The 138,943-nt window shown below is 36.4% G+C and overlaps 2 protein-coding genes across 5 annotated transcripts; one reads left to right on the top strand and one right to left on the bottom strand.

Annotated features, from left to right (window-relative positions):
* Positions 1 to 1,214: 1,214 nt before the first annotated feature.
* Positions 1,215 to 49,178, bottom strand: LOC129359969 (cilia- and flagella-associated protein 46). Of its 3 annotated transcripts, XM_055029976.1 has the most exons (59): positions 48,882 to 49,178; positions 48,693 to 48,808; positions 47,591 to 47,728; positions 46,396 to 46,460; positions 45,564 to 45,732; positions 45,004 to 45,123; positions 44,008 to 44,102; positions 43,105 to 43,260; positions 42,857 to 42,956; positions 42,436 to 42,534; positions 40,725 to 40,915; positions 39,378 to 39,603; positions 39,081 to 39,198; positions 37,492 to 37,621; positions 36,421 to 36,545; positions 35,339 to 35,445; positions 34,125 to 34,237; positions 32,758 to 32,970; positions 32,143 to 32,302; positions 31,253 to 31,405; positions 28,630 to 28,740; positions 27,356 to 27,537; positions 26,799 to 26,930; positions 26,550 to 26,712; positions 24,357 to 24,423; positions 23,592 to 23,730; positions 23,321 to 23,504; positions 22,815 to 22,968; positions 22,504 to 22,721; positions 22,021 to 22,287; positions 21,326 to 21,484; positions 20,822 to 20,970; positions 20,028 to 20,126; positions 19,898 to 19,955; positions 19,611 to 19,763; positions 19,103 to 19,303; positions 18,926 to 19,032; positions 18,496 to 18,678; positions 17,842 to 17,977; positions 15,611 to 15,808; positions 14,076 to 14,264; positions 13,839 to 13,952; positions 12,973 to 13,155; positions 12,640 to 12,813; positions 11,887 to 11,984; positions 11,725 to 11,801; positions 11,193 to 11,344; positions 10,844 to 10,950; positions 9,911 to 9,987; positions 9,490 to 9,660; positions 7,757 to 7,866; positions 7,274 to 7,334; positions 6,165 to 6,197; positions 4,916 to 5,009; positions 4,711 to 4,823; positions 3,355 to 3,433; positions 3,046 to 3,182; positions 2,114 to 2,212; positions 1,215 to 1,478 (listed from the first exon to the last, which is right to left on the bottom strand). In XM_055029976.1, the coding sequence occupies exons 1-59, from the start codon at positions 48,928 to 48,930 to the stop codon at positions 1,366 to 1,368; spliced, it is 7,884 nt and encodes a 2,627-aa protein (XP_054885951.1). In that variant the 5' UTR covers positions 48,931 to 49,178; the 3' UTR covers positions 1,215 to 1,365. The 3 variants fall into 3 exon arrangements, with proteins under 3 accessions (XP_054885951.1, XP_054885949.1, XP_054885950.1); XM_055029974.1 differs by lacking the exons at positions 45,564 to 45,732; positions 46,396 to 46,460; positions 47,591 to 47,728; positions 48,693 to 48,808; positions 48,882 to 49,178 and having other exon boundaries at positions 12,973 to 13,152; positions 45,004 to 45,121; XM_055029975.1 differs by lacking the exons at positions 45,564 to 45,732; positions 46,396 to 46,460; positions 47,591 to 47,728; positions 48,693 to 48,808; positions 48,882 to 49,178 and having other exon boundaries at positions 22,627 to 22,721; positions 45,004 to 45,121.
* Positions 49,179 to 81,975: 32,797 nt separating this feature from the next.
* On the top strand, positions 81,976 to 138,705 carry LOC129359852 (gamma-aminobutyric acid receptor subunit pi). Of its 2 annotated transcripts, none has more exons than XM_055029778.1 (10): positions 81,976 to 82,210; positions 97,836 to 97,924; positions 120,521 to 120,633; positions 121,662 to 121,729; positions 123,008 to 123,225; positions 125,892 to 125,974; positions 130,830 to 130,967; positions 131,162 to 131,314; positions 132,816 to 133,006; positions 133,576 to 138,705. In XM_055029778.1, exons 2-10 carry the CDS (start codon positions 97,872 to 97,874, stop codon positions 133,933 to 133,935), a joined length of 1,377 nt encoding a protein of 458 aa, XP_054885753.1. In that variant the 5' UTR covers positions 81,976 to 82,210; positions 97,836 to 97,871; the 3' UTR covers positions 133,936 to 138,705. The 2 variants fall into 2 exon arrangements, with proteins under 2 accessions (XP_054885753.1, XP_054885754.1); XM_055029779.1 differs by having other exon boundaries at positions 133,644 to 133,837.
* Positions 138,706 to 138,943: the final 238 nt, after the last annotated feature.

Genomic DNA, 138,943 nt, shown 5'->3' with positions numbered 1-138,943 from the left:
CCGGTTTTGGTGACACTTTAATGTACATAATTATTTTTCTGTCTTCGGTTAATTCTAATAATACCACACTAGAAATACGACACCACAAAGCTCTGTGTTTATTTTTGGTCGCAACCTATCACATCCATCTTTTTTTCCTTCAGTGTTGTACCAGTTCGTCCTTTACGTGAACTGACTCAAGGTCTAATTCATGGATTATAAATTCAAGATTTAATTAGGGAGGAAGACTTTCATGACCAAAATTAAATACAGATCACGTTACACAACTTGTTTTAATTTCATGGCTTTAAAATGATCAATAATTTTTGAACTGACTGACTTGGAACCTTTCAGTATCAAACAGTTTTTCAGCTTTACTCTGTGTTTTTGACTTTTTTTTACAAATGAAAGTAAAAAAAACAAACAAACAAACAAACCCAAAAAAACAAAAAAAAAACAATGCCAGATTCCGTTTGCGTTAGTGAGATAATAATTAGATGGTTGAAAGTAATCCGGATTACAAATATAGTCTGAATAGTTTGTTCTGTAATCAAGATTTTCTGATTATAAAACATTAAAATACAATAATTGTAAGCATGATAGGATATGTGGCGCTTGACTGCCAAGGAAACCACATGAACACACTAAAACGCTAAACAAATCTACAAAATGAACACACACAGGAAAACAATCAGCATAATCTACCGGTGTTGATGGTAAGAGCATGCTGTTTCAGTTTACATTAAGTGAACATTAAGTTTAAATCCAGCAGGTAAAAAAAAACAACAAAAAAACAACTAAAAGCATAGCTAAATTCAAGATTTTCCAAACTGAGTTAATGCCACCTGCTTATTTGAATAGATCTGTGCAGAAAACTGCTTACATAATATGAAAAAATGTGAACTACTTCAGAGTGAAAAGTAAAATACTTAACACATTTAACTTTGTTCTGAATGCAGTCAAAGAGCAGAGCCATGCGACATCCTGAGCAAAACGTTTTGTGTTTTCTATTTTACAATATAATGAGATTTACTAAGACCCATCACAAAGTTGGAGCTTGTAGTTCAGGTGTAAAATTTTGATATTACAAGGAATTCATCTACGGTGAGTTTCAAAGAGCTGTAAGTTTATTTCTCTGAGCTGAGGGGAGTTAGATATTGTATTTTACATCTGCTGTGTGTAATATGAGCAATAAAAGAACTGAGTAATAAAACTGCAAAGTGAGCAAAGATTCCAGGATCACCTTTAATGAAACTTTTAAACCCTTCATATAACAGGAGCTTTACTGCATCATATAAAGCAAGAAAAGAAAATCTCTCAGGTATTTATGCTTGCAATCACTTTGAACTGTGAAATGTGGAGGAAACATTGAGACGTCACACTATATTATGAGACAACGTAGTTGGGAAGGCCATAGAGAATACAATTGTAGGCTGCTGGGGTGAGAGCTGAAGTGTGATGAACCTTGTATTCCTTTGAGTCAATGATGAGATCTTGATCTGCAAAAAGCAAAAAGTGTCTGGTAATGGAATGATGATGTAAAGTATTTTTCTGAAGTCAAGACATATATACAGTAGAAATAAAAAAAGGTCTGTAGAAAAGATGGAAAAAAAATAAAACTCTCAGAAAGGATTTCAAACAATTTGAAATGTAAAAAACATTTATCCCCAACAATTCATCAGGGAAAAATATGTAAAAGAGTGCGTGGACATGCTTGAATGGATACTTGGTTGAACTACATTTGGATGCAATCCCAGCTTTTAGCAATTGTTGATAAGAAGTTTTCAGCATCTAACACCTTAAATTTGCATCCTCTCCTCTACAAATGTTTTTTAAAAATTTTTGTTATAAATACCAGAATGGCCTTACCTAAAACTTAAAATGTCTTTATTTTGTTGATTTGAAGGTATGTATTTTTATTTATATTCAAAGATTTTTGTTTTTTCAAATTAAAGGCACAAAGAGTTTTGAAATGATTAATCAAGGTTGTTTTTTTGCCAGAATTTTGCAGATGTCTACAGATTTTTTTATACTTTGTGAATAAAAATGCATTGGTGTGATGCACAAAAAAATCATGAACTAATAGACATGACGGTGTGAGGCTGACTGAGGTTGAGAGTGGAGTGCACAGTACCATATGTTTCTGTGACCTTGCGATGTGGCATGTCGGTGTGCTTCCTTCTCTTCAAAGCATGGATGGCATGGCCAGAGGTCTCTTTGACCCTCAGCATATCTGCAACAAACAATGACACAAACTATGGAAAAACTCTGGAAGGAGAGAACAAAACTATGTGAACGGTAGAACCCAAAAACCTTGAAAAAGACTTCTTGAAATGTTTTTTTTTTGTGGTTTATTTAAAAGTAGAGATAGAGTTTTCTGAGGGAGAATTTGCCAATGCAGCAAAATCTGAATTTATTTAAACGTGCTGTTTGTAACAATTATAAAAAGTTTTTTTTACATATTTGTTAAAACTCTCGCCATGTTGTTATGAGACAGATAATCTGTGAAAAAAATCTAAATCCTTAACCTTTTTCCTGAGCTGCTATTGTCATCTGAACAAATGTATTACTCCTGAATTGTTCCGACCAAGCTAGAGCTAGCCTGAACGTCTCAGCGCTGTCAATCAATCTCAGGTATTCACTGCTAATAGCAGAGAAACAATTCATTGTCACAGGATAACCGTTTATCCACCATCATCAGTGGTAATGCTAACAATGGGGGAGTGGCAGGAAAATGAGCAGCGTTACATGCAGGGGTGATTGACAGCGCTAAGACACACCTCCTGGCTGTGATTGGTAGTTTCTAGATAGCACTGGGAACACTGGGAGAAGGCAAAGGGGTTACATTTTTTCTCAGACTCCTACCTCACACTCCTACTATAATTGTCACAACATTATAGCAGTTAGCGCAACAGTTTTTACTAATTTTAACCAGGCGTCCCAATAAATATGCAATAACAACACTGATTAGCTGCAACCTAATTCTGAAATCCTCCTCATGGGTGTGTGCAGAGCGGCAAAAGAAACATGAGGAAATATTTTATGAAGCACAAATTTAAAACATACTATCCAGCACAGCAGTAAGATCTTGTGCTTTCTGTTGAAGAGTGTTGTGCCACTGGTTGAGGACAATGCAGCCAACACCAGTCAAACTCAACAACAGGGCGGTCTCCAGGGGATTCTCCAAGGTGAGCAGTTCAGCACTGCAGGAGACAAAAACTGTGAGGTCTTTTAGGACACAAAAGCAACAGTTTTTAACCACATAAAAAAAAAAAAAAAAAAAAAACACACACACACACACAAAAACAAAGCCACTAATGAAAATGAGTGCAGACTAAATGAAAAACAGAAAAATTGGTTTAGAATATTCAATACCTTTCTTGACTTTTATTGTTTGATGGGAGGACTTTCACTTTGTTCTGAATCCGGTCAAAGAGCAGAGCCATGCGACATTCTGAGGACGCAAACGCCATTATCATAAAAACTATTTTCAATAAAGTGTAGCAAAAACAACAAATCCTCCCTCACCCTAAATCTTAGTCAACTCATACTTTTTCACTGCATTGCATGCAAAAATCTGATTCTTTGAGGCTTTTTGAGAGTTAAGGAAATGGAGATAAAACCAATTTCAATTACAGATGCCTAAAAATAATCTGACTGTGCCATGTCCTAATTGTCAGACAGATAATATCAATAGTGTATGCTGTTGAGAAACAGCTGCAATTCAGTCCATGTTGACGGTCACACTATAGTTAGCAGCACTGAAGCCAGACTGCTGGGTGGCCCATGTGTCCGGCCTGCGGCAACAAGCCAGTCAGGCCTGACACTGTGCCAATCACTCTGGAAAATTAGAAATATTTGTAGACTGTCTTTATTTGATGCTGTGATAATTTTTTGAAGCTTTTTAATGGTTTGATAGCTAACAGGTCCTACCAGGTAATTCTTTATTTCTAAGTCTTGTTTGAAGCTTTGGGAAAGACAGTAATTTAGTTTTTCACAGTTAACCATTTCAGTTATAAATGTTTTTGTGAAATATTTCCATGGTGTTATTAAGCCCAATAAAACAACATGAAGGTTTCAAGGATGTTTTTTTGACTTTTAATGAAAACCGTGAATGATTTGTTAAGGGACTAAAATCTGTAGAACTCACTTATATCTTCTTCAGGTAGTAAAGGTTGTGGCGTAAAGCTAAATTAAAAAAACGATTTGAACAGTCCTTCATAATAATAGAAGTTTAAGTACATTAACATAAAATCTAGTTGGACCTTCTACTTAAAACAGTAAACAATAAGAGGTCTTCACTTCCTCACACCACTAAGATGCATTTTAAAAATTTGAGAAATATGATGGCATGATTTCACACATTCTAGGGATATTCATGTTTGCTTGCTTTATGCACTATGGGAATGTAAGATTGTCATGTTTGAATTAAGTTATCTTATAAATTGAAGAGCTTACAGATTTATTTCAGATTTAATCAATTCATTCTTTAATATTCAGTAACATTTTTATTTATTTTATAACTAAACATGAGTTGTTTTATAAAATTTATACATAACAAAAGTATTGTCATTCAGCTAAACTCATCCTTGTTATTTGCATTATTTTTGTTTTTGGTTCGTACTGCAAATCAAGATATTTAATTACTGGTCTCCCACATTTGCAATACATTTCTGTTGTCATAAACACAGAGAAAAAGTTATAAACTAAAATTTGCTGTGTGTCCAATACCGGTTAGATTGAAGGTTGCGACTTTGGCAGGTGGGATGGTCACCAGGAGTGGATCCATCCCCAGGTAAATGAAGGCACTGCATTTGCACAGAGCCTGCTCTATCTCGAAAAGACTTAACATATATAAACATTTGTTAGTGGAGAGAAAGTGTCTTTCTACTTTATATGTTACAAGTACAGGTAATCTCAGCAAAAGATTTCAAACCTGGATCTGCTGAAGAAGTTCTTCCAGAGTTGAGGGAGATGGAGCTTGTGGGATTCTAAGACCTCCCTCATTGTTGAAGTCACACAGGCACTTTCTGTGTTAAGAAGAAAAAAACTAAGTTCAGATATAGTACCTTGTATCTCTAATTAGCAAACCATACAATACTGTTTAAATGTTCAAGCTTCCAACGTCTGCATAATAAAAAGAAAACTTTGAACAGTTCGGGAGTTGAGTGAAGCAATGATGAATCTGATCCTGAAGTTGCAAACCTGGCTCACCATTAACCACAAGAACCATATAATGAACACAAGTCAAACTGGTCTCACCTGACCTCTCAACCCCAACATGGAAACCTAAGCAATTAAGTTACTTTTACCAAATATTGCTCACCATTGGAGACAGAATGAGAAATTGGCAAATGATTTGAACGAGATGATTTTCAGCTTGAATAACCCAGAGCAGTAAAAGGTTGTTTGGAAACATCTTTTCTGATCAATAAACACACACACACACACACACACACCTACACACACATAACCAAGTGCAACGGATTACACCAACAGTAAGACGTTTTGGTTCGACTACTTTTAGTGACTGAAAAAGCTAAAAGTTAACAAATTTTATGACCAGAGATTAGAAATGAAGTCAGAGGAAACACAAAGGTAACAGAAATCAGTTTTCTGTGGAGTCACGTCAAACCATGGCTTTCAGACACAGTGAAACTTCAGCAGGTAACAGAAACACAGAGTTCATTAAAGTTGCTATTTTATCTTTTTGAACATTCAACTTCTGTGATGGAAAATGCCAGATCTTGAAATGCTGCTAACTATAGTAAATCTCAGTTTTAAAGTAGGAGTCAACATTTTCTACTGCTAGTCACTATGAGGACATGTTAAAATATCAACTCTGTAGTCATTCTGTCTTTATCATAAAATATTTGTGTCAGTAGTAGCTTTTTTATAGTGATTACTCTCTAACATGCTAGAGGATGATGCCTCCGTTTCAGTTTTAAATATTGATGCACATAGTCATATATAGTTATTAACTTTTTAAATCTTTCAAAAAATGTGTCCTTAATCTGCCACAAAACTGATCATTTCAAAACCAATAGGTCAGCAGAATGGAGAACTAAAAGTTACACAATCCGACTCTTTCTGACTTAGACAAGAGGTGCATATTAGGTCAATAGCATTATTATTATAATTATACAAATTTATAATTATTACACAGTGTAAATTAGTTTTCTTACCACTCTGGCCTTCTTTGTAAGGGTCAACAATATCTTTCAAAAGTATTTTAAGGCAAATATATATAACAGATTCCATTTACTTTCTAAACAGTAAACAGTTCATAGTTACTTACCACTGAACTAGTTTTGGGGTGAGAGGCATTTATTAAACATTGCATGCTTAATAAATGCATGCATATACTTATGCCTTAATTAATGACACAATCTTGAGGGATTTCAACCTCAAAGAGATATAATAAAAAATCAAAATACTCGTGGAAACACTCAATTCTAAAATAGTTTGATTGTTAGAACGCCAAGAATGATTTTTCTACTGATTATTGAGAGGAGAATGGATTTTTTTTTTTACACAAAATAAAAAATATTCTTTTAACTGTTTCCATCATCTTTTGAACAAATATTTTGGTTGAAGAAAAAATATTTTACTCTAAAAATGTGAGACATATCAATAATTTGGGGCTAAACTGTACATAAAACTACATAAGTGTATATTAAATATTTATTGGCACTTCAACAATAGGACCCTCCTATCGATTTCTGAACAAGTTCTTAGATGCTTCTGGTATTTTGATGACATATTTTCTTGATGAGCGTAAAGTATGAAATCTCACGATGACCCCAATCTTTGGCTCCATCCAAATAATTTTTGTTCAAGTTGGAAATCTGGTTGGGCTACTTCATAGTAAATATTTATAGTAAATCTAGAAAGAAGAAACATGCTGGTAAAGTTGAAAGACCACATTAAACCTAAATCCACCAGACAAATAGATGATTTTGGTTTTAAGTTTATATAAAAGAGGGAACTGTTGCCATTTTGACTTCATATTAAAAGAGAAACATTTCTTTAACTTATAATTTACTGGATGCTTGGTTCATCAAATGTCAGCCTCTGTATATGTGTGCAAAGACATATAACATGAAAGCCATTAATGTAGTAAAGGCAAAGACATAGTAGAAAATGTCTCTGTTCTTCATTCATGCTAAATTAATTTTTCCTAAAAATGTAACAAGAATATAGAAATGCCCTTACCTTAGAAACATTTGTAAATATAAAGTCACATGTAATGTTTTGTAAAAGTTCTTTCAAACATCATCATCAGAAAGGATACATTTCAAGTTTGTTGTGTCCATTGTGAATGTGTAGGAAGGCAACACAGGATGGGCAGGTGACTGTGTAAACGACAAACTATTAATATTCTGCGACAGCAGAAAAACACATACAGGTGGCACAACACACACTGAATTTCAAAACAACGTATAGACCGATGCATTACACATATGCACAAGCATCTATAAAATCGGAAGGTGTAACATGAGACAATATGCAAATACTTCCACACTAAAGGTTAGAGTTGAATAACTCAAAGTGAAAAACAGCTGAAATAAAAAAAATAATAATAAAAAAACATAAATGTGCATGGCATCATCAGAAATATTCTTTGAGGCTCAAAACAAGATCTTTATGAAAACACATTATGTAATTGATTGAAAAACTGCACTTAAAAGGCAGGAACTTAAATAAGTGGAAATGCTGACAGCAGGGAAAAGTTATATTACTGTCTCAGTGCGGTGAGTTTAATTTATCAACTCACTTTGATGAGTTTGCTGCCTTTGCCGCCTTTACCGCCTTTGCTTTTAACTTCCTGCTTCTTAGCTCCCTTGCCACCTTTGGTCTTGGGCTCCTTTTTGCTGTCACTTTCAACTACAACAAACAGGAAGCAGACTTAATACACACACTTGTCTGCAGGCTAGTTTACACAGCTTTTGGACGGATTAAAAAAAGAAAACAACTTCCTTAGAATTTATTTGCAAAGTCATTGGCATTTATTTAGGAGTGTTACTAAAGGTAGTCTGCAGGAGGCTGCCTCCATCTTCCTCTGAAACTTAAAGCAGATTTTTCACTTGACTTCACTCTTTTTATATAGTTTCATTAAAATTGTCTGAGAGAACATGTTTAAATAGATAGACTAAGAAATGCCATTGTAAAATTTTCTTATTTAATAAAGTATGATTATTTTTCACTTGTGGATGCCACAGTATAGAGAATAGATTTTACATAAAGATATAAAACTAATAATCTTGTGTATTTAGTTTTATAAATTTCTAAAGGAAGGTCGATTTTAGATTGTGCCACCTATCCATCTTTGTAGGAAAAAAAACCCAAAATAACAATAACAACTTTGTCATTTATGTGTCATTATGACAGAGATTGATAAATACATGAACACAGAATGATGGATAAAGCTTGTACTTTTTCTGAAGCACGAGGAACTGTTAAGTCACATACATATACCTTCACTGTTAGCATTTTAAAATTCAAACTTTACAGTGGTGCAGAAATCTGCAGGATGGGAGCTTGTATTCCAACCGCTTCTTATTTTATATTTCTTAATGAGTTGCCTAAAGGATGAAAGGCTTTATGAAAAGCTGTTTGATATTTGGGAAGGGGCTTTACAGAAATATTTCTAGAATGAATGTTTAAAAACAAACTTGAGAAAAAGTATTTTGCTTAAATTTAATAAAAAACACTTCATTAATCTTTCTAGAAAACACAGATAACAAGTAGCTTCAGTTATAATTGTTCATTTATGCAGTGTGTTACCAATACAGAAAACATACACACAATGAATAATAACCCTTAAAACTATAATTGGTGTCCAAATATGCCAAAGGATATGAAAATGTTTTGAAGAGATTGCATCAGCTAAGGCTGAAATGCATGATTGATTATGCAATATTGCACAATTTGTTTCATTCTCACACACAGTCGTGTAAAAGTGTTCAGAGCATACTTTGCACATGTCAAGATGAACTTCTCACTAAGATTTGAGTTCAGTAATTATTGAGGAAACGATGAAACACTTCAACTTTGTTTGTCACAGGAGTTCTTACTGGCAGTAATGGGTATTATAAAGTCCAAAGTGTTTTTATACCCAGCTCCCAGTTACTGAAACAAGTTATCAACTTCTACATTCAAATGTTGGTTATTGACTACACTGTTTGAAACTCTGAATCCGATTAGTTTATTCACTGGAACTGTTCTAAGTCTGAATTAAATAAATAATAATAAAAATGCAGTTTTTAAATTATGATTTCATTGATTATGGAAAAAAATACATATTTTCAAACCAACAAAATATTGATAGAAAGCTAACAGATCTTCTGTTTACAATTTCCCACAGGCCAGTCAGTTGACCCAGCAAACGTGAGAGAGGAACACATAGGAAGGTGTGTCGAGCTAACAGCAGAGCAATCTTGGAAGTGACACAGGCTTCTGAAACTGTACCAGCACTTAAACCAGCTCTGAAAGCTGTTCTCTATGTACCTTTTATAGTTTTCAGGCCTTGTTCTCTACTGAGACGACTAAAGAAAAGCTGTAGAGAAAAGTCTCGAGACACAGAGGCCAGGCCTTCCTCTTGCAGGAGAGGCAGAGCTTCCAGAGGCAACTCAAGCAACTTCCTGTCAGCGAGAACCACCAAATGTTCTCCATTGTCAACTGCAAGAAAAAAGATTCAAATATAGTTTATGACTTTGAAAATTGTATTTATAAAGTAGTAACACAGTTTGCAGTCTTTGTTGTGACTTTGGCAGAGTCCTATTAGTTATCATCATTCAATGTTAACATATTGGCACATGTATGGCAACAATGTCCTCTTTTAGACTGTCTAACAAGAAATTTATTTCATATGATGTATTTGAAAGAGGCTGAATACTAGCAGAAATACAAATGACACTGAACACTTTACCTTTTTCTAAGCTATGTTTTTCTTCTTTTCCATGCTTGTGGTCATGTTCAGAGATAGTTGGAGTGATAGTCTGGCACCTGATGGAAGAATATGGAAGACAAATATTTGTATTCCTGACAGAAATGCACAATAAAGCATTTACTGTATATGGATCACAATAAGCAGAAACAGAAAACTACTCTTTAGAATGATACAAAGTGCCAGCAGAACCTTTCCTGAATTTATTCAAGCTCTATGAATTTTATGTTATTTTATAATACACATACAGTAGTCATTTCAAAATGCAGCTTTTAATGTTGCATTTCAAGCATTTGATACAAAAAGTTGAAAATGCAGACAGTCTTCCAAAAATATGGCTCCCCCTGTTACGAGCTATAGATAAAGTGCTTGATTTGTATAAATGGGAAATTGTGTTATAAACCAACAGGCAGTGTCATTTATTCCTTTCATCAATCATGCCTTTGATTGGATGTCACTAAAATACACCTGACAGACTGATGATGTTTATCAAAAGAAACAGTTCTTTGATCTGATCATTTAGAGCTTAAGCATTAAACTGTTTGAAACATTAATGCTTAAAATGGTTTAAGGATTTGAAAACTTCCCAGTGCCACTGGGAAAGTGTCTTGTGTAAACCCACTTGAACTTTATAAGATTTTCTAATGTTTCAACTGCAGACTTCAATGTATTTTAATGAGATTTTATGCGACAAGCCAATTGGAAGGACAACACATGGTTTTCAACAGCAACAACTGATCTGGTGAATACAAATGCACCCAATACTTTTCAGATTCTTACTCACTGTAATGTTTTAAAAAATTCACAATTACACAGCACCTTATGTTGGCTTTTCAAAATAAAACTCAATGAAAACATTGAAATTTGTAGTTGTGATACGACAAGAAATATATAAATATTTTTTTTGTAGCTCACCTGATGAAAGGAAAATCAAACTGAGATAGAAGTGGATTCAAATAGTCCTCCATTTTTTCTACTATTTCTCCAAAGTGAAGTTCTAACTCTCTGTCTCTCGTCGTGTTCTGTGTGTGAGAACAAGACAGACAGTGAAGACAGTTTTCTTTATTGTTATTCAGAATTTATTGCTTCTCACCATTGATTACTATCCCATTCAGCTACATGAAGTTTGGTAATAAAAATGAGCTGTCCCAAGTTTCCCCATTAGGTAAAAACCTTGTTTGAGATAAGAATTATACTGGAGCAAGCTTGTTCATATAAGGGCCGCTCTGTTTAATACACAGCTAAAGAAAAGCCTCAGCGATACCTGATGCACCTCGGACGTCTCCAGCTGGCTGGATTTATCCTCCTGGACTAAATATTTGTTCTCTAGGCCAAAGACCTGAATCTGCTCCCTAAGTGCCCCGAGTGCCTCCGGGCAGACTGAAACCTTTGCCACCTGCGAACATGGCACCGGACCTGCAACAACACAAGTGACTAACAGTCAGACATACACACTCACACAAACATGTAGGCTTTGTAATTGGTCCCCCTGAGCTCTGTCTGTATTTCTCTCTCTCTTTTTCTCCCTTCATGTGTCTGATGTTTTGCCTCAATGCCTTCTCTGCTTAATGAACTTCTCTTTGCTCTCCAGCCACAACACATTCCCTATTCCATCACAGCAGCTAGGTCACATAAAACAATAAATAATTTGTGTAAGCTACTCCCTGTCACATCCAGTGGAGAAGAGGTCAAAGGGAAAGCACAATTTTATTTTGTTGTGTACAAAAAATTATTTGACACATCTTCCTTTGAGACTGTCTTCTTCTGAATTAATTAAAGGATGGAAATTAGGAAACCTGTTGGATGTGGATTCTTTGGTTTTGGACTTTCTGGACCTTTGGTTGTCTCATAGAAGCAGCCATAGAGTTCAGAGCTAAAACAAAATAAAACCCATGTATAAATGGAAATGTTTAACAGGATGAAAACTGACTGAAAGCAACTGAAAGCAAAACATTTACCCGTCACTGGAGTGCTGAAGCAACAAGATCTTCAAGCTGGGATGAATGTCTGTCAGGATATCCAGGTGGTTGGGAATGACGGTCAGCTGATGGAAGGCCTGCATAGAAATGCAATTTCAGAATCACAAATTTGGCAATGTAAGAACAATTAGTCTCTATGTGGATGTATATGTTTGGCAAAGTTCCTGCAACTTTCAGTTAAATTCAAGTTTTAGAATTTAGAGTTAAGACTAAAGTAATTTTATTTTGTCAACATAAGGCGGGAAAAAAATGTAATCGAAGAACAGTTGATTGACAAAGGATGTCTGGTGAAAAAATGTCCCCAATAACATAACTGTCTGGAGTTATGGGGTGTAACATTGGACCTTTTCATTTCTAAAGACTGTTTAAAAATGAAAGACTAATTTATTATAAATTTTAAAAAGCAGAGCAAAAGTACAACAGCAAAGTATATTTATATGTTCCAGTAAAATTGACATAAAAAATGTGATACTGCAAGGATTCACTATCAGTCAATAGGTAAGATAAATACTGCTGTGTTTTAAAGTCTGCAGCTTCTTTGCAAAAACCAGTTTGTTGACATTTTATAATTGAATATATTTGCAGCCAGTTGGTTTATGTGATTTAAACCCCTTCTGCAGATTTGAAACAAGCATCACAGTAGCACCAACATTATGCCACCTATGAAGAAAGTTTAGTGGACTGCGTGTGACAGCATCTATAAATCATGAGGGGTGCTTAGAGACCCTGTACCTTGAAGAGGTGAAGGAGCTGTTCCTCCGATCTTTTCAGCATGCTGCTGGATCTCTTTTCCTGGGAGACAAACAGATTCCTGTGGAGGCTCAGCAGAGCCGAGAGCTGGGACACAGAGGTGTCAGCGCAGGCACAGCTCAGGAGTTCGGCCGCCATAGCAACAGTGCAGCAGCTCTGGGAAAAAAGAGTTACACCAATGATTTTATTAAGGGACAATACGATGCGTCTTAACAGCTGTATGCATTTAATTCAGGCTATATGCATCTTATAATTATTCCAACAATTAAAGACATGTACTATGTGATGCTCAGTCAACCTGCAGCAGTGCAGTACCTGAAAAAGGGCGAGGTATTGAGCGGTCACTGTAGGGTCAGATTGCCCATTACAGTCCAACATATGAAAGGAGGCCTCAGCCAAGATGGCGGAGGGTAAGTTGTGTTGCAGACACAGCCTGGTGGACTCAGACAGGACTTTACTTGCTTCAGCCAGCAGTTCCTGTGCTTCATCTTTCCTCTGCTACATCACAATAACAATTTTCAACAAAAAATGACATCTCCAACCACAGTCACCAAAACAATTCTCAATAAAAAATAGAAACGCTCAATTGTATTTTCTTAAAGTTTTGTATTAAACTCTAATAGCCTGTAGTTCTAAAACACCTCCATGTAATTCTACAACATTTGGTCTAAGACCGTCTCAGTGCTGCCCTCTTTCTGCATTCTTATTAGTTGTGCAGGAAGCTCTTCTTTTGCTTTTGGGCCTGGCTCAGAGCCAAAGATTTACGGTTGTATAATTGCACATCTGTCAGCAGCCATTTTCATGTGTAAGTGTTAACAATAAGTTGTGGGCTGTGGCCATTTGTATTCAAAGTGACAAAACAGCTCATTCTGAAAGGAGCTCAAAATAGGCAAAACTGACCAGACTAAAATCTCATGATCGAAGAATGTGCAAAACATAATTAACATGTTTCGCATGGCCCATAGACATCAATACAGCCTGTTCAAGGAAGCATAATAGATCACATTTAAGATGTATATATGTAGTTTGGAGGATACAATTTATCCTCCAAAGTGTTCCCACATAATAACTACATTCCCCTTTTTTATTCAGTCTTCAGTGAGATCAGACGGTTTGAGCTTGAAGATTCCAGATTAGAGAGAAGTCAGAGCTGACGAGGTCAGTTGACAGGAGGGATGTACCTGCTGCTCCACACCTCTGTCAGAGGTTGAGCCCGGTTCTTTGCTGCTTGAATCACTGTGTTTCCCTGAATTCTCCTCTGCAGTGGGAACAATGTTAGAGTGCGGCGAAGCACCCTACAGCACAAAAATGTTTAAAAAACACAAGTTTTCATTTTGATAAGAATATCATCTCCTTTCAAAAGCTGAAATAAAAAAGAGAATCTAAAACCTGACTGCACATGTTTAATATTCACTTGCCTGCATATGTTTATGCCAGAGAGCCGTCACGTACATGGGCTCTGTCTGCATAGCCAGCACTTTCAGGTACCTCCCGAGCAGATTCAGGCAGTGAGCTCGGATCTCCATGTTGTCCGAGGTTTGGAGGTTGAGTGCAGCCAGCTGGCTGAGAATCATCTGCCCCAAGGCTCTGTCTTTGCACTCCCAGTCCTGGATAACACACAGGCAAATTAAGACTAAATGCGGAGATGGATCATAACTAAACCAATTACTGTACTTAGTACACAGGATGTTTTTCCAGATTTGATGCCATTATGGGTGCTCAGAATTTGGCAGAAAAAAATAAACGGTTTAGAAACAACGTTTCACTGTTTTAAATCAGGAAATAGAGTTTAAAATGCTACTTTGCAAAGAATCACAAGCATCCTGCAAAAAAACATAACACACTCTGAGTTTGGATTTTAATAAAAAAAAGCGAAGTGTATGAATATAAAATGCAATGTTAAATGTCTCATGTATACAGTGCCTTGAACAAGTTAAACTTTTCCCCCCAAACATATATATATGCACCATATTAAGATTTTATGTGAGAGATCATCATCAATTTGTGCATATTTGTGAAACGGAGTAAAAATACTGTACTGGTTTATCAGACATTTTACGAATAAAATACTGAAAAAAGTGGCTTGTATTTGTATGAAGCCACTTTACCATCCTTAAACAACATATAGTTTCCTTTAAAAGCCACCTAATGGGTAAACAACAAAGACACAATTTCATCTCAGATTTTTCAATGAAAGAATAAAGAACAGAACTAAAAGTCAGGTGTCCTGTTTTAATTTTTACACAACTTTGTGTTGGGTTGTCATATAAAATTTGATTGAAAAACTTTGGAGTGTGTGGTTATGTAACAAAATGTAAAAAGCCTTTTTGCAAACTATTAACTATCATTTTGGAACTATTTTAAGTTTGAACTGACACTTATGATGACCTTTTGGAAACAAAATGTTGATCTGATCTTAAACGACCTTATCATTTATTCAGTTTCAGAACCAGCTTCATCAGCAACGTCCCAATGTCGTTTAAAGGCCTTTTCTGTCTGATTTTGTCCATGCCTCACACTATTGTAGATAAATTTTAACCACCACAATATTAGTTAGCAATGATAGATTTGCATAAGTGATAAATAGGGAAAACCTCCAAGATGGCGTATACTTTATAAGCACTGGAAAAAAGGGTAGCTTCATTTTCTTGTAACATGAAACCACAGTAAGAAGAGCTAAAGATAAGTTAGCGGTTTAAAATAGCTTATATTAAGACACTGTTCTGTAACTTCCTCTTGTTTTGAAATTTGCCATGATGTTGCCATAATTTGAAAGAAACTTGACAAGGGATTTTATTGACTGGTTTGATAACTTTGTTATTAATAAACAATACTATCTTAAGGGTTCATAAGCAGCCTAAATTTCTTGAAACATCACTGTAAATCACAGGTTTCATCTACATTTTAATAGTTGTTAGCATTTGTTACTGAGTGTGACTTCTAAATCTCTTACCATTTCTGTAGAACCTGGCTCTGGTGAGTTCCTTGTGAATTCTTCCAGGATTATTTCAATACTTGTCTTCTTTAAACGGGCAAAAACATTCTGTGTCTGCTTAGCACAATTTTCCTCCAGAATTTCCATGCATAACTCTGTCATGTACACTCGCAGGTCCAAAAGTTTTCTTCTGGATATCTGCGACAGGCTGCAACTCTGGAGAGAGTGTGAGAACTAATGTTAAATTCACATCTAAACTGAGAAAATGTACACAATATAACCAATACTCAAATCATATCAACCTCTAGATAATTTAATCTTACTATAAAAGCAATGATGTCAAATGTCTTGATATATCAAAAGGTGATTCTTCAAAGCATTGTTTCAGTGAGGATGAATGCAAATGCAATCTGCACCATTCAGATTTTCATGTGAGAAAAGAAAATGAGGACCAAGTATAGTTTTCCTTGCCACACAGTTATTAAAAGCTTTGTTTCTTGTCTGTCACATAAAATCTTGTTAACACTGATTTAAGTTCGGGGATAAAACATGACAAAAAAGTGAAGGAGTTAAAGCAAGCCATGATGTACGATTAGAAAAGATGGTTATAAATGTGAGAAAACATCCAAGAGGGGGCAGATGTAAATTAAATGTAATTTAATCTTCCTCAGAATGATAAATGACTTTGGCACATGCTTTCTGAAAATACATCAGTAAGCACAAGAACTTGCACACCACCTTGGATGCCAATTATATGTAAAACTGGGCTCTAGCTCCATCTGCTGAAAGCTAAGGGCGAAAACATGGCTTCTTTCCACTGTGGCTGGAGAAAATCCTCCACACGACTTCTCATCAAAAAATCAATTGAACCAGGATTTGCAGCAGCTATGAGAACTCATAAATCAATCATTTTGCTTCATGATTCTATCAACATTTGATTCAAAGTTTCAGCCAGTAGTATGGCAGTTCATCTCTGTCACAGAGACTCTCAGGAGACTGAATCTATGGTAGGTTTGTTTTCCCAGTGCTTGGAAGATTTAAACTTCCATCTGCTGCTGAAAAATAATAATTTGCAACGCTTTGCATAAAGGACTTAAAATAAAGCAATAAAAGAAATTAAGCATTTTATTTCTATGTACCAGGTACAAATAAGTTTCTAAAAGCAAAATAACATCCTTCTTCCAAAACAAGCTCAAGAAAATCTAACTAAAGTGACAACATTTGCCATCTGCACATATTTTAAATAAGCCAGCAGTCTTCACCACAGTGATTGGCTCTTTCTGGAGCCAAACAATCAACTTCCAAAGCTGTTCAGATGAAGCTGTTCGTTATAAACTTCCCTAAAAGTTAGAAACAAACTGAGTTTTTATTATGTTAAAATATCACAGCTGGCACTTTATACCAGGACTCAGCTCAAAGGAGAGAACTGTCACATATCTACACAAAATGTGCTACTTATGGGATAATTATCTAGTCCCCATGTATAAACTAGATCAAAATAAATGGTGGTACCAAAACAGTCTTGCAGAAGTATTCATCATCTTTCAACTTATTTACACTTTTGTTACATTAAAGCCACAAACATTATTAGGATTTAATGTGACAGACCAACAATAGAGGTGTAGATTTGTATTTAGTTTTTTTTTCAATAAACATTTCACAGCAATTATAGCTGTGACTCTCTTTAGTGGGTGTCTATGAGATTTGCAAATCAAGAAACTGATTTGTTCCACAAATCATTTTGTTGTTGTCTGATCTGGCCAGAGAATCATCTTCCACATATTTTCAAAATGCAAAACAAAATTGTTATTGGTTTCTTTCAATAGTGTCTTTCTTGGTAGGTTTGCAGTCATCTTGAAATCTTTACATTTTCCAATGGAACATTTGTGTAAGATGTTCAAAGCTTGGGATATTATTTTAATCAGCTAACCCTACTTTAAACCTTTGGAAGCACTGGACTCTATTTATGGATATGTTAATAAATGAGTTTAAAAAGTATCTCTGCAACAGCTTATTATTATTAAACACCCTAAAACACAGTTTTATAGTTTGCTTTATGCTTATACCCAAGTTTGTGAGTAGTTTTTAAAAGTCTGTGGGAATATTTTTAAGGATTTGCTCTCTAAACCTTATGAGCTAAACATGTTAGCAGCATGATGCAGATCCAAAGATAGAAGGATTCTATGAACATGTGAGATGTAATCCACGGTTTCTGGGAGGACATCATTCTGAGGGAACACTTTATTTACCTCCTGAGGCGAAAACAGCCTCTGAGCACTTAGTATCGCATGTTCCTGCTGTGCGACAGCCAGTTGCATTTCAGAGAGGGCATCAAGCAGGTATCGATGTTTTCTCTCTACGTCAGTGACCTTTCCGGCCAGAATCCTGCAGAAAAATAAAAATGTTTGTAGGAAAGAGTGTGAGGGAGTGAATTAACCTGGTGCGAAAGCCTGTGTTGGTTTTACTGTTTCTTAATTAGACAATAGCTTCTGTTTTTTAAAAATACATTTTCAAAACTGCTAAAAGTTTCTGTCATGCTGTTCTTACGGTTTAAATCCTTTTTTTAAAGATCCCAGAGGAAATCTTTCAGTGAACAGAGGTTTTCGAACGGAATGCTCTGCCTGTCACCCACTTGTCACTGCAATTTTTCCAGCCAGCTGACTCTAAAAAAACCTCAGGTTTTCCCTGCTTACAAAACGCACTTGGTTGCGTAGAAACATGTTCAGTTGCAAAAAAACAACATGGAGACAGTAAAGGTAATGGTGCGTTAATTAAACCTATGTTTGATGATCTTTGAGCAACATATTTATTTTCAAATAAAATTTTTAGAACTGTGGAGTAAAAATAATCTGATTTTGCTTGCTAAATTCAGTTCTGCTCAAAAAGCTGAGCAATGGCCTGACCTCAGACCATATGCACAATCTCTATGTGCCTGTGCTGCCTGTTGTCCAAAGTTGAGCTTGGTGAGACCATCTGCAGACAGTCTGAGTGTCTCACATGCAGCCATTAGCCTCTCAACGACCTCAGTGCCGGATGTCTCTGCAGTAGTAGTGTTAGAAATGGCTCGAATACATTCAACTGCACCTCTGAAACAAAGCATATGAGCATAGTGAACTTAACCATTCTTAGAAAACCTGTTAAATTTGTTATAAAAGTTTCTAAGAACATGTTTTCCTAAAAATAAGTGGTTCGATACATTAGATTTGACCTTGAGCAACCATTAGCAGATGTTTATTTTTAATTTACAAATCAGTTAAAAATAATTAATAAGTCATTCTAATCACTGAGGACAAAATTAAAAACTGCTTAACATGTTTAGAGGTTTGGATTTACCTGTTTTCTAAGAAACTTCTCATTGAACTGAGCTCTTGAACTCTGTTTACTTGCAGTCCTGCAATCAGCTGCAAAGCTTCGCAACCTTGTTTGACAATCTGAGCAACCTGTAAAAACATAAATAAGTTATTGTCTGAAACAAGTATGTAATCTTCAGTCCATGGGTCGTTTCATTACCTTCGTTTGTGAAGCTTCGTCTCTCAGTCCCGCAACAGCTGTTACCTTAGTGAGAGTGAGGTGGTACCAGAACTCATGGTCACCCTTGGGGGTTTGGATTTTATCCAACAGAATCAGAGCCTGAGCAAAATTCTGCTCCTCACAGGCAAGAGCTGCCAGACATACTAAACTTTTTGCTTCAGCTCTCTCATCTCCAAGTTTCTGAAAGTGGATATGTTCAAAGAAACAGTGTTGACAAAGAAACGGTGTTATTAATTGTGCAACAATTAAATAACAAAACTTTTAGTTTTAACTGATAACCAGAGTGCTTTAAACTACAAACTAGTAAAAGTAGACAGTGAACACAGAAAGGTGACGGTAATCATGGACAGAAGAGTAGAAAAAAAAAAAAAGTATTGGAATATATTTACATTTTTAACTTCTAAATGCCTGTTTTTGTGAATTTTCAAATGGAATGGGAAGTAACAGCTAAATTCAAACACAGCTGTTACGTAATTTTTTAACTTACTCTAGCCACCATGTGGGCCTCTCCTAGAAGTTGTCTGGTTGCCTGATAAAGACCCAAGCTGAGACAAACTTCTGCTTTTTCCAGCCAAATATCATGAGAACTCATATCTGCACCCAACTGCCCAGATGAAATGTATTCATCCACTTCAGCTTTCTGAAAATTTCCAACATGCAGAACAATAACATTTAAAACCAACAGATGTTTAGATATTTTATATAAACAAGATGTCCAAAAACAATTGAAAGATTTGAGAAAACCTTGAATGGATATTTTGAAAAGTAGCTGACCTGATGGTGCACTGTCCCAAGCTTTCTCAACTCTGAAAGAGACAGTTCTTTGCGGAACCTGCAGGAATAATTTGAAAAACAGTTTAAGACAGATGCTCAAACTTTAAACTTTTGCATGTGAGTTACATACTTCATTTGTTCGTCTACTTGGATTTTACTTAGACTGTGAAGCATCTCCTGGTATGGTGAATGGGATCCAAAACCCAGCTCAACACATGTGTTCGCAATTCTAGTTAGATGCATGGGGAAAAAAATTAGAAACATAAATCTTAGATAGGAGTTGGCTAAATAAGCAATGGAGTCACTGTAATTCTGGAACACAAGGAATTGTTCTGATTGAATATTTAATGCTTTATTTCAGTCATTCCAGCTTTCTAATGTTTATGAATGTTTTCTGCAGATGTATAGATCATAATACATCTTCTTTTAGCTGCTTAAGTCAAAGCAATATTTCATGCATATTTGAATGTTTTAGGCTGTCTATAATCCAAGGCACAATTATAACAATCACTGGTTTTAGATTCTGTAAATCACACTTTTTATGACAACTTGACATTAATTTAGAAATTATGATCCGACATAGATTTGTTAGAAAAGTATTACTGATTAAACTTTAGCTTTAATATCATAAAGCTACATATGGTAATTTTTTAAAAGTTTAATCAGTAACACTTTCATAAGAAATTTATGTCAGATCATAATTTCTTAGTTAATGACAAGTAGTCATATCAAAGGCATTTTGAATAATGTCAACTTTGTATTAAAAGTGTCACGATTTACCAAATGACACTTTATGACAACAGTCATAAATATTCATGAAGACTTATGTTAATCACAGGAGTTATGTCATGTTTATGACAGTCTTATTCACAACCCGTCAAAAAAAGAGTTACATAAATTTTTAATGTCCAAAGCAGACTTTACCTGAGTCTGTACAGATCAGAGAGGCTCCTCCTCTGAAGCAGGTCATGAGAAATAATCTCAGCAAGGTGCAGTATGGGCAGAGTGAGATGATTGAGAGACAAAGAGCAAAGCTCTCTTTCCAGCCGCCTGAGATAAAACAGGCTTAGATTCTTCAGAAAAATAAGGATTTAGAATCAATAGTCTTCCATTACAAACATATGAAAAAACATAATTTTATACATGGACTCATATTAATAAACAAACTTCCATCTATCTCATTATTGTCAACATGTTGATTAGAGTGCATTAAAAGGCATAAATACAATTATGCGCTATTTTTATGTTGCAAATATAAGACGTTTGAGTGCTGTAAAGATTTTTGAAAGACACTGATGCCTAAAAGTAAACCACAACATTGGCTTTTCTTGAAAATATCTACTGTTAAAATAAATTTGAGTCAACAACACATGTGGACCATCTTTATAACTCTGGAAAATCTGAAAGTGGGCTATATTACTGATGTACCTGGTTTAAAAAGCTGGATTTGTTAATGCAGTGGGGACTGTCGGTGGATTTGAATATCAGTCTTATCTGCTCAGGACAGACATATTGAGCCCATTCTTTCAGAGTCGACGGAACACTTTCTTCCATTGTAGTCTTTTCTTCGTCTTCTGTCGAGACATGCTGGTCACACAGAGATGAAAGACAACTGACATGTTTATTTCTTTTTGTCGAGTCAAAAAGAAATCAAACATATACATATTAATGTTTATTCAAGAAATGTGTTATTTTGCCACTTCTTATTTTACATATATTAAGGTAAGTATTCATTTATTTTGCCATTGTTAACAGATATTATGGTAAACAGCTATTTGTATATATATTGTTTTGAGACAATTTTAAAGTAATTTATTGATAATGGCATAATAATGCAAATTCACTCTTTCAAACACTGATTAACTTAAACTTGTAACAAACACTTAACACTGGAAGATATTTTAAATACCGGTATTCAAAATTAAACACAATGACCAAAAACAATAAATAAAATAAAATAAAAAACACACAAATGAAACTATAAATGGAAAGGATTATGAAGTCTCTGTAAGCTAAATAATAATAATCTTTAGAATGTAAATTATTGAAGTAATTTTAATTCATCATGAAATTATTGTATATTGCTTTAAGTATATACATGACTTAAGAAATCTGTGACTTACTTCTTTGTCCTTGTCTTTACCCTTGTCTTTACCCTTGTCTTTACCTTTGTCTTTACCTTTGTCTTTATCCTTGTCTTTACCTTTGTCCTTATCCTTGTCTTTATCTTTGTTTTTATCTTTGTCCTTATCCTTGTCTTTACCCTTTTCTTTGCCTTTGTGTTTGCCCTTATCTTTGCCTTTACCTTTCTTGGATGATTCAGCGGGAGAAGGGATTGTTTCATTCTTCAAGATCTCAGTTAAAATCTCAGAGACCGTCGCCAAAGAAACCTGCCATGAAATATGACACAATGAACTGTATGAACAGTACATGTTGCATTAAAAAAATAACAAAATTAGCTTAGATGTTTTGGTTGATATTTACACTAATAGAAGTGAGTGAGAAGTAGTGAACCAAGACTAGACTCTTGAGGAACCCCATAAGTGAGAATCTGTAGAGGACTTCCAAAATGTCAAAGTGAAATTGTACAAATGGTGATACAGCACCTGCCATATCTGAAGAACTAAGGTATAGGCTCGAAGCAGGTTTTGCTGATGCTCAGGAGAAGTCCTGTCTGCCATGATAGCGAGCAGTGTGTGTGCCTGTGTCAACTGGTCAAGTCTGCGCACCTCCTTCAGGCTAGACAAGTTTTGCGTGAATTGTCCATGGACTCCAATCAAGGACACAGATTGCTCTGTATTTACGTCTTTTAGCACACTTTCATCTACACATGGAAAAAGGTCATAAATTAGAACTATGCTGGAAAACTGAGACAGTTTTGTTGTGATAAAGAACAAGACAACATAATGAGTCCAACCTGGTTCTGCTTCTTGCGTGGGTTCCAGATGAAGGAGGATATCTATGGCCCACTGAACCTGAAGTTGGGCATCAGATTTTGGGAAGTTGTGACAGTACAGCCACCCTCCAAATTCAAGCAAAAGGTTAACCTTTTGCCACTCAAACTCTTTGCTCTGTTGGCAGATCCCACAAGAATACAAAATGACTATTTTAGTTCTGTACACCATAAATTTTTACTTTGTAAAGCCTATTTTTTCTTTTCAAAACAGGCAACTTCATTCCTGTTCCATACTAATGCTACAATATATTTTTCAACACTTAAGTGCAATGACATGGCAAGTCCACATGATGGTGGTAGAGACTTTTTTATCCTACTTCAAAGAGTCCCTTACTTTCAGCACAAAAGGAAATAGGAATGTTGCATTGTACCCAGGTTAAAACTTTTCAAAGATGAAAACAGTCTAACTGAATTCATCTGATGACATTCATTTTTGTTGCTCAAAGGACTTGAAAGAGAAGCGATACCGTGAGTCTTCTGATGGCGTTCTGGTAGAAGGTTAGCGGTTGCTTTAAAGTGACCCCACACAGAGCCGCCTGGTGCCACATCGCTGAACAGCACTGTTCACCCTCCTCGTGTATCATCTCCATGTCAATCTCTATGCATTCTTCCAGGCGTACTTTAAGCAGTATGCGAGTTTTGGAAAGTATTCTGGAAAAACAAACAGAAAAGACAATCAAGATCTGTCAAGTTTGTACAATGCCTCTCGTTTTGCAATTTAATGCATTTGAAACTTACAGCCGATGCTTGCTGGGAGTCATTTCACTTATAGTTTTGTCCAGCAGCTTTAGAGCATGTGTAAAGTCTTCTTTGTCCATGTAGATGGAGACCAGCAAACAGATAATGTTTGTTCTCAAACAGAGTTCTTTAGTATCTTCTGAAAAAACATATAGACATTTAGTACTTCCAAAAGGACTCCTATCCTTACACGTTTTCACATATTACCTCTTTAAAATCACAAATGTTGTTTTTTATTGGGATTTATGTGCCAAGAAGTGAAGGATTATGTAGTGAAAGAAAGGAAATTGCATATTTCTCAAAACCTTTAACAAATCAAAAAATTATGATATGCATTTGTATTATGCCACTATTTTCTCTGACATGCCAAGATAAAATCCAATACAACCAAATGCCTTCTGTTGCCATTTAGCTAGGAACTAGAATCTACCTGTGCGTAATTTAAAGGCCCCCCAAGATTTGCTAGACAACATTAGTGCTCAAATAGCATAATGAATTAAATACAATTTATAAATATGGCACAATTTCACAACAAGCTTCATCTCAAGACACAACGATGCAGTACTATCACAGAAAATACAAATAAAATACACTGAAGTTTGTGGTTGCAAAGTGAAAAACTTGAAAACAGTTCAAGGCGTAGCAAGACTTGCTAGCCACTCATAAAAACAAGCCCCTTATAGGTCACTTAGGAGAGTTGTGATCTTTTCATCAGTCATGGATTAAATCACAGATGAACAAATTGAGATTCCTTTTACAACTAACTTGTTGATGCATCACTCAGTCTCCCCTGAGGCATTTCCCTCATGGTCAATGATTTCCTCTTGGATTTCTGAAAAGAGAGAAGTAACAAATTTACACCTATGTCCGAGAAGAAAAGAAAACACGTAGCTGTGCTGTTCGGCTGTGGATGAGCTAATGTGGGCTCTCATACAGTTATCTAGGACTGGTTGTATTTTTTTCTTAAGGAATACAATAAAGAAGATATATCATGTACATTAAAAGGAAGTATATCAAAGCAAGTGGAGACTTACGTCAGTTAACAATTTATCTAGTTATAATGTCTATATTCTTCCTTCATTGAATAGCAATTTGTAATGCAAAACAGCTTAAAAATGCCCTTCAAATGTTGTGCCTTGTTTTTCCCTGTCAGGCAGGTTAATTAGGTGGTAAAAAGAGGCACTTAAGAAAAAAGCACAAATTCTCACACTAGTTCCTATAATTAAAGATTTTAAACCATTTTCCTGTTGAGTGACTTCAGCCTCAAATGCTGAAGAGAACACACTCAGACGTCACTCTGCACAACACTAAACAACTTTTTCATTTGTTTTATTTCACCATCAATTTAAGATAATAGAGTGGATCTTATTGCTGCTATCCAGCTTAAAAGGTTATACTTGAGCGGTAATTTGCAGCACTGATTTCATTTCATAGGAATCATCTGGATGAAATTGCAGCTGCAAGTAGAGACAAATGATTAAATGAGTGAAGCATCAACTGACTGTTTTAATAAAAACAATATTTTTAGCTCTTGAAACTAGATTACAGCTTATGAATTTTAATGCTTGAGTTGAAAGGTTTTTGTAGCTTGGAATGATGCAACATCAAATTTCAATTTTCTCTACACTGCTACTAACATTTGAATAAATGTCCCCATTAAATAGCAGAGAAACAGTTTTATCACAGTTCTGGTATTCTAGCAAGATGTTTGACATGTCCTTTTCTCAGAATTAATGGAGCTTTTTTACTGACTGGTTTTCTGGAGTAAAACTGTGTTTTTGGGATAATTGTTCTGGTGGAACACCCAGTTTGGACCATCTAGTTTTTGATTTAAGGTCAAGCTGGATAATTGGAGGTTGCTGTCTATTTTTACTAATTGACCCACTTTGTGCAATGCACAACATGTCTTTTGATTCTGAAACTTTTATCCAGGACTTTCGGTGGGTATTGTACTCAAACATGAAGATTTTCGTTTTGGAGCAGCCTCTTCTGTCTCTCATTCCATGTACATGTTAAACTTGTTTCACTGTTGACAGTTTAAGATTGGTTTACAGATCAGCATAATTCTTAATTTGTCCACAACTTTATGGTGGATGTGTAGTTGGATAAAAGGTGTAAAATTCACAGTGTTTTACTACAAAGTCGGGTACATTGCTGTTGCAATAACCGTTCTTGGTCATATATTGTTTTCAACTAAACAATCTACAGATGAAAGGTAAATGAAGTGTAAACTTCATATAAAGTTCACACACTCAGTATGGTGCAGAAGTTCCTCTGCACCATACTAAACCACTTTTTCATTGTTGAAATTGTGAACATCGCAATTTCTCACAAGTTGTGATTTTCTGTCAATTTTCTCTGCAATGGCAGAAATGTCAGTGGCTTGAACAGCATTACAGCATGAAAGATGTAGAAAGGTGTTCCTGGAGCTCTTGCTATTATAATGCAAAATATATATGCAATAGTATGATGGCAGCATTACCAATTTTCTTTCATCTGAGGGTGATAGGTTTGACCAGGAAATTAAGAATTGGAAACAGTTGGATGTTCATAAAGGATAATGATTCCAAACACAAATAAAAACTGTTTGGAATGGATAATACTCAGTCCATGTCAGAAAACCAACCAGTTGAGATGCCAAGAAATATCCTGCCAGAAGAATAATGGTCACTGTAAAAAAAAGGTTGGCTTAAAAATTGAGACAAAACATTTACTCAAATATTCAGGGATGTGTATGTTTAAATTTGAACCTGTAAGTATAATTTTCCCACTGAGTGAACTAGAGAAAAATCTCAACCTACTCAAACTTGTGGCTCAAAATCAACCAACACTGTAACTTCATCTTTTTGCATTCAGAAAAAAAAACAACTAAAAGCCCAAGTGACATACAGAGCCCAGCCAGATGCATGTAAACTTCTGACTCAAACTGTGAGCAAGAGTACAACTGAAATGAGATACACTGGCACTTGTCTTGGTATGAAGTAGGATATTAAGAATCTTCTCCAGGTGCTCCTTGAGCCACCATTTGTCCCGAGGGCTCTGTGTCAGCGGCAGACAAGCGTTCCAGAAATGCCCAGCAGCTGTGACACACAATTCTTTACTGCCAGTTTTCTCTGCGAAGCTATGAAAAAGGGAAGGAGAAAAAAAAGTCGGATTAAAGCTGAGCCCTAGGCATTAGTCGATATATCAATCTATTCTAAACAGTACCTGACACCGGACAGAATCACTTTCAAAGCTTCCCTGTATCTGTCAAGATTTCCGTTGGACATGCAGACAAGGCTCAAACCCCTCAAACAGGCTGCACTGTTCAGCATCTCGTTCACAGCAGTCTGTTCATATCTACAGATACATGGCAAATAATAAGCTAACAATAAAACTATCAGTCAATGAACTAAACCAAAGAAACATTTGTAAACTCCATCGGACAAAACTTAAGTCAGGTTGCAAGCCCTTGTTTAGTGTAATTCTCCTGATGTGCACAAGATGTCCTTCTTTCCCTCAGACTATCCCAAGGAGAAAACAACTCTAGTCTTCATAAACAAACCTTTTGGGTTTGTATCAAAGGTATTTTCTCAACTACTATCTTTCTGAAGAGCTGTAATAATTAAAAACAATAACTGCTCTGAAATAGCTAAATCTTTTTACTATTAATACAAAATATAATTATTTACAAGGTTTGAACCACTTATTCAAAAAGTGTATTGAAATTTCTTTGATTATAATTTAGTGCAGTATATACATAAAGTGCAAAAAATCTGACTTACAGAAGACAGGGCATTATAGTGAGACTGTCTGCTGCAGCGTTCTCCAGTTGCAAAGCTTTCTGGGTGCAGTGTAACACCAAACTGTGGTCCTCAGCGCTGTGACAGAAGGCAGCCAGCTGGCACCACACCTGCAACTCCACCACAGCATCGGGCCAGCTGCATTCAGACGCCATGTCCGCCAGCTTCAGGTGAGAAGAGAGAAAAAAAAAAAAAAAAAGCAAGGAAAAGGTAAGAAGAGGTTCAGAAATTAAACAAGGGAGAAGACGTGATCGAAGGGAATATAATGAAACTGAAAGAGGAAGATTAAAATATTAAAAAGAGCAAAGGCAGAGGATATTAGAGGTAATCTAAAGGGTATATGTAAAGGAAATGAGTACAAACTAAATTAAGAAAGAAATATCTAAGCAATCAAGTCTGATACAGAAGTGGGAGGCCAAAGATATCTAAACAAAACCAGTTCACATTTATTATATTGTATATGTAAATAGTTGAAAAGATTGAGGAAAAGGTCAAGTTTATTTTTGGGATGCTTTAATTTGGAGATGAGCATAAGAGATGGTGAAATCTCTACTGGCTTTCAGATCAAGCATGCAGCTTTCAGTGCAGTAAAGAAACACAAGATATCTCCAAACACATATTTTTACAGTTGCTATTAATTAATTAATGATTTTTTTTATTGACTTACTTTGAAGATTAGAAAGTCTGATAGAATGAATGTGCCTTAGGCTGTGTAAAGTTGCCTCTGCAACAGCATAAACAATGTCATATAATTAAGCAGGAAATAGGAAAACAGAAAGCTTTCCTACTTATTTGGCAAGATGAAGGATATTAAAACCATCCAACAACTTTTGTTTCTGAAATATTTTTAGTCAGCAGTGACTGAGCTGAGGGTTTATAAAAAAGTATCTTCTATTTAAAACACGACAGGAAATAGATTTTAAAGAACAGCTACATAAAGAGAGGAGGATCAGAAAAAAACTGAAAGAAAGATAATCAACATTAAGACAGAGGAATAGTGGAAATGATTAGGAAAATAAATCAGAAGGAAATGGAAAAGGGTTGATGTGTAGACCTTACATTAAAAAAATAATGTAGCAATCATATTATGACAAAAAAAACCCCTCTTTTAATCAAGACGGGAATATCATTTTTCAAAGAATTGACACTTTATGAGAAAATTACAGATACATGAGACTCATAAGGTTATTGAAACATCTGCTGCTGCCATCTGGGCATCAGCTACAGCACGAAAACCCAGATAGGGAGGTACCTACTGTGGAGAGACTGGGAACTGAAAATTCCATATGCTTTGGATTCTTATTGCAGTTAAGCATTTCCAGTCCCACCAGCACACGACTCATCCCCGCTACGTCCTCATTCATACACTGCAAACAAGAAGGAGAACAGTGCTGATTGCTTCAATCAGGTCCTCTGTTAAATAAGCACCAGTCTAAGTATGACTTTAGAGAAGGTCGACAGACCTATATGCAGGTATTATTGCACATATGACTGTAACTTTGTAATTCATATTCGGTAGGAGAATTATGAAACTGAACATTTCTGAGGTGGGATTCTGTGAAGAGACTATCAGCAGTAAACATTTTACCTGCAGAAGATGAAAATCCAAGTATTTTTGCTTTGTTGAAACATAATTTAGATTTAATCTGTTCTGCTCTAAATGCTTTTATAACAATATGACATGAAAGCTTATAAGTAGAAGAGAATGAATAAAGCAATGTTATACTTTTTGGGGAGAATAAAGATATTCTTCCCAAAAAGACATTGATTTCTATTGATAATATTCATCACCCCTTGCATATTTTTTAGGTTTCTTTTGTGTCTTGTGGCCTTCACCTGACAGAGACAGGAAAGCATGCCATGAGAGAGGGGGAACACTAGGTCATAGGGCCAGGAATTGAACTCATGACATCCATGCTGACAACTAAGGCTTCCCCACATGGGTTGCACTCCACCTCTGCATGACCACATCACCCCACTTCAGCCCAAATTTGATGTTTAATGAAGACAGTCAGGGTAGAACATCACAGATGTGGAAAACCTCTAAAAACAACTCAATTGCACTTTTAGCACTGAATGTAGCCGTGCTAAGACCTGCACTGGCTTTCTGCATCACCATTTTGTATTAATCTGTAGATATCCAGTCCGTAAGTAATAGCTGAGTGAAGTATAGAGACCTACAATATTTTGAGGTACAAAAACAAAGGTGGGTCACATGGGAGTTGAATGAGAACAAAAATATTAATGCTTTTTTTTTTTTTGCCTGAATAGGCATGATGAGCATTGGTATGTCTTATTTTCTCACAAAGAAAACTTTAAACATGAACCTTGAAGTTCTTAAAATGCCCTGATATTGTCTCTTCAAAACAAGTGTCTCAATTCATGACATGGCTGTTCACCTGAAACCAGAAGTAGTGAAGCATTTTACTTTTGCCATGTGAGAAAAAGCTAGAAACAAAATCTTGGTCAGATCATCTGCAATGCAGTCAGAAACAACAAGCTCTATACGTTCATTTTATACACTCCTTGTAAAAGTCAGCTTCTGCACAAAAAATTACATCTAAAATGTATGGATTATTTGATTTTTAATGCATCTTTATAAATCTAATATTGATAAAGTTATTAAACTGTACGCATCAGACAGAAAAACTTCTGTATGTGTACAGAAACAATGCTTTTTGTCATGGAGCATAAGAATATAATGTGATATTTTTGACAAGGTCAAAAATACACCTAAAGAAATTGTTAAAGACAAAAGCCACTTTCACCTTGATGTCACATATAATGTAAAAAGACAAAAATGGTTCTTAATTAATTGTTTTATTCTTAGTGCAGAAATGAAAGTGAATGGCAGTTTGTTTAAAGTAGATAGGAAAACACTAGATATACAGTTTAAAAATAACATCACCATACCTTTTAATCATCTCAGACTTATAAAACATAAAAACAAAACTATCAGTACTTTGATGCTTTATGTATAAATAAAGTTTTCATTTTTAACTCTGAACAATTAATCAAAGTCATAATTGAACATACTTCTCAAAAAACAAACAGAACTTCACAGAATTTAAAGAATTAAAGACGTGTCAAAAGCTGAGATCTGAAGTTATTTTAGAGTCTTCTGGTGACATTAAATGTGTTTTGTTTCCAATAAACAAAGGAGAATTTCAAGAAATGAAGTCAAACAGTGTAAATTAGGTCTGAACAAATGCAGTCATACAAACTAATGACACAAACATAAAACATTTAGAGATAAGACTACAAACATCCATTTAGTTTCTGGTTCATAGTAATGTAAAATTTATTTACCTTATTTAATTAACATTCATATAAAGTACACTTTTTCTCATTAAAGTTTCTCTCGAATAGAAATTAATCTTTTAATTATTTTAAATTGCTATTTGTTTAAATTGCTAAACAAAAGTTGTTACAGTTGTTTGTTTGTACACTATATTCTCTAAATTAATTTTTTATGCAAATTTTGTAAATGAAACTAGATACAAAAAACAAGCTAATTTATATCAAATCATAAATTATGAAATGATGCTGAAAAATTTGAAATCTTACTTCTTTTATCTGTGAATAATCTGACCCAGTTTGACTGATGAATTAAATTCAACTTTATGTGGTTAGCTTGGAGAGTTTCATATCCCACAAGAGGAACCTGAAACATAAGGTATTTTAATGTAGAACTTGTTTTACTGTAAATGAATTGTAAATAGTAGTCAAGATGTGATTTCTGAGTTTGAAGATGTTTTTGATTTAGTAAGCAGGTAACACCTATCAACAACTTCCACTAGTCGGAGACTGCATTGTTATTTGTTCTGATACGTCCATGATTGTGATTAAAGCATGGAAGACAATGCACATCAAACGTACCTTATCTTTGAAAATGTCCAGCTTTGCGCCAATCTGCTGATACAAGAGCTGCTTTATCTGCACCCATGTGGTTAATGCCAGTTTTCTCACTGCAATTGGAACAGTCTCCCCAGTCCTGTCACCACTGGATATGCAGAGGGCATGCTCACACAGCTAGACGAAAGTGCAAAGAAGTCAACTGGGTCTCCATCAGTGAGAACTTTGTGTACCTTATTCTCACTAAGAAGCAAGTGCAGTAAAAAATAAATGACATTAAAAAAACAATAACACAGAACTGCATCAACCTGCATCTACTCTTAAAATATTTCTGAATACATTTTTTGTCAGAAAGTAACTTTAAGATGTATACTTTAGTTAGAAAATGCCCTTGGCCAGTAGGCAACCTCAGGACCAGTGGTGACCTCAAAGCGACTTCTCATGTGTTATTTCACCAATCCATATCAAAATACATTGCAAAGGCCCTTTTCTTAGTTCTCATTATAAGCAGGCATGATGAAATTCAGTTAATAATTCAATGATAAAGCTCTTTCATCTTAAGTTAGAACTGATATTCATTGAGGATTTCCAGAATAGAAAGGAAGAAACCGAGTTTAATTGGCAACAAAGAACAAGTCAAAAATTTGACTTCATGGAGGCGTATTTGCAGGCATGTATGCAGGTTGGATGAAACAGCATTTAATACACTCCAACATACATCCAGATATTTTAGAGATGATTCATCATCTCTGCTATTCTTTTTTTTTTTTTTTAAAGAGTGATGCTTCCTGAACAGCCTTTCTCAAAATGTTCACTTTGTCTTACACTACACTAGCAGCAAGTCATATGTTACATTACTAAGTTAAATATTTTTATTATAATCATTTCATTTTTTAGATTCCAGTCAGACCTACCTCTAAAGCCTTCTTTATATCCTGTGATCCAGAATCATCTAAGGTGCCTTGCTTTGATCCTCTGTATTTTCCTTTTGCACTTGCCCGCACAGAATCACACGAAGGCTGAGTCAGCCCACGAGCTGCAGCATTACACACCATTACACACATGGTAAGGTTACTGAGGGAAAGAACACAAAGAATGCCCCAAACTCACAACATATTTAAAAATGCCTATGGTGTTTAATAAAGGTTAAAAACCATTTTTTTACATTAGTCAAAACTACCACTGAACTGGAGGAAATTTTGTCCCATTTTATTCACCTAAAAATAATAATTATTCTTCATCTGTGTTCATGACAAAAAAATCTTAAAATCCACTGAATACTTAATATGTGTATCACTTGTCTAAAAGATGTCAAATGATGACATCTTTCGAATACTACATTGATGAATGATTGCATTTCATATCAAAAGCAAGTGCTCAAAATTAGTCTTTAATTTGTTGTTGAGGTAATGTTTTTTCATCTCTGATATAAAAAACTAAATCTTTTCGCAACATAAAGTCTACTAACTGAACTATTTTACATAGAAGCATCGTATTTGCTTTATATATAATTTAGAAACTTGAACCACCTGATATCTTTCATTCTTAGGAGCATTTCCACTAGATTTTGAAAGGTGGGGAGCAGTAGTTTGTACTCCTCAGCAGCCAGCATGTGGGTGTTATAGTTCCACAAGTAAATGGCTGCATTTTCTACCAGACAATGCTCCCCGATCTCCACCCCGATCTCTCCTCCACGTAGGAAGCACTGGGTGGCATGGGCAGACAGACTCTGGATCCAGGTTCTGTAAAAGAGTTCAACATGTACAACTTATAGCAGGGTAAGAGACGAAGAAAGCAGTTAGAGAAGAAGAAGAAAGAAACAATGATTTCTTATGAGTAGCAAAGACAATATAAAGCTCCAAAAAATAATACACAACAAATTCTGATGCTACTTGAACCTTTTTAAATGTCTGAATTTGTTTTCCTTTCTTTTAAGAACAATAGGGGAAAAAATGTATGCATTTACTTTAGCTGCAAACTGATAATTATTAACTTACTTAAAACTTTTAATATCTTGTTTAAGTTACAGCTTATTGATTATAATATTTTCGACTCAGCGAGGGCTGATGTGAACACTATATTAATTTTATCAGTGCAGCACAGGCACTATCAGAAGCCAAAATAGAAATGTATTTTTACCATTAATTCTGGTCTATGTGGTATTAAATTATTGGTTCTGCCATGTTTAAATAGCAATCCCATTCCAGAGAGAAGTATGCAGATTCCCAACACTGTAAAAAAGTATAAAGTTGAAAAATTTCAGGTACTGAAAAACTAAAATTCAGCCCAGAAAATGTTTTGTAGGTTAAGATGATGATCTACTTCCACTTGGTCTCTCATGATGAGAGAAGAAGGGAACCCTTTATTAAAAACGTAATGAGGAAATGATGATGTTTCTCACAACTTGTAAATCTGGAGTAAAATACTTGAATTTTTGCAAAAAATTGTCACAAAAAGAATAGTTTTTGAAAACTTATGAATTTGCATAACAAAATATAGTCCACATCAACTGGCAGCCCCAATTTTAAACATCGGTTGCGATCCACTTTTCCTTCCTTCCTTACTTCTTTCAGTAGATGGTTTACTTTTTTCCAATCATACAACTATCCTTGTTTTTTAGAATTCCCATCAATTAGCTCTGGTTGCAATTAACTAATACATAAAAATTGGTAAATTTCTACCTAAATGCATGTATTTATATTCAAATAAGGACAAACTGAATCAGAACAGAGAGTTGTTTTGCTAAGTAGAACTATTTTCCAAGCAAATCTAACTGTGATTTGTGAGACAGAATGTCTTGCAAACTTGCACTTAGCCTCATGAATTTGCCCCCTACCATTTTTTCCCAATACAATTTTAAATTAGTAAACAAAAAATAATATATTGTTAAGTTCACCTGTAAACAATCCATCTTTGATCGTCCTCAGCAACATGCACCTTCTCTCCCTGTGGTGGTACAGGTGGGCTGTTAAGATGTAGCCCCTCTTCTAACAGCAGTTGGATGGTGGCCTGAGTAAGACAGAACAAATTTGCTTCTCCAGGTTCAAAACATGACACCAGAGGTGACATACTGTTACGATATCAACACAATAAAAAGAAGATATGAATTCCCACTGTGGCTATGACAATGTCTCTAGCGGCATTAAAGCTTGCTGCATAGATCAAAGGAAAAACAAAAGAAAGGACCAATGGCAGACAATTTAGATAAGAGTGGTACTCATCATCAGAATAAAATTAATGAATTATAAGCAAATTCCCCAGAAAAAAATGGTCGTGTGTCATAGAACAAAGCAAAAGAAACATGAAAGAAGCAAGAAAAGACACGACTGTGTGTGTGCACGTGTGTCAGTTTTGGCAAGGTCATGCCGTGGCTGTGCATGGGTGTCTTCATTTTCTTCAAAGTGCTGTCAAGTTAACAACTCTATAGGCTTAATGAAGACTTAAGGCTGCAGGCTTGATGTGGTGCAGGATTACGCAGAAAGACAAGCTCGTACGACGAGCCCAACAACTTCTGACTCTGACCAATCTCTGTGCAGCCCCACGGGCTTGTTAAAAAAATAATCCCATAATGCATGAATACTTCCCCGTGGAGCATTTGTTGACAAGCTTGAGCAAAAGAAGCAAACATAATATTTTTGTAAACGAACAAAGTCTAAATTGTATGTTTGGAAATATAAACCATTCAAAATAGATTCAAATATTAAAATAAACAAAAAAACAAAACAAAAAAAAGAAGAAATTTGATGAACATCTACTAAACTTGATTAAGAAATTGAGGATTGTGTTTTGTCAAGTTAGTTAGCACTAAAAATAGAAATGATATATATTAGAGCTATTAATTTAAAATATGCACTTAAACAATTAAGGCATATAAAAAGCAACTCAGTTAGTTGAATCTGAGAACACAGTAATAATGTGCCTAATTATCTAATTAGAAATGCCGCTGTGGAACAAATCCAATTATCCATAATAAAATAATTATGCTATTCAGATCAGAAGCAGTATATAGGAAGATGGCTATTTATTTAGACAATAAATCACTTCTCTAGGTAAGAACAAAACAAAACTATCATTCTTGTGTGTTTCCAAACCATATATTTGAAAGCACACCTCAGCATTGATGAAGCAAATTTCTGCTAAAAGATGCAACAATTCCACACTCTTCTGGGTTCCACTGCAAGTCTGCGGAGTGCTTCCTCTTCTGGGGGATTTAGATTCTGAAGAGTTAAAAACATTCTGTTTGTGAATCAAGAGGCAAAAAATTTCATCAGTTAGAACAAAAATACTGATTTCTGTCCAGTTGTTATTTTAGTGAAACTGTCCATTGATCAAATCGGTTACCAGACTTTACAGCAAGTTGATCAATAAACTGGACAGAAAGGGAATTCATTCTACAGCAAAAGTTATTATATACTTAATCTTTCAGTTCTCCAAAAGAAGTGTAATGTAACAATTTTCACTTCAGCTATAAGACAGAACATTATTTAAGAATTATCTTAATTAAGGACTTAAAATGCATCTGAATCAATCAGGTTGGATGACTATGAAAATAAAACAGTAAATAATTTTGAAAAAGGGAATTTAATCCATAGGTGGAAATTTATTATGGATTTTGTCAACACTATGCAGTGTAAAAATTATACAAAATGACTCAACTACATACAAACACACTGAACTGTTAAATTTAAACAGTTCAGCTTTATCTGAGGGAGCTCGATTTGGTCAGATGGTTAAAGTTCAGAAGCAAATGGATCCAACTGGATAATTATGTAACACATGAACCAACTTTGAATCCGAAATGGTTCAAGCAGGTTAACACTGAGTTTTTGGAACGACCCAAACTGAACCCTGTTGAAAACTATGGATTACGCTCAAAAGCTGGGTCAGCTTGCAACCGATGAGCTTAAATGAATTCTAATTCTGCCAAGAAAAGTGGTCAAATATCCAGCAGGCATTACGCTGGAAGCTTGTTAATGTCTAAAAAAGCACATGCCTGAGGTGCAGCTCTACATAATATTTTTTATAAAAATGTAATTTTGACTGTGTACAATAACAAATTCAAACTTAAAAATCATAACAGTTGCATGTTGAATCATAATTATTCTAAAATATAGTTTCAAGTTCTACATAAATGTGTTTATAGTGATAATAAGTGCATTTAGCCTTAATTGCCAGGAATTTCATCAACTCACTGTTAGTGTCTGAACTCTTCCCTGTTTCGTCATCATAAAGCAAACAGAATCGACATGCAGCCCGGCACACGTCCCAGACTTCAAGTTTTCTGGCCGTCTTTACAAGAGTTGCCCACAGCTTTACCCTGAAATAGTGAGAAAAAAAAAAAAGATTTATAAATTATTAGTTTCTTTAGACTGAGAAGCTGAACTGTACATAAAAAGAAAAAAAATTTTTTTTTGGATGTCTATGCTTGCTCTGCGGGAGCATGCATAGATTGTTTAAAACTCCTTTACTGCCTTGATGGTGCTGGTATCATCATGGATCCATTGACTTACATGGAAACATTTTGAGCGTGACAGTTAAGTGTTTAAGACTTTCAAGTTAGTGGCAGACAGAATGGACAGAATAGTTTATACTTCACTGTAAATGAGAAGTGTTAATGAAACACGAGAGCTTTCACTGCTGACACCACTAATAAATTAAATACAAGCTTAACAAAAAAAAACACCTGACTATAGTAGACAGCGTTTGTCACCAGCTCCTCTGAGTCAACATTTTGTAAAAACTTTTGCCACAGGAAGTCTTCTGAGATATGTCTCTACTAGCTTTGCAAAAAATGTTTTCTTGTCCCTCTTTCAAAATGGTATAAGCTTAGATTGGCCAAACAAGAGAATACGCTGTGATCTAAACTATCCCATATTAGTATTCAGGGTAACATGCAGTGCTGGTTTTCTGTCACATACAAACATTCAACAGAGATCAATGAGATCTTTAAAACCTGGGATACTGTTTTGTAACCTAACTCTGCTCTAAACTTCTCCAGAGGTTTTTCTTTGACCGATCTCCCATGTTCCTTGGTGTTTATGATGCTGTTTGCTCTCTGAAGGGTCCTTTGAAACCATGTGAAGCCTATACAGTAAATAAATAGCATACACGTGGACTCTATTCATAAATCAAAGTCACTTCTGGTGGTAGTTTCTACACTGGATTTTCATGAAAAAGTAATAGTAAATAGTGAAATAAAAGCAAACAGCATATACAATTCAGTTCATATTCTTTTTAGTTTATTACCAAGTGGAAACACACACCTCACTGTATTATCTGTGTCTTCACTTTTTCTGCCCAGATAATCATTCAGCTTCTCCACACAGGTGGAATGATGCTGGGCCTTAGCAGCAAGCACACCGAGCGGGTCCGGTTCAAGACTACCTGCAAAAACTACACAGTGGTTGCAGAAGAAAAACTCTTATAAAACTGGAAAGGCTTCAGTATTGTCCAAAACATTGTTTTATAAGAAGAAAATAAGAAAAAAATACACATAAACATTGACATGATTCACAGACCTTAAATTTAAAAAGAGCACTTGAAGAGACAATACAGATTTGTCATTAAATTACAAGCTGCTAATTATTAAGTCTCTTTAACTCTTGAGGGCTTCATCATGTGCTGGCTTTGAAGAAAAGAGCACAATGATTAAGTGTCTTCGTTTAGAAAGATACTTGAGGTTCCTCCACAGCAGCAAGAAGCGCCTCTGGGGAGCAACGCTTTTAACCCATGCCTGAGGAAAAAGCCTTTTGACTCACTGTCAAAGGCGAGTTCTACCCTGGGTCATTAGGGCTGCTGAGTGTTCAAGTCGAACTGTGGACCAGAGAGTCTGGATGAGGCAGAGATCAAAGGCTCTCCCAAAGCTCACACCCTTCTGCTCCCTAAATTTACTCCCTACAGTCGATGGGGACTCACTCTGAGTGCTAAAAGACAGACTCAAAGAAATCACATTCAAGCTGTTAAGCCTCTCTATTTATAAATTTCTCTCACCCTTTTTAATACAAGAGATGCATTGGTCTACATTGGACTGTAAACCAGTTTCTAGTTTGCATGTAAGCAACTTTGCCTCTTTTCTTGTCACATCATCACGTTCTGTAACCTTCCCTCCAAGTGCACGGAGGGAAGGTTACAGCCCTCTTCTTTCAAGAAAGATAAAACAGTGATGCAGTATTGCAACATATTTTCAGGGTTTAATATTTTTTCTCTAAAAGGAGAATTCCAAAATTTAAGCTCGGTGTATATAGTCTGTGACAAAAGATCCATAGATACATTGTGTAGAGACACCTCTGACTAATCTAAGTTATAACATAAGAGGTTCTGTGGAAAAACTATTTTTTCCTGTCAAATATTCAGTTCAGTTGGTAATAAAAAAATGTGAATAAAAAAAGTTCAATTGTTTTTTTATTTATGCAGATTGGCTGTTCAAGAATTAGCAGAGAAAATCAGAGGTACAGCAAAAGCCCAGTATTGCTCACTGTACTGTAAATCATGTCACTGAATTTGTTTTGATGAATTTTCTACATCTGCCTCACTTTGTCCTCACTCTGTTTCTGACTATTTTCTGTAAATGATGGAGAATCACAGTGTGAAAAAACACAAACTAAAACTGTTTTAGAAGAATCTGTAGCCTAGCACTGCTTTACCTATTTTTAAATTATATGTTCGCTTTGATTTTAGTACTACCAGGGCATGTGTAAAAGCTTTGATAGTAGTATAAAAGATGATGTACGTGTGGGGCAAAATGGATGTAAACATATTTATTTAAAATAAAACCCTGAAAAGTTGTAGGGGAGGGGCACGAAACAATGAAGCACATTACTTAAGAATGAAATCAAAGAAAACATATCTGTACATTTTGTGTGGTGGTCTGCATCCAGGACCATTTGAAAGTCAAAGGGAGCCAAAAGAAGACCAACAGACACCAGAAGTGGACGTTTGTCTGTTCTTTGATGGGGCGGAATGTCCCTAACCTGAGAAAGAAAAGAAGAGTTGAAAATGAGGCTTGATTTGTAGTCAGCTGCTTTTTCAGTCATCCCCTGGGCCATTTCTCTTATACCCAGCAGATTTAAAGCTATTAGGCATTTAATTTAGACTTGATAAATATCACCTTCAGTAATGAGCTAAATAATGAAACAGATGGGGAGAAAACCTGCTGCATAATCCTAGCTGCTTTGTCCAGGGGACAGGTAGGTGTTTGGTAGGGGTTCCGTCTGAGCTGCAGCAGATGAAGAGCAGATAGAAGGCGTTCTCGGTATGTCCCACTGTCCAGCAGCAGGGCTTTCTCGAGATGGGACAAAGAGGCTTTAAGGTCCCCCTCCTCCTCTTCTATTGAAGCCAACTCTGAGTAGACTTCACACCGCATCTCCTGTGACATACTGTACAAAACATATCAGCAAAGGCTCATTTCTTGGGGAACTGAAAAACTGTGGCAAAACTGAGGCAAATATTAATAAACCATGTTGATTCTCTGATAAACACAAAGTGACAAACTGCTGGCTTAAACTCAAATTAGCTCAAAACTCAAACTAATTAGAACTGATGACTGTAGAACAAAAACCTGACCAAAATAATCTTTTAGTCCCTATCAAAAAAAAACCTGATGCAATTTCTCATGATGAATAAATTATTAATAAAACAAATAAATGAGAATATATATATATATATATATATATATATATATATATATATATATATATATATATATACTTTTTACTGAAGTTAAATGCTAATTTAGAGTTTAGTTAAACTTTAACCAAAAACTTTCTATGAAAATGTTATCTCTTCAACATGATCGGACGTGACTGTAATTTAGAAAGACATGAATCTTGATTCGTGGGGTAGCATAAAAGAAAAACAAAATATTGACATTATAGGATAATGATCCCATTTGAACAGGAGGGAAAAATCCTATTTGATAGTAAATTAAAATTTGATATATTTCAAATGTAAAGTACATAAAAAACAAAAGTTCTCAATAATAACCAGCTATTAGGGAGGCATGCAAAAAAAAAAAAAAAACAATTACAAACATTTGGAGTTTGCTACACTCCATATGAAAACTTCATTAAAACTATTACCTTAAGTAAGATTAAAATAAGGTTATGTTTGTAAGCAACAAACTCCTACTAAGTATTTTTGAAGGATTTGTGATGCTGTTGTCAAGTTTCTTTCCCAAAGGCCCTGGGACCCTTGTTGTAGTGCAAAGCATCATGAAAGATTTACAATACCAGGACATTTTAAACAAAAAACTGGTGTATGCTGATCTATATAAATCATCAAAGTGACCACAAGAAAACAGGTTCTCACCTCAGCCTTCAATTGTCTACAGTTGGAGCAGTTATTGAACTCTTTAAAATAACTTCAATAGGAACCAAATGACATCTTTCCACTACACACAAGGATCAAGATGGCAAGGAAAGATTAAAAAAAGTTCTGCCAATTGCTGTATAAGGCGCTGCAGGTGTAATTGACTGTGAGCAGGAGGAGGGTTATAAACCTTTGTGTGTACTCCAGAACCAGGGCCAACTTGAGCAGAGGCATCTTGATGCTTTTCCTGAGGTTGTGCTGCAGGAGTGGCAGGCAGAGGTGCCACTGGGAAGCACACAACGCCTGCGCAGCCTTGGGCCTCCCTTCCTTCACTGCAGCCTCCAGCCACTGATCCAGCTTCTCTATCTCCTTAAGGCGGGCCTGTGGGAGAACACCTGCACATTGAGGATTTCTCTTCTGGCAATGACAGCACAGCACTTCCATCGTTTGGCAACTAAATCCGGATTAAATTGAGCTCAATATGCTAAGTAAGACAATTTTTAACGAGGTCAGTTCTTCCAATGGGAAAAGATGGACACATGACAGAGGTAACTCTACACTTATTGGGACCGTTGCCAGTGATGTGTAAAACTGAATAAATTAATAAATCAGCAGCTTAATGTGACAATGAAATAATTTAGAAATATTCAGCCTTGACCACTTTATGCAATGAGGAGAAATTTCTACTTCAATAGTTGCTTTATACAATGGCAGCAGTGCCAGACATAGCACCCTGCTGTAAATCCTTTGTAACTTTTACAAATGGTAGAACACATATTCTCCTGTAACATTTGAGAAGGTTGGAACCCACAGAGAGAGGGATCTTGTACCGTTCCACAGTCCTGGGTGAATTTGTGCATTCTTGTCTTTACCTCAACCCATTGGGTTTCTTTAGATGACCATGGAGGAAAGTTGATTTTGTCTCTTTTGAACTACATCTGTGTTTGGCCATATGTTTTGGATCAATGCCCTGCGGAAAGACTCAATGACTATCCATTTGCACTTTGTGAACAGGATCTATCTGATTTTAAAATTCCTGGTATTTTATGATGCCATGAACTCAAACAAGGTTCCCAGGGCTGCTGGAAGCTAAACAGTGCCAAAACTTTGTAGCTATGCTGACATAAACACCATGTGGCATTCATATCAGATCAAAGCAAATTTCCAGTTAAAGTTCCTTTAAAATTCAACAATGTCCTAAAGTTTCCATTCAAAGTTGTATAATAGATAAGGCTTTTTCATGGAATCCCATTGAAAGAACTGGTTGAGGTGTGGAGAGCATCAAGTGGTCTTTGTGGAGACTGGTGATTCTCGTTAAGTAGATAAGAACACTGAAGAACATTTTATTAGTAATCCATAATGTCCTTCAACATAGATGTGGTTCAGAAGATAAAAAAAAATTAACCTTCTTTGATGGCCATCTCAGTTTCTAAACCTAATTCTTGTAGAGGGGAGAGAAGAGAGCAAAGAGAGATTGTGCAAGGATAATTAGTTATAGATTCCTCTTTCTATGGGCTCTGACATTGTAAACTGTTATAAAAGACACAATGCTATCCTATTTGGAATGAAAGTTGTACAAAGTCCCTTGTGATGGACTGGCAACCTTTCCAGGGTGTATCCCACCTCTCGCCTGCTGACAGCAGGGGAAAGGCACCAGCACCCCAACTGACATCGATAAAAAAAAGCTGTAAGGAAATGGATGGATGGATTGTATAAAGTACAAAAAGCAGGGGTTTTCTCTACTACATAAAAGAGACATAACTGCCTTTGAAGAGTTTCAGGATTCACTTTTACAAATGAAGATCCTCAGAATAGAGAATGAGTCATCAAGACAATGGATCATTTGCATACAATAACCAGAGAAAATCCATGGATAATAACTGCAGTAGATGATTTAGCACCTCCACACTGGCTTTGGAGTAGTCATTCATCGTTGCTCCTTTCTTCAGAAGGTTAATTTCACATTTGACACATTCCATCATTATGCGTTGGTCAATATTCTAAAAAGACAGAAGAGTCAATTAGCCTGGGTTACTGTTCAGCAGTGCACAAAGCATGAGATGGCAAATCAACGTCTTAGTCATTAAAGGATTGTGGCGATGTTGTGATGTTTGATTGTGTAGAATGGCTGAAAGATCCAAATTATTTCCTATTAAACACATTTTTATAATAATTAAAGGAATAAAGTGACCTCTTTTTTATTTGTCACAAGCTCAGATAATTTATTCCATTTGAAGGGCTTCATTTGGTTTTATGAATACATCCCCAAGTCTGTCTGATTTGTACAGTTGCCTGAGGTTTTAAAAAGAATATTGAACTTACAACTTCTGTTGCCAACTTCAGCTGTTCCCAACAGTTAGCAGCAACTTCCTGATCCTTCACTTGCAATGACAGCAGAGCCAACTCCAGCAGGAAGGTAACCCTGAAAATCCCAGATAAAAAACACAATTTATATGATTCACATTTGAATAGCGTAATCTGAGCCATGCTCGTCTCCTAAAGAGAAGGCTACTGGTAGGCGGCGGTTTAGGAACAAAGGGGATTTCACCGGGACACTTTTGGTCACGAACCTGTCACAAGGCTGGATGGGTGTTGGGATCTGCACAGAGCCAGAATGTACAGGCACACCAATCACTTTGGCTGAATCCACAAGGAGAGAGAAAATCTCCCTCAGCTTCGCAGAATCCTCCAGCGTCAGCATTTTCTCTTTTCGTTTCTTCCACCCACTGCAAACATCAAGAGAGCTGAAGGTCTGTTTGCATTACCACATGTATATGTATGCATCTAAGACCATTCACTTTTATCACCTTTATCCCCTGTGTGGTGTGAGTTACATACTCACACCATATATTGTACAAATCCAAGGCAATAAATACTGTATGGAGCATCACCTGAGTAATGCTGTTTATGTTTACTGCTGAAATCAAGAGCCATAAGGAGCTTTTACATGCTTCTCTGAAGGGCTGAGTACATGCCCTTCAGAGAAGGAGTGGGGGTTGGGTTATGCACTACATGGTGGCACAGTAGATGATAGGCTATGCCTTTGCTTTACGCAATCATCATGCTAACATTTAAGCTGCATACCAAATTAATCTCTTCCTATCTGAGAGAAGAGTTTACTAGCACAGTTTCCAAGACTGAAGGGCCAACATGACTCTGACTATTTCTATATATGGATGATATTTTCACAGATTTTGAAAAAGAAACTTGGGTCTACACTGTCTGTGGGATTCCAACCGAAAATACTATAAAACCTATGCTGCAGCAGCAGATAGTGCAAACTCTATAGGGTTCCAGAGCAGTGCGGAAAAGAATGAAATTTGATTTCAGAAGATTTCAAGTCTGGATAATAAAGGAAAAAGACAAAGTGTGACGTCACTTGACCCTTTACTTAATCATCCTTGCCCTGTGTCTGCCCATGTGGTATTCCTCCCCCCCTCCAGTTCTGTCAAAATGACAAACGCTATTCTTACATTTTGAATTGTTGGATTTCATAAATAACTTTCAAGCTGGTACATTGTCTGCTGATTTCAAGGAGCGTATCATCCTGTAACAGTTTCTCCTGGATCTACAAAGAAGAAGAAATCCCGTTATCACAATATGTTTGACTGAAAGGTATAATATTACAAATTTTATTATTGCTATGAGATTTAATATTTGTAGCCAAGGATTGTCTTTTCCCTTCTGGTTAAAATAAAGAACACAGATGTTACAGTACCACCACATGTATAAATGGGACCCCTGCTCAACAATTGGTTAAAAAAAAGAACATGTATTTCTTTTACCAAGTCGTGTTGTACAGCTGTTTTTCAAATAAGCTTAACAAAGCAGTATATTGTTACTTAGAAATTACAGTCAATATCAAAGTGGTAGTTGTAATAAAAAGTTAGAGAAATATTTATGTAATCTCTCACTGAAATAAAAATAATTCTACCTTTGACCCAGAACTGTGTGTTTTGGTTATATGAAAGTAAAACTGAGTATTCTGGTTGCAAAATACTAAAGTGGATCTTGCAGAAATCTGGAAAAGGAGCGGATATACTCTTCTGAAACCAATGAGAACCATGTTAGATGACATGAACTACCAGGATGAGCTGAAAAAAGTCTATTTTTTAATGTAAAAAAAAAATTAAGTTGGAATATATTTTATTACATTTTTACTAGGAGCGCATATAATTAAGGGAGAAGGGGGCTCTGATATAATGTCAAGTTTTGACTTTGTTCTCATTTCATTTTTATTTAAATTAGGAAGATGCATATAAATCAATATGTCAGCAGTAAGCATCAATGTAAACATGCCAGAGTTAGCACAACAGACAATTTTTATCTGTTGTCCTAAGAGAAGTAAAAACAAGAAGCATCCCACAAAATAACTTAACATTGTTTTGAGTACAGTTGGTTGAGTACAGTTGGTTCCCTCCCTTAAAGGAGGGAACCAAACGGTGACGCACTTTCAATAATCTGCTTACCTGTAATGTATAAAAGCCTAGATAGAGATGTGGCGTATGTGACTTGATGAACATTTCAGTAACTTTGGCATAACTTGCAGCATCCTTCAGTTCTCCAGAATCCAAAATACATTTAACCAACTGTCTGCATAAAAAAAGATGGCAAACCTCATGTTATGAGAGTATTAAAATCCCAAAATGCGTTTACCAAGTTATTTCTCAGATTTTGACAAAAGAAAAGAAATGCTGCCTGGACACACAGTATTTAGCAACACAGGCTGCCATTGCATCTTCACCAGGCTGGTTTTGTATAAAATGCTTTTGCGTTTTTCATGGATGGAACATTTTCTTCCCCGAACAAAGATGAAACAAACATTTAGACCCAAGGCAAAAAAGGAAAACATGATTTAACAGCTTGCATCAGAACATATTGTCCTCTTCATAAATAGAAAATGACAACCAAGTACAGTAACTGGGGATGCCAGAAGGCTGAGCTAGTTAAACATGGTGTGTCATCGTAATAATTTGTGCATGAGCATGGTCGGATTCAAAAGCAAACATAACGGTAAAGTCAAAGTCACTTGCATCATGAGCTCTGCCCTCCAGCTGTGGTCCTGGTCAGCCACCTCCTCCAAACTTTTCACCACCTGCTTTAAGGAGGGAACCAAATGGTGACGCAGTCCAGGCTGAAGGAGAGGACGCACTCCCTGAAAGTAGAGAACTGACGCGTTGAAGACCAAGAAGTGGGTGCTGCAAGACACAAGCCATATACAGAAAAACAAACAGAACACTGAAATATTCATACAATACACTTAACACCAATTCCATCTTTTAGTACAGCTCAATTCAAACCTAGTGTCAACTGTGTCTGCAGAAGCCCTGTGAATTTCTAAATGTGAGTGCATTAATGATCGCTCAATGAGCCAAAGGGGGAGGCACAAGAAACTATGTGAAATTTGAGGCATGTTTGAATTCAAGGAGTTGTTCTGGAGAAACTTCAGTGAGAAGTGCTTCTAATTTATTCACTAGAGAGTGCATAGTGCATTAATCTCAGCTGGATGTATTAGATATGTATTCCCTTTGGTGCTAATTGGTAATACTCATTCAACCCGTTTATTGACAGGTTATGAGTTAATTAGCAAGGCGCTCCAGCAGCGGTTGCTCACAAAGGCTGACCCGAGTTTGCAAAGAGTCTTTCACAGTAACCAAGAAGGCAACATATCAATTATAACTTCTATTATTAGATTTATTTTAACCACTCTGCACAGTTTCCTTAAGCCACTTTTAATGCTGAGAGGAATGGATTCTAAACAATAGTTCAGTGGAGTACTTTCATAGTTTCACCTTCAGAGAGACTGTTGATGAGAAGCATACCGAAACTACAAGGCTGAACACTTCTGAGTGGTAGCATACCTTGGGTTGCTCTTAGCTATTGCAATTGCTTTCAGAAAATCCCTCGCAGCGTCCTTGATATCTTTCTGAAATATAAAATAATTGCAAAATAGGGAACTGTCAACATGTCACATAAGAAAACATAAAAAGCACATACAATAAACCCTCAGTCCTTCCCGTCCGGTGTCCTACATGTTGGAATTGTGTCAACAGATCAACACAGCTGACTCAAACGGTTGAATTACCTCCCCAGTCAATTAGCTGGTTTCAGAGAGGATGGGAGTTAATTACTGGATGCCAGTGTGTTGAATGAAGGAACAACTAAAACTGACAGGACATTTGCCCTTTAGCACAAAGATTGGACATCAAAATAGCAGACAGACAAAATATTCAAAGAAAAATACTACAAATTTTCTAAACTGAAGTAAAATAATAATGGATAAAGCTTTTAAAAAGGTAAAAGTATCTATTATTTTATTCATGATGTATTTCACAATGCCAGCCTGCGGTTCCTGTTCAGGGTGTTTTTAAATGATTGGTATCCGAGTACCTAAATCTGAACTACTAAAACCTTCTGGTACAGTTAATTTAATGTCGTCTTTACCTCTAAAATCAGAGAAGCAACTTTCAACTGTGTTGTTGCACTTTCCTGTCTCTCATGATTGATGCTTTGTGCTCAAACAGCTGGAACACTAGTCATTCAATTTGCAGCACCGATATCAAAGTGATACATTTTCTTAAGCAGGAAACCAACCATTCATGTAAGTTATGTCCGAACATGATTAAATGGAACCACATTGAAATATGTTAAAAGCAATTATCAATGGCTAAGTCACAACTATAAGTCATCTCAAAAGAGAGATTAGTAATGCTAATGTTAGCCTGCTATGCACTAAACTTCTGTCGCTACACAATATAAATCACTGTTGCGGAAAATACATGCTTGAGACACTTCAAACTTATCAAAGATAATGTATCATTTGGCTACACTTTAGGATTATTGCGTCATTAAGCATTTGGTGTCCCACTAGGATTTGGTATTAGCTAATGCCCAGTCATAAAGGACTTGCATCTGTATTGGAAATAAAACATCTGATTGGGACCTGCTTACATTTGGTGTACCTAAAGATAAACCTTGCATCTACATCGCTGTGGAATAAAAACCCAAACATGAACAAACATTCACACATAGTAATGTACCCATTGCTGTCCTCACCACACTCTTATCAGGAGATACAAACAGAGACATCAGCTGGCCCTGGCACATGAGAGCTCGACAGAAAAATTGGTCATGAGGCGGATCACCTTCAAAGTATATATTTAGACATTCAAAGCACATCTGCACATGCTCCATCTGAAAAAAAGAAATCAGAAAGTATTACTTAAACTTTAAATTGTAAAATCAATGCAGTTCAGTCAAGACATATCAAACCTAAGCCTTTTGTAAAGTTTATGCTTATATTTACATATTGTTCGCTAAGAATTGTTTTCTGAGAAATAAGTAATTCAATAGTGGAACTGTTATCAGAGTCAAGGCAATTACAAGTTGACAGAAAACTTACTTTATATCATATGATATAAAGAAGAAAGCAGATAAGTTAATGTTCCAGTTAAATGTTCAAAGTTTCACAAGCAACATTGAATGTTTAAATGGTTCAACAGAGCTGGGTTTTATTAACAATGAAACTGCTTAAAAACATACAAAATCAAACTTCAGACTTCACTTATAAGAACAACTGTAAGTGTTGCATTAAGATTTAGTGAAATAATATAGGGATTTTTAATATTTATCAAAATTTTACTAAACAAATCTTCAAGAAAAGCACATTTTTTAATTAACCAAAATGATTAAGAAAGTCCTGACTTTATCAGACTAACTTTGTTCCTCACTGGGTCTCAGTAAAGCAGGAGTACATGTATACCCCTGACATCATTTGCAGTCAGACGCAAATCTTTCAGTCCTGAGGGCTGCTCACAGCATCATGTCTTGCATGACACCTCTATGTGCTCTTTTCAACATAAAAAGGCACTTCTCAAAGCATTTTGTGAGAAACTTCAGAGTTGGTGTTTTTCTTACATCCTATATTCACACTTCACACTTTTATGCCATCATAAACTCTAATTGGTGGTCAATCTATATTTAGTGGTTCATTGGCAATTAAAGCACATGTCATTGGTTCTTTTGAAAGTGTGAAAATGTGCTGGAAAATGAAATCAACGTCCTCATTAAGCTTGCCTGAATAGGGGGACAATCTCCACTAAACTCTTGCACAGTTTTTTGTTTATAATTTACTTCAGCTGGTAGTAAAATACTTCACCTCTAGAGCATTTTCCGCACACATGACAAATAGCTCTGGGGGAATGCGTGGCCCGCGAGCACCAGGTGATGTCGTATCTTTAATCATCTGGTAAGCAGACTGAAGAGCTTCAAAGTCTGAAAATGTAAACCAAACGCCGTGAACTTGTGTCTCCCACTTTCCATACCTTCCCATATTCACCTGACAAACCTTGGCTCTCCTGTACTTTCGCTAGATGCTCACGAATATCGAACTCCATTGTGCGGAGAAAGGACAGACGCTGAGGCTAATTTAACAAGTTGGCTAGTTACCAAACGAAACACGCGCACCTGAGTTTAGAAATGAAGACTTTGAAGTTTCTTTCTAGAAGTTTCTAAAAATAAGAGCGTTGCCAGTTTTCAACTAAATATATCAACAGATGTTCAAGTTCCGCACTAAACGATTACTTTGAGTCTGACCCATAAACGATTACATTGAGTGACCCATCTCCAACCGTTACTTTTGTTTGTTGCCGGGGAAGCGTTGCTGAGAGAAGCGTTACGTAGCAACCACTGTCCTGCCAGAACTTCACCTACGGCACACGGGAAGGCCAAAAAGCTCTCGTTCTCTTTTTTTCTCTCTCGCTCTACGTCACTCTCTCACCGGATAATGAGTCAGCATTTGTGCCACTTTCTGTTTTATGTTATATCTTGAATGAGCATCTGGAATTCTATTGAATTTATAGATACGTTAAGAAAAGGCTTAAATGCTTACACAAGCATTAAGAAAAGGAGGGGAGTGACGGATGGGGGTCAGAGTCCCCATTCTGAACTTTACTACTCTAACAGCATCTGTCAAAATCTACAAGAACACTTTAAAAGGAGGAACAATATAAAAAAAATGCTTTAATCACATTTTATTAAAACATTTAATAAGTCTTTTTTTCACTTATATTCTCAAGAAATCAGGAAAATTGTCATTACAACAACCTCAAGATTCTTATGCTTGCTGACCAGATTTATTTTTTTACATGTTTCCACTAGTATATAATTATTTATCTTTCAAAATGAGCTGCAAGGCTTTAATGTTGGAAGGCCTTCTTGTCATCACCATAATCCTTGGCTCAGTCTACAAATTCAAGGCCTCAATCCGGTTAGACCACTCCATAACATTGCTATTACTTTACATTTGTTAACTCAGTTGCCCCATCTCAGATAAGCAGAAGGATTTGATGGATCGATGGATGGAAATAGAGGGTAACACTTTATTTGACCGGTTGTGAATGAGACTGACATGACAATGTCATAAACATGACATAATACCTGTCATGAACATGAGTAAGTCTAGATGACTATTTATGACTGTTGTCATAAAGTGTCACTCAGTAAGTAATTCACAGCCCGTCAAAGTGTTACCAAATAGTAATTCTTCAGGCATTTGTTTTGTTTTTGTTTTGTCCTCCTGAAAAACTGTGAACTGCATAAATAAACTGATTAGATAAGTGGACTTTGTAAGCTTACATTTTGATTATTTTCTTGTTATGCAATGAATACAAAATGTATTGTCAGGAAAATAAAAACAAAAACACAAAAGGCACACAGTTTGGTAAAGAACCTCTTCATCAATATAGTTTAAGTGCTTCTTCACTTCAAAGCGCATCATTGGAAATCAGCCCACATAGTGTGCAAATACAATTTGCTTGGTCAAACCACATTCTGCTGCTGATGTGACAGGAGACAAGCAAGGCTTGCTGTCCCTGGCCTGTGATGGCCTTTAGAATTCTAGTTTAAGGTCTAATTGACAGAGTAATGTGTTACCTGACAGTATATCAAAGCAGCATGGGATGGTTCTCAGTGGCTCTCAAGCTTATTTATTAAGCAGTTCATTGGGCACTCTGCTTTGAAATACACACAAAGGGAATGTTTTCTGGCTCACATTCAAATGTGAAAGAGCTTCCATTTTTGAGCACAATTTTGAGATTCTGTTTTTCTGTTGTAAGTCAATCTCCATTATAAAACATAAATGTAGCTCTTCCTGCATTTCCCAGCTGTTAAGTGTAAAGTCAATTTTCATTTTCTCACAGTATGAATAAAAATATTGGGCAAATAAAATTAAATGCATGTTTCTCCAGAACATTGTGGCTCATTGAATTTTGTCTGTTTTCTTTCTTTCCTGTAACCATTGAGAGATGATCTCTCCACCAGCCTTAATTTACTTAAGGGTTTTATTATAAATGAAAAAGTCTGACACTAGAACTAACACACTTTCATCAGAATTAAGGAATTATTTACTTAAGCTCCCACATATTGCTGTAAAGGTTCTTTTAAATTAGTTATGTCTTATTTTAAGTGTACTGAGACATTTGCACTAGAGACAAAAATACTTAATGTAATTTTGTATTTTTGCAGTGCAGGTTCCAAATTCCTGCCAATTTGATAACAGTATGATTGACAGGCTATTTATATTTGTGTAACATACTGGATTTCCATCAGAAAATAGAATAACTGAATTCATAATGCTCTAACCAGCAAATTTGGGATACACAGATGGTGCTGCATAATGATGAAAATCACCCTAAATATGCTTTTTTTTTCATACAATATTTTATTACAGTCCAAATATCCTGCTGTAGATGGGAGTAAATTATGAATCGCATTACACAGCCTACTGCTCTTTCCCAGCACATTTTAAATGATTTTATAAATAAATCCTTAACCAAAGTCTAGATGAAAGGACAATACCAATGTTTGATTGCTTCATGTCAAAGCATGCTGCAGAAAAACTTGTATTTGAGGACAATACATATTTGAGAGGATATGTGTAACAGCTCAGAAAATTACAGCTGTGGCATTTTGCTGTGAACAATTCCTGTTTTAATTTACTGTCACTGAAGCAGCTCCAGGACTGGCTTGTGTTCACAAAGAGAGACTTAACTGTCTCGGATTACACACAAATAACAAGCTGGGATTCTTTTCAGAATTTAATTTAAGGAACTGAAGAGCGAGCTAAAGTTCAAGCAAATGAATGAGCGTTAAGCCACAGCAGAGTAGCAGATTTCCATTCAGCTCTTTATTGAACAATATTTTGAAGTTTATTTTTCTGAAATGCAAAATGTTTGTGTCTTATGTGAAATTGGATAAGAAAATGAAACGGTGTGTTGAGATAATACACTAGCTGCGTCTCTTATCTCTGGTCCAGTGCTCATATGCCAGCCACATTTGGTTATAATGTTACCACAATCAAAATTATATTAGTTGGCTGCCTTGTTCAGAAGTTAGACGTATGTGCTTCTGAACTTCAGAAACACATAAAGATATGATCCATCAGAGCTTATAGGTTTGCTACTAAAGTGAATTATTAGAAATCTTTATAAAAATTGGAAAATTGTTTTAAAGAGACATTTATTAACCCATAAGCTACATGACTAATCTATTTAAGGAATCTGTTTAGCATATCACTCTGCACAGTGTTTTGCAGAATTTGACCTTCATACTTTTTCGAAACTAACACCTTTGAAGTTATAATGTATTTCCCTTCCATTCATCAGCTTCAGATCATCAGTTCCTCTTAGAGTGGGTGTCATTTCATACATACATACATATCCTCCGCTGTTTCCCTGCAGGTAGCCTGAAATGCATGCACTCATTTATTATGAATCAAAGCCAGTGTGCGGTAATCTTGCATGCTTCATATCTGCATCCCCCATTTCCCACCCCACCCTCCAGCCACCCAATGGGGCAGTTTTGAACATCTATAAAGACAAATCCCCGTAACACTATTGTATGCTTACGACATTAAATCAACAGGATCCAATAAAATATTAACTTTCAAACTGTCATCAATATTTAAACATTGTATACATGCAATACCTGTATTGTAAGAACAGAATCATTAAACAGATGCAATTAACATAGGTGTCTTGTTTCAATGCAAACATGTAGAACTATTTAAAAGCATCTAAACAAACAGCTGTTTGTTATCTCACTACCAGTGGCTTGAATATACGAAAAGATCTTGATTGCACATGTAGTTCAAACTTCATAAACAGCTTTTTATACTTCTTCTGGGCCCACACAGCCACGTTTAATGTCAACAGTGTTTTTTTGCTATGTCTGTAAGGTTGCCTCCATCTACAACCTTACAGACATAAGGTTATAGATGGACACTGCTCATGCTCAAACTAATCATAAAAAAGTAGTATTGCATAATCACATTGCTTTTTCTGTAAATGTTCTTTAAGGCCATTTTGTAGAGTGTATTACACAGTCAGCACAAAATTGTAAGCAGAAAAGTTGCTTAAAAAAGCACTGGATGGAAAATTAACAAGCTGTACTACTGCATAACTTAAACTCCCTAATTTAATCATTTTGACATTTGAAAGTAATCCAGTCAGTCAGAGGTAGACCGTCAGACATGCAGTTTCTTATCTACAGCAGCATGTGTTCAAACAGCTAACGAGGGTATTGACTTAATGTTCACACTGTTATTAGAGATGGCGGATGTCACTGATTTGTTTAAACTGCAGCAGTGTGGGGGCAGGATTTGATGGCTCCCTGGTTGCATACTTAGTAAAAACTGTCATTGTGCCCCATCTCTCACAGCATGCAGTTGCTGATTTGGTTGCACTCTATAAAAATTTGTCATTTACATCAAATGGAATGTCAGCAAGGCATTACTCTACTGCATATTTTCCCCTATACATGTAAAATGTATGTTGTAACGTAAAGGCAAACTAAATCAGTACAGTTCATTTGAGGAGGATGGCAATATTTCATCTTTTGGTTACAGAAGGTACAGAAATATTTGGTTGTTTGCACTTTGGCCACATTCTTTTAGTAACCATCAGTGAGTTTCAGGTTAAAATCAGCCATTTTTCCACATTGTTTACATTATTAGCTACAACAGAGTTCCTTGTGTCTTGTATCTTTAAATGCATGTCATGAGTCATGACTATACCTAGTGAAAGAAATGTTTGATATTCATGTACAAAATCAGTAATTTTTAATAAAAAAAATTCTACTATTCATTACATAGGGACTTTCTTCTGCTCTAATAACTTAAAGATAGCAAAGACTCTTTTCCATATTTCTTCCACCAAGTTCTCTGACTTTTGCTATAATTATATCTACACAGACCTGCAAAACTGGAGCCTGCTTGGTTTAATGACTAGATGGTATGAAATTGTTAAGGTCCAACACTTCTGCTTTAAACCTCATAGCAGAGACAGAATGTCTATCGTCATTAGCCACACTGTAGCATCCTGTTGACAGGCTTCAATAAACAACGTAAAGAAATAGTAGTTTCTACTTTCTAAGCTCTGCTTCTTGTTGACACTAAATTTGACCCAAACAAAAATAAAACACATAATGTATTTCCTGAAGTGTCTTTTACCTTGGCAATATCTCATCATAATGGCTCAGTTAATCTCAACAGTTCACTTTCAGTCCTTCCCATGTAATAGTTTGATAAGATCAGTGAAATGGGATTGATTTTTGCGATTACCGACTTTTACTGTAAATTGAAACAATTGAAATTTAAAGCATTAAATCTGAAAAGATTGATAAGTCTGTTTCATGTCTTGGCAGTTGGATAGATAATTATTGTTGTCTTTAATTCTTCCTAATTTCAACTTGTCAGTACTTAAAAACTTGCAAATATCTGCATTTAAAAAAATGTGATAAAATGAAGAGATTACAAATGCTGACAAGGGTGTTAAATCAAATATCAATCAATTACAGTCGGATACGACTTCATAGACAAATAGTAATAAACAAAACAAATCACAAATATCTGATCTATTCTGTTAGCATCCCTGCACCTGCAGAACAGAGATCACTATTATCACTGCTGGCAGCATTCCAGCCAAAAGTGGCAGGAAATACAGAGACAATCCAAACAAAAGCTCATCTGGAGCAAAGCTGAATTAAGTCGTCTGAGTAAACTGTATTGGTAAACAAGTCACAAAAGGACTTTGACTATTTGGTATACATCCTGAAGCATCCTAAAACTAAAATATCTGTCAACATTTATGCAGTTGTGAACCAGCTAAGTGCTGGTTAGCACTTAGCTGTGCTAACCAGTGAACCAGCTAAGTGCTGGTTCACAAGTGTTAAGTTCAGCTAACACTGTGTTAAGTTCAGCTAACACTTAAGCGTGTTTACTAAAGTAAACTTTAGTGAACTTACAGACACTTTTGTGTGAATTTAATCTTTAATCTTGAGGCAAAAAGATTTAAAGCTTGAGAAATATTAATCTCTTGTTTTTACATACCGGAAAGGTAAATAATTCATCATTAATTGATTGTGATAGATTATGATACTGGATGGGATATGAACAGTAATATAGCCTCATTTTACTTAACATCAGTACATTTGGCTGTGTTATCATTGACTGATATTACTGAAGACAAATACACCAGTGGCTGGTATCTTTGGTCTAATTGTTAGAAATGCCACACACATTGAATTTTGTGTTTTTTCTTGTAAGAATTTTCTGTCAGCAACATAGTAAATAAGTATTTTCACACAACCTGAGGTTAAAAATATATGGATGATGCTGACAACAGCAATATGTGTGAAACGTTTATAGTGAAGTGCTTTCCTCTGTGATCCCAATCATCAAGATTTATGGATTTTATGGCGGATAAACTGGTCCCTTTAAGCCACCTTTACATATCCATGTTAGGACTTTCAAATCCCTTTTTAATGCAAATTCTTCTCAGTTGGAAATGTCAAACGGGTTTCTTTTTAAGCTCGACAGTTAATGTTGAATAAATGGTGAGCAATAACAACAAAAAATGATCATTTCAAGTTCCAGAAATATCTGGATCTAAGAATTTGTGAAAAGTGTGCTGTCACTCAGAAAACAGCGCACCTGGCAATGAAAACCCCCTATTTCCATTTTGCTTTAAGTGCTTTATTCATCTTAGTGTAAACATGTGTTGATGTGTCTCCTCTTTGGCGGCGGATGTCTCTCTGAAAGCAGGTGCAGGTCCTACCAGGATGTGGAGGAGGAGCAGCCGGTGTCTGGAAGAGTTGGATCAAAAGCATAGGGACTCTCACTGACATTTAATACTTTGAGAAACATCCCCGATGTGAGGTACCATGGTAACCAACCAAAATCTCACTCATTCCCTGTGCTCATTTTATCGTTTTAACTATTTTTACCCTCATTAAAAAAAACAGTCATGAAAATACCTGAACAACGTAGCACAAGCAACTGGCTAAGAAGCCGTAACAGCCTAATTTTACAGCGCTGCATGGGATTGTTGACAAGCCATGCTGATGACAGAGTTCAGATCACGGTCACATTATTAAAGCAATTTCTGTGGGAGCTGCTCCTTTGCTCCCCTCTTGCTCACTCTTCACTTTCTTCCTTCGCTTTCTTTGATGATAAGCTTAAGTAATATGAAGTTGAAACACAATGCTGTGCTGTCATGGCAGAAATGATGAAAAGAAATGTCAAAAGGGGGCTTTTGGGTCAGGTATTCAAATCATATATGAGATTAGTAAAGAAGATACACATCTATTTTTTATTATGCATGATATTTTCCCGTGAAGCTAGTTGTTCTGTGTTTTCTGAGCTGCTTCTTGACTGCCTGTCCAACAAATTGGCTTCAGCCTCAGGATCCTCACTATCCCAGTGGCTTTATTTAAAACACAGCAAAGGTAAACAACACAGGAAGAAAATAAAACTGAATGTTACGCAACAGATACCACCTCTGTTTTATATGTTAAAAATAATCTTTTCTAAATAAAGTTTTGACATTCTCAAGTCATTCTCAAGTTGAAGAGGATTCTTGATATATGATGTCATGAGCTCATGTCTGGCTGCAGAGCCTTGTCTGATAATGCACAGCATTTCCCAAATGCCTCGCAACATCAAATGCATTTCGACAATCGTTCCTGGAGGATTACTGTGCAGCTTAGCTGAGGAATCTGTTCCTTGTTTTGCAGTCTGATAAAATGCAAACAGGATTGTTTACTTTGCAACCATCTAGAAGAGTAAAGGGACACATTTATACAGTGCAGTGAAAAGTATTTCCCACTGACAGATTTCATCCGTTTTAATATTTTATTGCACTTAAATATACAAAATTTAACAAATGTAAACATGCAAAATGTTTGTGTGAAAAATTAATTGCTGAGCTTAAATCTAATTGAAAATGTGGAAAGACTTTAAGCCAATCATTCGCAGTCAGAAATTATGTGGACTGAATTAAAACAATTCTGCAAAGAAAAGCAGGCCAAAATTCTTCCTCAGCAAAGATAATTTACTTTTTCATCATTATAGAATTAAACCCATTTGACCAATTATTGGTTATTTTAAATCTAATGTTTTCATTACTTACCATTAGATAATCCTCTCTTTGTCCTGATGGAAGAACCAAATCTTTTTCCTTCCTCTTGTCCATTATTTTCTACTAGCATTGCAACATTAGATTAGCTTGACATCACAATGTGTTTATCACATTCAAAGAATCTGCAATAATTGTACATAATATTCTGTGAGCAAAATCATGATAAGTACGAGTAAGAAATGTTCTGTTCCTATGATTCCTTCAATGCACCATCTCCAGAATGTAAATGATAAAGCCACAGAAACAAATCAGCAGTGGATTTTCACTTTTTCGTCAAGTTACACAAGAGTTGTTGGTCCCAAACTAAGAAAAAAAAAATATTCCTAGAAAATGTGTCAAGAACAAGTTGTCCAAATCAGGACTGCAAAAAGAGAATAACATGTTCTTGCTGCCCTAATAGAGAAAAAACATTTAACTATTTTTGCAGAGTAAGAATGTCAAACAAGGGGCACATGTTCTTAACCACATAGAAATGTATTTCAACAAAGAATGCACAAAAAAAGGTCTTGCTGTCAAGAGTCTATTAACAAAATCCCAAAAGTCCAAAATAAATGTCCACTGCAGGCAGAAAACACTGGACTGAAACCTCCAGATTTCTTGAGACGTCTCCTTTCTGGTTTCACTCCTTTGAAGATGTCTCCTAAAAAGAGAAGGGGGGTCAGAGTACTCATGGATTGGTAAAGGAGAAATTGTTTGGGAAGCTCTGGGTACTTCCTCCCAGGGAAGAGAGCTGGTCTCCTCTCCCATGGGTTGCCATTTCTTGATGCTGCTGCTTTCCTGATTCTGTTGTGCTCTTCCTCTGATATCAATCATTTTAGCTTTGGCACCTGCATAGTTTAGGAACCATGGCCATGTCTGGACTCTGTATTTTTAAAATGTCAATACACGGCGCTGAGTCTACAGTAGAAACTGACACTTCATTAATAATAAAAAAAAATCTGTCATGTAGCACTATTCTGGAGGATGAGAGATGACATTTGCTCAGCAGAGGAATAAAATCTAGTGATTGAGGAAGGTGCGAACAGCCATGTGGTTAATGTGACCTGCTACCTGCAAGGGAACGAATGCATCGGTGTGGTAGCAAATAAACACAACGTTTAATCTTCTCCTTTGAGCTGCTTTTGTTCTGCTCATGCTGCATTTATCTGTCAGCCACACACCTAATCATGCACATCACTTCACCTGACCGTTGCTACAGGGAGAGTTAGCAACTGCCACTGCTTCGGGGAAGGATTTATTGATTTGACAGTTCTCTTTCTTGTGCTTGGAGCAAAAGATGACGAATACAGAGCAAGGAATGAGGGAGGCGTCATTTCTCCCATCACACCGCCTTCAGGATGGTCCCAGCTTTTTTACGGTTCATATGTCTTTTCTTTCACCAGACTGAATATCACAGATTAGGGCATTTTCCTCTAAACTCACAATCCCACTTGGGGAAAACACCTTACATAAGGGTACAGATGGACTGTTATGCTCATGAAAATGAGTCCCATGTGAGCTAAGAGATCAAGATCTACTTAATGCAGGCTTTCCCCAGCTGTTTAATTTCATCCAGTATCTCTCCTTTATATCCATATCTTGAATATTTCTGTACCTCAGTTGAGTCATTTGTCAAGCTTGCAGGTTGCAGCTGTCTTGTGACATGGAGGGATGACTTCAAAAAATGAAAACAGTTTCCTTACATCCTCTACTTACTCTGGCCTTGCTTGGAAAGTGTTGACTGCTTGTTGTATTCTGTGTTATGAGGTCATACTGCCACTCTACCATTGCTTCTTTCGGTATTTGTTTGGATCAAGGTTTCTGATAGAAAAGTCCACTCACAACCTGCATGACATTATTCCTTCAGTGCTCTGTTTAACAGAAAATTCCTGCTGAATGAGGATTTTGATACAAATAAAAACACATTTATATTTATTGCTGAGACAGGCGGACTTTAAACGGACTCAGCTTTTTTTGCCCCCTTCACTTCACAAACACTTCAGAATGTGAAACATGCACCCAAAACCCCACAGATCCTGGGGGTGCGGTTCTCAGCTTGATCTGTAAGATGCTGTGGGAAGATATTGCCAACACCTCCTGTGAACAGACAGCCTCTCTGCAGCTTACAGCAGATGCAAAGACATCAAACTGAAAACACTGCTGGGTGTAGCCTATTAAACCTATGTTGTGTACTTTAGCTTTTTTATGTCGAACCAGTATGTGCTATCACAGCTGTTTTCCATTTCAGCTGCAGAGAAAGGGATGTTTTGTTGCATAAATGCTTGAATGACTTAGATTTCAGGGATGGTATGAGCAGTTCTGGTGTAATTCAGTTGTGATGTAGTGATTTATGTTTATAGTTCGTCCTTGCAACACATTTCCTATGAGCTACTGTCTCTGCTTTGTTCTGTGATGTTTTTGTCCTTGGAGTCCTGATGTAGACAAGTTTCATAACCAGCAATAATTCAGAGCATCAAGTGGACAACCAGCAAGGACAAACATCATCTTCTGTTAACATCAGTGATTTTTTTAGGAGCAGTGAAGCTGTGCAACGAAAAGGTTATATATGAAAGAGCAACATGCACTTTGCAATGGGAATGTCTTGGATGGAAGAGTTGATGTGAAAGTTTAAAAGAAATGCATGCGTATCACTTTGACATCACTAGTGAAACTCAGCTTGTACAAGTTCAGTCAGAAAGTGCGATGAAGGAGTTTGTGCAAAACAACTTACTCAGAGATTCTGTTGGTGCTTCCCTGAACAGCTGAGTTAGGATCTGGAAAGCTTGTTTATGTCATCATACAAACGACTTCTCAGTCCAACGTTCCTAAGAACAGTTCTAAATAGCACAATGGAAATGCATTGTTGTGATTACTTTCTAAAGATGAAATATAATGAAGAGTAAGAACTTCTTAAAGAGACAGAGGTCAATTTCAAGGCATCAAATTGCAAAGTCAAATTTATTTTAAGTCATATTTTATACATGCAGCAATTTTATAACAACTAAATATAATACAGTTACTTTATCATGCTATAAAATGGCACCATGTGCCTGGAAAACACATAATACTGCCTCTTGAAATGCAGCTGCATTCATAAGGAATATGCATTTGTTAGAATCAGTCGAGTCATAAACAACCACAATAAGCTGGGACCTTACGTTTTTCTGATAAACATTTCATTAATGTTCTAACATGTTTCACTTTGAGGAAATTAAAAAGAAAATCTGTATAAGGTCAAATCATTTTTCATATCATCAGCATTCGGGATCCGTTCACATTAGGAGTTGGTGAGTAAATGTGCATAAAATATGAGCAGACATTTCAGTTGTCTGAATATCTCTTTTTACATTTCTCACTCAGCCCATAGCAAATCCCAATTTCTCTTCTGTCATTCTCCCTCCTCCCATCATCTCTGTCCTCCTGACACACATCATCACCAGCGCAGATCAGCTTCTGCCCACTACACTCTCATTCTCTCATACTACATATTCTCTCTGCCTATTGCACTTTGAGTTTGAAGGAGATCCACATGCACACACACCCACACACGTACACATGCATGCACACGCGCATCCGTGCACGCAGAGAAATAGCAGCAATGCACGTGTTTTAATATGTTATTCAAATGAGAAAGCTACAGACGTTAATGTGAGGTGTTTTCTGCCATGGTTTCTTTTTAATCCCACCCTCCTACTGTGCAGTGAAAGAAATGCGTATGAATTAAATGTGGTCATTAAAACTAGAGAGTAATGTTACTGTGTAGCTGTGATTCTTCATTTTTGCTAGGCTTACATATCCAAAAGAAAGTCAAGCTAGTTTGATGTTAATCTTATTGTTTGACAGTAAGTGGTTACTACAATTCCAGCTGCAGCATGCAATCTTTCAGCTCCAAGCAGTCAATTTGTGTTTGGTTTGATTCACTGTTATTTTTATCTATTCTTTTAAGTCCATTTGTTGATTGTGGATCCAACTTCTGTCAGTCATAGGGAGAAAAACACACCAGAGAAACAATGAAACATACTGCCCTGTCAGAAATTTAATTGAAACATCTCTCTGAAATGGGATGATGGTGTGTAATACACAGCAGTGCTGAGTCTGAAGTTTTGCCATCATGTTCAGTTGCTCTTGCTGCAAACACCTCAGTTTGACCCAAATGTAAAGCAAAAACATGTCACTTGAGGTAACAGTCAGCATTTGCTGCCACTTTGATGGATGTAAACTTGCTTTCCCTCTTTTTAAAAAAAAAGAAATAGTCAAAACATATGAAACCTTTTTCTCCAAAGGCACTTCTAGTATACATTGGAGCTAAAACTCTTGCGGGAACTACAGAGAAGTAAAGCTAATAAGTTGGCAAGAGTGGTGGAAGTTGGACTCAGGTCAGAAGTGAGCATTTGTGAGCATAAATAAGCTTTTATGCCAAAAAAGAATACTGCAAATGAAATGGAAGGATGCTGAATTAGATAGAAAGCTGGAGGAGCTGTATTGCATCTTAGTTAGAAAAAAGTGCATAACAGGCTGCCAAGAGTGAAGATGTGGTATTACATGAGTATAGTTGGAGTATAATGCAGGAAATGTATGAGAACTTTTACGCATCTCGAGAAAATAAGTTTTGTCCATATTCTCCAAAAAATAGCAATTAGAGCTATGTACAGAAATTATATCACATCACACACTCTGGTGAGTTTAGGTTTGCATTTGACTGGGTTGTTCTTAAACATGAGTATGCAGTATGTGTTACTTCCTCTTCCGCTTCCCAGTTGTGTGTTTTTTTTAATTTTTTTATATTAGTCAATAACAACAAATATTCCACATAATATTCCGAAAGTTGTGGTTGTTTAGTGATAAAATGTGACAAAGTCACTGCAAGTCAATTAATGCAATGAAAATGCAGCCAGTAAAATGTGACACTCGCAGCAATCCTTTCAGCGGAAGCTAAACTGAAAGAAACAAAAACACTAATTAAACATTGTTGGAGGGATTATGTGTGTTTTTAATGATTCATTTATTCCTCTATTTAAGGAATTTAAGCCCTCTTGCTGTGGTGATGCTTTCACACTCTGAACAGTGTGTTGACTGGGGATTTGAGGTCTGACAAACAGAATTGGGTGGAGATTATCAAACAGAGGAAAACCCAAGGTAAGATCCTGATGCATTTTCACTGCCTCATAAGAATATGACTTCCCAGCTATTTTTGGTTCTGTTTATTTCCAGCTTTATTGTTTTTTTTTTGCACATCATTAGGTTAAGTTGTGGATATTTAGATATTTCTCTACAGTCTAGACAGAGGGGTGAATTAATGTGATAGGACAACTAAGAACTGTAAGCCACAATATTTTTCAGCAGTGTCCTTCAAAGTGATTGAAGTTAATGTAGAAATATGAGCCAATACAGAAATCACCAACCTTGAAAGAATGAACTGCCACATAATGTTTATAAAATGTTTTAAGTGTTAGTCAAACTAAAGATATATTGTAATATCCAAATTCACTGATTGAATTCATATGGATATTTTCCAAAATCTACAATAAATTGCAGAAATTTGGCTTTTCAGTTCTAGACTGCTGTGACTTCCATCCTTAAAACAAACAAAAACATAACATATTTTCTCTTTATGTAAATGTTTCCTTTTCTGGAGAGACACGGCCGTCAGAAAACCTTCTGCAAATCTGCAGTGATATGTACCCTCACCCCAGCAGCAGCAGCATCAGCAGCAGCAGCAGCAGCAGCACACTTTCCATTTCTCCAGGCTGAGAAAAATTTCAATCTTAACCAATCAACTATACAAGTGATCACCTGAAAGAACAGAGAAGACAGAAGGCTGGCTTTGATAGCTCATGAAATGCTGAAACAAACAAAAGTCATCATCTGCCTTTTTGAAAGTCATTTCTGGAGTTTCAATTGTAATGGAGGCATTCTCATTTAAAAAAGTGTAGCGGATAGGGCTGTACAGAGAGCTCTGATGGTGATTAGCAGCAGTAAGCTTTTCCCCAAAACCTGCTTAACTGCGCTTGGCTCTGTAGTGTTTGCCGAATCTCTACGCTGTGCAAGTGGGTGGCTGTATTGCGCTGACGGATCTCAGTGTGTGGGAGACGCGCAAGAGAGTGATTATTTCTGAGAGTCTGTTGGCATTTTGCCTTCCTTTACTTCTTTCTCCTCCTCCTCCAGCGTTACTGTGTATTCCTCCTGGTGTCACAGACCACAGTTCTGCTTGCCAAATGGCCTTGACTGGCTGTGTAATGCTTCAGGCAATCTGCTCTTTATTGCCATGTTTTTTGTGTTAGACACACACAAACACACACAGTTACTCTATATTAAGTTTTTACTACTCTACTTTTAGAAGAATATTGCCCTTAAAGTTTGAAATTTGATGTCAATATGATTTAAAAATCAATCATTGCAAGGTCAGAACAAAAGTTATGATATTGCAATAAATAAAAAAAAACCCAACAGTAACTAAGTTATTGGATTTACTACTGTTTTGAGTCCAATAGAAAACAGAGATATCAAAAACTAACAGTGACAAGTCATTAAGGCTTTTCTAAACAGCAAGGCTGAAAAATATGTCAGAGTCGATGGAGAAAGAGTGGAAACTAGAACCCAGTGTTTACGGCTCGTTACTTCAGACAGTTTGCGGCTGTGGTGAAGATAGGAGCTATTTTTATGTCAGAAATGTTCACACAAGCTGTTTGAGGTCTTGACCCCCTGTTCCACACCTCAATCCACCATTTCTAATTCCACTCAGGCCTCTGGTTGTCTTATCTCCTGCTGGGATAGAGAGGAGTGGGTTTTAATAATAAAAAAGAGCTTTACTTTGGCACCAGGTTTCTATTTCTGGGAACATCTCCTTCATAGTCTGAATCTACACTGATCAGACGTAATATTAAATGAATAACACTGTTTATCTCTTCATCATGGCACCTGTTAGAATTTAGCTGCATTCTCACTGACCATATAATTGCACAGTTTCATATTTAGAAAATAAATACGGTTAATGAAAACATGCCAATTTCACATCAGTGCTGGGATGGAGGTGTTTTTTTTTTGGCAATGGAAAAACTTTTTTCACATCACATAAGTGAAATGATCAACAACTGGATATTGCCACTGAAAGTTAGAGAATAGAGATGTGGAATGTTTTATAACTTATTGCTTGAACAAAGTTATTCACATGTGATTTTAATTGTGTTTATTATTTAATGGAAATACTGCAATTGAAAAAATTGTGTATTTATTTATTTTTTACATATGTGGAATACCAATTACTTTTGCATGCATTTGTAAGGGAAACACGGCTATTGGGATGTATGTACTTTGCAATTCAATAAGTTTGTTAACGCAGTAAGTCAGAAAAAAATCCCACTTTATTATCTTCCAACCATGTCCTGTCATTTTCTTGTTGATTTTAACCAGTAGTAGGACCAATATAATAAGACTTGTGATGCAAAAAAAGTTTCCATTCCAAAATACATAGATTTTTGGCTGCAGGTTTGCAGCCAAAAAAAATCTACCTCATCCTAGTGCAAAAACCTTTCACCAAAAATATAATATTTTCAAAATAGCTGTGTTTCCCTTAAGCTAATTTATTTTCCAGTTTACATAATTTTCTGATAAATGAAAATGCAGTGTATGAAAAAACTAACATTCTGATCTGGTAGGCAAATGGGGAAGGTAAAGAGACTGCAAGACATCTGCCACAAATAAGTAAGAGCAATGAATAGTAAAAACAAAGTTAAAGCCAATACTATACATTTATGCCATGTATTATACTGTGCATACATGTATACCAATCATTACCCTTCTGGCATAATGGCCTGACCAAAAGAGAAGATAGTTTAATTTTCATCCTAAATGCAGCATACCAAACAGAGAGAGGAATGGCAAGAACTACAGTGAATGTCGCAGCCAGCATTCATAAAACTCTGAAATCCTGGAGGACAATAGGAAGATGAGCCACAGTGATGAACTGCTAAATGAATATTTCAGGCAGCAGAAACACAATTCTAAGATACACACAGGACAGTGGACAGCAACATTCTTTTCCAATGCCAGACAAAAACTCCAGGTTCTGGTGTCGATGCTACTTCCATTTCCATTTTCATTTCCAGATGTACAATATGATAGCTACTCACATACCATCCTCAGGAGATGTTTGGGTAAAATCTACAGAGTGATAACAGTCCATTTTCCATGGTCTGAATCTATTTGGATCAGTTTTTTTTTGTCCAGTTTCATAAATTAACATTCAATCCTTTCCTTTCCATCTGCATAGCAAAAACTCTCTCTTGCCCTTTCTGCAATTCTCTTGCATTGATTTTACATTTTAATTATTGCTGCTGCATAAGGAATATTAGCTTATATTATAAATTATGCAATGAGAAAACCAAACTACCGAAGGTCCTTTTTACAATCAGTGCTGTCCAGAGTTTTGCCTTTGATGAAGCTCTCCTCATTCAGTTCATCGCACAGGGTCCTATAGCATGTAGGTCCAGTAAAAATGTAAGGAGATTGATTTAATAAGTTGTAAATCATATTTATGTTGATTTGGCCATATGTTTTAGTTAGAGCTGGAACTTTAAGGGTCTGTAATTATTAATCGGGCTATATATTGACAAAATAAGCAACATTTTTAATTCAGAAACCCTGTTTACTGCTAAATTATTGAATAAATAGATGAGCTAAACAACAAAGATATTTATTGTTTTGAATCGGTTTTTGAAGTTAAACAACCATTAGATTGCTGCAAAGTGCTACTATACCCATTCAGCTTTCAAGTGTTCCAGGACGTCCTGATCACTCATGTAACTTATTTGTCAAAGTAAATCTTTAGAAATGCAAAATGAGGATTCTGACAATGGCTTTGGGAACATCTGCAACATTGAGAGCATTGTGCATTGAGATGGTATGTTGGCCTTGAACAGCTTCAGTGATTGGTCAGTTTCTTTTAGCACGACTTACACACAACAGTCTTTTCCAGTGTCCTCTCAGATTGTGTTGTGAAGCAAAACGCATCTTCCAGTGGGCCAAGAGAAGCAGCTTTGTCATTCCTCATTGTTGTTGGTGAATATAAAGGCTCTGACTTGGTTTTAGTCATCTTGAAATCTATTTAATTAAATAATAAAAATAAATGTTTTGAAGTACCGGCCATCGTTTTAGGTTATTAACCTTTATTCATCATTTGATGTAAACCGAGTGCATCTGAAAGTCTTGATATTGTTATTTTTTGATCGAAGCACTTGTCTACTAAAGTCCCTGTTACAAGCTCCACATATGTTTATTTTTGATAGTAGGACCAGAAAAAAATAAATTCTCTGTCTTCCCATACAACTAATTGGCATAGATATAGCATATGTTGGAGAACTTTCAGCTCTCCAACAGCAATCTTTGGAGATTTGTTTGACCTCCCTACCATCCTCCTGACTGTGCGTGGTGTCAAGATAAATTTGGGTCCAGCCAAGTGGCCAATAGCTCAAAGAAATAGGCTTCTGTGTCATGTCACATTTAATCAGATCAATGGAAAGACTTCTGAAGTTCCTAGAGACTCTGATCAACTTTAAAAAATGTAAATAAATAATGGTCATTTTAACAGTTTTTCAAAGGGATTATGAGACAAACTAATAATTGTGCCACTAGAGATTTTGTTAAAAGCAATAGTTTCCTAATATGTGATTATTGTCATCCCACTTTTCACATTTTTTTGTGTGAGATTATGCTATAAAGATTAATTAACTTTGAGGATATTTACGTTTGTTTATCCGGGGTACTAAATGTCCAAAATGTGGAACAGATATTAAGAGAGTGAAGAAGTGGAAAAAAAGATAGTAATGCAACTGTATGGTCAGTCATGGACCCTGTTTAACACTGAAGGAGTTCATTAATGAAGGTGCAATCAGAGTAAACACAGAGAGATTCAGGACATGTCAGAGGTCATTTATAGGAAGTCAACATGTGGAAACACAACCAGAAGGAGGGCATCCATGACAGATTTATCATATTCTGACTCATGCAGGTGCACTGAAAATCAGCCAGTTGGTTGTTGTCAGCTGGTAAAACCTATTAATCAAGTGCAGGCAACTGTTCAGCAGCAGATTGCTCTGGGGGTTGCCAGTTTTTCCGCTATCATGGTTGCTTATGATCCGAGAAGTAATCAGTCACAGTCGTTCTGTCGACGTGCTCACAATGCCGATCACGCCTTCGTTGGGATTTTTGATTTCTACACAAGCTGCTGTTCACAGATCTCAAAAGTTCTTCACATGAGACAATAATTCAGGTGCAAAGATTTCCAGCTGAAGACGACATTACGCAGCGATCATTTTCTGCAAAGCGTTCAATAGAATTTTTTCCATTTATGTCATCAGCTCCCTGGTTCATATTTAATAGATAATGACAACCCAACACATTTATTAATCATTAGCCATACAAGGCAAACAAACATTGCACCTTATGTGCACGCCCCAACTTTGTTTGGTTGTTTCACTTTTTTTCAGACATCTTGACCCACTTTAAAAAAAGATGCAAGAGGGAGACATCGTATAATTGGCTGCACAAAGTAGGTCACTGACTGAGCTTTGAAGAGTGGTGTTTTGTGGAGCCATGAGTAGGAGCATTTCTCCTGCTTTAACTTTCTCAATGTTCTTCCGATCCTTTTCTTTGGCTTTGATTGGGTCGTGTTTTCAAAAGAAAAAAAGTCATGCAGTGGTTTTCATACGGTTAAGAAAACAGCAAGTGCAGAAATCCCTCTGGAAATGAAATCCCAGCAAGAGGGATGCGTGTTGACTTGAAAAACACTGTGAGGAAATCATCTTCAGTGTGGGATAACCGATTAGCGTTGATAATTTGCCTATGTCTGACTGAGGCAAACAAGAAAAAAAACAATCATTATGCAACACAGTAGACAAATCTAAATTTGTCCTCTCTCTCTTTCTCACTGCAGTATATGGTCCTGTTTAAAACAACAGCAGCCAAATCTCACTGTAGTTTTTTTCCTTATTTGCAGCATTACACAGAAAAAAAAAACAGCTGCTGTGTCCTGAGGCAGAGTTTGTTCAGAGAGATTACACACTGCACCTCCCTGGCACTTGACAGGGCTTTGTAGTCTCCCACACATTTCTGGATAATATGGCAGACTTGCTAATCTGACATGGTTTACAGCCCTGACACCTGATCATTGCCAGAATGCTGATAACAAAACGACAGCATCTTGGTGAGAGGGAGACAGACGACGGAAAAGGAAGAGACAATAGATTTGAGAACGGGAGGGAAAAAAGTGCAATGAATCCCCAGGCAGATGGAGCATGCATGATAGATGAGCAATGCAAGGCAATAAATTTTACACTTGATCCAAGCTCTAAGACAGTCATGCGCACCATATTGCGTTGAAGTGATAAACCATATGTTTATCACTCGTGAACTTTAGATATTTCAACCCGTGGAACTTGATAAACTGCAATACAGAAAAAGAAGATTTTATCTCTCAGCTCCAGGCTCGCGACTTTGGGAGATAACTGATTAGGACAGCTTACGATAAGAGCGATACTGACTCCGGGCAGCCTTCTCTGATTCAGAGTAATATATTGAATTATGTGCTCAATTGATTTTGTTTGAAACTTGCTAATTCCATGTCTCTGTGATTCTCTTTTAAAAATGCTGTCAGTGGTTTTACCTGACACTTAAAGGTACATCTGAAGTAATTAGAAAATCATAAAAATGGTTCATCGGTAATTCAAAAGGAAAACTTTTGAGTGAGATTTCTATTACATACAAAAAAATATTTTTGCATTAAGATGTGTTACTGCCTCCAACAGGAGTGGAAGATTATTGCAACACAGGCTAGCTGTTCACAGATTGCTACATGCAGGTATCTCATTGGAAAACATGTAGAAAAATGCAACCAGAAAAACAGCCTCCCTGTGTACACAGTCAGTGAGGATTTGATTAATCATGTTGTCTACTGGAGTTTTATCAAGTTTAAAGTCAGCCCAGAAAATGTTACGGCCGCCCAGTCTTTCTTTTGCTGACAAAGAGGTGCTAATTTTATTTTACACACTGCTAAAAGTACCAAAACACTCTTTACAAACCATATTCAGTAATGTCTGGCTTCAGTTTTTGGCACTTTATGAAAAAAACCTGGCTTTTCTGCATAGTCCCCCAATCAGCCATAGTTTGAATATCTGGGTTTTCAGAAGGTAATTTCTGAAAAGTAATATTAACCTGCTTTGTCCTTTCCAAAGGTAATTTTGATGTGATTATGATCATTATCCCATTGGAACAGCCAACTGTGTCCAAGTCTCAAACATCTAGTTGTTCATTTAAAGTGAAACAGTGAAGAATTTGGATGTTGTCCAAATTCTTCACTATTTCATCCAACATTTACAAATCACCAGGATGCACAGGAAGAAAAACAGCCCCTGCAGCATGACGTCACCACCACTGCGAATCAGTTGACTTTGTCCTTTAATGTGCTTCTGATCTGTGAAAAAAGGAGTTTGTGTTATAAGCAACAGGCTTGATCAACACTAAAAAGCAAATATGAAATGTAACAAACAAGGTCACCTTCACGCTTCTGACCGGTTATATTTGCACAACAAACACAAGTGATGCTGGTGTTTTTAACCACATCTAATCAACAACAAATAATCTATTGTTTGTAACTCCACACTAATATCAGCATATCTTGGTGGATTGTTTTCGATAAACTGGCTGTGCTCATGAATCAGAGTAATTATAATAGATGGCAGGTGGGGTTGGCCAATCCTATTTGTGCCTTTTTGTTTTGGATTATGGCCTCATGCTGATGGAGATGAGTAATGTGTGATTATTGCTCACATCAACAGGGCTATAATTAACAAAGCTTTGTACAGTCACATCCATCCCTGAATAACTGGAGCCAAATCTGTCACTTCCAGAAGTTTCTCTTTATCCTTGCACATGATGATTCTGAACTGTTATGGTTTAATCGCAGGATGAGAGAAAATGAGTTGGTCAGGTTGAAAGTAAAATACAAAAACATTTCTTTTGGGAAATCAAATGTAATAAAAATGTATTGCTAATGTAGTCAGTTCTGCCTTTCTGCTTGTTTGCTCTGATCCTACTGATTAAGATGCTATGTGAGAAGGACATGCAGTTATTTAAATATGCTGAAGGTGCAAAGTATATTAGAGGTCAGAGTAAGTCCATTTTTAAAAAATATCCCCAAAGAATTTCTCCCCTATTCCTCCCTCATTAAGAAGATTTCTGAAGCTGTAAGTATTGCATACAAAATCGTCCATTACCTTTGGGGACTTTTACAGCTGATTGAAGCAAACATGTCTTATGTGGAAGTGCAGTCAGACAGCTGTGTCAGAATTTTAAAACTTAATTGATTGCTTCAAAGTATAATCAGTGATGTCCATGGCCTTTTTTTGTACTTGAGGAAGTTAAACAGAGAAGCTATCATGGTCCATAGTCATTCACCATTTACATGCTATGCAGTACAATACGAAAAAGTAATTTTTTCCCCCCCCATTACAAACTCCACAGAATTCAAGGCAATTCTATTAGATCTATAAATAGTAGTGCATAAATAGCAGACTGGATTTATCTTTTTTTAACAAACAAAAATCATAAAGGTGGAACCTTTTCTGCTCTGATACCAACACATATATGTAGTGATTTGGGTTTTCTGTGTTTGTTTAGGTTTCTGTGTTCTGTAGAGTCTCTCTCTACTTCTTGATTGTTCCCAGCTGTGTCTCGTTCCATGGTTACCCTCTGAGTATTTAATTCCACCTGTGTGCCTTGTAGGGTCCATCTTGTACTGTGTCCCTTGTTGGGTCCATCTTGTACTGTGTCCCTTGTTGGGTCCATCTTGTACTGTGTCCCTTGTTGGGTCCATCTTGTACTGTGTCCCTTGTTGGGTCCATCTTGTACTGTTGGTTTACGTCTGTTGCCGTCCATTTAGTTCCAGTTGCTACCAGTTTTGTGAGCCTTAGCCTTCTGCTCTCTCTCTGTCCTGCCTGGATTATTGGACTTTGTGCTTCTGGAATCAACATTAAAATCATAATTTCATTCCTTTAAACTTGGTCTGCTGTGTCTGTCTCACCTCATCCAATCACAAATCATGACAATATATAGTTCAGTCAATTCCTGTTTTACAAAGACAAACGGAGCTATTATTTCTCTCCAGGTCTTCAAACAAACCAGCAACAGAAAACGTAACTTTTTATTGGTTTTGCGGCCTTTGTTCTCATATGTCAATTCTCAGGTGCAGCTACCCAATTGTTTAACACAAATAATTAAGCCAATTACATGCCAGCAACTTAGAAATTTAGAGCGTTGTCCATATTAAAGGCTAACACTAATTTAAAGGAAAAAAAAGGAATTCACTGACTTAAATTTCTACTTAAGTTAGTGAATTCTTAACTCAGCACTACTAATTATGCACTTCCATTGTAAAAAGTAATAAGAACAAAAATATAAAAAACAATAGTAATCTGGACGGGATGGTAAGTTTAGGTGGATTTATCAGAAGCACTATGTAGAGGATGATGACTGAAGCCAATGTGATCTGCGACAGGAATGAACAATGAGGAGGCAGGGTTGGAACAGTCAGAACGAAGAATATAAAGTAATCACAGTAGAAAAAAAAGACCTGAGGCACAGAAAACCTAAAGTTAAAAGACTGATAAAGAAAAAAAGTTTGACAATCTTATTCTTTAGCTGAGGTCAATGTTTGAGTGTTGCCAGTGGACACCTGGCAAGACTGGGAGAGAAGCCTGAAGAAAGTACTGCATGGTGATGAGATGATGGATAACAGCTGTGCACGAAAGCCACCAGGGAGCCAGGGTGCCACACCAGAAGAAAGCACACACACACACACGCACACACACCCAGGAGAGGATAAGCAGCAAGATGTGAATGAAAAAGGGGAAAGATCAAGAAGACGAAAAGATCACACAGCTGTTGTAAACATGACAGCAGGAGTCTAGCACAACATGAGATAAGCAAAAATCAAGCAGTGTTCCTTGAGGTTGCAAAAACGATTTGAAGACAGGTTGCTGAGTGACTTCATGAATTTACTTTAATTAAGCTTTCCAAATACTCAATATTCAACAATCAATATTTGTTCCACAGTACAATCAGAGATGAGCAGCGTTGTCAAGAGTGCACAGATATTTAATCTGGAGCACATCTTTCACTTTCTTTCTTCACTTTTTTCAGTTTTTTAAAGCATTTTTAGTATCTCACTTCATTTGCATTGCAGAAGCATTGTTGATATATCTTTTAAATCAGGTTGAGGTATACAACGTTTTTCAGCAGTAGTGTGGCAATTTGAAAAGATCTCGTACTTTTGCAAGGCACAGTAACATCACTGATAATCAAAAACAGTCATTCAGCACTCTGATTATAGGAAGTCATGACTCATTTATGTATTTTCTGATTATTATTTTTTCCAAATCCTTCTTGTAGGAAGCAGGGAGGCATGCAGGGCAGCTCCCTGAGGACCAGCGTTGGGAAGCCCTGATTTACAAGACAGCAATTGTTTACTAAAAAACCCTCCAAGTCTTTTCATGTTGGTTGTCATGAATCATTAGTCATATAATTGGACACCAGTTTGGTGTTGACTTCTAATTTGGTGACAAAATGTATGATTTTATTGTTTCAGGAGCTGATTAAGAGCGTATTGATTCTCTTGGTATGTGTGCTGTAATTAAATCCACTTCAAAGATATCCTCGACAAAGACTTTCTCTCCCTCATCTCGTCGCTGTGTGCGTGATTAATCATACTTCTCAGACATGTATGCAATTGCTTTTGCGGGAACATGTCCTTGAATGCATCATCATTTCCTGGCTGGATAAAGGAGGCAAGTCACACTCAGAGACCTTGATATTAAACACCAGAAGACTTATTTGTTGATGACTTTGAGGATATTTATATCTCATTACAAACTATTTTGGGGTTCTTTTAGTTGCTCTTAATACCTTGTGGAAAAACACAAAAGGTAGTTTTCCTATCAGTTTGCAAAGGAAATTCAGCCTGTGTCTCAGGGATGGAAATTATTTATCTGCAAACCTAAGTCACTGGTTACACATGCAGAAGATGTCCATATTTAATTCATAGAAGCAAAAGTATATAGAGCATATTTGAAATGCAGTGCTACACTGTATTTACAGACATATAGCCATGCTGCACACACTGTATGACTTTAATTGCACATGAATGCTTGTCCTTAGCACTGATCTATGTTTGTTATGGACTTTCTCTCTGCCTCATGATGTGTTCATGTTGACAGTAAAGGAACAGAAACGGTGTCATAGATTCTCCCTCATGGTGACACTTTATGCAAAACAGTGTCCTAATTACGGCTCTTAAAGAATGTGGAGCACAAAATCCCACAACACCGATGAGGCAGACAGAGGAGAGACAGTAAAATAGTTCCCTTTTTCCTGCAGCATCATCCATCAGCTATCGGTCAATGCCAAATTACTTGTTCATCAGACCAAAGTTATTGAATTTCATTTTTAGTAAAATGCCTTATTGATTTGTAAGATAAACAGTCCATTTTAGATATGATACTGATAGACAGCCACTCACATTTAAATTTACAGCGACTTTGCCTTCATAATGGTTAAACCACATAGAGAAAACAGGCTGATTTTTACCATGTAAATGGTTATCTCTCTATATTATACATTACTTTGGTCATTCCTGTCATTTTATATGAGACTTTTAAGTAAAGTTGATTAAATAGCTGAACTGAAGTTGAAATAAAGTTGATCTGATATTAATTTTAATCTACACTTTGCTGTGCTTTGCTGAGCTTTACTATTGGGGAGTTCTAGTTACAATATAATATTCCTGAAGACAGTTTAACCTGTTTAACAAATTCCAAATTAGATACAGAAATTTCCAATCATATAATTATTTATTTGACATTATGTAGACAAGTTTATAAAAGTCTTATCTGTGATCATTCTAATACAGTTTTCTGAATTCCTAAATGTAATGTAAATCTACTTTCCTTAATTCAAACAAAAGAGATTTTATAAGTACAGAAAATTGAATAGTGCTGGTAACAAGACAACTAGAATGAACCAGTTATAAAATGAGGTTAAAGATTTTTTATTTGGCTTTGGCTTCATATGGGATAAAACTACAAGGTTTTAAACCATCAGTGAAAGAACAACATCCACTTCCTGCAAATGTAGCCGATCTTTACTCTGCTAAATTCATAAAACTTATTTTCTACCAAAGATCCTCAAAAGAAAACTTTTAAGGAGGGTTTTCAATGTTCTAATCTGGATTAAAATGAAAGAAAGAAAAAGCAGAAGGAACAAAAAAAGCAGAAGGAACAATCAAGCTGGAAATCTTCCATTTTGTCGCAGAAATGTTTGCAGAAATTCTACTGTCCAAGATCACAGTGTCTACATTTTTAGCATCGATTTTTAAAAGCTAGCAGATTCTTTATTCTACTTCCCATGCAAATTACTGTGGAGCTGGTTACTATTATCTGGGCCTCATCTGATCTCTCCTTCTTTAGTTTGCAGCACACTCCGATCTGCCTACGCTGTGTCAGATGCCCTTTGTGTTTGACCCTTTAACTGAGTGCTGGTTGAGCTCGTCTCTTGGTACCATCTTACTCTTTGTATCAGCTGCTCCCACTCTGACAGAAAGCAGAAGCAACAGCACAAAAAAACTTCTTTGTGCACCAGAAGTCTTTTTTTTTTTAAGTTGTCTTTGTCCCAAGAGATTATTAACGCAGAAAACTTTTCTGTGCCAGCTCTGAGTGATATAGATACAATATTCACGGAGTTTCTTTCAGTTTGTGCATTCAGTTCTGCTGCAAAGCTGTGTCTCCAAGAATAGTGTTATTTACTCTGGAAGTCTAAGCATGCCTGTTGGGTTGAAATGTTTATTTTTTTTCTCCTTCTAAGTCATCGACTTTTCAACAAATGCAGAATGCGGTGACTCGCATTCTGCATTTGTTGAAAAGTATTTGTGAATTTTATCCACAAATACATTTGTGTATTTGTGAATAAAATTCTCAATATGTAAAGTTTCTTTAAATTGAGTTGAGTGACCAGGACAGTTAACTCCTTTCTAACCCAAAAACATTCAGGGAGATGAAGAGGACATGACAAACTGCTGACAGAAGTAAATATCCATACACAATAAGTTCCATAAAGTTCTACTCTGACAGCTAAAAGCAATAAATGTGCCAAAAGCTGCTCAAATGCAAATGCTGTCCAAACAACAGCCCAGGTAGGCTGAATAGAAATGATCTTGTGGAGCTGACAGTTCTGCAGCCTGAAGCCTAAGTTCTTTACGCCACCAGTGTCGAGAATATTTTTGTGCAGCTCCTCCTGCGTGTTTAGCATTTGAGCTGGGTTGTGTTGTTGTAGTACACCTCCGTAGCTTCTCCACTGATATCCCCACAGACTGTAGGGCACAGGATATTCAGAATGTTGCCATGGAAACAAAACAGATTTCTTTTTTTTTTTCTCTTTGCAAAAACCAAAACATCAAAAATGTACATTTGTCTCAGTGGATTGTTGTATTTAACAGCCGTGTTTGTCAAACAAAGCAGGCGCATTCGCTTCGGGTTCGCTAATGTTGTTCCTGTAAACAGTTTGATTTTTGTTTCTGTCTTTGACAGGAACTGGATGAGTAATTTTAAGAGGTCACACAAACTGTGATAAAAGTCTTTAAATGTCATGAATCCATTCGAGGAACACTTTTCATCCATCAACAAACCAATTTAGCTTCAATTTTACCTTCTTGCACAATCTCTGCATTAACTGCAAAGTCATTTTTAGACTTTAATTCAGGATTGATATATAATTGCACACAACCTTTTATATTTTTTTGGAGGGACATTAACATTTCAAGTTTTTGTGCTCTATTCAATATTACAAAGAGTTACAAGAAAACATTCAGGTCTGGCTAAAATCGGCCCAACCTTTTAGGACAATGTGTTGAGGTCTTGTTAATGTTAAAATGAACAAATCTACAAAATTACCAAAAAAATGTAATGCTTTGAATTGCATAACCAGAATCCAGAACACAATTTGACAGAAAACTGGTTGTGTTATCTGAGGATACTATAGTTAAAAATAAAGTGTAGAATGTGGTTAAAGCTTGGAGATAATGGGGAATACAGTTACTTCAGGATTTATGTGCTTTCCCGGAAGGACTTTAAGGTTATTAAAGGGTTTTAGAGCAGAACAGAAATTAAGAGAATCAGCATCTTTAGTTGATCAAATGACTCGCATGTCAATGTTTTAATACTTTCTGAAAGCAAAAGAGTCATTATAAATAACCCTACTCTATTTCTGATTGCTTTTCTTTTGCACAACCATTTTATTAAAATCATGAAACTGATATAAGTTTTATTCTCAACGCTTCAAGGTACTGTTTTATGATACACAAATCTTTTCTTGGAAAAGAAAATGTGCCATTTGTTCTTCTTGCAAAGACATTTTTGTTATAGAACAAACCCCTTACCTTATCCCTGAAAAGCCTTAATAACGTCAAAGCTTTCAGTGGTTATATGCATAACCATATGATTAAACAAAGTTGGTGAGGACAAGGACAGAGCTCAGGGATGAACAAGCGAGGGATCAAATGTGGAAATATTTACAAAGCGTAGCGAGCGATGAAGGATGTGACAGGAAGGGAGAAAAGGAAAAGGAGGAGGGGGATGAAAAAAGGAAAATGTGATGAGGGAACCAATTATACAGTACATGGTGCTCTGCTATTTCCTCCAACAATTAAAATGGATTTGTCTTTGAGCAACTTCTACTAAGACGATCAGTTAATCCCCGATAAATAAGGTCCAGTAAACTACTTCTCAAACTTAATTTTAATGACCTAACTCAGCAAAACAACCAACATAAACAGAAAAACATAACTTCGAACCAATCTGACACCTTTTTTTTTCCTCCTCTCTGCTAATGACCTAGAATGCAACATAGAAATTATGACTGGAACAATGACTGAAACAGACACTTTTGAGATACATGTTTGTCTCATAAAATGGTTCAATATGAACAAAACAGAGGGAAGAAACCTCACATGGAATGACAAGGTAATCTCACTGCCTCTTGACATCTGTTCCCGTGAATGGGTTGCAAACAAGCCACTGACACTTTACCCCAGATACCTCGGTCCCCTCTGGCACCAGCGTCTGTCTAATGAGGGTTTTCTGTAGCTCCTGTGGAGCCAGACACAACGACGCTTTGATAGAGGTTTCCTCAGAAGCTCCTGCCTAATGAGGATGAAAGAGCTTGAATGAAAAAAATTAAACACACTTTTGTGGAGGAAATTTTCAACAACTTATTCTGCCATTACTCTGCCAAGGATGTATCAAGTTTCAGTCTTTGTCGAAAAAATGTTGAGTCTTTGACACGTCCGGATTCCATATTTAAAACTGTTGGCTACATCTAGTCTAGTTTAACACATATATTTGCAACAAGTTGGCATTTTCTAGCTGGCAAAAATCATGTGGCATCACTTGGGGTAAACTAAGAAACATCTGTTCTCTAATGAACACCTTTATGTACAATCCTTCAAATTCAATCCAAAAATTATTCCCACAAAGAAATTAGATGTTGTGTTTTCAATAAGAAATAAAATAAAAATCACATGTGAATAAGTTTGTTCACGAGATAAACCACTAAAAACCATGATGTTCTGTGACCTTCAAACTAAACAAATGAGTAAATTTCTTCGAGGTTTGCACCAGTAGCAACATCTGATTGTTGATCACATGGGAAGTGAGAAATATTTTCTGCTACAGCTTTTTGAAATAACTTGCTCATCCTAGCGCCAAAACGTTTATTGATTGGTGGTTTCACTAAACAAATTAATTTTCAAAATGTCAAGTTGCAGGCTCACATGCTCACTGGAAACGCAACTTGTGAATCCTGGAGATGTTTCATCTCCTACCAGCCTGGTCCCTATATTTGATGGTAGGAAATATGGGTCCTCGTTCAGCCTAGTGGCAAGAAGTTGAGGGGAATTGGAGTTGCAATGGAGGGGCAGAAAGTCATGGATTACTATTTAAACATTCCAAGAAACTCTGATCAACTTAAAAAGATAAAGGAAAAATAACAATCTGATCACTTTAAGCCCCATTTGGTTCAAAACTTTATTTATACCAACGGGAAAAATATTTTTGCAGTTAGGCCCATTATTCTAGCGAACAAAGAAAGATAAAAGTTCTTTCTAACATCAATCTATCAGTGTTATAGCATGCAAGCTGAATAATTAGTGTCAGTGATGTTTTTATGCATCACTAGCTAAAAAATAGTTTTGTTGAAAACAATTATTTCTTAAACCTTCATATTGTTCCCACCTAATAAACATTTTCAAATAAAGGTTACATTTTTCCAAATGTTTTAGTGTGAGATGAAGCTCTTACTATAAGAGATGAATTCATTTTAAGAGGTTTCACACATTATTACCAGTGGTGCCAATAGAAGAGGCAGAATATGGTGATAAAACAAAGGATGAAGAATCGTCCTCCCAAATGAACAGAGTCCACGCTTATCATCCCAGTTAATGACATACCCACTGTAATGAGAGGATCCACTGGCGCTCTGCGGCAGCAAATCATGGATGGCATGAAAATGTTTCAGCTCTGTTAATCATGCAGCAGTCAACATGTTTCATTTCCAAGACCAGCTAATTTTCTCAACCTTTGTGGATTCTTACTTTGTGTAAAAACTCTAGGACATGAGAAGGTTTTAAAATAAGACTTTGGAGATCAGATGAGAATTATGATTAAAGAATGTTTCATGAATTTTCTAGATGCTTGCATTACTTTTATAAGGAACTGTGTTAGCATTAGTTCAAAAATTAATAAGGAGCCGTTGCTTATTTGAGGCACTAAAAATCCCAACATTGTTCCTTCAATAGGACAAATTGAAGCACAATTGTTGCAGGTTTTTGTGTCTCTCCAAATCTTTCCTTCTTCTCAGGATGAGAATGAAATCTGTTGACCTTGTGTTGCCTTCTGTTTCATATCCACAGAACAGAAAACTGCATTGTTGATTACATGGACGCACACAGTCTGAATGTGGGATTTCTTCACCTTTCTCTCCTAGTTGGGATGAACACGGTCACCTTGCAGCTGATTGAAACCCTCTTTTATAATTTGATGAGTTATTTGAATAGGTTGTAGTTGTCACAGTGTTGCATAATGCATGGCTATGCTCATCTAGAACAACAAATAACACTGAATATTCACCAGTAGCTCTGCGGCTCCATTTTAGATAAATAGAAACAATAATGACAATCTCCTGAACGGCAGCTTAGCCAGTCGGAATTTTAAAATTAATTATTTTTTTTTAACCCTTTTTAAGTATCTTCATCAGATCAGCTAGGCCAGTCACTTGTTTCCCACATGATGTGAGTAATGGATTACAGATGACCCTTAAAGAGCTTGAGATCATTGGACAAATGTGTGAAAGTGCTGCTCCCGGGAACAATTTTTAATCTGGCCTTTGCAGATGACCCACGTCTAAAATGGTGGAACTCAGCGCAGATAAATCATGCATAAAACTTTTGCACGGTCATCTAACCCTGTGCGCAAATGGCTTTGTTGAAAGCAGTAGCAGCAGCAGATGAATGAGAGCTCAGGTGGAACAGCCCTGCAGGATTCAGACGTGACAGGAAGAGATGTAAGGCGGGCAATGCATCGTGAGCAGGCCTGTCAATAGAGGGAAATGGTTGTGAGCTGGAAACCTTTCAGGTCCCCACCTGTTCCCTGCTCTACACATGCATAGCACTAAGGCACCAGCGCTCCTCGTAAAACTTTCCTCGTGACTCCACAATGCAATACAGAACAAGTTTAACAATTTCTACAAAGCACAATAACTCAAAGCTTCACACCACGAAACTATTAACTTTTCAGACTATGAAGTTGTGAATTTAAAGTCTTTGAACTGAAATGCATCACTTTTGTGGATGCAAACAATAACAAACTGATCAGGTTGGAAAAAAACATTTTCTGAATTCAGTTTTTTTTTCAATCTCTTAGTCTGTGAGCTCCAGGAGTCCTTGGGGGCCAAACGTTCCAGGGAAGGAGCCATCAGAACAGCCAGTGAGCCAATCAGCGATAAACAACATCCAAAATTACTATTCTTGTGAATAACTTGCAAAAGCTTGATAGAGTCATGCCTTCAACCTCTTCAAGTTTAATCCATCCTTGGTTTTAATTTCCAGATGCATGAAGTTGCCATATGGCTTAAATGCAGCTATAAATACCATAACTGTCATAATGTGTGAGTTTGAGACAGGGGCTGGGAGCATGGATCATGTTTAAAGTTTCATGAAAAAGATAAGAAACTTACAAAAGAAGAACTAAAACCGTAATCTCAAGAAAAATGCCAACAGGAATTTTTTCTTTTAAAAGAAACATAGAAAATAAAACTGTATAGCAAGAGGAACAGGCAAGGAGTTTAAATAGTTTAAATAGGTTTAAATAGTGTGAGGGTGAATGCTGGAACAAAAGACCAGGGCTGATTAGCTAGAGGGGTTGCAGGTGTGAGGAGAGAGAGGAAATGACACAGGGGGTGAGGGAAAGTACACAAGGGACTAGGAAATGAATCTGACACTAAAGAATAGAATACAATTGAACTGGAGTAACAAGGGATAGTTACAGACAAGGAGAAATCATAACAAGAAACAATAAGAAAGAGTGAACTAAAATGCAAACAAAACTGATTTAATCAAAGAAAAAGATTAAAGAACACAGAATAATCAAACTAAAAAGAAATAACCAAAACAACCCAGGGCTAGACTAACTATAATAATGTCTAACCATCATAACATTCAAGAAAAAAAGAGGCTAAATGTCTCAAACTCCACAACAATGACTCAAAACCTTCTAAAGAAGTAATCTGAAACTGCAGTTCATTACAGAGTTAATTACTGTTGGCAAATTAATTCAGGAATAAAGACCTGATGTTTTACCAGTGACCATTGTTGCATTTTAAGATACAAAAGCAACAGAATTTCTTGCTGCAAAAGATGCTGAAGAAACTTCTTGAAGCATCAGCCAGTTGACAGTTATATACGGGATGCATGCATGTGGTTGAATCATCGTATCACGAAATGTCCTTGCACATGGGACAAACAAATGTCACAGTAGTGCACTGTTGGCACCAGTCTGTAAGTAAGTGCTGATTTCATTGTGGCTCTGTGCCTTGTGAGCTCCGGCAATGGCTTTGAGTCTTGGACTTTGCGTGACGACACTGCCCTCCTCCCCTGCCGAAATGCAGAAATGTATAGATTCAAAGAACTCACTATCTTGCCCAGCCATGCTTGGAGTGAATGGCTGTTTGCTAACATAGGGAAAACCACCCACAGAGGCATTCTTCTGCTCTGCATCCATACCCAGATCTTACAATTAAAACCCACATGTGGAGCAAGATCAGCTTCTGCCTGACTGACTGCTCCTCTCTCCCCTTTGGGCATCCGGGATGGGATGGGATGGGAATGTAAATGGCTCATCAACACAGGAATGACTGTCAAGCTCCTTCTGAGATCACCATCCTCCATCTTGACATGTGAAACCTCAATATACTTCCTGGAGTTTTAAAGCAATCGAACTGCCGTTGTGTGAGGGTGAACAGAAAGAGTAATGGCTTTAAGAGGTGCTGCGGAGCGTTAAACGTGAACTGACACGATTATTGTCACTTGATTTCTTCAAAGACTAAAATAGAAATGGGATGCTAACACGCAGCCATGTGTTGTATGTCAGGTCTGGTCTCTTTATTTAAATATGTGACTGGCTGTGGAAGGTTTTTGTCTCTAATAGTCCACTTGAAGGAACAATAACAAAAAAAAAAATAGACTGGAATTTAGTGGTGACATAACATCAGTTTCATACTGTAATTAGAGGGCGTAGAAAAGGCGAAAGCATCATGTTTTCTGGAATTCAACACAAGCGGATTTGGAGACTCCAAATCAGCTTCGACTACTTGGCGTGCGTCATTGCGCAGCGGCGCGTCCAGCCCACGGAGGTTAACGGGAATCTGCTGACAGAGCACAACCAGTTGTTTGTGCAGGCATATGTTTGCGCGGATCAGCAGGTGCTATTAGAAAAAATATAAAATACGTTTATGGAAGTGGAGATTTCAGCAGCGACGAATTGAGGGAGAACTCTTTCATCGAAGGACTCTAATTTCCAGGATGCGCTGACGGACGCGTGTGTGACATGATCGTGGCGATAGATCGGATCAGGTAATTTAAATTTCCACTTTTGCTATGTTTGGTTGATTTTAAAAATATATATAATAATAGGTGTATTGTTTTATATTTGCTGCTGCTTATTTAATTTTTTTTTTTTTTGAGAGAGAGGTTTAACTGTCTTTGTGCGCCTCTCACCAGCGCAGCGCATCTTTGAAAGGAGCGCCCTGAACCCACAGCGCGCTGATGAAATAAACTTTTATGTGTGGGGTTCTTTTTCCCAGTTATGCAATCTCCAAAATATTCATACACGAAAATGCATCCATATATGTAGCAACAATAATTACGAGAATATGCCTGCATGCATGCAATTCGCTGCACATCCTTGATGCCCGAGCTCTTGCACCTGTGCGTAAAACCCTGTTTATTTATGTTGATGAAGGTTAAAGGGTTGACAAGCTTTTTGCTTGTCGGAAAATCCTAAAATAGTAAATTGAGGACAGCCCCTTCAGGGACTTCAAATAAAAACTCCAGTTCTTGTAAAATGCATTCATTTATTCGAACTGTGATGCCCCCCAGAAAGCAAACTATCATCTGTCATTGTGCTTGGGAGCTGATAAATGAACACCCCCAGAAAAATAACTGAAAGCTTAAAAACAGGAAAAAAAAAAACATTTAATGAACCCTAAAGGTATGATACTGTCCCATTGTACATTTACAAAGCTGGCTCCCGAAATTTATCAGGGCTTTCCAGTGTGTACTGGGGGTATTTTAGAAAACCAGTCCAGTCATTTGAATTAAACAGTGAATGTCGAAGCTCATGTCTCATTTGGTCATATTTTACCCAGCAGCTGTGCTTCAAATAAAAACTGTTAAGCTATGGAGTCAAAAGACAAATGCCCCCAGATATGGGAGATTTCCACTGCCATAAAAATCTGTAATTAAAATGTTGTTAATGCTCCATGAAGCCTTATGGTGCCTTTCCCCTCTAATTTCATAATCTATATTTACCACTGAGATAATGTCTGTAATCAGTGGTACAAGTGCTGATTGTGAGGCACACTTAATTTAAGAACTTTTTTTTTTCTTCACAGTCTTTGGGCATGAACTGCCAGCTGTCTCTCAGAGTGCAGGTCAGCCATCACAGAAAGAGAGAAAGAGGGAATTAGATTTACGGAAATAGAGTTGAGGAGATAATGAAAAGGGCTCCCTGTTATCATCAAAACACCAGAGCTGGGAGCGTTTTCCTCTCCATCGTAACTGGACAAAATAAAAGGCTTCCTATACTCTGAAAAATATGAAATAAAGTGAAACAGTTAAGTGGAAAAATGCTTTCCTACTTTTTAAGAGTGTCTCTGTACGAATGCGCATGCACCCTTCTTTAATTTTAATGCAGATCTTGATATGCTGGAAACCTTCAGTGTTAGCACAAAATGAGAAATGACAAACAATGTTGAAACTTTTTACATCTTTAAGATCATCTTTAAGATCACAAAAAACTAATTATTTTGGAATAAACATATTAAGAAATAATATGGCTGTACTCGCTTACAACCATATAAATGATTGATTTGGATAAATCAATCATTTTTTTCTCAGTAAGACTCACAACATACCACATCTTAACAGTGAAATATTTACTTATTCTACCTTGAAAACGTTTTCCAAATCCCTCAGATTGTGCTGTCATCTCTCCATTTAGATGATCTCGCTGATTTTCCATCAAATGCACTTATAGACTTTGACTAGACCTGTACAAATCTTAAATTCTTTTTGCCCATTTGCTTATTCTCACTATCAGGCTGAAAAATAAAAACCCGTTCATCTTCACCTCTCTGAAAGTTTTGTGTTCAAACTGACAAGACTGTCAATAGTTGCTGGAACTATTCATAATTTCAATAACATCAACCAAAATCATAGTTTCATTTAAAATCATGATGCTGCCACCACCATTTTTCTCTTTTTGTCATGCCTCTGTATCTCTTTCTGCAAAAAGGAAGAAAAAACTTGTTGAATTGTAGCCCACAGATTTAAGTTTGGTTTCAACAGGCAACAAGATATTTTCTCTCAAAGTTTTGGAAGATTTTAGATAAGATTTTGATAGTTTTCTTTAGATGAAACTGTACTATTTGGTCCACACAGATGGAGAATAAAGAAGGATGCAGAACACATCCAGTCATTGAGGTTCAATTCTTTCTTTAAGTTTGGAAAACATCCAGTTTTGTAATGCCCCGGTTTTACTATTTTTTCCAGTCATAAGAGACTATTTTCACAGTGGCATAGAATAAATACACATCCTGTGGATTTTTTTTCTGTTCTTCTCCTGACTGATACCAATATGACCATTTGATCCTTTACAACCTTTAACTTTTACAAACAATGGCTTCAGTAAAGAATGGAAATAAAGAAAGACCAGACAAAAACCCTATTGGATAGGATAACGTTGTTCATGTGCTCAGATTCACTATAACTGATAGTTTGGAGTCAAGAACACCAAACACTGGAACTGAATCAGAAGCGTTAAATTTTTGGCTCCTTTTTATGATCGGTTTGGTGCTGAAACAGGTGTTTGAAATTGTCTCTCATGGTTTATTTTTAATCACAAAAACTTTTTAGTGCTTAAGCACTAAATCCATGCGTATTTGGCTCAGAGTTTAAAGAGACAGGGACTGAATAGATAAAGAAAATGAATGAATTCAGAGTGTTCAGGCTTATTTCATCATGGTAGCATCTGTGCCACTCTCTGTCTGGGACCTTGCTTTGACTCACTGGCACAGTGTCATGCATCTTCATTAATGCGGTTTGATGGCAGAACTCCTATGGTACTGTCCCGTCATTGGCTGTCACATTTTTCTATTGTGTCTCAAGTCCTACCAGTTTTTCTCTGGCATCTTATTCTTTTGGTAAGAATGTGGCAAACTGTGAGATCTGTAAGGACTCTCAATCTTTTATTAGTGGACCGCAAAAGACGGACCAGTTTACATTTGCCAATATTTCTTGAAATGAATTCATAAATGTATTGTCAGATGAGCATCTAGTAAATAGCTTGCCAATGTTTTTGTATCCCAAAGTACAGTAATGGATTTTACTTCCAAAAACAACTTATTCTTGTCAGATTTATCTACTATGACATCTGAAAGGGGAAGGAGTGCAGTTGGAGATGTTAGTGGGAGTCAGCTTCTGTAGGATTTCAATCAACTTTTGAAAGTTTCAACTGGAATCACTCTGGAATAGAAAACAACCGACAATCTGAAATTCCTAAATAAATATGCAACATTCTCCGCACATATCTGCATCTCCTCGGAAAGACTTGTGAAACAATTCATGTCTTTGCAGAATCATAATCTTACTCAATGTGAAAAACAACTTCATATTCAGAAAAAATGGATTTATTAAATAATTTTTGCCACCCTTATTGTCCTCTCTGTTGTGTAACACCTTTTGGCTGAAGCAATAAATCTGCACCCAGTTTTCATCCTAAATGAAATGTTTCCAAATACCCATAAAGAGAGGGATCTTTGAACCTCTCCTTTAGTTTCTCTAATTCATCCAGTCTTTTCTCAGAACTTTTCTTTATATTACTTCTTGCTATCATGTCAGACAGCTGGGGCGTTTCCTCCAAATATGCTCAATTTTAGTCTCATCTGAAAAATAAAAAGTTCCTTATGGATTGCCAGATGTGTTTAACAAAGAGGCAAAAAAAAACATTCCTCCCAAACCACCAACTGATTTGTGGATGGCCTTTTGTTATCTTCAAGATGGCCCTTTTTGAGATTTGTCCTTTGTTTCATATCTGAGCTCCCTGTGTGTGGCAATAACCTTTTGTCCCCATCCAACCTTTTTCTTCATTGTCAGGTCAAATCTGAAAATTGTGCTACATCACAGCATCATTCTTCATTCATTGTGCACAGACATTTTGTACACAAACACGAACAGAGTCGATACCGTTAGCATTCCATGTTCAGGTTAAAAGTGTAATCTTTTAGATCAAAACTCTAACTCTTAATATGGGCAAGTTTAGGTTGAATCCAACTCTTCTTTTATGAAGAATATTTATTTTGTTTGAAGGGCATGTTCTTCTATATTTTCCATTTTGAATAGTGGCTCAGAAATAAACCTCACTCTTGTACAACAAGAAAACATGAAGCTATGGGTTAATAATCAAAAGCTTACTATTACATTTAAACAGTAATACATAAGAACACTTACTAAAAACTTATGTCCTTCAGTTGACCTCTGGAGATTGGTACCAAACCCCTATGACTCTGCAGGAATAAGCTGGTGTAGATCATAGAAAAATATCAGTTGTATATATTTAATGGGAATTATTAAAGTTGCCAGTAACTGTGGTGAATGTGATTTTGTTTAAGACAATTATTTCCTAACAGATTTTGTCTTTCTGGGGAATTCATATCTTAACATTAAATTCTGGATTTAATGGTTGTAAATTTATGTTTTTAATCAAAACCATCTCTTTTTTTTAAACATTGCTGCCGTGTTTGCAAGGACTTTCCAATTCCCACCGCACTGAGTGTGTTTAGGTTGCTCAGAGTAAATATCATGCAGAGTGATGAACAGCAAACCTATCTTCTATCCAGAGAAATTGATGTCAGGTGGAGCCTGATTGGATGCTTCTACCTACTAATAAAACAGCTGCAGTTCCTTGCAAAGATATTTACACCACTATGAGTATTTTCATAAACCTCTATGTCAGATCCAGGTCCATTGGGCTGATGTCCTGCAACTTTTAGATGTGTCTCAGCTTCAACACATCGGAGTCAAATAATGAGGTTGTTAGCAGGACTCTGCAGAACTGACTGCACTGTGAGGAGGTGATTCAGTCATTTGATTCAGGTGTGTTGGATCAGGGGTGATGCCGGGCCTGGAATTGAAGACACCTGTTATATGCGCTTTACTTGAATTTGATTAAGTCATAGTTACTATTCCTTTAAAAACTGGCCAGGTTCAGTCAGAATGGATTAACATCAAAACGGTTTTGTCAAATTTGAACATGGGCTGGAGCTGCCAGTCTGGAAAGATTCAGTCAGAATACACTTATCTTAAAAGCCCAATTAGTGATCTTAACAACCCTTTTAGTGTCATTGTTCTGAATAAAACTAAAAGACTGATATGTCCAAACTATGTTTAGACCTGAAACATCTTTGAACAAAAGAATAATTCCAGTTACTTCTGTATTTTGCTCTGTCCACCTTTCCATCAGTTCTAAGTTGTTTTTCTGCCTCTGTGAACAATTTGCACACCTAGAACATAATGTTGTTACCATGGTGTGCCATCATTGAGAAAGGGGATTTTCAATGTTCTAGTGTTTTGCATGTAGGTTTCATCTGACATCTTAAACTGGACTTATTAAAGGTTTTATTAAACAGTTCACTAATCTTGCAACACTTTTTTCTTTTTTGTAAAATTAACATTGTTAACTTTTATATTGATGGTGTTTATTCACAGAACAGCTGTATTCACAGAACAGCTGTATTCATACTGAGATTAAACTACAAACAGGTGGGTTTGGATTATTCAATCATTTTTATTTAGAGATATCAGATCAAAAAGGTCTTAGTGTAACTCCCACCACAAGAATTCAGTTGGAACTATCATTATGTTAATTTATCTCAAAAAACCTAACATAATTATTTTGACAGAATAATTCTGACTAAATAAGGTGACAAAGTATAAAGCATTCAGGATTATGAACTGCAAGTTCAAATTATGTCTCATGTTTCTTTGAGATCTCACATTGATGTTTTTTGAAAAATAAAAAGTGAACATTTGTGACCCCAAGTATGAGTCTGATGACAGTTTTACACCAAATGATGTTGTTTATGATCTTGTAGAACCCATAAAGAGCCGCCGATAAATCAACCACTGACTGACTGGTGACTGAGATGAAACTAGTTTTATCCCTCACACATTAGTGATTCTTTTAGAGCTATTTTGGTTTCAGTGTACTTGTAGATTCTCTGAAGAAATCTTTAACATCTGAAGGAAAAGGGAGCAGTGAAGCAAAAATTCAGTGAGAAAACATGCATTAGCTTTACATTTAAGATGCACACAATGCATTCTTTCTTATTTTTTAATGTATAGCTTGCAACAAAGTTCCCATTGCAATGAGTGATTGGTGTATTGCAGAACTGATAACTGATTAAACTGTTGGATGGTGAAAGAAAGCTAAAGCTGCATTGGTATACAAAATGTTTGCATTGAGGGAGAGACTTGTAGTGTTGAAATTATTCATCTAACATAACCATAAAATGTCCCTAATTACAAAACTGATTACAAACAGTAAAAGCTGTTTGATGATGCATTGTGACATTAGAGCATTTGCATGAATAATTTCAGACAATAATTTACTGCAAATCAAGCCTTTTGTTTTGTGGGTTAAAAAAATCTAAAAATAAAAAAAAACACAGTTATACTTTGAAATCAAATTTATTGACAAAGACAAACTTGTTTGTGTCTTTTTTGTTTCATGTGAAATGCTTTGAATAACTAAAGCAAAATGCATGCATTTTCTTTACAAACTGTTTCTGATTTGAATGAAGTTGTTTTTACATTGCAAGTTTCAGAGCTTGCAAATCCAAACAATATAATTAAACAACCCAGGGTTATGTTTTGTCATTGGTCTGGACTGTTGGCTGAAGACCAGTAAACTCAGTGGTTTGAATTTGTCCTTTAACTGGTGGGTTGCCAGTTACAACCTTGGCTCTGCGTGACGTTCAAAATCTCATTTTACAGTTAATCCTCAAATAGAAACAGAGACAAAGAAAATGCTTCAAAAGTAATTTAGCCTTGTTCCTCATCCAATATTCATTAAAAAATATCTCATTAGCAAATATGGACTTCTCCAGTATTTAAGAGACGCAACTGCAAAGGGTCAACAGTAACTTTAGTCACAAACTGATGTTTTTCATAGAAACAAAACAAAGATCAGGAAAAAATGTTTTTACATGGATGTGGGCAGGAGAGCAAATAGTGTTTGTAGACAAAATATTAAAATTAAGTAGTGTGTGCCGCTTTGTTAATAACTTCAGTACATATGAAGCTTTGTTTCAATGAGGTGAAAGGAAACCAACAAGTCGTTATTCCTCTGCCTGCCTGCATCTGTTTACTGTCATTTGTTGCATCATGCTGCGTTAGGTCATGATGGTGCATGGGTTTCAAGGACATGTTGATCTACTATCTTCATTAAAAACAAAATAGTTTCTGATTATTTGCATTCACTCTGTTTTGATGGGATGCCCACTCAGGTTTAGTGCCACGTTAATCTTTGAGCTGATCCTGCTGCTGCTGTGAGTTATTAAGGTTTTAAATCATAAAGACAGCAGTGGATTTGTACTTTGTGTTTTCTCGCAGCCAGAGTTTGCTTATCGCGGTCAATATTTGCAACTAATAAATTGGATTCATGCATCCAAAGAGATTTGTAATAGTCAGACGACAGAAGCAATACAACCATGGTTACAATGGAAAATTATTTTCTTGTTTTTTTTGTTTTCATATGGAATTAGTTTCAAGATTAGTTTCAAGACATGCAGCACATTACATTCAATAAATGCTGTGCAAAAAAACAAACACGCAAATGCAATTTGTGGAGACATTGCAGTGGGACTACATTTCCCAGCTGTCTCATAAACCATGTTATGGGTTCTGACTTCTGCAAACACTCATCTTAGACATGTTGTATCATTATTGTTATTATTATTACTATTTTATTATTTAATTTTATTGATTTATTGGAACCATCATTTTGCTGAGGGGCTGGGAGGATGATATTTTTTTGAAGAAAAAGCAATAGCTGAACAAGTTTCAGTTCACAGTGTATTTTCTTTAATCTGTACAAAGTAAAAATAACGTACTGTTAGAGATGAATATATACATCCAGTAATATTTGCTCAAAAGTATCTTAGCAAATTGCACCATGAAAAAACATTGTGTTGGTAAACTAGATGTTTGTTCCAGCAGGACAATGATCCAAAAAGCTAATCACACCTGGCTTTGAAACTGGCGAAGGTAGCAAACTTCAGCCCTTAAAGTCAAATCTATTGAAAATTGTTTGACTAAGCTCAAAAGCACAGTCTGTAGTTAAATAGTATTATGTTTAATATCAGTCTTTGTATGGTGCATAGTCAGCACACCATGAAAAAAGAGCAATAAGATTAAAATATGTGAAGGTGAGGTGAAGGGTAAGCCATGAAATTATTTTTATCTCAACTATCACCACACAAATCTATGCAGTGTGTTCTTCTGGTGTAAAAAAATATATGTAAGATATGAATAAGTTAAAGCAAAGTATCTGGTTTTCTGTTAATTTATTGCTATCATTTTGTGTCAGAGTCTGTGCAATCTTTGCTAGACATCACCAATTGGAGCGGCTGGTTAATCAAAAAATGTTTGTCACAGCAAGGCACACATTTCTCTGCTGAGATTAGAAAAAGTCACAGTCATTTCTGCTGCTAAACCACAGCACATAGTTTTTACCCTAATGGTACGCCACCATAATCAACATAATTAGTCACACCTGTGCTTGCACAGCTATGAGATCCTAATGACTGCTTCTGAAATATTCCCATTTACAAAGCAATGCTCTCTATTCATTTCTAACAGTTTGTTTGAAAATCTAAATAGTAAATGAGCCACAGGCTCAAATTTAAAGTTGCAGAGAAACAGTCTAAATTAAATTTTGTGAAGCTGATTCTCTTTCTGTCTGAACAGTTGGTGCATTGTTGTCACCCTAAGAATGACACATTCCTGAAGTTTTACAGGTCAGAGCAGAGAGGGAAATAAATTTAGGGTTTGGAGACTTTTGGTTTGGACGAGCACCTTGAATGCCACATGCAGCTGATGTGACTTATGCAAGATGCCTTGAAAAATAACCTAAAAAGCAATAAAAGAAAGAGTATCCAAATAATTAGATGAAGTGACTCAGCTCTGCCTGACATATCAGTTTTATATTTGCTTGTGCCCTTTTCAAGTCAGCTTAAAATCACCCTGCAGACAGCTGACTGGAGAACTGTTTCCCATCTTCCCACATTAAAGTGTCCCTTGATCAGGATAACCACTTTGCATAGGGACAGAGCAATAGACATTTTTTATGAAATAAATATTTTCAAACACTCCACTCCAGGTGATGGAAGGCTGTTTGTTTTTTATGTTTGTTTTTTTCTACATTGCTCCAGCTGGTCCAGTTTCCTCCTGCAGGTTTGTTAAAACACATTTTTGAAAAGTTGAAGATATGAAGATTTGTGAAACATCAAGCCATGTGACGTATTTAAACTATGCATGTCATTATGATGTGTCCTGTTCAGTTATATTACAAATGTATACATAATAAATGTGTAAAATATAGGGCAACACTTTAACATAACAGTGCTGCCAAGATATCACTTTAATGATTTTGTATTGTCAATTGATCAGCCACTCAACTTTGACTGAAAGTCCAAAACTGCTTTGAATTTACTGAGTATTGATCAGAGCAGACAGTGGCTATATAGTACAGCCTAATATAATCTAACATAGCTCTGCCTAGCCAAGCACAGCATAAGCAAATTTTCACCAGTGCAAACAATGTCTGCATAGTGCAGTACGAAAAATAAATATATGCTCAGTAGTACATGTGTAAAGTCAGTGGTATGGGCTTGTATGTGCAAGAAAAAAAAGAGAAAAGAAAGAGAAATCATAAAACTTAATTGGTGGCAGTCAGCTCAGAGATTACATTTTGTACTATATAGTGCAAGGTGTGTAGAAAGGTGAAGGTGAAGTGTTTTACATCTACATATCTTTCATCACTGAAGTGCAAAGCAGAAACGCAGACAAGTTTGAATTAACCATACCTTTCTGAATACCCCATCCATCAAACTGAAAATTAATCTGTATCATTATTATATAATAACATACATTATTTATTTCATTTGCACATTTGGTGTGAGAGTTTTGGGTTCTATTTTATGTGTACATTTTGATTAAGCACACAGTCTTGTTTGAAAGCTTTGTGTGATTTATATGCATCCATCAAAAGATCACAGTTATTTAACGAAGATGACAGATGGATCCAATTACAGCTGGTGAGAGGAAAACACAGTGTAGTTTTCATTACCCTCTGACCTCTCATATCAGTTCACTGAGGTTTTGAGATCGGAGTCACAAACTTTGTTTCACGCAGTACTTTTATAGGAGTTTTGTTTCAACCGCTTATACATGGATTACAGGGGTTTATGCACGGATTACAACCAAAAAGTGAAACTAAAAAACAGGGCAAGTTGGATTTTACATAACAGTCACTCTCAAAAAGCTGGTCTTTACGATTATTGCTTTTTGGTTTTACACGCATTCATCTTCTTATTCATCTAAGTTATATAATTTAAAGTTCACACGCAGTATTACCCATTTTAAAGCATGCACTTTCATTTGTACCCTACTTTAAAAAAAGTGTTTTCACTAATTGTCGTGGTGTAAGTAGCTGCTCTCTGTAATGGTGCGGTGTCAGGAACATTGCTGAATTCCCAGAAGTAATTTGCTGTAAATTTACAGAGCTGATTACCTCAGTTACTGGTTCTGCTCAGTGTTTCCTTTCCTCTGGTCCTCTGATGAATGGCCCAGGTTTTCATTCATTTACAAAGCACTTTGAAAAATTATCTACTCTCTACTAATTTAAAGCAAGGTTTTAATATGAAACCTAAACTGGACATAGACACTGGGAATGCTAAAAGGGAAAAGCTTTGAGTGAACTGCGTTGTGTCCTGTCACTGATTACATTTAAGATGGAAAATAGCTACCAGCTGCTGCTAATTACATCACTTTATTAAGTGATCATCATCTCTGTGACAAATTTCAAAACCAGGAATTTTGCCAGTTTTCTGATCTGACGGAGAGTTGTTACATCATCAAGGTGGAAATCCATCAACAATAATAATGCAATCTGTAAAAAAGTATAATCACATTTCTAAACTATTTGAAGTCCATCAGTCTGCATTTAGATGTTTTTATTTATTTTTTTACAAATGCAAAAAAATGTAAGACGGTGCCAATCTTTTCTGGATGGATCTGTAAATGAAAACCATCAGGAGTTGGAATGAGAAGTATTTTATCTCTTAATCCTTCGGTGAAATGTCATGTAATAGAGAAGTTTAACCATAACAAATAACATGTTTTTGAAAACCAAACTTGAGTCAAATGTAAGTCCATCTGTCAACAGGACAAAAAGCAATCCTAACAAAGCAATCTTATTGCACAGGACAATAATCTCAAACAGAGTGGACAATCTAGAATAGAACAGAGAGGAAGAAATAGCATTGGATTAAGGTGTTCTGGTGGCCCAGTCAAAGTCCAGACTATACTAAAAGGTTGTCGTAGAACCAAAAGAGAATTACCTGCAAAATCAATTACCTGCAAATCTTAATGAACCGAAGGAACATAGTTAGGTTTCTGTTTCAACAAACCTCAATTAAATTACCTCAATTAAATTATTCTGTCATTAGCAGATCTCTATTAGACTGTAACTAAATGCTCAGGAGATAATTCAGATGTTTAATTCTACCCTCCATTGTGGATAAATGTAAATAATTTAGCAACACGTGTCAGGAAACTTTAAAGGGAGCGAATGCTCTTTTTCAGCCCTCATGCATCAGAACATAATTTCTATGATCTTTGATATAAAGCCTTTCAACGTAGGTTGCAAAGTGATGATTCTGGCTCTTTAAATATCTCATCAGGTCATTGCAAAGTGCTGTAATTTGACAGCTGGGTGACGTCCAGGCAAATGTGAATGACTCAGTCTTTTAAAGCCGTGCTGAGCTGCAAATTTACAGTAACTCATGGTTCTATCTGCTGTTGCCAAAGTCAATGTTTTCCATTGTAAAAATGAACATTTTTAAAATCCAATACTAATGTTTTACATGCAAACCAGAATGTTCGACATGGTGTTAACAGGAGCCAAGTCTTTTATGTGTTTTTTTGAATTAAACTATGTATCTAGGCCCACATCATGTTAAATAATTCTGCTAAATTCCCCCAACTCTTACCACTCCATAATTGCTCTGATGTGCAGCCCAGATTTTACTACAGTGTTTACACACCAGCGCAAAAAGTCCAGGAAACATTTTACATAAACTGAATATTACATGTACCCTTATTTTTGTTTGTTCATTTACTTAGCAGAAATCGTTCTCAAGTGGAGGCTGCATGGCTGTAAACTGAAAAAGTGAACATTTCACTTTACAGGGAAAGCGTCAGACAGTCCTTTACAATAAAGGACATAAATGAATGTCCACTAGATTGTGAATATTTGAATTGTAAGCTTGTACATTTTGGAGAATTGTAATGCTTGAGAAATGTATCTTCATTATTTCTAATTACAACCAAATTAAATTAAATGGCAGTCAATAAAAACACTTGTCATTAAAAAAAACATGAAATAAAAATATCTGTGAAACATTTTCAAATCTCAATTTGTAAAAAAAACCCCAAAAACAAACAAACAAACAAAAAAAACTACTGGACTTATTTCAAAAAGAGCTTCACAAAACTGGAAACATAGAAACAACAAAGTGATTCTTACAGAAAGCAAATTTTGGATTAATAAAAGCAAGCCCACAAAATAAAATACTGTACATACTGTCTGCTCTTCTCCCTGGCGTTTCTGCCAGCATAAACTGACAGAAGCCTGATTTTCTATGAGGTTTAATAAAGTTACAAACTGTGACACAATGTGTAGTTTAATCTCTGGAGATGGATGTGTAAAGATTCAAAACCAGAAATAGAAGCTTATATTTAAGTCTTTACTGAGACATTATGTTATAAGCTTTTATTCATTCTTTAATGAATTACATATTATTCAAAAATATCTTAGCAAGAAAAACTAAAGGATATTTTAAATAAGGTCAAATTAGTCTTCTTATTATAAATTAAAACTTGTATGTTGTTCTTACCTTAATTACATTTGACGTCCTTCTTCACAAATAAATTAATTCTTGTTTTCCTTCATTTTTGAGAGTCTGGCTGCTTCTCTTTATGGCCAAGAGAGTCATTCTGGATTGGGCCATTCCAATTCACTGTTTTCAGTCTATTCAGTGTGTAGAAGAAGAACCATTCTTGGTATTTTATTTATCATAATAAAATGTAGTCATCAACTACAAAGACCTTTTATTTAAATGTCCTAATATTTCAAAGAAACAAATCGAAAGATCAGGCCTATAAAAGATGCAAAAATGCAGTCATTACTATAAAATTTTAACAAGTTGTGGACTTGCCAGTTTTATTTGTATAATTTATACATAATTAATTAACACAAGATACTCATAAATTATTCTCTGTTTTTCCTTTTGCATCTGCAGTCCAGGCTAGACGTGAAGGGAGGAGGACAGACAAACAACCAAACCTGCACAAATTCTTATTTCGTTTGAAAATAAAATTATGTATTACCATACAAATTTTAAATAAGACCATATTGTTATGGTTTCACTTTGCATCTATTTTTGAATTAGGTTGTTTTGCCACCAGTGGCGGAGCCAGAGGGGTGGCCGGGGTGGCACTTGCCACCTCCAACAGACCCCTGGCCACCCCTAGTGCCACCCCACTGGAAATGGTCGTTTTAAAATATAATACTTATGAGATCGGCAAAGATTTGCCAGGAAAACTGTAATTTCCGACTGTCCCTGAAGGCAGCTCGATGCCCGACGCTGTTCATTGGTTAAACTGACATGTGGTTCCTGCTTGATCCAAAACACATCAACGGCTTTAGAGTTACACCCTGGAGGAGTTTTGCAGGTATTTACAACATTTTACCGCTCAGCGGTAACCGCTGTTACCTTCCTAATGAGAGGCGGCACTTGTCATACATTTCTAAAAAGAAAAAAAAATTGTTGTGTGCCGCTGCTTGGTGCCTGGTTTATTATATTAGCCATGCTAGTGCTGGTAGGTCGTTTTTAGACAGATTCTTTTAACATATGTTTTAGTGCACATGCTGCCCTCTAATGTTTTATATCTCCCAGCTCTTGCTTGAAATGTGTGGTAAGAATATGTGAAACCATTAAGTTTTATAATGACTGAAATGTAAGTAGGCTATGTCATATGAAAGCTTTGAATTATAACCTAACTAGTTATATTGATTAATTTTAATTAATGCATTTTTAATTTAGTATTTTAGCTAGCTACAGGAAACTAAAAACTATAGTTCAAATAATAGTTAAAATAGTGTTGTCTCTGCCAAACAGTCATGGAGTGTAAATACCAGGCTGTCTTATTTTGTGTAGAGCCCAAATGAAGAGAAAAGGGAATATCTCCCAGTTCTTCTTAAAGAGCAAAAACCAGGACCAGACCAGGAGAATCCAGCCAGGAGACTCCAGGCCCAAGTGTATCACCAGCGGGTTAGAGGCTGTGACAGAGTTATTAAGTATTAAAATAAAATAAGGCTAATTCTAAAGGTTAGCATGATGCTTTTTGCATTTTTATCGTCTGTTTATGCATTTCCAATTAAGTTCCAGAGAGAGATGAGGGTGATACAGATTCAGAGTCAGACTCTGGGGAGGAAGACAGTGAAGCAGAAGGAAATGGCACTGAACTCCCTGCACCCAGCACAACCTATTGCACACCAGAAACACCAGTTTATTTATTTATTTTTGAGAATTTGTTTTTGGTCATATTCTGTATTTTTTTCCTATTTGTTTCCTTTCGTTCATCATTTGTATATGGACCCCTCTGATAAAGCCTTGCTCACCCTTTGGCCACCCCTTGAAAAAAAGTCTAGCTCCGCCACTGTTTGCCACAGAAGAAATGAATTAGCAATGTGATTCTTTCTTTATATTATTTTATCAGCTTTCATTGGATGAATTAAAACAGTGAGAAATCTGAAAAAGTCTTAATTTCTCAGTGTTTTTGTGTCATAAAATGCTGATATGTGTCTTTAAATTATGTCCATATATTTGTGACAAAATTTGACAGTTCCAAATTCTGTATGGTACCTACAGTGTTAAATGCTGTGGACCTTCCCACAGAGTTCTGTGGCAGATGCATGATCATATGGCAGAGTCACATCACTGTTAGTCCTGATAATGACTCAGTGCTAAAGTTTTATTTCTGCTCCACAATATTTTTTTCTTCTTTCCAGCTTTCCATCCATCTGTTGGCTCTCAGCCTTTAAGTCTTTCTGGCCTCTGAGGGTTTTTTCTCCCCCTTTCTGCTTTTATCTTACTGAAGGTAGAGACTGAGAGCATGGGAATGCAACAAGAGCCACCCCCCAGAAGGGAAGCAGTTTTATTACTTCCCAGCCAATTCTTGAGCTCAGTGCCAGTGTTAAAGTTGGGGTGAAGTCATTAATGAGGTCCTTATGCTGTTGACAGCGTGTCCCCGAGGTGAATCATCACTGCTGCTTTCTGCCGCGTGATTTTTTAAAGCCATTGGAGAGACTGTGCTCCATTTCAATGTGTGTGAAAGAACCCAAAGTCACAGAGAAACATTCGTTACCTTGGAGACCTATCTAGTTAAAAATATTCTTGAAACTTTGGATCTTTAAGATTCAAAATAGGAAATGGGACACAGAGCATCTGCAGTAGTGGTCTGGTAGCTACAGGTCTGCTAGAACTTCATTTAAATGCAACAAATCATGCAGTTGTCTGTGGCGGTTACAATCCTGTCCTATCAAATAACCGTTCTTTGTGTTTTCTCATTGCAGATAAATTCGACCAGGCATCTTCCCTCCTTTGCAGCCATGGCTCACTCCGTGTCTGGAGGGACTGTGCTCACTATCCTCTTCATTAGCAGGTAAGGCTGCAAATAGATTAGGGAAATGTAGGATGAACAACCACAACGTTATATTAAGAGCCAGGGAGCATTATCAAGCCATGTCAGATTGTTATTTGGTACAATGCCAAAAATTGTTATGCAGAGATCTAAAGAGGACATAGGGGATATGTGATTTCATTTTCCCTCGACGCTCAGCATAGATTCCTCATGCATCAGGCAAGAAGAAGCTTTGAAATTCCACTGCCACGTTTATGACACTGCTGAGCAGAACTGATGAGGAAGGATCCAGCACTACATGCATCTATCACTGAATACAATTGAGGTTATAATCCCTGCTGAGGTCATAAGGAGAGAGTGATTGGATGTTTTGGTGCACATTTGCCTGCTACTGTGAGGAGCTGCCTCTCCTGTATGCATTGTGTTTTCCAGACACAGTGCACCTTCCACACTGTAGATAAGGCAAGCCGTCTGGTTCTCACTGAATCTTCCCTGTGTAGCACAGCCTTTCTTTGCACAATGAGATGCACTATTACGGGGCTGCAGCAGATTTTCTGCCACACGAGCATGTCATCAAATGTTGTGTGTACGTGGACTTTTTAAGAGATGTGATGAATTAATTTTGCATGTGTGTTAGCTGACAAGGAGAAGTACAGAAACTGAGAGGGATTGTGAGTCTTCAGTCTGGTTCCTGACATCTGAGACCAGATCTTAGGCCCTTTCATTTGGGTCATGTTCTGAATAAATCTTGTGTGCTTCAGTTGTTTGTAACCCTTGCATATTCCACTTTAGCAGTAGAACAACACTTATAACATTTGACAAGGTTCAGACAAACATCTCTGCAAAAAAAACCCAAACATTTTAGCATTTTTGGTGTAGTTTCTAGTGCATAATAACTTAGTACACCAGAAATAAGTCAAAATTAAGTTACAAGTAACTTAAAACAAGAGCTTGATTTAATCCAATTATTAATAATTAATATTGTTACAGTTCCACTACCAGGTTATTTCACTTACTGGAAAAATGTCTTATTATTTGTGGGTATAAGTGCAGTAAAATCCATGATTAACTTCCTGGTTTCAGTCAATTTAACAAGTTTGTTTTGTTAAATGCATTAGGAGGGAAAAATAAACTAAAAATAACCAATAAATTAAATTTTAAGTTCCCTCACTATAAAAAACATTATTTACTCAAGATGGATTTTGTCTCAGAGCAACTGCTCAGTGAGATGCATTAATCAAAAGTAAAATAAAAAAGTAAACAAATTAGTTATGCACAGTGGTGCACTGGTATAAGGAGATGTTGCTACACTTTTCATTTCTGCCCCAGTTTTATTTTTAAGCACATGTTTTTTTTCTTTGTTTTGTTTGTTTTAAAGGCAAATACTTTAAATACTTAAATAACAGAAAGCTACAGAGCACAGCAACCCCATGCTGACTGACAGAAGGATATCTTAAGATAATCTTAAGAAGTACCAATCAAATGCAGAAAAAGCTACAATATTTTAGTACTTTCTCAATAGGTAGTTGTAAAGATAATCTTCATTCCCATTAAAGAAGAGTTAACATTATTTTGGCCAACTGCAGTATGAACAAGTTTAAAGCTGCAAGTCTCACAAATGCAGAAATGTCAACTCCACCTCTCCCAGAGAATATTGGCAGACCACTTTGGTGCTCAGCTCTGAATCCTTCGATAGCTTTACTGTGATCAGCGGAGAGCGCTACGCTTTGCAAGGAGAATTTGAATGCAGCGCAGCTTGAGGAGAGAACAAAAGTGACATTGGAGAAGGGAAGAAGCAAACCAATACAAACTTTAGAGGCTTAAAGCTGCAGCAAAGTAAAGCGTGTATGACCATGCCATGAAGTGTGTGGAGTGGATGTTTTCTTTTAATACTGCAGGATGCAGGATACCACGGATTAAAGGAAATGTTTCCAGTGCTTCACTGTCAGTCAAGTCTCAGATTCTTTCATCTGCTCTTCTTTTCACTGAGACACTCATGATTGTTCTGTCCCAGAGTACAAAGAACAAAATTGAAGAGGACAGGTAAAAGATCACATCTCAAGAAGGTGAATAAAGTCTGTCATCTGAGAAAGTTGGACTCAGCTTTGATGCATTAAAACAGGTTGAGAGTCTTCATTTAACACAACACAGTCATGGTGGTGGAAACGTCCTCATAAATTATTTTAAAATAATGTCTTGCATAACTCATATTGTAAAAACAGATCAAAAGAGAGTTAAAAATTGAAAGTTTGAGCAAGAAATTAAAAATTCATGAAGTGAGTCAAATGTATGAGAGAAAAGAGCATCAGAAATCTTCCCTTTAGCAGTAAAAAGAAACAACACAAATCATATGATTGCTTTTAAAAAAGGGCACATTTTTGCCCCTGTTGTGACTCCACATGTCCCCTGAAGGAGTGTGCTTACAGAGGAGTGTAGCTCATTTGGAGTGCTGTCAGCTGTTTGTTGTTTGTATTGGTTAAATGCTTGCAATCCTTCTGTCTGCATGGTAATATTGAGCCAGATGGAGACCTACGTGGACCGATGTTCCAAACTCTAATCTGTCGGTTTTCTGAGCTCATTCACTTCCAATTTTGTTGTAATCTGGCACTAAATAAATAAATAAAACAATCAATGACAGTTTTTGTCGACAAATTTATCCGAGCCTGCGTGTCACATTTGTTGTGATGAAACATCATCTGCTGTTTTCATCCAGAATAGCTTCGATATAAAAAGAACATTTCTTCCGCATAGTGGATAAAGAGTAGCTTATATATCAAACTTTAAATGCATTTTCAAAACTATTTCAACTGCTGTTAATGTATTCTTTTCATCATTAAAGTTTGAGTCATTCTGTAAGCATAAATAAATTATAGGATTACCTTCTTTTCCCCAGAGTCAGCTAAGTTTGGTTGCATAGGCGGTCTTAACCCAAATGCAAGAAAAGTGTAAAACATACCAGGTTTTTTTTTTTTTTATGTTATAGACCAGTGGTTTTCAACAAGCCCCTGAAGGGCCCACTGCCCTCCAATTTTGACTTGTTTCACTGCTTCTATACACCTAATTTAAATAAATGGGTGATTAACAGCTTCTGCAGCACTGGAGGCATCGTGATCATTTGATTCGGGTGTGATGAAGCAGAGAAAAATGTAAAATATAGAGAACTGTGGGTTCGGTTTTAACTCCCTGCTGCAGACTTCAAGTTTTAATGTGCATGGTGTTGTTTTTGAAGATCTGTAATGTTGTTCTTGTGCCAAACATACCTTTTAGAAAACATCTTTTCAAACTAAAACCTCTCCCGTGAGGTTTTAGGGCATTTTAGTTGGATTTTTTTCTTTGAATCATAAAGGCTAAGTTTCATTCTCAGTGTATCAGCAAATGTTACAAAGACTTGGACATTAACCACTCAGTTGATTCACCTGCGTTGGAGCAGAGACACATCTAAATGTTGCATAGTGGCTCTTGAACACTGGAGTTGCAGACAAAAATAAATTTCTTTAGAGAACTTTGTTGCATAATCTTCTTAATTTCAAAACAGCAAGCTGTATATCTAGAGGGTTTGGATTGTGAGGTCATTTGAAAAGGGAGCCATTATCACCTGAGTTTCTGGTGAGTCTGGTAAATAAAATGTGGATTAATCGCAATGGTTTTAAAGGATGTTCTTCAAGTGAACTGATTTGGACAAGTTAATGCTCCTGGGCTCTGCTATTGTCACATCACCGATTCCAACACTTAAAAGAAGATAGCATCACTGAAGTTAGACGTGATGGCAGGGCCTATTTAAAGCTTTAAGGGAAGACAACACAGCCTTCATACTGACTGCATTCTCCTAAAAGTCTGCTAAAACGTCTTATAAATGCAACCACAACTTTTCCAGTTTAACAATGTACCAGTGAAACTCCAATCATAAACTTAATATCCAGTGTTTTTCACCTACAAATACACGACAGAAGGGAATTAATTTTATATTTCATCTGCAGAATTAACAAGTTCTAAATGTCTTTTTAAAAATTCTTTCTAATTCTGCTTTGTCTGCATTTGTGTCAAATGGATATAGAAACGATGAGAATGAATTGAGCTAATCAGCTCCATTAGCAATCAATACTGCATTTCCACTTGGATTCATAGAATCTGCTTCCAGGTGTTTGATCGTGGTCAAGTTTTTCTGGAAGCTTCTCCTTGCAAATTACAAACTTTATCAAAAGCAAGGTTGACTAATTTAATTTAAAAAACTCTTATTTGTGGCTGTAAATGTCCCCACACATTTGCTGCAGCATAAGATCTGTTTTCTGTCTTCTTGAAAAAGGCCTGATGGAGCTGCTTGTACGGTTGCAGGTTTTCACTTGGTTGAGCACAACTCTGTGTTTTGTGATGTAGTTTTGATTTATGCTCTGGAGGGGAATATCATTGGCTTGTCTCAAGTCAGCTTTCTGACTTTGTTGGAGTCGGATCAACAAAGATGAGCTTTTGATCATAACTTTCCTGACAGCTAAATAATGAGGAGGCTTTCACTCTTGCAAAACTAAATGAAGTTTCACATGACATTGAGAGTTTTTTGCTTTTAAACTGAAAACTTTTCATTCCTATGTGAGATTAATTCTTTTTCCTGGTATGTGGAGAAACTTGTTTTCTGATTTTATATTTTTGCAATCTTTACTCTCTAAGTGCTTTTTCCCTTCTTGTTTACACTTGATGAATAATTTCACATTAGTTAAATGTTCTTTCAGTGGTCAGGTTGTTTTGTCTCTCTTGACTTTTGATGTTGACATATTCCAGCCACACTTTTCAGATATTTAAAAAATAGATTTAAAACCAGGTTTCATTTCACAATGATTCTCTATTTTAGATATTTCCAGAAATCATTGCATTTTGTGGTTGTAATGTGAAAAATGTGACAAACCTCAATGGAAATGAATACTTCCTCCATTCCACATGAGACGCAGCCATCAAGCTTTCACCGTCAGACTTTCTCCACCGTTTCCCTTTGCATGCTGCTTTATCACAGCGCTCGTTTCAGTGACGCCTTAGGTATGACTTTTCTTTCCTTAAACCACATTCATGTGAAGTTCTCAAGGAGAAGGCTGCACATCAGAGACTTTATCCTCAGCATGCTGAGTTGCAGCTTGATTTCACTCCCATCACTGGGGACCAGTACAGTCATATGTAAAACTGCCAGTGGATTTGTTCATCTATATAAAACTGCATTTTGTTATCCATTGCAATCAATGCCCCATTTAAAAGAGCAACCATGGCTAGTAGTAGATATTACTGATGTACCAGATATAAAGTCAAAGACAGTTTTGAGTAGATTATACTTGTGTGGGTTTTGGTAGTTGTGGAAACTCTTGCAGCTGCTCTGCCTTACCTATTATTCCCCTCTGAGCAGAAATGTTTTGTTGATCCCAGCATTCCCAGGGATTCAATTTTTGGTGGTCAATTTAGCTTCTTATTGTTAAAATTCAGTGCTAAAACCAACAGCAGATTGAGATTTGTTGCTTAGTACAGCTGAGGGAAAAAGTGATTTTTAGTTTTGGTGGCTCTGTTGTGCAGAATCAAACATGCTGATAAAATTTATTGCACTTTTCTCATATTCAAAGGATATTTTTACAAATAACTAAGGAAGTTATTTGTATAACTGAGTTCAAAGTTAACAAACATGACAGGCTGCTAGGAAGACACTTTGGCAATAGCTTGTGGACTATATTTAACTACTTACACAGAAGTCAATGATCACTTTTGACAAAAATCCCAAGTAGGAAAACATAAAATTCTGGCATCATTCAGTTATTTCTACTCTAGTTCTACTGTGATGCAGAGTCAGGTATGGTTGGCGTCAGGTTCTTAAAATACACAGTTGTCTTGTAGCTCACACCTAAAACAGGTCTGATGTGTTCAATTAATACTCTTTTAAAGTAATGAGTACTAGCAGTTACACCTTTCTAGTACCAGGTAAGAACCCCTTTTGCCTTAGAGCTGCATTGATTCTTTGTGTCATGGACCCAGAAAGGGCCCATGTTAACATGATAGCATCATGCAGTTGATGTGGATCTGTCATGTAAACATTTATTCTCCTGTTCCATCATATCTCCAAGGTTTTCTATTAGAACAGTCAAGGCCACTGAAATGCTGACACAAGGCAGGACAGATTCACGCTGTAAATCAAATCTGACTATCTCAATGTTACAGCTGAAAGCAACATTCATCAGGTCTGGAAACATTTTCCTAATCTGCCATATTCTAATTTGGGTGAACCAGTGTAAATTGCATAGCGTTATTATTCCCTTCTCAGCTGAGTGGCTCCTGGTGTGAGCCTTTGCTGAAGCAGCCCTTGCAGGATTTGACAGTTTGGAGTCAGAGATGGCTTTTCATGTACTTTGGTTGAAATAAGTGATATGATTTGAATAACCAGTCTGCTCTTTTTACTCAGACCTCAGAGGTAAAGTCAGTGCTTCCATCCACATAACCATCACTTAGAGGGAGGCTAATATGTTTTTTTTTTTTCGTTTTGCTTTTTTAAGATTTCCTTCCAGTGTATATGAAATAGATTAATAAATCCTATCTTTCGGAAAGGTTTTATGTATCCAAAAATATCAACATAAATCTACTTAGTCTAATGTTTACAAATCAGAATAAATTTGTGCCAGTTTGTGTTTTTTAATAGTATTTTCTTCAAAACGTATTTAAATCTATTCCATTAAACATTTCCCCAGATGATAGCAGGGAAGCAGAGTGTACTCTGGACAGACAGTGAGTCTTTCTATACTAACATAGAGAGACAGTCAGAGGCAAGGCTTGCTGGCATGCTTACCCAAAGACAAATAATAAACCAATTAATTAAACAAGAAGGGTTTTTCACTGTGAGAGTAAACCAGAACAACTAAGCCCCACTTTGCTAACAATTAGACTCGTTTCAGCTTCATGTAATCCATAAATGACAAGGATATTAATTGAGTTTGTCCTGTTTGTAGTGGTTGTGGTACCAAATGATCTCCTTATGCGTGAGCCTGTATAACTGACATCAGAAAGGTGGATACAAAACTCATGCTCATTTGTTCAGAATAACATATTCACATGAAATAATGTCTGATAGTGTAGGTTAATGATTAATTAGTTTTCTATGGTCATTTTTTGCCTTTCCTAGGTATCTTTTTTTTTCAAGAAAAAGTCAGATTGATTACTTTTCCTCAGAATTCTGACTTGAATCTAAAAAAAATCTGACATTTTTCTGATATTTGTTCTCCGAAGATTAAAGTCAGAATTCTGAGATTAAAGTCAGATTTTCTTTTTTCCAAGTCGTCCTAATGTTTTTCTGTACAATGCTAACATGTTTGCATGACAGAAGAAATGAACAGGCCAAAGAGTAGAGTGTTCATGTATCTATTTGAACTATTTTGACATCAGAACCAAGTAAGTTGGTTGGTTTGCGTGGAAGTCCAGGAAGAAGTAGGTGATATATTTTTCAGGAAAAAAGGAGTCCTGAGTACACAGAAATCTTCTGCAAAAACAATGCAAATATTTAACTTTAAAAAATTGTTCAGTCAGCTATGATCCCAACAAAGATCATGCATTGTTTGAAATATCCTTGTCAGAAAGTGCAGACTGGGTCACATGGATTATCATGTCAAAGAGGTTAAATGAGAGGAAAGCGGTGGCCAGGACTGCAGCCCTCTGCGCCGCGGGGCTCTGACAAAGAGCTCACAGTCATATGAGCACCCACTGATACAGCCAGGCTGATTTGGATCAGCCAGAGTTATCTGCTGCAAACTAGAAAAAAAATCTCATTCAGGGAAATCAGGCAGATGTACATTTTGTGAACAATGTACAATGCAAAGTAGATGATATTAGATTATTAGGCATATCAGGTGATGTATGAAGCCAGTGTTCACAATGAATGAAATCCAGAGTTTCTGTTTAAAAACGGAAGCAAATATGAGAAATACACATGTGCTGATATCAGTTTGCTCATATAATTTTGCAGGAATTTTAACAAACATCAGTCACTGAACATTTTCTCCGACCGCCAAGCATATTGGTGTCATCATGGTGAATTTATTTAGTTCCCAATGCTGAATGAACCTCAAATGTCATGGAATTGTTAGTAAAATCTTGGTTTATGTTGCACTAAGAATCTTAAAGGAATGTTTTGTTTTAGGGGAGATAATTGTAAGTAATCAGTCCCTCTGTGCTTTATTGATAAAAATATCAAACATAAATCACTCAAAGTCTCTCTTTACATTCTGTACATGATTCAGCTTCTCAATTATATTCTAATTTAACTATGTACTTGTATGTTCTTATTTCTGTTTGTAATTTCTGCCCTTTTTCTTTGAATACAGGGCTGATATATGAATAAAATAAAAGTTTTCAAGAACTAGTTAATCAACTCAGAACATTAGAATATTTTCCAGATGCTGTAGTGAATAAAGTCTTCATTTTCTTAAAATTAGGATTGAAATTCAGTATTTAACTCTTATAAAGGGAGTGCTCACTATGTAACAAAAAAACAAAAACTCTGTTTTTTTAGGTTTCTCTTCCTAATTTAGATAAGAAATTGATCTTCGACATAGAAAATTGACGTTCTAGGCCTATATTGAATATACAGTGCATGTAAAGCTCTAAGGATCATCTAACATTACAACGCAAGAAGGCTGGAACCAATGATAATGCCTTTCCAACCCAGATAAAGCTTTGTAGTATCTTTTAATTAATACCAAGCAGATATCGTATTCTAGCTTTCCTTTGAGGTCCTTAATCAGAGGTTTTGTCAAGCAAAATTTAATAAAGCAGCACATGTTCACGATCAGAGTTTCACTTTGCTTCTCCATCAAAAACAGAACAGCTCACTTAAGGTTAAACAGCACATAAAATCCAGCGCTTTGGTTCAGTTTGACATCAAGCCTTTATAGCCTTTATTACCAAATGATCTTAGGATAACGGCAAAGATCCCTGGTGTGACTGAATCGCTAACTAATGGTTCAGAAAGCTGGAGCAGAAAAACCTACAACAGAACTGACTTCCATAATTATATAATGTTTAAATTATTCTGCTTGGTTTTACTAACTATAACTAAACCTCTCTTAATCCTGTTTATTGGATGTATTTGGATTATTTTTTCAATCTATAAAATAATGAAAGATATGCCCCAATTTAACTTAAATGTAAAGGCATTCATTTATTACATAATTAAGTTCTGAATTTGAAGAAAGTTGAAAATATTTTGATTAATCTAATTAGCCTGATGTCTCAAAATGCCTTCCTTAATTCCATGCCAGACAGTGAGCAATAAAGTATATCTGTGTTTCCAGACCTGTTTGTTTTGGATGTACCCCACTAGACCCCCAGTGGCTGCTGGAGACCTGCAACAACTCTGCAAGGAAGGGAAGCAGATAGGAGATGGATTGATGATCTCACCTTATTAAGAGATAAATTCCAAGAAATTTAGTCTGAAAAGTGCATCTATTTTCATCCCTGCTCAATAATCATCTGAGCAAAGTTCCCACATATCAAATAGTCTTGACTGTTTAACTATCTTACTTAATGATGGCAAGGCAATTTCTTTTTTGTATAGTTCATTATCAGCAATAAGACTATTCAAAGAGCTTTACATGATTAGAATGAAAATAAAACATCCGTCAAGCAGAACACAAACAAAGAAATACTTTCCAGTGACAAAGCAAAGAAAGTTGACAGGTTTAAAAACAGACTACACTTGACGGTGTTCCAGTTTTTATTAATCAAAGGAAGCTCTAAACAAATAGCTTTTTTAACTTTGAAAGAAGAAAACTTAAGATCAGATCAAAAATAATGCTGCTGTCTACATAAAATGATACATTTGTTTTGTTCTATCAGTTTTCTTTCTTATTTTTTTTTGCTTGAAATATTAGTGAGAAGCTTTTTCTCCATAACATGCCTTCTAGTCATTCCTTTATTTTTACGTAATATCTTGTCTGTCTGTGTTGAACACAAATTCGACTTTCCCTTCTCATTTCCGGGGTCAGTAGTCTTCATGACATGTCTCTCCCAATTACTCCTGAAAAGTCTTCTGTGGTTGAAGTTTCCTTTGAAAAAAGCTGGTTGGTTATAATAGGCCTCCAAAAAGGAAATTAGACTTTAGATTATATTCTACAGACTTCGTGGGGGCACATAGTAAGAAATTAATGACTGCCTTTGCCTTTTAGGAAGATGCCCCAAAAAGTCGCTTTTGATGACACCGAGGATAATGATCCCAGCTTCTTAACTAATTCACCAAAATGAAACTTTTGAGGGTCCTGCTTGGCTCCTTTGGTGGTTTAGGACTGACTAAATACTCTTTCATCCTAGAAAATGTAAAAGTTTTAAAATTCTTTAAACTAAGTAGAGTTTTCATAGCATATTTTATGTGAGTGACAACTTTTTTTTTTGTTTCTTATGCGAGTCACAGAATTTCCTTTCTTTGTTTTATAGCTCAGTCTTTGCCATATTATTACATTTTGCATGTTGAAAATTGATATTTTTACTGTTCTTACAACTGAATTATGACGGCATTCACCCCAGATCATTAGTCATTTAGACATTGCTAACTTTCTTGTTTCATTTTCACTTCATACCAGCGGGGTGCTGAGTGAAACTTTGCTGACTCCTCTCTCACTGTTATCATGTGCAGAGATGCTTAATAAAGATGCATTCATTTCACACCTGCATGTCTGTTCCATCGAGCATACAAATGAAAACACAGCTAATTATCCTGCTAGAATTTTTATGGATGGATACTTTCCTCATTACTAATTGCTCTTTTGCCTCAAAATTGAGATTAAAATGTTCCAGCAGTGATCACAGATTACCTTTGAGGCCATTTGATGAAATTGCTAAATGAAAAGGCTGCAACGACATTGCTTGCAGAATGCAAACTGCAAAATTAGATCAGTCTGTGACTGGAGGATTTCAGAAAAATCTCATCAAATCATTGTTACACAAAATGAGGCTACACGTTGGCTGGAGAGACGGGAGAAAATATGTAGGGAAGAAACCAGATATGAGGAAGAGACCCTGGCCTAGTCCAAGTCAAATCTCTCCAAGTGAATCTTTACAGCATTATTTTAAGTCTAAACTTCTTTTGGTTTTACTACTTCAGTTAACATCAAAGTTCCCATTTCTACTTTAAGCCAAAAGCATCTCCTGCCAAACTTACAACTGCTAAAAAATACATCTGGAAGTAAATACTATTGATTTAACCTTTTTACATATTATATCATGTAATGCATAGTGGTAAATTACCATTCAGACCACCAAGACCAGCTAAATTTTAATGTTTCAGATGATATTCAGATGATTTTGCAATTTTTCTCCCAAACAAAACATCCTTCTCAATCCAGACAACGTTTTCAACAAGCCACACTTTTGTTTCTCTCAAAGTTCTCTTTCTCTTCTGCAGTATTTATCAAAGTACCAGCAGTCAGAGTGAGGCGTTTGCTCCAGTTTCAGACATTTAAACTTTATGTGACAGAAAACACATTATAGTTTGTTGCAGAAATGGTAGAGCAGCTGCACAGCAGAGTATGATGAAAATGAGAGTCAGACAGAAGAACTACTGTGTCTTTTCTTATGTAACAATCCAAGATGTAGCTGTGAATACAACTGTAAATGTATCATAGAGTTGTTTACGGTACACTTTGCTGTCACCCATACACTTATCAGTGTCAGCAGACATTTTAGGTATGGCTTAAGACCTTTTATAAAGCAATAAATAAATACTTCCTCTTTTGGTTTTGTCATGCTTCTGCAAATCAGAAGCATGTACAGAACAACCTCACTTCAGAGCTCAGGGGGAACACTGAATGTAAGAGAAATGCTGGACAACCCCTGAGTTTCTATTCAAAACTAGACCACAGTTTTGTGAATATAACACTCCAATTAAACCAGACAGTTTTCATTCTGGGTTTTCTGATATCATTCCAGAGCCACAAGGTGCATAGCTCTCAGAAGTCAAAGTTTCCTCATGTCTGTTAGGCATTTTTTCTAAAAGCCATTTTTATTTGCATTCGGGTTTTGCAGTGTGTGGAAATTGCATTATCTCGCCGCACTGGGCACAATTTTCTCTAGCATTAATGAAGGGAACTGGAGACCTCTTGCTGGTCTGACTACCAGCAAGTCGCTTGGGTTGAAGTCACTGAGGAGACAGTTCACATATTCACTGAATTACTCACAAGGGATTCCTAGAAAGTTAGCTGGCAAGAGTTAGATGTGAGCCACAGCAGGACAACAAAATCTGACTTAGTCAGTCTGAGCTACCAGCAAAACTGGCAGATGACTTACATGGCCACTTTGTTAGGTACACACATTGAAATGTTCCCTGCACACGTTCAGCAAAGTCCAGATAGTAGGGTCACAATTTAGGATAAACAAAATGAATGCAAAGATCCATCCTGTGTGTAGTAATGACATCAGTTGTGCATGATTTAAATGCAATGAACCTATTTGAGTTGGTATATACATCATCATTCAGAGATTTATAAACTAATATATTGATCTCTGAGCTGCAGGGAATTTTAGAACTGTTGTGTTCTCTGTATTCTTGGTTTTAGTGAGAACATGAGCAGCAAAAAAAAAACAAAAAACTTTTTTAAATTAACCAGCTCGCTGTATGTGTTCAGATGATGTGAGGATGCCTCAGTTAGGAAATATTAAAATGCACCAGCAGTTGATTACCACAATAATGGAATATCTTTGCTAATTATATCTGATGTTTGAAGCCAACAAAGAGACTAAAATAGAAGCAGCATATGCCTGGAGAATAAAGAGCCTTTCAAATAATACGGAGGAGTCCAGCTCTCAAAGAAATACTGCAAAAACAAATGCTATAGGAGCATCTTTCTGCTTTTGTTACCTACTGCACAGAATAATCTGAAAAATAACAGAATTTATAAAAATCTCTTTCTTAATTATCGGAAAGTTGTGCTGCAATGGAAGGACATTTTGTAATGTTGAATGAAAATCTAAATGTTTGTCAGAAAATAAATGGTATAAACTATCATGCATCTTCAAACCTCCAATGTTACCATGCAAAACAAAGTTGTATAAAAATAAGATCTACAAACAATGTCTCCGTCCGTCGTCTCCTGGTTGTCTGAGATCAGGTTGATGAGCAGCAAACAGGTAATTTAGCAATCCTTTTTTTTTCTAATGAGACTCTCCAGCTAATCCTGGAAAGAGGTATTCTTGGGTCAGAGTGGTTCTGTAATCCCCTTGGTGCCCCAAGTTTTTTAAAGAGTTTGGATCGTTTGACAGTGCAGTGTGAATGTGAACTGCACCAGCTGAAAATTTAACAAATGTTTCAATTTTGGTCCCCAATCAAATTCAGACTACCGCACCACCAGGTGTGAAACACCCTAAAAACATAATCATAGACGTAGACGTGCCTGTGCATCTCTTTGCACCACTTTTGTTTAATGAACATCAAAATCAAGCAAAGACAGAACCAGGACAGGTAAAAAAATTAATGTATTTTAAAAACAGCAAAGAATACACATTTTGGAAATTGTTTCTGTTGTTTTAGGAACATGTCTGTCCCTGGATATCAATAATTTTCTGCAACTCAAATAAGATTATCTCATTCTAAAAATATACGGTTCTCATAGCATGACCTTCTAAGGTTTGTCATTCTGCTACTGTGTTTGTCTCTCTTTCCAATTATAGAGCTAATTGGCTCCTATGTGCAGCATTTTCAGCAAACATGTCATCAGGCTCTTAGTCAGAGGACTATTCTGCTCCTCATACTTTCATACCTTCTATTTCCCAATCCAAATAGATTTAAAATTGACACTGCAAATTACTGACATGATCATTATGCCTGTGGCAGTAAAATCGAATGAGAGTATTTTTCTACACTAATTACCTCAGCACCTAATTTTTGTTCCTGGTTTTTCTTTCTCTGACTTTTTTTTCCACTTAGGGACAGAGTTACATAAACAGTTTGAATAGATACAGTAAAATGAATTTCATGCATAAATATGTCTGCATTTCATTTAGGTTTTTCCACCCTGGACACTGTCTTACATAATCCCACCACTCAGAGGTTTTAAATGAAACAGCAACTATAGGAAAGAAGGTGTTCCACTCAAAGGAGACCCAAATTGAACTTTGGCCTGTATATAAAATATTACGTGTGGTAAAACGCTTCATATACAAGCACGGTGATGCAGCTCTAAGCTCCTGCATGCTTTACTTTAACAGGGATGTGGAAGCAGTCAGAGTTGATGGGAAGATGAAAGGAGCAAAATGTGTCTCGGTTCTAGAAAAGGACGTTTTAGTTGCCACAAAAGACTCATGACTTGGGTTAAAGTTCACCTTCCAGTTGGGCAACGACCCTAAGCATACAGCTGGAGATACAGAGAAATGACCCAGTCTATGTTCAGACCTACATTTACTTATAAAACCACAATTTTCAGATTTGCTTTTGTGACACATGTCCTTTTGAATATAAAAATGTTTAGAGGGATTTAAAGCTTCTTAAAATATTCTGTATTTTTGATCGTTTCACATGCAGTAAATATGTGAAACTGGCTTTGCTGTTTATTTGATCCCATTTTCTCCGCCCCTACTAACATCTTTACATGAATCCTACTGTCTAAAACTGGTGAAAGGAAGGCATGTGTTTCTACTTGTGTGCTTTGTGCTTTTAATCTCAAATCAGATGCAAGGATCTATGATCTTTTATAACATAAGGCTTTTTGTTTCTTGTGTCAAATCTTTTCTTAGGCTCCTCTAACTTCAGGGGACAGATGAAAACTGAAAATGTTCTTTATTTAGTCAAGGGGACTTCTGCTACTCTCCCATGTGGAGGAGCTTCGGGAGCTCACTGGCATAGCATGAAAGGGAGAAACAGCTGCTTTTATGCACACAAGCCTACTACACAAACTCAGGAGGGCTTCTTGTTGTGGAGCCTGGTTGCCTGCCTCTGTGTCTCTGTGTGTGAAATGGCTGAAAGGTCTGAGGAAGGCTTGAAAGTCCCTTCACAGCAGAATACAATCTCAATATATGAGAGCAATAGCATTTTTTCCCCCAAAGCCCTTGCACAGTAGCATAATCAAATATTCTCTTTAAAAGAAGAAGTTTAATAGCATTTAAACAGGTAAAGTGCTCACGATGAATGCAACTCTTCTGCACACCTGTGGGTTTGAGCTAATAATGTGTTTTACCCGTGACCTGACTCTCATTTACCAGCTGTCAAAGAACTAACAAGGGTGTTCTACAGTTGAAACCCTGGGAAGTGCAACCTTTGCCATGAACAGTGAGAAAATTAGTGTTTTTTTTTGTGATTTATGCTGCAAATAAAATCAGATGTTTGAATATAAAATGCTTAATTTTTTTTGTTCAACTCTAAAAGTCAACTAAGCAGCCGCAGCAGACTCAATATATTTAATGAATCATTTTTGTGCACATGCTGATATTGTATTATTCAGTGTAAGACTGGTAGACTTTAATCATTTACCAAGACCAGTTGCACAGCCTCACTGCTTCAAAGTCATTTGACCAAATGTTAGACAATTAAATCAAATAGTTAATAGACATATTTGGCCAAACAACATCAGATAGTCAAAATTACTTCTGTTTTAATAAATGTAATTTTTTTTTTTTTCTATCAATAGTTGTAGCATCATACTGCTAACAGTGCAAGTATTTTACCACCCCTATGTGGTAGCAGTAGCCAAAACAAATGTTGCACATTTGGATAAGAAAACACAGAAGTAACAGTCTGTATAAAAGAAAACAAATAGTCTGCAGTTCATTGGCAAAAGTTGGGTGTCAGGAGGAAGGAAATAGAAATCATCCTTCCATTCATTTGTTGTCTATACCTTCTTATTCTTGCAGGGAAAATACAGAACATCTATCTGTAATATGGTTTAAGCAGGGCTGAAGGTCATGCTGCTTCAAAGATAAATGAGTAGAGACCTCAGTGCAGAAAGAAATAGGTTACAGAGCACCAAGAAGCTTTAGCATCAACAGGAAGGCTAACTAAAGAAAGTATCTCCATTGTTTTCAGCTTTCAGTTTCTATTTCCCAGGGATTGTGTGGGATTTGGAAAAACTGGCAGACTATTGAAATACTTTGACACAACATAAGGATACAATCTCTAAAACCTAACAGGGAGACTGCAGTTACATACAAATATACCAGCATCTCATCGATATTTTCTTTTCTTTCTTTTCTGACTATTTCACCAACAAATTTTCTTTATATTCATATTTACTGTTGTTGTGGTCCAAAACCAATTCTAATATTCAAGATGAAAAATATTTGTATCTGCACAAATTTAAATTCAGGTATGAGGAATGCAACTTTGATTAAAAATGCTGGTGTAAATTCATTGCTAAAAGTGTTAATCTCATTTTGTCATGAAATGAAATGTTCATTTAGTGAGGAAATTTGGACACATTATGCTTGTGAATCGACCTTTGTTCTCCTGCAGGGGATCTCTAAGCTGGAAATTTGGACACATTGAAAAGAAAGAAAGTAAAAATATATTAAAACAACATTTGTAAGGATGTTTAACTTAGTTTGTACATATTTCAAAAGGGAATATTAAATTAACTTACTCCCTGAGCAAACAGAAAAACCCACATGTTGCTCTCCTCTGTGGGGTTTGGGTTTTAAAGCTTACAATTGGCCTGCGGATTTGGAGAGCTCAGGGGGGCAAACCGAGGGATCCTGCTGAAGCAGAGAATGACATGAATCACTGAAATAAGGAATAGGAGTGAGAAACGGGTTTGAGTCAAGCCTGGTACTGAGTGGGCGGAAGAGTGGCGGAAAAAGAGTTAGGAAGGGGTCCACCGAGAGTGTTACTCAGCTCTCTGCAGGGGTTATGCTTAACTGAATTAATGTGTTGTGAAATGTGCAAGCCGGGCCCGGACCCATGGCTTGTGTGCATTGGAAACAGAGAGGACAAGGAAGCGGATGGGTAGACTGATATGTTGGGAGGCTATGTCATGGAACTGAATGTGAAAAAGAAATTCTGCTGCAGGGTTCAGGCCTTCTCACCCGACTACACCATCACAATGAATTACTTTGTCTGAACCCATTTCTCTGCCCTTACATTTACATCAAAATGCAAAACACATTAGCACAAGCAACCATCCATGGAATATGAATGAGGATTGGGGCTTCACTTTTGTCTTTCCATTGGTCATATTTCATGTTGCACAATGTTGCTCCCATGAAAAGTCAAAGCCGTCACAGATACTGTGTTTCTAAATAATATCAAAGTTGACAGATACAGAAGGAATATCAGTACAACGAAAACAGCTATTGAACACCTCAGCATTTACTCCATAGTAAAGCTGTGTGTCATAAAATGAAAGTTACAGGGAGTAAATATAGATCATATGAAAAAAATATGTCCAAAAAGTCTGGGAGAGCAAAGACTCTCCCAGACTTTTTAGAAAGTGAAACCAGGCTAGTTCATAGTACCTAGTTTAATCATTAATTTAAGGACAATGTACCACAGAGAAAGACAATAATAAAAGACAATGAAACAATATGATTGCTTCAAAGTCTTTACATATAAATTATGTATAATTTGCACAAGTTATGACTTTTAGTGAACACCATTTGGGCCATGATCTGGCGATGAAACGATTTTAATTTCATCATAATCCAACCTTCTCCAGGTGCTTCCCACAACATTTCTGACAAAAGAAAGAGATTTAAAGAGCTCAGCCACAGACAACTTGCACATTGGTGCAGAAGGTTCACAAGTGTAAGTTTTCCATAAAATCATCATGAGGTGTTCCTATCACAGTAATCTTTATGAATGTTCATCACACAAGACTCTCCTGCAGTAGAGTCAGACGAGGGAAAGGAGAGGCAGGACCTCAGGGCACAGAAATCAGTCCGTAAAAGAAGAGAGCAAGGAAGAAATGTTGACTATTTACTGGCAGGAGGATTCAAACACTGTAGATCAATACCAGGATGACCGGTCAGAATTAAATGCAGGGTCTTGTTTTTAAAGAGCAGTTCCAGTTATTCAGAGGCGAGTACTCGTACATTTGATCTGCTTCCAGTAATTGGCACTTAGAGATCTTTCTTACTACTTTCATGTAACTGTAATAAGCACTGACCCAGAACTCAAGGTATGTGTCAAAACCATTACACCCTTACCATATTATTAGTCTTTACATATAAATTATGTATAATTGTTTTTTTTTTTGTCCAATTTATGTTTGTGATTTTTCTCGTAGACACTGCATTGCGGGTTTTTCATTGATGGGCTTTTTCGTGGTTAATTAGAACCTCTTTCCACTTAAATAACACATTTATACATTATTTAAGCAATGCGATAGAAAGAGGAATAAAGGAGAGATTTGAGAGAGAAATTCAACAAAGAAAATGGAAGTGTATGAGTATCCAAAGGGCTTATTAGTCACTGATCCTGACAAACTAGGACAGAATAAACGCTGCTTCCTGTTCTCACTTCCTCCTCCACCTGGCTCGATTGTATGTGACTGGCCGATTGTCATATTAAAGCCGCTGTTTTCTCACAAAGACATCCATTTATGTTGATAATGCCATCACTTCCAAGGTGAACCCTAAGAAATCAACTGGAGTGATGAAACAGATGCTCCTCTTGACACCGACATTGATGCTAGCTCCCGCTGTCAAAAATGCTTAACTCTAAGGGAAATTTCTTCATCGTTTTTATCCAAGCTGTGTAAATGAAATCTAATTATTATGTTTTACTGAAGATGTATTGGTACCTGGTGGTAGTCTCTTCCTTCTCAGCATGGCAGTGTTCTGCTGAGGCCAGCTAACGAGCCATCATTTGATCCAGGTGTGTTGAACCAGGGAAAAAATAAAATATGTAGGACAGGGGTCCTTGAGGACTAACTTTGCAGACCCCTGATTTAGATGCATGTAACCTTAGAAAGTCAGAGCCTCTAGTGGCTGTGGAACAGTGGCATCTTGTTATTCTTGATAGGCAGCACAGTGTGCAGGTCGTGGCTCTGCGTTATGCCATGGTGCATGCTCCTATCACCATCAGGGGTGATAGGACCTGCTCTACTTGAATACGAATGGTATTTGTTGCGAGTGCACATGGGCGAGAGAATACAAATCCTTGCTTTATGTCCGACTCAATCTGTGTTGCCGCTTGGACAAAACAAGCTTAGATTATTTGCTTGTATTGGAAAAAATCATGAATTCTTGGGGCGTTTTAGAAATCTGTTTTGCTTTCCCTGTTTCCTTTGCTTCTTTTTTTTTATTTTCAGGGCTCAGTGGTTAGCAACTGTGTGGCAGAATGAGAGTAGAAAGCTCAAGTTTCATTCTGCAGGTGAAGGTTTAGACAGCCAAAAGTTAGAGTCTGGGGATTTACTGAGATGGACAGAATGAGAGGAGAAGTGAGATCTTTGTGGACATTCTGCTAAAAAAAAAAGGAGGCTGCATCTCATTATCTGACAACCCTGGTTTTTCATCCATTAGAAAGTGTGTTATGTGGTAGCACACTCAATTATGTTTCTGTTTGTGATTTTATGTAAAAAAAAAACAAAAAAAAAATATATATAAATCTGTATAGTTTGGATCTCTTTAGTGGCATGGCGTACATATGTATTTAATTTACATTTTTCCCCTGCATGTCTATTATTACAAACACACATACATTTGTGTGGGGAATCAGGGGGGTCAAACAGGGTCACTCAGATTGATTTTACGAGAAGCAGAATGCAGGCAGCACCATTACTAACACGGCTTCCCCATCCAAAAGAGCCGCCAACTGAAACAACAGGCTGCCAGCCATGTGAGTGGAACTTTATGCAGCATAGCATCAGTCTGTCAAGGTGGAGGCACCCCCCATCTTAGCTGATTTGACACAGTCAGGTGAAACAAGTTGAGATTTCTGGCAAAAAGTATTATTTTTTTCTGTGTCTTTTCCTCACTGTGATTTCAAGTTTGGGTTTAAAGATTCGGGCGTCCAGTTCAGGACAACAACAAAACAAAACAAAACAAAAAAACAGGGAGGTAAAGAAGCTATGCCCAAGAAAAATAAAAACTTCCTGTTGTCATTCAGAGTGATAGGAACTGGATATTTTCCCTTTTTTTTGTTTTATGTGAGTTTAGAAGGACAGAGACGCAGTTACGTTTGAAAAAAATAAATAAATAAAAGAACGTCAAAGAAAAGGCGTTGGAATAAATAGCTGCAAACAAAACAATTCTCCCAAAAATAAAAGTGGGAAAACAAGCAGGCAGGTGAAGAGGCTGACAAATCTGGCAGGCAAGCAGACTGAAAATGACTGAGAAGGACTATATATATACACAAAAACAGAGAGGAGGAGAGAGAGTGATGAGACACAGGAGGCTTCAATTGGGACAAAACAAAACGATACAGTGACTGAAAAACAACGAAAAATAGAGAAAAATATTCTATTGAAAAAAATATGGGAAAAGAGAGTGACAGCAGTCAGTGATTGCTCTCACTCATGCCTCATTTATTTGTAAATATTGCATGTGATTTTGGAAAGAGATTAGAAATGCTCACACTATTTTTCATTAACAGAAATTCCTTTTTTGTAATATGAATTGTGAATTATTGTAACAATGATAAACCTTTTTTTAAATGTGCTTGCACAGCATTTTTGTTTGTAATTTAGCTATTTATTTCCATTCCTGGTACCAAGAGAGCAACAATAAAGCATAATGGAAAATTTGAATGAATGCAGCTATTGTGTGCTGTTTAGTAATAAGATTGCAACAAATAATGTAAATGATGCTGTGTTGAAGTTGTGGGGCTTTAACATTTATCTGAATGCTTATTTTTGCTGTAAATGATTGCAACAATATCTACATGCGGTATTACTGATTGTATTGATTTTTAAAATATCAGTGATAAAAATAAATGCTTCAATTCCTGCACATAGAATCATATCATCTTATCACAAAAAAGAATGAACATTTAACTATCGGTTTAGTTTTTCACATCAGTAGGTCTATTTTTTTTTTGTCTCTCTGATTTTTCTTTGCGTTTCTACTTGGAAATCTGTAAAGTCAAAGCCGTACGACCCAAAACTATCTGGATTTTTATCTAACAAACTAGCAAAATACATACAGATCTGAACTGATGCGGTGAAGTACAGCAGCAGCAGCAGTGTGAGATAGTTTTGCTCCTTATGTTTGGATATAGACTGTATTTCAAAATAATCAGAATAAGATTTGCATTAAAAAAATGCTGCTAATAGAGAGAGCTGTATCCAAGTATGGTACTGGAATGCTCAGTGGAAGGAAAAAGTATGCGAAGCTCAGGCACACATTGAGAGGATTGTTGAGCCCCTTCCACTGTGAAGGGAAGTTACACCAGGCGTGATTTGGGGCTGCACAGTGCATGGTCTAAACTTTTGGTAAGAAAACATCTCCAATTTGAAAATAAAGTTTTATTGATATGTGTTTTACTTAATATGCCCTCCTGTTGTCTTTGGGTCATTTTGACCCGAGGCCTGGTTTATTTTTTCCGTCAAGTTCATATTTAAATTGCTTCAGCATAAAATTCCATCTGAGTTATGAACACCGTAGTTCTGATGCAGGACTGTTAGATTTAAACTTGCTGTATGCAGCTGCAATTAAAAAAATGTTTTTTAAGTACTTGTCCTCGGTCGACATGACCCGAGGACAACAGGAGGGTTTGAATCTAAGTTTTACTCCAAGTTATTGAGATATGGCTGTGAATTCTTTGGAACTTTTTTGCCAAATTATTTTCTTATGCCACTTCATTAATCGATCCAGACAGCATTTGTATGTGCTTCCCCTCTGAGGGTCATGGTGGATAAAGTTTACATGCACATTTAGAAGCAAAGCAAACAATCACTGCAATTTGCGGGTGACAGTCGTTGAAATCATATGGGATTTAATTACATCAATTAATTTGTAAAGCTTTCATACATTAAGGCATATTCGCTGTAAATGCACATGACTCACACTGGGGTTGATATTAAAGAGTTCCAAACATTGTACCCATTTTAAGGCTTAGTGCTTGCTCTCCTCCTCTCATACATCGGCTCACAAGTGACATGGGGGGACTGCTGCCAGTGGGGGGAGGTGAATGTTTTTTCAGCTTGCGCACATGGCCTGATCTGTCTTGCTTCAGCTTCTCTTACATCATGGCACGTGCCTCAGGGTTTTTTTTTCTTTCTTCAGAGCAGCTCTGTATTTAGGGTGTGATTTACACTCAAACATATATATTCAGACTCTCACACACACACATCACTTGGGAATGTTCTCCTGCTTCAAATTGCAAGCAATATTATCCTCTTCCTACACTTCAATGTGCCTGTAAGGATAGCATTCAGGGAGGAAAGTGGAACAAAAAAAAAAACTCATGAAAGCAACCATATAAAAGACAAAAATGGACAGAAAAACAGACCAAGGCCAGGGAATAATTTATGTTAAATTATATTTGCCTGAAGATATTTATTTTTTATTCTTAGCATGTCCTCCATTTCAGTGATGCCATTTTAATCTGCAGCTCAGCAGCCCTTTAAGTCTGGCAGGGGAACTCAGTTGACACCCTACGGATTCGTCAAAGAAGAATCCACCTGCAGAGGGGAGGAGAACTGAGACCTGTCGTTTATTTCAGCCTTTCTCTGTCTCTGTCTTTATTCTCAGGTTGTTAGAGAACTCGCTGCTCAACGCAGAAGTGAAGGAAGGAGAGATTTTGCCTCCTACCATTCAGAGGCTGATGAAAGGATATAACAAGTATCTCAGGCCTTTCTTTGACGGTAAGGAAACAGCACAGACATGCAGATGTGGGAATGACAAAACAGTCAGAGGATGGTGGTGTAATGGGGAATGGGAGGAGTTTAAATTGTAGAATTGTGCTTGCATGTCCTTGCTGAGTATTTCATGCCTCCGTTCATACACTCAAATGTAATTGAATTCTTTGAAATCCAGGTGTAAAGAAAAGAGAATGCATTAAAATGGAAACACACAGAGAGAGGTACTGGCTCTGCAGATAAAAAATGTGTGAAATGATTTAAAGGGGCAGTATTATGTAAAATTTTCTTTTTTGAGCTTTGTGTCGTGTTATGACATTATTCCCTCACCAAAATCATGCCTAGAGTGTTGCCTTGGTCTTTTCATGCATGTTTGAGAAATCCTTTAATGTCTCCTGGCAGCCAATGGGACTCTCTTTTCTCCTTCAGATTATCCAGAAGCAATTAGCAAACATCTGGTGGAACTGTGCTAATTATATGAGTTACTTTTCTACAATTTCAAGGTGTTAAATTACAAAGTCATATTTGATGTATGTGGCATTTTTACAACTGAGGTTAACATAGTTATTTGATTGTGCTATAAAATGTCTCTAGAAAACACAATACTGCCCTTTCAAAATAAGTGTATTTATCAAAGAAGCATTGTCAGACACTTAAAACTTTAGATTTATGTTTATAAATTATCGGGGATTATTATTTTTTTCATTTATTAGCATATAATATTTTCTATAGACCATAATTGAGTTTTCAGGCATTGACTAAATCTCAAATTATTTTGCTAATTAGTGAAATGTAATTTTACAAACATGTCATCAGTAGCACCAGACATTATATCTGCCTGGCAGGAAAAACAAAAGTCTAAATAGACCAACCTTTTTGGAATAGTGGTCTATTTTGACACTACAGACTTAAAGGCTGTATATTTTTTTTATTTATCATCCAAACACATTTGACAAAAACATTTGCAAAATCGTCAAAATGTTAATGTCTATGTTGTCTAAATGTGAAGTAATAGTGTTACCTTCGTTTTGAAGATGGTCCTGTGACGGTGGGAATGAGTTTGGACATCGCTAGCATTGACACCATTTCTGAGATTAACATGGTAAGATACTCACTCTATAATCAATACATAAGTCATTTAGTATTACATGCAAACATTTGTTGTGGACATTATTGCTTTGTTTTGTTCCACTGTGTCGTAAATTAAATGAACTGAAATGAACCCACAAAGTGGTGAATCCACACTGCTGGCTCTTTTCAGACTCAAGACTTCAGTAGTTTTGAGTCTGAAAACTCAAAACTATACGCATTCAAAAAATATATGTTTGAATGCATATATTTTTTCATTCAAACCAACAGTTACAATGACATTTATACAACAATTAAGCATTGCACGGACAATTCCTGCATCTACAGCGAGTCTAATTAAGGGGACCACTACCACACTTTTACAAATTTAGAAATGGATAAATGGATTTAGAAAAAAGATCCATTACACGACACATCAAAATTAAAGATAAAATGAAAATAGTTAAGAGTCCCATGGTAACTCTATAGGAGCTAGAGACCTTTACACCTCGGGTGAAATAATCTCTTGACAGTACAACTGTCAGTTGAACACTCCCTTAATCTGGGATTTATAGAAGACTGGCAAGAGGAAAACCATTGTGAAAAGAAAGCTGTGAAAGTCCTATTTTCAATTTGCTGCTGGCCGTGTGGGGGACACAGCAAAGTTGTGGAATAAAATGCTCTGTTCAGTTAACACCCTGCTTAGACATGCAAAATTATACGTGTGGGGATCAAGAAAAACTCATAGAAAGGTGATATCTCTCTGAACAACAGAGACTATAACTGAAGACTACCTTCCAACAAGCAACACTAAGCACAAACCCAGAGCTACTTTACGTCACAGCGTGTATTCATGTGTTAAAATGACCCAAGTCTAAGTTCAGACTTACACTGTATTGACAATATGTTGCGTGGTTTGAATATAGTTATTCTAAGATCCAATCTGACATTAAATTGTTTTGCAAGAAAAAAATTAATTAACCAAATATGTGATAAGTGAGGTTGAATATATATGAGATCTATAAGTTTCAGATTTCCATCTGTTAAATAAAAAAGTTAAAGAAAATATTGCATCCTTTAATCATGTTTGGCACTGAGTCAGTGTTTTGCCCAGAAAGTCAGTCTTGTTTTTCAAAAACTCGGACAGACCTGCTGATTTGAAGCTATGCAGTGGATGATTGTGGCCTCAGGCACAGAGGGCCTCCAGGAACCGATTTCATCCATACAAATCAAGCAGCCAACATGACTGTCAGCCTCTTGTTGACATGCCTGTTGAAATTGCCTGATGAAATATTTCTCCCAATTCTTGCAGGACTACACGGCCACCATATTTCTCCGCCAGCGCTGGACGGATGAGCGCCTGGTGTTTGAGGGCAACAAGAGCCTGAGCCTCGACGGGCGTCTGGTGGAGCTTCTCTGGGTGCCGGACACTTTTATTGTTGACTCCAAAAAATCCTTCCTGCATGATATCACCGTGGAGAACCGACTGATCCGCATCTTCCCCAATGGGACCGTGCTTTATGCTCTGAGGTGGGCTAACAAAGAAGCATTGTCGGTCATTTGTTTTGTTTCGTTTTTTCTTCTTCTTCTGCTCCAGCAGATAATAGAAAAGTAGGCCAGAGAATCAAGAAGAAACAGGCTGAGGGAGGAAGCGTGGGCTGAATTTGAGATAATGTGATTGCAATGCTGGGAGTTATATCACGCTATTACTCGACTATTGGATTGTCTGAGTCCAGAAGCTCTTGATGTGTGGATAGTGTGAGAAACACCAAGTCCTGTTTGGATGTGTAACGCAGATATTGTGTTGTGTGAATGACAAGCCTTTGGCAGTTTTTGCCATTCTTATTAAATATTCTCGGCCAAGTACACACATTGTACATTTTTCAGTTATATGTGATGTGTGAGTGTCAACATTACATTCATGATATTCTGAATTACACGATAAGAGAAAGAAAGTACACCATGTTTCTAATTCTAGAGTCTTATGTATCAAGAAATGCTAAAAAAGCAATCTGATTATTTGAGTTCAACTTTAGGTGTTAAAAAGCAAAAATAATTTTACACTTTGATTAGTGACTATAAACACAAAGGGACTGATTGAAAGATCAGTACAATGTTTATTTTAGAAAATTTTGTGCAGTTCAGTTTAAATCCAATAAGACCATTTTACTTTTTGTCCTGTATCTTCCTGAAAAGACGCACATAGTTTCACAGAAGCTTTTTCCTTTTGTCTTTGTTGAATTTATAATTATACTGGAAACATGTGGTGAATCTTTAGGTACTGGAGTTTAGATCTAAATAAGCACTTTGTTAAAGAGACTATTTTTGTCATGCTCTGATACTTAAACCATGAGAATCATGAAGGGATGTACTTTCTATTTCCCAACAATGCAGGTATAGAAATGATGAAGGAAATGCAACACTTCTGACTTCAGTTTTGACTTAGTCATACATGTTATAAATACAAAGAAAACAAAAAATGCAAAAGTTGGATGGTGAGTAACTGCTTGTGCGTGCGTTTAAATGGTTTATCCAGGTGTCTCAACGTTGTCCCTGTGTGCACCAAACCTTATCTTCAAAAACAGAAAATGTGAACTTTTCCCGTCAAAGTTTTGATCGGTGTTTTCATTTTTAAGACCGGTGTGCATTGAGGACAAGATGACTCCATTTGAAGCCTGGTCGATACCCGTCTCCATCTGGTTGGCTCTGACTTCATGGGCCATTGCTTTTACACAGGAAACCGTGCTTTCGCTGCACCTCAGTGTGACACAGAGAGTGTTGAGGGAAAAGGAGCTCAATAGGACAAGCAAAAATAAAACAAGCAAAAGCAAAGAAAATGAAAGAAAAGGAAGTCAGGAGAAGCATGGCGACCTCTGGGGATTCAAGCTGTGAAAGGGGACAGAGCGAGGTGAGAAAAGTATGATGCTGGAGAAAAAAGCAGAAAAGGACAACTGTGCTAAGTGTTTCACTGATGGCCAGGAGGGAAAGAGCTACAAATGTCAGAGTGATTGTTGTGAAACTCCCAGCAGTTAAAAGTGAAGGATTTTAACAAGGCGCTGGGTCCATTTTTTAGATTATGTATGTCCTTTTATATATTGTGGTAAAATACTGATAAACAACAAGTTAAAGATAAACAAATTTTATCACAATAAAATCTTAAGATGGGATGTGGATGATGAAAGCAGAAAGGTTCTTATAAATCACTGGAGTTTCACTGGTTAATGCTGCTATTTACTGGTCAGTCCTTCATTGCAGTAACAGAATTTTGCTCTGAACAAAATCTAATATGCATATTAGATTGCATGTTACAATATGCTGAAAAATTATCAGAGTAAAAAGTTGTTTTAATCAAGTTCATGGGCGTTAATAACTTAGAAATATGTCAATATTATTATATAAATAACGTTGCCTGTGAAAAGCTTGGTTGAGTAACAACTCTTAACATTCTCCATTTTAAGGATATTTAGTCTGAGATAATTTGACTCTCTTTCATTATATATATATATATATATATATATATATATATATATATATATATATATATATATATATATATATATATATATATATATATATATATATATATATATTTTTTTTTTTTTTTTTTACCAATTTTGGCAGTTAAAAGTTGATGAACATCTTGACCAAATGAAAAAATATACCTTTAAACCATGTGGATTGTTGTGCATGTGCAGAGTGCTGTGTATGGCTCTGGATGCAGTTATTTCTGAAGAAAAGATGAAAAATGAAGGCCTCCAGAAATGATGCGTCATGGCTGCATTATGTCATCCATCGCAGTGCCTCTCCATGCCTAATAATTACAGATCTAATTAGCTGTATAACATCTCTGTGGTAACATATTGATAAATGCCTTAGGGATGTCTAATGTGGCTGATATGAATTATGTGATCTGCTTGTTGCTGTTATACAATTAGGATCAATTTGGTGCTTCTGCTGGGTTTTTTTAATTAATGTTTTGTATAATTACATTTTGCTTTGAATTTTATACATTTTGCTAACATGCCATAGGATTCATTTCTCATTCCATGCATCTCATAATTTTCATGTTCTGTGGTAAGAATGAGAGCCTTTGATGAGTTTATCACTGATTAGTGACACCAACTATCATCCCATCAAAGACAAATGTCAATATGGATTCTAATAAGAAAAAAAACATGTTATTCTTTTTTCTTCAGGATCACCACTACTGTGGCATGTAACATGGATCTGACGAAGTACCCCATGGACAAGCAGACCTGCACATTACAACTAGAGAGCTGTAAGGACATTTCACTCTTTAAGAAAATTTGAGCCATGCTTCTTGAAGCAGGGACATAGAGTTGGTGGGTGGGTGTGATTTCAAGTGAATGAGATCAAAACAAGTGATCAAACGCATCACTTTCTCTCATCTTCGACATTGCTTGCAAAAGCAAGTGCAGTCTTTGCCCATGTGTGCAAAAAAACAAAATAAAATAAAATAAAAACAGCTGATGTCACAGTGCATTGGAAACTGGGACATTTTAGGTAAAAATGAAATAATTTGTTGTGTTTGGCACTGGAACAGCCAACTCCGATTTAAAAAAAGCAACAACAAACAAACACAAAGCCAGAGGGTTGCGCATAAAAATGATCTACTTTGTTAGTGAAAAGTTGCTGAGTAGAAAAAGTACAAGCTACACACTTTCTGTGAAGCTTTAGGAACCCTTTAAACTTTGACAGAGCGTAAGGCTTTTATGTTACTTTAACACGGATAAAGCACAAACAGTGTCTATCCAGCCACACCTTCACTGCCTTGCAGAGCAGTGCGTTCTCACATTTTCTCCTGTTTCAAACACAAACCTCAATGTACTTCACTCAGGCTTTCTGTGACAGACCAAACAAAGAACAACATAATCCTCTGTAAGTGGAACGATCAGTAGACACGGTTTTGAAACTTCTAAAAGTGTGGGATGCATTTCTGTATTCAGCTCCCCTCTGTACTGATAGCCTCACATATCATACAGTGCTTCCCCCTCTGCCTCAGAGACAAGGCGAGGAGGGAGCGAAGTGTAGAGCTGCTTCGTCTCTGCATAGCATGGTGCTGTGGGGCTGGTGTGCATTAATTGAATTATGAATCATTTTTAATTTATGCATTTTGCATGAGGAAAGTTGTGTATTCATCTCTGAAAACACCTTCTTTCATGTTTTGGTGTGAAATAAGCATACCAACTCCAGAACAAAAGAAAAATATGTGTAAGACCTTGCTGTCTTTAGTTTGTGAGAGTATGGTCATTAAAGGTGAAATTTATCCTGAACCAACACGGTCTGAAAAGCCACTCTGGGTGGAAGAAGCCATTGCTTCAGAAGCAACACAAAAAGATGGATTAAAGTTTGCCAGCATGCTTAGGCATAAATCATTTTCTTTGGGTGCACCATCATGCAACCTATGATCCAACTCATACAGTTCAAAAAGCAATTCTAGCTTATATTTCTGAAATATCTTTAAACTTCTAAATTTGGAGAAAGTGATCACTCAGAAAGTTCATGTACTTTGCTGAGGTCGTTTTCATTTCAAATTGATTAAAAATTAGGAGTCAAAACGTTGTGTTAGGAGTGAAATAATCTGCCTGTGGAACTGGTTAAATGTTAGGAAATTATTTCCTGAAACAAGCTCTTAAATCTTGCTGAAAATTCACTAACAAATTAGTTTTTTATTTTTTAGGTGTGCAAACAAACTTGATAAAATTTTGCAGAATAGCATTTCTTGAAAAAAAAACTTCCTCTTATTATTCTAGCATTTGCAAAAAATAAATAATCTAGTGTGTTACCCTAACTGATTTAACTGACAGTATATGGACTGTCTGACTGATCACTTTCTTTCATGGTTCAAAAAGAAGAGCTGTACCTTCAGTAGCAAAATCATCTTCATGCATGACAATTAATGCTACCAGGAATACCACTGTGTCACTGGCTGCTATGGGCATGAAAGGGGAGAAACTCATGGTGTGTCACCATCCTCCTCTGACCTCTGACCCTATTGAGCCCTTTGGAGTTGCCTCAAGCAGAAGATCTGAGGGTGGGACACTGTTCATGTAAAAACAGCAGCTCTGGGAAGGTTTTCTGACATCCTGCAGAGAAATTCAAGCAGAAACTTTCCACAAACTCACAAGTTCAATGGATGCAAGAATTGTGCAGATGATATCAAAGAAGTATTGACGTGTAACTCGTTCTGTTAAGATGTTTTCGATTGAAATAGTTTTTTAGTACATGTGATCCCTCAGTGCTGCACGTTCAAAGAATGACTGTTTGCAGTTCTTTATAATCCATAAAATGTTTAGAAAATCTGCTGAGCATAATAATTTGGAACACAGTGTAGATATATATTTTTTTATTTATATGGGGTCATGAAGTAAAGAGTACCTGAAATAAAAACGTTATTTTGACTGAAAGAAGATGCATTCTTTGGTGACATGGTGGATATAATATGTTATACATCTTCCTCCACTTTCTATTCCCAGCTTGCTTTAGTTGTTTTTTTTTTTGTTGTTTTTTTTTCTGTAAAATGACAGCCAGCCAGGCCAGGCTCAGTCTGATCCCTGCCAGAAGCCAACCAAGACCTCAGCTTCACACAAAACCTTTACCTCAAGCTCCAGTGCCACTTAGCTGACAGAAAGACATTTAAAGGATAAAGTCAGGTAACTGAGAGGAGAGGGTTCTTCCTCTGGACCCTCAATAATTCTTGGCTAAATATCTCTTTATCTTTTCCTCTCTCCTCTCAATTCTGTTTCTATCTCTTCCGGATGTTCGGTTTCTTTTCTATATCACATCCTGTCCTCCTCTAGCTGTCCCGGTGTCTCTTTATGAAAATGTATATCCGAGGATTTATTTCTTTTAAAGCCATGCCAGAATTGGATCCTCTGCGCAGGAGGAAGCTTTAAAGGCAGTGCTGTTGTGGGAGTGTGTGGGGTGTTTAAATTAGGATGCAGTAAAATATTTAATGCTTCTTGGCAGCAACAGACATTAACAAAGTGCCATTCTTTTGTAGTGCTTGAAATAAAATGTCGGTGCTGGATGCCACCTTTTGCAAAGTCTTTTGTTAGAATCTGGAACTGAGGGGTCGACTTTTCCATGCCAGCGTTTAACTTCCTGTGTCGTGCCAATGCTGCAGGTCAAAAAACTGATCAGTTCTTCCTTTAAGAATCACGGTTTGAGACAAAACTGTGATTTGTTGAAGGCATCAAAGTCTACCGTATCCCACATTTAACTGGTAATGAGGGTTAATGTCATCAATCCATGACTTTGGGTTAAGTGAGGTGAAGACTCTTGCAGCACTTGTATTTCTGAGGATACAAGTTTATTAACAGACCTACTGGTTTCAGCTTCGTCTGAGAGGAGATCATTGGGGTTCAAACTACAGTTCTTATTCTCTTACTCCCTCTGCAGATACATTTGGAAAATGCATCTGAGACTTTTAACCTCATTAAATAAGCAGGTCTGGCTTTTAGAACTGAAAATCAACCACATGATGATTCCTATAACTTTACAATACTAGACTTATATGCTGCTACAGTAAACCCTTTCACACACGACTGTTGTCTTTGATCATCTGATTATTTTCAGGCTTTCTTTGAACAATAATTAATTGGGTTATCTCTGTTCTCCAGGGCGCTGTGTTATATGCATGCTTTGTCTGTTTGTGTTATGCTTCGAGGTAAGAGTGATGCTCCTCACTCGGATCTTGTTGCACTCTTTTGCCATCTTTGAATAAGTGAAGGAACAGAAGTACAGTCTCTTGCATTCGCAGACCTTTGAACGTTTTCACACTCTGTCACATTATAACCACAAACTCCAATGCTTGTGTGTTATTTACATTTCAGGAAAGAGATCATCACAATATAATTCACAATTGTAAAGTAGAAGAAAAAGTTATTTTTTTTAAAAAAGAACCAAACAATATCCATCTGAAAAGTGTGGCATGCAAATGTATTCTATACCCCATGATTCAGTGCTTGCAGAACCATATTAAGGGGTATTTCTCTGCTTTGCATTTTAAGAGACTAGACTTTTTTCCTACTTGTCTTTACAAAAAAGATTAAACTAAGTAAGATTGGAATCAGTGTTGCAATAATATGCACATCACTTTAATGTGCATATTTGAACTTTGGCTAGGACATTCTGAAACACGAATATTCTTTCATCTAAATCATTCCAGTAGTTCTGGCCGCATGTTTAGGTTTATTGAAATATAAACTTCCACCTGACCAGCTGCTAATGTAAGATATGATGCTGCTTTAAAAGTTTTGAAGAAACACGTGTCTTCTTCCTTCCACTTCACACTTTCTTTGTCACTTTATCTCTTCTTTATCACTCTACACAGCTTCCAATAAACCCAGTCGTAATGTGACAAAATGTCTTGATGGGTCTGCATCACATGGCCGATCACTTGCATGAAATTCTGCAACAAATGAAAACATTTAAGCACCAATTAATTATTTTTTGAACTCTAATAGATTCACTTTTAAATGTTAAATTGAGGTCTTCCGTTTCAGAAGTTCATTTTGCTTCCCTCGAACGTCTTTCCTGTTGCAGATATTTAGCATTATGCCCAGTTTACCAGGCCCCCACTGTGAAGCTCAATTCCTAAACAACTGAGTCTTAATAAGATCAGAACATTGCACAGATAGTAGCCATTAACATTCCCTGCTGTTTCTCTCATTGCCACTTCAGGCTTTAGCAAAGGAAACATCAATTATTCTGTTTCTATAAAATCCACAGCTGTAACACTGATCCAATGCTCATGTGTGCATGTTTACGGGTTTGTTCCACATTTCAAAGGGATATCCAGTTATTTAGGTGCATATAAATAAATTTTTCCACATTACAAAGTGCAAGCTAGCATATTTATTTATTTATTTATGTGAATTTGTGTAACAAGTCATCATATAGGAAAGGAAAGAGACATTTGATGATGTAATATTCCAGCTCATGCATGACAACACAGATACCCTATGAATAAAATGAAGAAACACATCCCACATTGTTGCCAAAGAGATGAACAATAACGTCATAAAACAAATAATTAAAACAAAGGATTAAAAATTGGTTTACAGACACAAACTTAAGAGAAAAGATTTCATCTCTTTACTGTTTTTCAGGGGGCTACAACATCAACGACGTCATGTTTTACTGGACCCGAGGAAACGAGTCTGTCAGTGGCTTAGACACCCTCCAACTGGCTCAGTACACCGTGGAGGACCACTACACTTCTGTCTCAGAAGCTGTCTATGAAACAGGTGAGAACAAAGACTAAATATTTGACTAATGTTTGAGTTTGGCTTAAAAGAAGTGCCTTACTTTTGAATATTTTGAATTATACCAATTAGGCACATTTTTATGCCACTTCTGCTAAACTCAACTGTGCTGAAAATTAGCATCTACATCTTTTTCTGTTATTGCTATTTCTTAAGTTTTCTCTCTTCCCTTGAAGGCAATTACCCGAGGCTGGTTTTTCACTTCGAGCTGAAAAGAAGCATTCTGTATTTCGTCCTGGAGACATATGTCCCCTCAAGCCTGCTGGTGGTCCTCTCATGGGTGTCCTTCTGGATTTCCTTATCCTCTGTTCCAGCTCGAATTTGCATAGGTATTCATCAGTTTGCTATTGCATCAAATCTGACTCAAGAATATTTTTCTATTAGCTATATCTGTAATTTTTTCCAAAACACTAGGGAAGATTACTTTATTCTCAAAAAAAAAAAATTCATGAGATTTTGAACTGTTGTTTTAATTGAAAACAAACTTATGACAAAAAAAAGTGATGAGGAACAAAAAAATGTGATGAGGAACTTCTTTGAACTCCTAAAGTTCAGAAGTTTGTGCATCACACTGGAGTTTAAGTGGCCTATGATTCTAGATATACAACTTTTTTTTTTTTTTTTTTTAACTCTGGCTCCTCTGGACTCTCTTCAGTCAGTTCACAGCCCATCTTGAATGAGTGAAAGACTGAATGGACGAATTTCAGATGTAGTCAGGTCAAATCTTGGTTTAGGTTTGATCTCAAAAATCTCTCTGAATTGATTTTGTTTGAGCGAAGCATTGCAACCCTGAAACCCACCTGACTGCACTCATTCTAACTTTTAACAGCTGACAAAATATTAATTATCGAAGCACATGGAGTCATGATGTCTGTAGTTATTTTTTAGAGAATCTCATTCAATTTCTTTTACTCTAGTCCTGTTATTTTAAATTTATACGGCCATGTAAAAATAAATTTTACACAAGGTTTTTTGTTTTTGTTGGCTTTTTTCTTGTTGGTGTTGGTCCAGACGGACAGCTGAAGGTTGGGGAAGTGGGATGGCACCCTCACAATCAAGCCAGTTTTCAATCCATCTTGCTTGTTTGATATAATGAGCTAAATTATCTGTTTAATGTTTCATCCACTGACCACCTGAATTCTCTTTAACACTTTGTAAATTGTCCAAATTGCAGAGTTTAGAGAATTAAACTGTAATTACCATAATTCCTTCATGATTGAGTGTTGACTAGACATTATAGAATATCTCTATGTGATCATGAGAAAATGTCTTAGAACTGTTAAACATTTCATCAGTATAAATAGATAATTCAAATTTTAAAATTAAACTTTTATAAATTAATTTGAGTTTACTCATTCAGGGACATTAACTGCATAAAACTCCAATGTATCATATTTAGCGTTGGGTTTTTTTTCCTTACATTTGACTGAAACTTTTACATTGTTGGTGTTAAATTTATTGCATATTTTAAAAAGAGAAAACCACACACCAGTAGATTGTGCCTTTCTATGATTATATTTCATAAAACGCAAAGTCTAGTGCAAACCAGAAAAAAAAACGCATTGTGTAGACATTTTTATGAACAAATCTATAACCATTGCTTTAAGAATAAATCTCTATGATAATAAATATGGAAAGAGAAAAGACAGTTAATACTTTCATATGTGATACTAAGCGGTTTTCAGAAATGTTCAGACCAACGTTTTAGTCATTAAAAGAGAATTTATTTATTTCTGGCTGTTAGAATTTTTTGGGTTTGAATCAGTCATTGAACAACAACATGTTTATCATATATCTCTATAGATTAATGCTGATTTTATTGTTTGACAGGAGTGACCACAGTCCTGACTATGACCACCCTGATGATGGGAGCCCGGACATCGCTGCCCAATGCCAACTGCTTCATCAAGGCCATCGATGTCTACTTGGGAATCTGCTTTAGCTTCATCTTTGGAGCTCTTATTGAGTACGCCGTGGCCCACTTCTGCACTCTAACTCATGCTGATGCTCACATGTTGATGGTGAGACTCTGCTATATATTTAAAAGCATCGTTGTTCATGTTCAATATCATACGACACAGTCTACAATTACTGCCACTGCTGGAAAAAAAACTAAAAAACCTTTTAACTTCAAGTATGTAAATGATAGTGAAAAAGGTATCTCATATTAAACAATAATTGGGACAAAATGAAAATAGCAATAACTTATGGAACCTTTGCTGTTCCTTCTTGCTCAGCCTTTCGACAGCAACTGGTGGGTCCCCATTTATGCTCTTGTATTTTCAGCTCACCACTTGTTTTCATCTCACCATCATCTCAGGGTGGAAAAATCGTAATTGGTAATTTTGCCCAACTGGATGGTGATTTGCATTTAGCAATTAGCATTTAGCAAGATCAGGAAATATAATTTTTGTTGTATGTTTTAAAGGTTAAAAGGTTTTTTTATACATCTTTACTGTGCCAGTAAATGTGAAGGATGATGTAGCTCTCATTCTGTCACCTTTGTTGTAATAGTCATGTTAAGGAACCATCCAGCCCCTTATCAAATTCCTAATCCATCTTGTGCTTCCATTCGACCTTTGTCCTGCAGTACCAAATGCACGAAATGGACGACGACATGAACGGCATCATCACCACCATTTCTACTCACTCCAACAGAGCCAAGAGACGCAAGGAGCCCGCTGTCACTCCCCCGCCGGCTCCTGCCTCGGCAGAACTCAGCGTCGGCCCCTCCAGTCCTTCAGGCAGTGAGCCCAAGCCTGAAGTGTCCCCTCCTGAACCCACCAACTGGTGCCTCACCACTCTTGCCACACTGCGCAAAATCCTCCGCTTTATAAGCTGCTGTCACATCGAGAACCCCCACCACATAGACAACTACTCCAGAGTTACCTTCCCCCTTTCTTTTGTCATTGTCAACCTACTCTACTGGACATATTATCTGTACTTCTAGTATTGGCTTTAGAGCAGCAGTGTGTAAGGCAAAGCGTGTATGTGGACAAGAAGTGTATTTTACTGTATGTATGTACAGAAAGCATTAACAAGGTGTGTTCTGAGATGGGTTCATACCGTTTCTACATTTGGTTTCATACGCAAAGTAGCAAACTCAAATGAGACCATTGTTTTTATTTATCTATTTATTTAGTTATTTATTTAAAAAAAGTAAAACAGGTGCATCTAAATAAATTAGAATATTATTGATAGTTGAAATAGCAGTCTGGTAAAAATGATCCCCATTTACAATATAAATGCTCAGTAATTGGTTGCTGCTCTTTTGAATAAACTGCATGGAAGCTCGTTCTATTAATGACATCTTTTAACTACTCTGATTGTTGGCTCTGGAGTCGTTTGTCTGTATTAGTATTACGTTAGGATAGTTTTCTGGAAATCTAAATAAGGATCTCCATATTGTTTGTCAACAGTGGAAAGCATAAAGTGCTCTAAATGTTGATTGTTGCTCAGACGACTCTGCCAAAACAGGGTGGAACAACACCTGCGGATGGTATTTTTTTCAAAATCAGTGAAATTTCCACAGATAGTTTTATGAACAGCTTCACTAAAAAAAAGGCTGCACCTTTACTTTTTTCCTTCCACACAACTTTCCAAAAATGTATTGAGATCCAAAATTCAACCAACTTGATAGGAATAAGTTTTTATTTCTTGCAAATTAGAAGTCTTTGCCCTGAATTTCAAGGCTGCTATCTGTAGATTGTAGCTATGATTTCTGTAATTAGTCTGATGTAATATTAAAATTTCTGAGAAATTAAATTTGGAGTTTTAAGTAGCTGTAATCAAAATGAACAGAAATGACTACAAATATATCACTGTATGTAGTAACACTATGATACGTACAGGTTTTTAATAATATTTTAATTTACTTAGATTCATCTGTATACTTAGATTCACCTGTTTTTCTAAATAAATCAGTTATTTTGCTAAAAAGAAACGGCCGTCTTTAATCAAAGAACATAGAAGTCTGAACAGTTTTACCAATCGATAATTAGGAAAAGGCTATTGCATTCTTTCTAGTTGAGATATAGTCATGCTAAGATGGAGCTGTGATTTAAGGCTTTGTGACAGATTTCACAAGGGCTGTTATGTGAGAGCAAATTCCCACAGCGCTTTGATTTTCTGCTGTCACGGACTGATCATCGATATTTTATAACTTCATCTTCTATTTTCTGCAACATTTAGGAGGAAGAAAAGAAAAAACAGATGGCAGTTGTGAGGTGAAAAGACCCATAATAGAGTGTGTTAAAAAAAAAAGCTAAACCTTTCTCCAAATGGATGATCGCTTCTGTCAGAGCTGGAAAAATCTTTTTCTCTGTCAGCCTGTGGGTTGCTTTTTTTTTATTTTTTAACGAAGCAGTCAGGTTTTGTTTGCTTGCATTTTTTGTTTTTAATGAGAATATGAATATATATAGTGGCCTTTAATCATTTATAAACTGATTTTATTACACAAATCATCATACGAGTCTGAAACTCCCTATTAAGAAACACCACATTCTGAATTTTATGAATACACTACATGTTATTAAATAACACATAATATAAAAAGAAACTGTAAGAAATCGTCCATCCTAAAATACCTGAGGTATAAATAAATTATGTGGCATAAATGGTGGATAAATGTGCCAAACTGAAAAAAGACACCAACTTCATGTACAAATGGTACAGAATTTTTCTGGATTTTCTTCTTGATTCTGTCTCTTACAATACTGACCTCTCCATTCTTTGAAAGTGGAAAAAACTTTAAAAATGGAGGTGTCTCCTCCCACTGTATATATCAAACCATTTTTGAAGTAGTAGAAAATGATCAAATATGCTTTTTTAGGGATATTTAATATTATTAGAACATATTATTATTGTAATAACACTGCCTGCTCATGTGACGCTGTGGTAAATTACAATCTTGTCTCCTGAGACGCGCCTTAAATTGAACTAAATTTCCCCACTGAGGTGGAAAAGGAAACAATATTATCTTCTTAATCAATTCTGTGGTATGAAAAAAACCTGACAGAGACAGAAACAAACCATTATCACCATATCATGAGCTCTGGATGTAGATAGTTAAGCTTTTGCCAATTCACACTGTGGTGATAATGCCCACAGGGTAACAAATTAGACATGTGGATGTGCAGGACTGCCACACTTTAAAGTACAGTGAGATAGTGAACGATACATTATTTATGCAGTATTTCTCTCTGTGGCTTCAGCAATTGTTTCTCGCTGGGCTTTTGTAAAAACATAAAGAAGTGGCCAGACTTTGTGGAATGGGAATGAAATGCCCCGCCCCCCCAAAAATAAAGAGGATGGAAGCCTCTGTGCACTGTGAAAAACAAAAACAAAACAGCACAGCATTTCTTGGTTTTTATGATTCAACTTCTACAAAGAAGGGAGAAATCCCGTCCCAGTAAATGCTAACATAACCATGATGGGGCAGCAAGTGGCTACAACGTCTTTATTCCATTTTAAAAGCCATAAAAAGCATTCTAAGTGTAGCCAGTGATTGTGTTTTTGCAGCAACTTCACAGAAAAAAAACAATAGGAAACCACTGTGTCCATTGAACACATATTGAAGTGTAATGGTGACAGGGTCAGAACAAAATATAGAACAAAAGTACACCCTTCAGGCATAACATTTTTGTCACTGTGTCCCCACAATTGATGTGTTGCAAAGAGGGAAATGGGCAAACATTAGGATTTGAGTTTATAGCGGCCTTGTGACTGGGTCAGAGCATCCAACATGCCCATCTGCAGTGGCCAGTCTCTATTTAGTGGCCCAAGGACGGAGAAGTTGTGACTTTGTGACAGGGTCATTCATGTACAGGCTGTCCTCTGGATAGACTGGATCTATCCAACAGAAAAGCCATTGCTGACCAAATTGCAGATTAATTTAATACTAGTTCTGATAGAAGGGGGCAAGAATGCATAGACCTTCATAGTGTGTTGCCCTGCTGACGCCTATTCAGTGCTGAAATAACCAACAATCTGATAAATTATCCATGAATGGCCAGGGGAGCATGAGTTGGCGATGTGGGGAACACAAAACCCCAGGAAGATAACAACAATGTTCTGCTGCAAAACGTCTTCACGGATGTTACTTTGACTTTGACGCCACCTGCCCAAGCATTGCTACAGATCATGTGCACCCATTTATGGAAGCACTGCAATTGTCTGAATGTATCTTCTTTGTTTGAGGAACACAACAACGTGTTTGAGGTGTTGACTTGGCCTCCAAATCTCCCAAATCTAAATCCACTGGACTGACATGAATCCATAAAGCTGCAGCTAACAGGACTTAGAGGACATGCTTCTAACATTTACAAGATGCTGCAGCAACACCTTCAGCATTGTAGAGGAGCCCAAGCATCAATGAGTCAACTAACGGGGAACCAGTCCAGTATTTGGCTGGTGATCACAATGATATGCTTGATCTTGTTCTCTTTGAAAGAAGAACAATTTTATAATTCTGTTAGGGATCATAAAATATACTATTTTTTATTTTTTAACTTTAACTTTGTTTACTTTTGAAATTTATCTTTGGGCTTTCAGTTCAGATTATAATGTGGTGGCCCCCACATTATAATCTGGACAGTAGGTGTAAAAACATAACAAACCCAATTTCACAATGCCTTGGTTTGTTTGCTCACAGGAACATGAGCCAAAGAAGATGCTTTCATTATTGTTAGTTTTCCCTTTAGTGTCAAATGCTTAAATGCTTTGCTGAAAAGAATCTTCCATGATTGTTTCTGTAGTCACTGGAGAATACAATAAACTGCATGTTGTAGGCGAGCAGATGAAAACAGCAACACTCAGACAACAGGATTCAGTTGAACTAAAGAGATGCATGTTTATTTATTGCCGTTTACTCAATATTACTGTGAAGAATTCAAAGTTGGTGACTTAAAATCACAGTTGATTTTTAAAGAACTAATTTTGGGTTTGTCAAGGAGAGCTAAACTGTCAATGTACAGTAATGACCTGCTTTAGCTCCATGGTTTTATATTTGTTTCACTGTCTGCCGTCTACAGACAAACATTTCAGTTGTCTCTTTTGCCTGATGTTTTATGAAAAATAGGATCTTTTCAGTTTCTATTTTCCTTTCTGCATGGTTTTAGGTGTATCTGTTTTCCTTCTACATTCTTTTGTCTGACATACAGAATTAGTCACTGTAAAAATCTAATTGTGAGGACTGGGTTGGTAGAAAGCTCATTGCCAAACATGAGATTTAAAATTTAGAAAATGTTAATTCTCAAACCCCAAACTGTGAGTGACATCTTCTCTGTTGATGTTGGAAAACATGTACTTTTTAGATTTAATATCATTATTATTACTTTGCTGAGCTAGTTAAGCTTGACATATGCATGTAAATGTGGAGCCAAAGAGCCACAACACAGAGAACACCCATCCGGTCCTATTTTCAAAACACTGAATGAACATTGTTTTGGATGGAAAAGATGCTGAAGGACGTCAGTGGGCCATTGGAGGGATATATTTAAAGAAAAATAGAGACCTTTTATTCCCCAGTGTGGGGGATGGGTCGGTTATAAACTACCAACTGAGAGGACAACTTTATTTTACGGGACATTTTCTTCTCAAATGTATTTATACACAGTAATAACATCCAGTTGCTTTACTTACTGTAAATAAACAATACCACTATGCATGATATCCTGGTGTACGAATGTGAATAATAGCAATAAAAAGGCTTAATGTGTTATTTGTTGATGCTTTGCCAATTTTGTTTGAAGGCGTTTAAGCAGCTTTTCATCACCTAACAAGAATCCTGAGAGCTGAAGAACCGACTCTTCCTTCAAAAACAACTTGTAATTTTAAGAAAGAAACATAAAAAGGCTGGTAATAATCATTACTGTTTTGTTAATACTTTTATTGGTGAGCAGATATGAAAAGAAAATACTTTATTTTATTATATCTGTTCAGAAAGGAATGAAAACAGA

This window comes from Poeciliopsis prolifica, unplaced genomic scaffold (genome assembly GCF_027474105.1).
Source record: "Poeciliopsis prolifica strain line A6 unplaced genomic scaffold, Auburn_PproV2 SCAFFOLD005, whole genome shotgun sequence".
Taxonomy (NCBI): domain Eukaryota; kingdom Metazoa; phylum Chordata; class Actinopteri; order Cyprinodontiformes; family Poeciliidae; genus Poeciliopsis; species Poeciliopsis prolifica.
The sequence above is the reverse complement of the archived record's forward strand: the minus strand, read 5'-3'. Positions and strand labels throughout refer to the sequence as shown.

Coding starts and splice junctions, on each gene's coding strand:
- LOC129359969 (XM_055029976.1), bottom strand. CDS start 48,930: ATGGAGTTCGATATTCGTGAGCATCTAGCGAAAGTACAGGAGAGCCAA. Junction 36,546..37,491: donor GACACAGATAATACAGTGAG/GTGTGTGTTTCC, acceptor TCACTATTTCAG/GGTAAAGCTGTGGGCAACTC. Junction 18,679..18,925: donor AGAAGTTTCTTAGAAAACAG/GTAAATCCAAAC, acceptor GCTTTGTTTCAG/AGGTGCAGTTGAATGTATTC.
- LOC129359852 (XM_055029778.1), top strand. CDS start 97,872: ATGGCTCACTCCGTGTCTGGAGGGACTGTGCTCACTATCCTCTTCATT. Junction 125,975..130,829: donor CACATTACAACTAGAGAGCT/GTAAGGACATTT, acceptor ACTGTTTTTCAG/GGGGCTACAACATCAACGAC. Junction 130,968..131,161: donor AGAAGCTGTCTATGAAACAG/GTGAGAACAAAG, acceptor CTTCCCTTGAAG/GCAATTACCCGAGGCTGGTT.